This window comes from Sturnira hondurensis, unplaced genomic scaffold (assembly GCF_014824575.4).
Source record: "Sturnira hondurensis isolate 20B ecotype Veracruz unplaced genomic scaffold, ASM1482457v3 Scaffold0002840, whole genome shotgun sequence".
In the NCBI taxonomy this organism is placed as follows: domain Eukaryota; kingdom Metazoa; phylum Chordata; class Mammalia; order Chiroptera; family Phyllostomidae; genus Sturnira; species Sturnira hondurensis.
This window is the reverse complement of record NW_028075471.1, coordinates 4,790,027-4,911,038: the sequence shown is the minus strand read 5'-3', so window position 1 is coordinate 4,911,038 and position 121,012 is coordinate 4,790,027. Positions and strand designations below refer to the sequence as shown.

Genomic DNA, 121,012 nt, shown 5'->3' with positions numbered 1-121,012 from the left:
TGGTTCTATTCCCAGTCAGGGCACATACCTGGGTTGCAGGCCAGGTCTCCAGTGAGGGGCACTCAAGAGGCAACCACACATTGATGTTTCGCTTCCTCTCTTTCTCCATCCCTCCGCCTCTCTAAAAATAAATAAATAAAATCTTAAAAAAAAGAAAGAATAAACTCTGGCCCTGACCAGCATGGCTCAGTTGATTGGCTTATGGTCCAGTAAACTGAAAGGTCACAGATTCCATTCTTCATCAGGGCACATGCCTCAGTTGCGAGTTTGGTCCCCAGTTGGGGTGCATGCAAGAGACAACCGATGGATGTTTCTCTCTCACATTGATGCTTCTTTCCCTCTTTCCCTTACCCTCTCTCTAAAATCAATGGTCATGTACTTGAGTGAGGATTAAAAAACAAGAATAAACTCTGTTTCATGTACTCACAAATGTAAACCTACTCCTACCCCATCCTGTATATTACTCAACTTGAAGAAAACAAACAACCCCCCCTGAAATGGGCAAAAGATTTAAACAGACATTTCACCAGAAATAACATGTGAATGGCCAAGTAGCACATGAAGAGATGCTCAACATCATTGGCCATTAAGGAAATGCAAATCAAAACCATGATGAGATATAACTATACACCCATTAGAAAGGCAAACAAACAAACAAAGCAACAAATGATAGCACCAAGTGTTGGTGAGAATGTGGAGTCATCGGAACTCTCAAACATTGTTGGTGAGAACACAAAATGGTATAGCCTTTCCAGAAAACACTCTGGCAGTTTTCTAAAAGTTAAATATACACCTGCCTTATGACAGAGCAAGCCCAAGCCCACACCACAGAGAAATGAAAACTTGTGTTTATAGAGTACTCTCTCCAAATTTTTATACTAGCTCAATTCATCACCACCAAAAACTAGAATCAACTCAGATGTCTTTCAACAGGTAAGTGGATAAACTATTTTACATGCATACAACAGAATACCACTCAGCAATAAAAAAGAATAAACTATTGAAACATTGATAACTTGGATGACTCTCAAAGGCAAGACAATGAGTGAAATAATGTAGCCTCAAAAAGTTACATACTGTATGATTTTACTTATTTAACATTCTGGAAAAGGCAATCACATGGCAACAGAGACACAAATTAGTGGTTGTCAGGGAGCAGGCGTGGAGGGACAGCAGGAGGGAGTACTGGCGGTCGTCACAGGACCGTGGTGTATCCTGATTATGGTTATCATTACCCAGATGGATACCAGCTTCAAAACTCAAAGAGCTCACAATTTTTCTCTATGCTCATTTTATTTTTTATTATTTCTTAACATTTTTACCCTTACCTGATGACACTTTTTTCATTGCTTTTAGAGAAAGAGGAAGGGAGAGGGAGAAAGAGAGAAACATTGATGTGAGAGAGAAACATCAATTTGTTGCCTCCATATGCACCCAACTGGGGATTGAACCCCCAACTTAGGTATGTGCCCTGAGTGGGAATTGAACCTGTGACCTTTTGGTTCACAGGAGATGCTCCAGCCAATTGAGCCACACCAGCCAGGGCCTGTATACGCATTAAAAAAAATCTTAAAAGGCTAATATTTGTGTAAAGAATGGAAAATACAGACATATATGCTTGTGTACAGATGCCCCTTCTCTGTGAATATACAGAAGTGAGTCACAGTGGCTGCCACGGCGGGGGGCGGAGGGGGGGAGGAGGGCAACTGAGATTCAGGGACCAGAAGGGCAATTTTCCTACAATAAGATAAATTTACTATTCAAAAACATTTTTAATTAAAAATAAAATAAAAACATAGGTGCATATAAATATATTGGAAATAATATGCAAAAATTATAAGAGATCTTTTGCTTATAAGTGGGATATACTTTGGGGAAGTTTTGAAGATGGATGGTGGTGGTGGTGGAACACCACTGTGAATGTGTTTAATAATACTGAACCGTATACGTAAAAGTGGCTAAAATGGTAAATTTTACATTATGTGTGTTTACCACAATAAAAAACAACCTAATCAGAATGTTAGCAAAAGATTTAAACAGACACTTCACCAAAGATGGATGGCAAGTAAGCACACAAAAAAATGTTCAATATCATTAATCATTATAGAAATGCAAGTTAAAGCCATGAGGAGTACCACTATACACCTATTAGAATGGCCAACATTTAAAAGTTAGTATCAGGTGCTGGCAAGCATCCAGAGCAAGTGGATGTTTTATACACTGCTGGAGGTAGTGTAAAAATACAGGATCTGGCAGAAGGAACACCTACATGACTGTGGTTGGTAGGGTAATAACATGGGTGTAATAATTTATAGTTTTAAATTGAACATTTCACCTAAAATGTCATATGGTGTGCTTGAGTGTGACATTGTTATGTTACAGGATTACATGCTTATGATTTTATAATAAAAAGGGGACATTACTTGTGCTGGACCCTATCATATGGCCACTCTGGAAAAACAGTCTAGCAATTTCTTAAAAGTTAGACATACACTTAACATATGGCTGTAGCTCTGGGTACTTACATGAAGAAATGAAAACTTTCATGCATAAACCTGTAAACTTTCTAGCACAAACCTGTAAACCAATGTTCACAGCAGCTTTTTTGGTAATAGCTAAAACTGGATACAACTCAAATATCCTCAGTGGATGACTAGATAAACTGATTGTAACTATCATATAAAAATTCATCAATAAAAACAAATGAAATGTTGATACACACAACTTGAACGGATCTCAAAGGCATTAGGCTGACTGACATTAGCCAATGTCAAAGTTACATATTATATGAACCCATGTATAAAACATTCTTGAAATAACAAATTATACTGCTTGAGAATAGACCAGTGGTTGCCAGGAGTTGGGGGAAGGGGTGGGGTGTGACTATGAGGTAACACGACAGAGCTTCTTTGTGGTGATGGAACACTTCTGTATTCCGGCTGTGGTGGTGGTTATGTGAATCTGTACATGTGACAAAATTCTATGGTACTATACACCCACATAAGAATGCGTATAAAATTGGTGAAAGCTGAATAAAGTCTATCTCTACTTGTTAATAATATTGTACAAAATTTGGGAGTTTTGATAATGTGCTATGACTGCATACCATCACTGGGCAAAGCTGGGTGAACTCTGTACTATTTTTGCAACTTTCTGTGAGTCGTAAATTCTTTCAAAAGAATTGTAAGACAAAAAAAGAGTAAACTACTATACACTTAAAAATATGATGAATCTCAAAAACATTTCCTGAGCTAAAGAAGACAGAAACAAAAGAAACATCTCATAGTTCCCTTTAAGTTCTAAAAACACGCAAACTAAAATATAAGGGAAATCAGATCTGTGGTTGCACGTGTGAGGAATGACTGGGAGGAAACATGAGGGAACTTTCTGGGGTGGGAGAAATGTGCATTTTACTGAGGTTAAGTTTCATGTAAAAAGTTGGGGTCAGGGGACAAAAGCCCTCATTGACAAACCTTGCTTGCATATACACACAAAGTTGGTCGAGCCCATAGAGACTGAAAACTTCAGGTAAAGGACTTTGACCATCTAAAGTGACTTGAGGACAAATGTTCCTATGACTTTGAAAAGATTTAGTTCCAAGAGAGAAGTGGCCTGGTTGGCCAATTAACACTTTTCAATCCCTTTTTGTAAAATCTACAGCATATGAACATAGACTGGCTTGGTAAAGATTATGGATTTAAAATTCAGCACTTCTTATCTTTTGTACCTTTTAAGCAGAAAATTGTGCCTATCATTTCCAAACTGGCCATTTATAGAGTTTGAAAGGAAAGCACATGTACTGACAAATATACCTAGTGTCTAAAATGTCCACAGTCATTATCTCAAAAGGAAATCCTCAGCTGAGGTCAACTGAGTCCTAAGGAGTTACACCACCTTGACTCAGCTGGACAGACGAGCTGGAGACTCAGTGTTCCTGGCTTTTTGGATCTCTACGTAAATATGGTCCAAGATTACAATCATTTGTCTAGACCAGAGTCCAGATTCTGGCTTCTCTGTGTGTCATTGTTCCTTCATCTGAGATCTCCCTTTGCTTTGTAATTCTAGTCCTGAAATCTTTCAGTGCTGGTGGTGTGAGAGCTGACACATTTTCATTTAAAGCAGAACCCAGGAATCCCCAAGGGCTAACATCTCAAATTCAGGGGTTTCTCAGGGATGCTGTGGTTGTCTGTGAAGTGCTGAGGCTTCCTGCCAACAACTGGAAGAGTCTTGTAAGGTCTTGACTCCATACCACAGACAACATATCTCCATTTCACAGATGATGATGAAGCAGAGAAGCCGAGAGATTAATGTCCATCTCTGCCGTCCCCAAATTTGTATCTCTAGCCGGGCCTAGCCTATAGTTCTAGGCTCCTATATCCAACCAGGGTATGACCCAGTCATCTAAATGTAGTTGGTCCAAAATGTACTCTTCCTACCTACTCCCAGGATCCCCAACACAACATCTATCCAAATCCACACACCCAAAATCTTCAGCTCTTCCCCTTCCCTCACAGCAATCCTATTTCCTCCTGTGGCAAATAGATCTCAGATCTGTCCCCTTGTACTTATCCTGAAACTGCCCCTAGTCCAGCTCTCTTTCTGCTGCTTCTGCCCTCTCACACCCCATTCTTACTCAGCAACCAGACACTCCTGTGATCCAGTCACTCCCTGCTGCACGGGTTTCCCACAGCCCTAGATTAAACCCAGACTCCGAGGCTGCACCGGCAGACTGCAGCCCCCAGAAGAGTTTTGTTTGGAACATCTCAGGGAGGACTGGGGACTAATGGTGTCCCCTATGGTCTTCCCTGCCACGTGACTCCCAAGCGTCAAAGTGAGACAAATGAGAGGAAGCTTCCAGAGGCTGTCCTAGTCAGGTGTTTGGCCCTATAAGGAAGGCCCTTTCTAAAGGCAGGTTGTTGTAAACCTCCTTATGGCAGGACCCAGACTTCTGCTTCAGAAAGCAGTGGAAAAAGCCAGTCCTGGCTCATTTAAACCATCTCTGATTCAGTTTATCTATCTGTGAAAAGGAGGTGATAACCCTAATTACCTGAGATGGTTCCTGGGAGAATGAAATCAGCTCTAAAGGATTTACCACATCACACAGTAGGCGCTTAATGTGTCCGTGAAAGCTCTTGCATTCTAAGGAACCGACAGACAGTGCTGACCAACACTGGAGTCGCTCGTAAGACGCTGAATTCTCTGTCACTAGTGTGTGTACACATTTCCTGAGCTAAAGTGCTACTTGGTGCCCAGAGGATTTTTGTGACCGCAGAAATCTGGCCTAGGTCTTAAAGCCTCTCCAGCTTCGAGTTTTGCCCTTGGGCAAAAGGGCTTCTGGCCCCCGCGCTTCAAGCAACAACACCAAAGAATGTGTCCTCGGCCAACACCCCGGGGACCAGAAACCACCGACCATCAGAAATTAAGTTCATTGGAGTCCAACCAGGCAAAGTGGCAAGCCATCCCAGCGAGAGGGAAGGGACGCGGCACGCAGGCGCTGCGCTCTGCCATTGGTCAGCGCCAGCAGGGAGGCGGGACCCTTGACGTCGCAGCTCGGCTGTGCTGTCATTCGGCGGCGGCTAGAGGACACGGTTAAGATGGCGGGGGTGTCTGGGCTGGTACGCAGACCCCTTCCGCAGGTAGGCAGCGGCGCGTGGACCCTATGACCCTGCGCGATCCCTGCCCACCCCGCATGCCCTCTAAACGTCTTTTTCTTTTTCCGCCAGGTTTCCGGGCTGCTGAGGAGGCGCTTTCACCAGACGGCGCCGGCTGCGCTGCAGGTAATTGGCCGGGACGCAGGCCGTGGCAGGGAGGGGGGGTCTCTCTCCTCTGGGGGTGGAGGCTGGGGTCGCGCCTGCGCAGCGGCGGGTGGGCGCTGTGCGGAGAGGCTGCATTGGTCTCGTAGTACCCGGACCCCAGCATCCTCCCTGGGACTCCTGGTGACTTTGCTGCGGCCCGGCAGCAAACACCAGCGTATTATACCCTGGATCCTCATTAAAATCCGTTGTATGACATGGGGAAACTAGACTTGACGCTTTTCCCCAGACCACCACCCTTTTCATTTTTATTGTGATAGGATATACGTAACAAAATTAACCGTTTTCAAGTGAGAATTAAGTCCATTCACCATGTTGTGTAACCATCACCACCAGCCATCGCCAGAACTTCATCTCTAACAGAAACTGTGTAGTACCCACTAAACACAAACTCAGCGTTTCCCCTTAGCCCCGGTAACTACTCTATTGCAGTTTCTGTACCGGTTCTAGGTACACCCTGTGAGTGGAATCATGCAATATTTGGCTTTTTATATCTGGCTTATTTTTCATTTAGCATAACGTTTTCAGGGTTCATTTGTGTTGTAGCATGTGTCAGAATTCCATTGTTTTTAATAGCTGAATAATATTCCATTGCATGTATGTGTCACATTTTGTTTATATATTCATCGGTTGATAGACATTTGGATAGTTTCCACCTTTTAGATTTGTAAGTGATGCTGCAGTGAACATTGGTGTGCAAGAATCTGAGTCTCTGCTTTCACTTCTTTGGGGCATATATTAAGGGGAATAGTTGGATTGTATGGTAATTCTATGTTGAACTTTTTGAGGACCCTCCCCCTTTTTTTACTAGAACATTCTCCCAATCTATATGGTAAAATAACTCCTAGATCCTGAAGGCAAAGTATTTGGTAGTGCCTGGCACCTAGTGAGTGCTCAATATGTAAAATTATTTAGGCTTCCTTAACAGTTCTTTAAGTATGGAAGTAAAACAACCCAGTATACTTTCTGCATATGAAGTTTCACCTATGAACTGGTCTGACCAACAAGCAGATCTTTTAAGCCTAGGTATGCATCAAGCAAAGTGTTAAGTAAGCTGCTTAGTAACATGTCCAATAAAGACTAGCTATGTGTGATAGAAGTGTTACTTTTAGAATTCTTTGACCTTTTAAAGAGAAACCTGTTCTACAGATAGTTTTTATATTATATGCTGTGGGCATCCTAGGTAATTATAGGAGAATCTCAGTCATGTCCTAAATAATCCTGTAGCTTACTGAATGTTTCCCTATACCTGTGACAGGTGACAGTTCGTGAGGCTATAAATCAAGGCATGGATGAGGAGCTGGAAAGAGATGAGAAGGTATTTCTGCTTGGGGAAGAAGTTGCCCAGTATGATGGGGCATACAAGGTAACCAAGATACGTGAAAATTATACAAAATTGAGGTGACTGTCTGCCCCCATACATACTTAAAAGTAAGGAGTCAATGCTTAATTTTAGGTGAGTCGAGGCCTATGGAAGAAATATGGAGATAAGAGGATCATAGACACACCCATATCTGAGGTAAGCTTTCTACCAGAAAGCAGACCTTTGGGGGGCACGTCTGTTAAATGGGCACAGTTCTAATTTTTATGGGTTTTCATGTTTGTATTTTATTTTATAGATGGGCTTTGCTGGAATTGCAGTAGGTGCAGCTATGGTATGAATCTTTATGAATCTCTTCCAAAGAGGTTTTTAACATGACCTTTGAAAACATTATTTGAATGTCGTAAGTGGGTGCCCCTCTTCATTGCCGTTTTAAGTCTTTTTAACATCTGTGTTTTTGATTTGACAGGCTGGGTTGCGGCCCATTTGTGAATTTATGACCTTCAATTTCTCTATGCAAGCTATTGACCAGGTTATAAACTCAGCTGCCAAGACCTACTACATGTCTGGAGGCCTTCAGCCTGTGCCCATAGTCTTCAGGGGGCCTAATGGTGCCTCAGCAGGTGTAGCAGCCCAGCACTCACAGTGCTTTGCTGCCTGGTATGGTCACTGCCCAGGCTTAAAGGTAGTCAGCCCCTGGAATTCAGAGGATGCAAAAGGACTTATTAAATCAGCCATTCGGGATAACAATCCAGGTCAGCAGGTTAATACTTGGTTCTCCTGTGAACATTGAAAAACTATAGTGAAACCTTTGAATGGAAGGCACCAATAAAGGCTTTCAGTTAGGCTTAGATGTATCATATAAAAATGCCAATAATTTACAAATACTGTAAAGGTAGTAAAAGATGTTGTTTTTCTTATTTCTGACTATGGGGGCCAGTTAGGTAAAGGAGACTTTACTGCGTATCTACAACACCGATTTAACCTCCATAGATAAAATTAGGATTTGACCAGACTACAGATAGTACTAAACCATCCTCAAGGGTACTAGACACAATAGACAGAGGGCTTCCTAATCAGCACAGTGAAACTTTTCACAAAATGAATGATAGTGACACCTCCCTCCTGGGAGCATGCTCACACCTTTTTTTTCCAAGGCGTGCATCTTCTAAACTCTAAGGGTCCGCCCTCACAAGACTTGCAATGGCAGGGGAGCAATGGGCAGCTGCAGCCCAGTCAGGGCTAACCCCCTGACTCTGTCTCCAAGCCCCCTTTTCTCTGACTTACCAAGGAGCCAGAATAGCCTCGCCTAAGTTCATTTCTTTCCTAGAACATTTCTAGAGAGCCAGAGCAGCCCAGCCTAGGCTCTCCTGTTGCTTCTTCTATTCTAAACCCTTCCTTGTTTCACTGTCCCCAGCTGAAAAAAAAAGAGAAGGAATGATAGTGTTCTGTTTACATTTTTGGTCATGTGTGACTTTCATTTAAATGTTTGTATTTCACAGTGGTGATGCTAGAAAATGAATTGATGTATGGAGTTCCTTTTGAATTTCCTTCAGAAGCTCAGTCAAAAGACTTTCTGATTCCTATTGGAAAAGCCAAAATAGAAAGGCCAGGTAAGAGAATTTAGTATACATTTAAACATTATTTGTAATCCAGCCTGTCTGTGTTATTCAAATTCATCCTAGGCTGTATTGCCTTTTACTTTGACAAGGGAATTATAGGATGAGTTCAGATTAAGAATGTGTCATGCCTTAATGGCTCATACAGGGCTCATACAATTGTACTTTTCTAAATCCTAATCCAGTAGATTTGTATTTCTTTTTTTTAATTGTATATTTATTTTTACTGTTTACATTTCAGTCATCTTCAAAGTACTCTCCATTTGATGCAATACAACTATTGAGATGTTTTTCCACTCTCAGAATAGTTTTTTGAACTTCTCAATTTTGATGCCTTTTAGGGCTTCTGCCATTTTTTCTCTTAATTTTCATAAGAGAAAATTTACTAAAGAATTGCCTTTTATTCTGTGACTTATTTGCCCCTTTTCTGGGTTAAAAATTCTAGGTTTTTTAAAATATATTTTATTGATTATGCTATTACAGTTGTCCCATTCTTTTCTCCCCTTTATTCCCCCCACCCTGTACCCTTCCTCCCACCAGCATTCCCCACCTTAGTTCATGTCCATCGGTTGTACATACAAGTTCTTTGGCTTCTCTATTTCTCATACTATTCTTAACCTCCTGCTCTCTATTTTGTACCTACTGTTTACACTTCTTATTCCCTGTACCTTTCCCCCATCCTCCTCCCACCTGCTTCCCACTGATAACCCTCCATGTGATCTCCAGTGCTGTGATTCTGTTGCTGTTTAGGTTGTTTGCTTAATTCATTTTTGTTGTGTGTGTTTTTCTTTTTTCAGGTTCGGTTGTTGATAGCTAGGAGTTTGTTGTTATTTTACTGTTCATAGTTTTGATCTTCTTTCTCTTAGATAAGTCCTTTTAACATTTCATATAATAAGGGCTTGGTGATGATAAACTCCTTTAACTTGACCATATCTGAGAAGAACTTTATTTGCCTTTCCATTCTAAATGATAACTTTGGTGGATAGAGTCATCATGGATGTAGGTCCTTGTTTTTCATGAATTCAAATATTTCTTTCCAGCCCTTTCTTAATTGCAAGGTTTCTTTTGAGAAAGCAGCTGATAGCCTTATGGGAACTTCTTTGTAGATAACTGTCTCCTTTTCTTTTGCTGATTTTAAGATTCTCTCCTCTTTAATCTTAGATAATGTAAATGTAAATTTACATTACATTATCATTACAATGTATTTACATTACATTACAATGTAAATGTAAATCTTGGTGTGTACTTCCTTCAGTCCAACTTCTTTAGGACTCTCAAGGCTTCCTGGACTTCCTTCCTAGAAGTCCATTTTCTTTGCCAAGTTAGGGAAGTTCTCCTTATTTTTTCAAGTAAGTTTTCCGTTTCCTTCTCTTCCTCTTCTCCTTGGCACCCCTATGATTAGGATGTTGGAATGTTTAAAGTTGTCCTGGAGGTTCCTAAGCCTCTCATTTTTTTTGAATTCTTGTTTCTTTATTCTGTTCTAGTTGAGTGTTTACTTCTTCCTTCTGGTCCAAATTGCTGATTTGAATCCCAGTTTCCTTCCTTTCACTGTTAGTTCCCTGTACATTTGTCTTTATTTCACTTTCATAACCTTCACTTTTTCCTCTATTTTGCAACCATATACAACCATTTCTGTGAGCATCCTGATTACCAGTGTTTTGAACTCTGCATCTGATAGGTTGGCTATCTCAATTTTTTTGTTTGGCACCCCTGTTAAATAGTAAGGGGCAGAGCCTTAGGTGTTCACCAGAGTGGGGCGACTCACATCCCTGTGTTGTGACACTATATGTGGGGCAGGAGTCAGAGAGGGAACAGTGCCACTTGCCCAGCTCTCTATTGGCTTCCAGCCACTTCCTCCACTAGCCACAAGCAAATCAGGCCCTTCTGGTGCTGATTCTTAGGTAGGTGGTTTTTTATGCCTTCTAGGACCCTTGTGGGTCTCTCCAGCAAACTCTCCTGTGAGGCTGGGAGTTTCTCCCACTGCCACAACCCCCACTGGTTTTTTCAGTCAGAGGTTTTGAGGCTTTATTTCCCCGCACTGGAACCCTGAGTTGCATGGTCTGTCTTGCTCCCGGGTTCTTCCTCCTGGTTTATCCAAACGCAAATGTGGGACCACCCATCCACCAGCCACAGCCTCGATACAAATCCACTCTTCCCTGGCTGCCTGTCCCCACCCTGGTAGTGGTCTGTTTGAATGTTCTTCAATTCCTTGGTTGTTGGACTTCCGTACAGTTTGATTTTCTGGCAGTTCTGGTTATTTTTTAATTTGTTGTTGTCTTTTGCTTGTTTGAGGAGGAAAAGTGAATTTACCTATGCCTCCATCTTAGCTGGAAGTCTGTATTTCATTTCTAAGAAGGTTGCCACATTGTTCACATCGCTGCAATGAAGCTGAGTTGAAGATTGTACAAATCCACTTAGTTTCAATCTGACCTCTGATCTGTGATTACTTTGTTTCAGGGACACATGTAACTGTAGTTGCCCATTCGAGACCTGTGGGCCACTGCTTAGAAGCTGCAACAGTGCTGTCTAAAGAGGGAATTGAATGTGAGGTGAGTGGACATTCAGTTCTAAAAAAAATCAGAAAGTTTTTTTTTTTTAATTTAAGACCCAGACATAGTTTGAGTTCTATTAACAAGATGTACAATCTTGCTTTGTCACTCAGTTCTACCCCTGCTTAAAGCTGGGAATCTGCTTGCTTTCTCAGTACATAGTTTTTTACCACCTACGCTCTAGATCTTTTAGGATAGTACCACTTTCTCAAGTTAAAAATCCAGCCTCGGAGCTGGAGATTGGGGAAGGGGAGACTTAGAAGTCAGTGCGTCTAACCCTCTCATATCTGGGACCTGCCACTTGTTAGTCACACTTGGGCAAGTTCTGTACAGTAAATCTCAAAAGACATGGAGTGACAGAGGAGCTTTGACAGAACAGCAGAGGGACAGCTGGCCACAGAGAGCAGAGAGGGAGGGACAGTATGTTTTCTGTCTCATCAGGGTGGTTGTGAGAAATTACACTTAATGTACTGCCTGGTACACCGTAAACAGCCTGATGTGAGTTATTTTTCTGATGAGAAGGAAGTTAAAGCCAAGGGAGTAACTGAATTCCGTAATTTAACAAGAGCTACTTATAATAGAGATGTTGGTTTTAATTAAATTTCCCTCAACATCTTGTGTATGAATTGGCATATTAGATTTTCCTAGACACAAAGAGTTATAGGAAACCAAAAAAAAAGTGGTGTTATGGGAATAATACTATATTTATGATTCAGTGGCTGTCTAAAGCTCGTCTACTAAATTATCTGTTCAGGTGATAAATATGCGGACCATCAGACCAATGGATATTGATACAATAGAAGCCAGTGTCATGAAGACCAATCATCTCATAACTGTGGAAGGGGGCTGGCCACAGTTTGGAGTAGGAGCTGAAATTTGTGCCAGGATCATGGAAGGTATTTCTGAGAAACTGGTTTTGGAACAGTTACGCTGTATTAAACACTGTGTACCTGGAGACCAGATAAAGAGATTAAACGTCGGGAGAGGCCGCCAAACGGCTTGGACTTTAAATTTGTCAGCTTGGCATTTGGGGGCGGGGCCGGGGAGAGGAGTAAATTTTTAAAAAGCAAAACCAGGAACAATCCCCAGTAGTTAGTATTCCTTTAGATTTTTGTATTGGGACAGCTACACCGTTTGTGTCAAGGTGTTGGTGTACAGCTGGCTTTTCTTGCCTCTCTCTCAGCTAAGCTTCCTTCCCTCCTAGGCCCTGCATTCAACTTCCTGGACGCTCCTGCAGTTCGAGTCACCGGTGCTGACGTCCCTATGCCTTATGCCAAAATTCTAGAAGACAACTCTGTACCTCAGGTTAAAGACATCATATTCGCAATAAAGAAAACACTGAATGTCTAATTTGGACTTTAATGTCAAGTCATTGGGATTTATGTAAAGTACTTGCTGACACTACCTGGATTGACCTTAGGATTCATAAATGTTTTTGTACAGGGAAGAAGTTTAAATGTGCTTATATGTGGAAAAACTCCATTCTTACTGCCTGAGACTACATGCCTGGTTTTTTGTCTTTACAATTGCCGTTTATTGGAATAAGACCAATGTAAAATTGTACCCTCTCACTGGAAGGACAAGGTGTGAAAGTGGCAGAGTCCTGATGAAAGATTTATCCAAAAAAAGGCAACTATATGTAAAAATAAAAGCATATGATCTACATTTCCTGTTAGATTGTTTTGATAGGGAATAAAGGAATTCCTAACTATGAGTAATGGTATTTTTATGTTCTTGAAAATAACTGTGGGGTGGAAGTCTTAAAATTGTATTAAGAAATCAGTGTCATCAGGAACTGACTGTTAATGATCCTAGACCACATCACACTGACAACAGGAACTTGTCCACAGACTCTTCAAATACCTAATTCTAATAGGGTTCCCTTCAAAGTTAAAGCAGAATTCATGTCAGGTGTTTTCCTTTCCCATTGCCAAAACCAGACCTCCTGGCATACATCACCCTCTTCAGAAGCTGAGGTGGAAAAGACAGGTTTAAAATCGGTCATGGAAGCATACAAGTGGTGCAAGGCAGGAGTGTCGGCTCTTATTAAGAGGGAAAATATAACACGTAAGAAAGATCAGATAGATGGGAAGAAAACGGTAGAAATTCTGTGTGGGTCTGGCCTTTGTTTACAAGTGTTACTATAAAAATACAGACAACCCATTTTCTTGACATGGTTTATTTTAATAAAAAATACAGGTGAACATATTTATCACAGATTACATGAAACTAGAGACAATGACATTTTCTCTGCATAGTAACCAACACTGATGTATTTGAACTTTTAAATGGACTACTTGTAATCCTTTAAAGTGCAATTTATTTGATTTAAGCAAATCATAGGATAAAGGGTCTTTCTAATGAATGAGTAACATTTAAAGATGATGTATTTGAATAAATCTTTCAAAAATCATAATTCTATAAATGCTAAACTCTTGTGTTGTAACAATAATTCCCCACAAACCACAAACTTAATTGCTGAGGAGTAATAAGATCTTGTAATTGGCAAGAGCATTTTCTGATGGTAACATTTTTTGTTCGATATATTCTAACTATAAGGAGCTCTATGAGTCCACTGTAGTTGCTTCAGCAGCCCTGAGTTCTATAACCACAACAGTATTCTGTTTGAGAGGAAAATGAAGAACTCAGTTGCTTCTCTGACTCAGCCATACAACTATGCTTTAGGCTACAGTGTTAATGTCTAAGATGAAATTAAGGTAGCAAAAATGGAAGTCAGAATCTAAGAGACAACCAGAAAATGCTGTAGAGAAATAAACTATGAGAGGAATGTTTCTAGGAGCTTGTCTGATGGGATAGGAAGGATTGCAACACGGGCCATCCACTGCTGTGACTGTATATTGTCAGTCTTTGCCCATTTCTTTCAATTGGTAGAAATACTGATTCTGATATGCTGCTTCCCCCAAAAGATGCCCATTAGAGGATGAACAACTTTAAAATAGTAATACAGGAGCAAACTATTCCTTTGCTCCTGATTTTAATCTACTCAAAGAATATTTCCCTCTTCAAAAGCCCCGTACATGAGCATCTGCAAAATAGTATGTATCTCTACTGGCTCAGCAGTCAACTCATCCAGGAAAGTCCTTCAGTGGCTGGAGATGGGCAGGGAGAAAACAAAAACCAAAAAACTTCCCTCCAAGTGTAAACATGAAGCTTTAGCCAATCTTAGGAGCACTGTGATCACAGGTTTCAGCTTTCCTCAAAGTTCCTTTTTGGAAATTCTGGATGGAGCTGAGTAAGGCCCCTCGGCTCACGCCATTCACAGCCTGGGGCTGGAGTTGTGTGGGCACCTCTGTGCTCGAAGGTGGCAAGGGAGCTGCTGGTGGTGGAGGCGGAGGTGGAGGAGGTGGAGGTAATGTGGAAATCCCTGTAGAGGAGAAAGGCGACAGACAGCATCACCTCCCAACATCCAGTATGCACACTACTGCTCAGTCCTGAGCAGGACAGACTGGGGAGACGGCAAGTGGTTTCCCTCGGAACAACCAAGATGTTCAGTGCTGTATGCTTTTTAAAATACTGAACAAGAAAGCTAGAAGCATCAAAGGGGAATTTCAAGTTTGCCATTTCCCCCAATTAAGTCATGTGAAGAAAGACTTATTTGTCTGTGAACAAATATCACAGATTACATGAAACTATACATAGTGACATTCTTTCAACATAGATGGATGAGGCTTTAAGACCATTTCCAAATTTTAGTAATGGTCCCTAAAGGAAAGTCCCATCAGCTACTTCAGCCAGGTTCCAGACAGCTCCACCTACTCCTGAGCTAGCAATTAAAGATAGAAATCTGGATGCAGAGTTGGGCTACCTGAATATCAGTTAATAACAAAGGATGAACAGTTCTTAGCTGCTGGAACACACACACATATATTTGGAGGATGTGATTTAATATAAAATGAAAAATTAGTATTCTTGGCAAGGACCCAGTGCCTGCCAGGTTATGAGTTGCCCAGGGGCATATGTCTCAAAAAAGCATCTTCTATTAGGTTTCATTAAAGAAATATAAAAAGCTAGTAATTTTTCCATTGCAAAATAGCCGGTAAAGGGCTTTCTTCCTCCAGCAATAGTATGCTCATGGAGTTTTCCTCAAGCACCCTTCTTTCCACCGTGGCCCAATCCAGGAACAGAATGTAACTGCACTAACTCCACATCTTGGCTGAAGCATCAGGTGAGACTGCAATTCTGAGCTCTACCTTAGTGGGCAAGGAGAAGGGAATTGGACAGGTGCCTACAACTTCCCTTAGCTTCCAGGCACACAAACATTTGGCACTTGAACTTTATAGTTCTGAATGAATGAATGAAAATAAACAGTACAGAAAAAGCCCTACCTTAAGGAACCTGACTGTGCCAGAGTTAGTTGCCCCATTTCTCATGAACCTTGCAGCTCTGGGTGACTCCCCCACCTGCATCTAGCCTCAGCCTCTACCTCTTCCTAAGGCTACACAAAGGAGATCCTCTGCTAGACAAACTGCTACTGAGCTGTGGTGTTAACAAGTGAACATCCCAATCACCCTTGTGTTTATTTGGATGAGCAGATCAGGATCTTCAATAAAACAGTTAAGTGCATGACAGGCAATTGTCAAAATCACGTGTTTCACAGAAAACCACTTACCTTTCTTTATATCTTTACCCAAACCTAAGGCAGCTGAAATTAAAGAATGACAGATACACACACTCATGCTCTGCAATCTTGGAATTCTCAAATGATGATATGTCAATACAAATAAACATGAAAGAGACAAATGCACAAAATGTAATTTCTACTGGTTCTATACAACAACTAATGAATGAAGTTCGATTATGCTCCATGCTGAGGAGGAGTGTGGAAAAATGCTCCTGGCTTTATGGCACAGGGTTACAAAGATGAAGGGACTTTAAACCCGAATGAGTGTAGAAGTGAGAAGGGCAGGGTGCGTGGTACAGCATCCCTCTGAAGGGGGTTTTCAGACAGTGACCAGTGAAACACCAGGGGAGGGGCGCTGCCTCGGAAGGCTCTTGAAGATCAACTGCAGTGTAGAGAGCCCGAAGGAGTGAGCAGGCCCAATGTCCCCCAGCCCCATCTGATGACCGAAAAAGGGCAGCAGAATCTGGACTTGACATTCAGGGCACATGTACAGATGAGCATCAGCGTTTCTGCCGCCCATCTCCGTGCTTTGAGCCAGGCAGAGTCCCTGTGAGTTACAGATGAGAAGACAGGCTCTGGGCTGCAACAGCACTGGTGTCCTCAAGACAAGGAGCTGGCCATCCAGAGACAGGCAGCCCTCCGGCCCAGGTTCTGGGTGGCTAGAAATGAGCCGGGGTGGGGTAGGGGCCTGGATTTGAGTACAGGCTGCCATCTGGAACAAAACTGCTTGGCCTTCACAAGGAACCAGCCCTTGACTTTGGCCTCATTACCAGGAGCTCAGAATTAGAATTGCAAATTTACTATCATAGCATTTGGGAATTGGGAGTTGTGTTCAGTAAATGGATCTTCATTTTTCAAGTAAAGGCTGGATTGTTACCACTTTCAATGAAACTCTTTGAATACACAGGAAGTATAAATAAATGGACCGTCCCAAGTGCCACAGGGTAACCTGTGTCTGTAAAGCGCATAGGATGCTGAGGGCTGTGCCAAAGGAGAGGCTGTCATCCAGAGGTATAAAGCAAGGTCACAAGGTCACCCTGATGTTCATTCACAGAGGGCCAGACCAATCCCAAAGGGCCTGATGTCCCATGATGTCCACTTTTCCTCACTGGGCCTGCGATAACAAGGACAGATCTTGATGTGTATGCTCAGGACACAGGAACCCAGCTCTCGGGCTCAGAGCACTAGGTGGGGAGCGGGGGAGGACCAGGAGCCAGGATGCCAGCAGTGGAGGAGGCAAGAGCACAGACCCTAGGACTCACAGTCTCTGACGACAGGTCCATCCGATTTTGTTTAGCCTATTTTTTTTTGTCTTTTCTGTGGTCTACAAGCTTCCTTTAAAGGTTCACTGGGGCTTCAGCTACAACAGACTGGTAACAATGTGGGGAGGGGAAGGATGGTAACAAGGGCCAAACTCAGAGTTGGCTCGTTGGCCCGTGACAAACCTGAGAACAGTGGATGCTCAAGTTCCCCCGTTCCTCGCATGTGAATCTGTTCCTCCCCAACAAGAGGCTTCTGCTTGCCACTATCCCTAAGGCCGCAGACAAAACCGGACACCTTCCGTGTCAGAGTGATCACTAACCAGATTCACACAGCTTTGAAAAATACTGTTCTGCAACAACTCAGGATGGGGGATGCTCCAAAACAGCTTGTCTACAGTTATAACCTGGTCAGCCCTAATGTCTCTAATCTCACTTTTTCTTAGACAAAAACCCCAAGAGCTGACTATTGTACCCTTCCCCAAATCCTGTTCACCAGACCAAACAGAAACCTGGCAATCCGGTCGAGGCCCCGGAACAGGCCACCAGCTGCTGCAGCAAGGACACAGGTTAGACCCAGGCAGGGACGCCCCACCAGGAACAATCTCACCAGCCTTGTGGAGAGGACGTCTCAGGGTCCTCTCTCCTGGGCCAACTTAGCAAGCTACGGGAGTGTGCAGGTCTGAGTTCCCCTGTGGTCCACACAGAGTGGTGGGGAGGCCACAGGGCCACCAGACCAACAGCAGACATCGCCTTCATCTTTTGCCTCAGACAGATGAGGAGGCTGCACTCATGTCCCAATTTGGGAATCACTAAGGATGCTTTAAAAAGGACTGTTTTTCTGTCATCAGTAATAAAAGCCAGTGAGCTGAAGAACCAACATTTCTGCAGCAACAGGACTCTGAAAGCTTAGTTTCCAAATTTAAAATGTACCAAAATTCCATACAGATGATTCTTAGGTTTTAGTTGTATTTCAAAACTAAAATCAGAGTGAAATGAAGATTTGAAGATCATGATGAAAATGAAATGAACGTAAATGAAGTCACTTGGGTGCTTTTTAAAGATGCTGTATTTCATTTAAAAGTTCAGAGAAGGAAATCGTGTCCAATCTGCTTTCCTATTTGTTGTTCAATTCAGTGACTAGATGTGCTAAGTCCCATTTCACATTCAGAAACAAAGCATCTTTAAAGTGAGAAAAATCAGAATAGCTTACTTTACCGAAAATTCATGTTCAAAATGGTGCATGCTCTACTGAAAACAGCAGAGAGAGAGAGAGAGAGAGAAAGAGGGGAAACAAGTCATTATTTGAATTTTAGTGTCATTTAGTCAAATAGTAAGAGACAGTCAAATATTAGTCTGAATCACATGCTGATTATTCTCACAGCCAAACTGGGAGATACTTAAGCATGAAATGCACTGGTTTGTAAACACAACTGTGACACTTTTAGAACATGGTACACACACTTAACACTAATGTGGCACCAAGTCACCTTCTTCCTCAAGTTATTTGTTTTTCTTTTCCTGAGCCAGTTAGGTGTCATTTTTACTTATTCACAAGCACAATATCCACTTTGAAGACCCATGAAGCTTTTACCTCCCCTGAAAAGTAGAATGGGTAAAGGAATATTCTTAGTTCTACTACTAAATTGGACAGTTTCTCAAGAGAGGAGAAAAATTAGAACTCATCACTTTTTTTCCCAGCAAGTCTTCTACAGTCTAAAACAGCGGCATGCCTTTCCAAAGTTAGGAGGAGCAAGAGCACAGGGCAGGTCTAAGGCTCCTGGGCAGGAGCCTGTGTGGGCCCCTCCCCTGGAGCGGCCAGGGCTGGCACTGACCTGGGCAGTGAATGGCATCACCTTACTTAAGGCTATAAAACCACAACCCCCCCCCCAAAAAAAACCAAAGGCAAACATTTTTCCTGTCTAGATATTCCAGGTGCAATGTGAAGTGTAACACTTTCCCTGACAGGGAATCCAAGTCCCTACTGAACCAGTCTGCCCACCGCCCAGAGGAAGTGAGGCCCACGTGGGGCAGGTCGCACAGTGCAGCTGGGAGGACACTGCCCAGCCCCACCCCCCACCCACGCCCGCTGACAGCTCAGGGAAGTAGCCCACATATTCGGGCTTGGAAGGGGGAGGGGAAGGCCATGCAAGGGCAGGAGGCCAGAAAGAGCGCACTGGTCAGAGAGGCAGCACGGGGCACACTACCCATTCATCCCAAACACGGTGACTGCTTTGTGTCTGTGTAGGTTTTGATAAAAATTCTTGTATGTAGAGACATAGGTTTTGAGCCTGAAGTGGGTTTCAGACTTTGATTTGGCACACAAATTCTGGAAACTCCAATATTCTAAACAATGTCATCTATTATTTTGTTTATTCTTAAACCTCCACCCTGTTACATTTTTGGTCACTCTGTGCCCATAAGGCTCTGTTCTCCCTCCTCCAGTTCCTGTCCAGCTATGAAACTTCCCTCTCCAGTCATTCTTACAGACTGGGTTGTCTACAAAATGTCAGCTCTCTCTGTTCATATTTATTGCTTAAAATTATAAACTGCAAGCGAGAAGGCTAGAATTCTCTTGCAGGGTATTATTAGCTTATACTTGACAGTACTTTAATGCTTATAAAGCCTTGTCATGCGCATTACCTACCCAGTGAAGACCAGGATCTGTTATAAGACAGTTTTAAAGCAATTACTTGTCCAAGGTCACAGCTGGAAAGTGGTGGAGCTACAAACCAGGCCTGAGGTTTGTAGCTCTGAGAGCAGAGTCAGAAACTCACTATGGGTGCCCCATATAGGGCCTCAAACGGTAAGCTGACAGGCAAGTGCTACTTATCATTTTTATGACACGCATTACAATAAATGCCCAGCAGAGGTCAGAGTAGATTCTTTGGGGGCTGAGTTGATACTTCGTCAAGAAAACATTCAAGGAGATAAAGGAAAGAAGGAGCTAATATTTGCTGGGAACATCTCATCTCTGCCAGGTTTTGTGCTTGAGGCCTCACATATGCTTTCCCTCTGAATTCTCATGACTCTCCTTTAAGAGAGACAGTATCACGTTCACAGTCACGCCTCCCACTCCAGACGGTCTTTCCAACATGACTCCAATTACAAGATTCCTCTTTTCCTTCTCCTCTCATTCTAAAAGTCACCTCATCTAACGCAAACCTGCTATTTATGAGATAGCTCCCATTCAAGTCACAGGTCATTAGAAGATTAACAACAACAACAACAACAAAAATCCAAGTAGATGTGAATTCCTCAAGGCATTTAAAAATAAGAACTGACATTAACTTCCCAGGACCACATATAATACATGCGATGAGTGCTCTATACCACTCGGCAGACACCTCACTTGTTAAAGGGGGTTATGAAGTATCACTATTAATTCTCTCTAGTTTCCTTAACATGTCTAAGTGGTGAGAAATTAATAACCTGTTTACTAGAAAATTGGTCAACATGACCTGAGCAGTAGATCTCCAGAAATTTCTGATCAGCCCATACAGGTGACCTCTACAAAAGACAAAGAAGTCTATTTCCTGTCTTGAATTTGGGGGCTTTCTTGTAAAAATCTGCTGACAAAGTCAGACAGGGGAAAGAGCATCACTGACACGAGCCGGGTACTCTGCTACTCAAAACAGGCGCTGACTCTGCAGTAAGCCACCAGGAGCCACCCTCCGCTGGCAAGGAGATGCCCACCAGCCAGAAATCAGTTGTTCAAACCAGTCTCCTTTACATTTGCTTGTCCGTTTTTGTGTGTCTTTTTCTTTTTTTTAGGAAGGTCAGTTAGAAGCATTTGGGAGATGTTGGGCAATGATGTACTTGATGGCTCCCGGGCACCATCTTAAACCTTAATGCTTGTGATACTGTCAACCCATACACCAGCCCCAGCCAGTGACTCGCCTTCAGACAGCTGCAACAGCTTCCAAGCACAGCGACTAGCTCTGAGTGGCAGAACATTTGGTTCATGTAAAAGCACAGGAGACACTGGTACTCCAGTGTTTTTATGGTACTTACAAAATGGTAGGAGATATTAGTTCAAAATGAAAGGAGGAAAGATAGAATTATGAGGTCACACCACAGACTCAGAGACTATTTTATAAGTATTCCCTGAGACATTCTACATTTTCCAAATAGAACTCGTAGTATCTGATCTAATTCACAAAGGTGAAACAAAGGCCAGTCACAGAAGAATATTCAGATGATTAAATGCATTGCAGAGCAGAACAGAGCACAAAGAGCTATCGGAAATCAGAAACTTGGGAGTTAGTTCCCTCCCACATGTAGGCATTTCACCAGTTGTGCTTTGTGAGAAAACTGACATGACAACTGGGTTCCCTGAGGACAGAGCTCAGCAGGACAGGCCCGGGCAGCAGTGCGACAGTTGTGTTCACTGGAGCACGTACCCAGACACGCTGTGACCTGAGGAGCCCCGAATGAGGCTCTCTGGCACAGAGAACGAGCCAGGGGTAGAGGGTAGTTAGTGACCCTGAAACCAACAATTCCATTCCAGTGAAACCCGAGTTTGTAAATCTTGAGCCAGGTTGAGAAGAGAAAGCCCTGCTCCTCCTCCTGTTGGTGGAGAGCGAGAGGAGGCAGGCTACTTGCCTCCATCACTCACCTGCTGTAGAGGGTGGGGTCGGCGATGACGGGGATGTGAGAGGCGAGCTGGCCCCAGATCCTGCTAAGAGAAAACACAGAAATGCTTGTGGGGACCAAGGGAAGACATCTGAAATTTGTCCCAAGTTGGGCCCCACCATTGGCTTGGTATGTTCCTCCTGAGGAGGAACAAAGAATTTAGGGACTGGACCAATGACCACATGTTTCCACTCCAGGACAGGATATGGGAATAGGGTTTGGCTGCTCCCTACAGTTTATTTGATACCAGCTTTGCAATTGGCTACAGTATCTCTTCCTGACACAACCACTGTCCCTGGGTGATGAATGACAAATGACAGTATCACAGCTGTACAGGGGACAGAGAGGAGCAGAGAAGTCCAAAGGAAGTGAGAGTTCCCCACACCATCCACCTAGTGATGCTCTATATAGAAGTTCCATTTTACCAGCAGGTACATTCAATAAGATAGGGCCAGTCTATTCAGTTTGTGGATTTCCTAGACCTTTCCTTACTTAAAATTCAGTACATACCATTATTTACATTAAAAGAATGTACATATTCCCATATGTTGTCATGTATTTTCAGGACCTCGTCACCTTGTTATATTTCAAATATTTTCAAGTTCTCAGCATCTCCCCAGTACTCAGAAATCCCCGGAATATATCCTGCTGGTCTAACATGGAAGTAGCCCGATGGGGAGGCAGAAGTTCCTACATGAGCCCCCGGCCCCAAACAGAGGTCCTATTGAGGGGTCGACCCCAACCCCGGGGACAGGTGTGATCCTGCCCCTGAGGAACCACTGTCCCTTCTGGGGAAGCCTCCAACCACCTTCTCCCCCATGGCCCACAGGACACGTGGACATGGACACGGCACGAGGAGAAATGCCTAATTCAATCGCCCACCCTCCAGTTGAATGAATACCTTTCCACTGTTTGCAATATCCTCTCACCTCCCTATATGAAGCATTTTACTGATAATGGAGGTAAAACTCAACCCCACCCCGTTTTTATATCGCTTGGCAGTGCTAACATAGATTTTAATAGGGAGAAGACTAGTGACTCCAGTGAAATCTGGAGATGATCAACTGCTACTTTGTTTTCCTAAACTCCACGAGGGCACCCCTCATGGGTGCCATCTGGCTGCACCTGGCACAGAGCCTTGCAGGCAGGCAGTTGCCTCAGGAAGGTGGAAAACACAGAGGCAGGCTTCCTCTGCTTTGTAAAGAATTAGCTGCTGGACAGAATGACTGCTACTCAGACATGCTGGCTGGAGACCTGAGTCTCAGCCTAAGGACAACAATGATTGGCCCTTGTCTATCCCATCAACCACAGAGAAAAGAGGCCTGCAGCATCCTCCAGCTCTCCTCTCTCAGCCTCCACATCCGTGGAGCCTGCCTGGATCCTCACTGGGATCTCCAGGGCCTGGCCTCCCCTCCTTCTCTTCCCTCTAGCTCCGCCCTGACCCCTTCTCTGACCTAGACTCTGCAGACAGCGGTGTCAGCATGACTCTCAAAGGCTTTGTGGAGCCTACAATCTTCCCCAACCCTTCCAGCTCCCAGCTCCGCCCACACCATCTGCATTCTTTGGCTAGTCCACCTTGTGCACCACTCTGTTTCTCCTCGTATCCCCAGCAGAGGTCCTCCTCCCTGACTTCACCAAGAAGACCCTGAGAAGGTAGGAACTGTGAAGGCCCTCAATATCTTCCCTTCCTTCTGCTTTTAAACACCTCTAACTCTTCATCAGCTCTCTAGACTTCTGCCTCCGGGAAAGATAGACGGGCTTCCTCCAAGGCTGAGACTGACAGTTGGGCTCCTGATGCTGAGCCCTTGGCCTTCTCTCTAGGCCCCTCACCCCATCACTTTCTCTTTTGCATCTTCAGCTTCTTCCTCTCTGCAAGATCCTTTCCCTGCCTAAAAGCATATAGCTATTCCTGAACCTTAAAAAACCTCCCATCCCTTACTTTCCAGGCCTAAGCCAAAGCTGCCTGGGTTAGAATGAACCCTCCCCTCCTCCACGTAGAACTCTCCTTCACAGACTCATACAGAATAAAAACTAGAAGGTCTCACGAGGTCATTCAATCTGGCCCTAATTTCCAAAGATGTGAACATTTAGGCCCAAAGCCAGCTGGGTGAGAGACAGCCAGGAATGGCAGTGATGACTGCCAGCTCAGGACAGTGCTCTCTGTGCCATCTCGGCCCTTCTGAAATAACGCTTTTTGCCATCCCGCACACTATTGAGTCCTTTCCTTTACACGGACGGCACATTCTCCCACCACGTGGTGACTGGAGCAGAGAACAGGATTTAGGGGCACTACTGTTCACGCAGGCTCCACTGAAAAGCAGGATCCCTTGAATTTTAAGTTTGGGTTGGTTTTTGTTCTGTAGATAATGCTCATCTTGGGTTGATCGAGTCCTGCCATTAGTGAAGAGGCTGGCTCACCCAATAACCTCTAAGGTCCCTTCCAGCTCCTGCGTCCTGTGAGCCATGAATGCTGTTGTAATCCTTCATTAGGGACAGAATTCTTTTGTTTTCCACATTGGTTACCACACTCTACACTCTGGCTACCAGAATCCAAGACCTCTTGACCAACTAAAGCCTCCTGGTCCTAGTCTTTGGATGCTGGGACCAGTTACTCCATCACAGTCTATAACCAGTTACCTGAATTATTGGAGTTGCTATATTTTGCTGGATGTTCTTCATTATTTTCAATAGCAGATCGTTTTGACTTCTTTAAAAATAAAAAGAGAGAGGGGGAAAGGGAATAAATACACTGACACTGAGAGTTAGAATAAAAATATTTTCTAGGCATGTGCTTAGTTTATCCACACACAAGGTCATATCTGGCCTCATAACTTAATACAGTGAAAAAGGCACAAGCCAAAACCAAAGGGGAAAATAAAATGAACCATGTCGACTATTATCCCAGGCCAATCACTTCCCCAGTCACATCAGGCCATGATCAGCCCAACAAGCCAGGAAACTACATGGTCCATTTGTTTCCTGGTATTATGTAGCTCCCTTTTATAAGCGGGAAACCAGTCATCTGCAAATAGTTTTGGCTTTCAAGGAGACATAGCACAAAATCTGTCATCAATGAAATTGCACCACTAACTGAGAACTCTCTACGTGGAATCCAGAACTTTTTTACACACACAGAGAATTCAGACAGACAGCAGTCTTACCTTTCGAGCTAAAATCTTTCTCTTTTTTCTTTCTTCTTCAGATCCATGGTGAGACTGAGCTCTTGTCAGTCTTCGATGCTGGTGAATCTGTAAGAGAACACAATTCATCACAAATGTGAGCATATCCTACGCTAATGAAAATCTAACATGTTTTGCCAAATCAAATTGTTTGGATGTAAAATATTTCCCTGCTCAGCCTGTGTGTCTTCAAGGTCAAGGTCTGGATGTCTGGGAGAAGAGTATGCCCAAGGGTAAAGACCTTTCTTGCCTCCCCCAGTTCCTTCCTGCCTCTTTCTCTTGCCGAAGATGAGTGTGGTCGCCAGCACCTTTGGAGCACGAACCACATGTGCCCACCATGACCCAGCCTCCCCTGATCATAAGGAATCACCACCCCTTATAGACCTGTTTTTTTCCCCAACAGGCTGAGCTCCTTAAGGGAAGGACAGGGAGGATTCAGCAGCCTCACAGCATTGAGCCTGAAGCCTCGTTCAGAATAGGTATGCAAAAAATGTTTGTGGAATGAACAATCAGTTAAAAGTAAACCACCATGAATTCCAGGCAGAGAACAGAAACACTAAAAGATCAAAGGGCAGTGAGGAGCTACAGGCAATTTACCTGTTTCTGTTCTTCAATTAGTCTCTTTTCTATACATTCTTTGGCAATTCTCAATGCTTCTTTTAACTTTGTGGGGATCTGAAAGAAGAGAAAGTACATAATCTATTGAGGAAAATAGTTGAAGCTTCTCCCAAATCCCAAACCTGGTTTTAATGAAGGAGCAATTGGTTATCAAGAAGGACGGCACCTGGAATGAAATCGGTTACAAACTGTCCACTTGAATCCTGTGCCGGCCACTTTTGGTATCCCCACTACATGCAGCTCATTAGCATTTCTTATCAATAAATATGTAAAATAAACACAAAAATAGATATGATGTATGCTTCAAGTATTTCAACTAATTCTCAAGGGACTATGAATTACCAAAACAATCTAAAAAAAAAGATAAAAATTTAAGGCCTCATACTTCCTGATTTTACAACATATTACAAAACTACAGTAATCAAAACAGTGTGATACTAGCATAAAGAAAGACAGATAGGGCCCTGACTGGTGTGGATCAGTCGGTTGGACATCATCCCGCACAGCAAAATGTCACTGGTTTGATTCTCAGTCAGGGCACACCCCTGGGTTACAGGTTTGGTTCCTGGACTGGGGACATATGAGAGCCAACCAATGGATGTTTCTCTCACATCGGTGTTTCTCTCCCTCATTTTCTCCCTCCCTTCCCCTCTCTCTAAAAATAAAAAAATAAAAAATAAGAAAGACTTATAAACCTGTGGAACAGAATAGAGAGCCTAGAAACAAATCCACATGTGTATGTCCAAATGATCTTTGACAAGGTGCCAAAAGCATACAACAGGGGAAGGGGAGCTTCTTCAATACATGATGCTGGGAAAATGGTATATTTACACAGGAAAGAATGAACCTTTCACAAAATAAGCACAAAGCTGGATTGAAGACCTAAACCTAAGACCCAAAACTATAAAATCAGAAGAAAGCATAAGAGAAAAGCTTTATGATATTGGATTTGGCAGTGATCTCTTAGCTTGGACACCGAAAGCACAGCAACAAAAGCTACTCTGGACCCCTCAGAGTAGACAAAAGGGACCATATCACACACTTAAAACTTCTGCACATCAAAGGAAGCAATGAACAGAGTGAAAAGGCAACCTACGGAATGGGAGAAAATGACTGGAAATCATATATCTGATAAGAGATTAATATCCAGAATATATAAAGAACTCCTACAACTCAACAACAAAAACATAAGTAACCAAATTTTTTAAATGGACTTGTCACAAAAAAATGGATTACACCACAATAAAGCTGGAAAAAGAAACCCCCCCAGAAAATCGAAGAAAAAATATGGGCAAAGGACCTGAACAGATATATCTCCAAAGAAGACATACATATGGTCAACAGGCACATGAAAAGATGGTCAACATCTCTAATCGTTACAGAAATGCAAGTCGAAGCCACAATGAAATATCATCTCATCCTCATTAAAGTGGTCACTATTAAAAAAACAGAAAATAACAATTGTTGATGAGAATGTAGAAAAACTGGAACATTGGTACACTAATGGTTGAAATATAAAATGGTACAGCTACTACAGAGAATAGTATGCAAGTTCCTCTTAAAATTGGATCGGCATACGATCCAGCAACTTCTAGGTCTATGTCCAAAAGGCCTGAAAGCAGGGTCGAGACACACCCTGCATTCACTGCAGCGTTATTCACAACAGACAAGAGGTGAGACCTCCATCAACAGATAGATGGATTAACGAAACGTGGCAGATACTCACAGGGGAGCATCACTTAGCCTTGAGAAAGGAAATCCTGTCACATGCCACGTAACACAGATAAAACTTAGGGACATTTATGCTGAGTGGAATAGGCCAGTTACAAAAGGGCAAATACTGTGTGATTCAACCTTATAAGATATCTAGAGTTGTCCGAATCACGGAAGCAGACAGTAGAACTGTGTTTGTCAAGGCTGGGGGTTGGGAAATGGGCGGTGGCGGGCCAGCTGTTCTAGAGGTTGAGTTTGCAAGATGAAAAAGCTCTAACGATCTTGTTCAACACAACAATGTGAATATACTCAACACTACTAAACTGTATACTTAAAAACAGTTAAGAGAAAAAATGGTTAAGGGAATAAATTTTACATTGTTTTTTATCAAGATTAAAAATTTAAAAATATACCCCACCACCACCAAAAAGAAGAAAAAAATTAAAAATATATAAAATTTACTGGAACACACACAAATTCAATTAATTATAATACTTTGTAACTCCGGAGGGATTTTTCTCTGTCAAAGACTTACTTTCTGAATTTCACAAGATTAAGATTTTTCTGAGCTTTGATTTATTAGTTTTTTAAATGATGATGAAAGCTCAGGCCTTGAAAAAAGATACTCAGATCATGTGGAACTTTTGATCTCCAGTATTCTTTTTAAAATATAAACTTACGTTTTGAGTATGTAATACAGTCAAAGTCAAAAGGTGTAAAAGTATAGAAACACACTGAAAAGTCGCCCACACAGGTCCCCTTTGTGGACGCAACCAGTGTCACCAGTTTCTTGTGCATCTTTCCAGAAAGACGATGTATATACAAAAAATTAACACTGGCTTCTAAAATCGCCTTGTCTTGGCTGCACAGACTCTCTTGACTTAGGGCAAGAGTAAGGTCTGGTAATAATCCTTGGGCTGAACGATCAGGGTTTGAGGAGAGCATAGTTATTTACAAGGCTGAATATATTTTCTGAGGAGATTCCGTAAAGAGATGAATTTAAATGTTTTTATTTCCTATTTCAGATCCAAACAAGCCATTATTGTCAGAACTCCGCCAACTGGTAACGAGGACAGAGGAAAGCATCTGTCACCTATATAATCTTCTGACCCCAAGTTGTTCTGTTTTTTCCCTTTTTTTCTCTAAATTTAATATTATCATAAGAGCATTACATGTTCTTTGGGAATATAAAGAGGAGAAAGAGAATTGCCCTTCATTCTACCACCCAAAACAACACCAACAGTGAGCACCGAGGAGAGCCAGGCCCCAGACGAGGTGTTCACGTGGATTATCTCCGTTGTCCAATGACGGTGACAGTAGATGGGTGTTGCTCATCAGCTCCACACACGGAGTACACAGACCCAAAGAGTGGGTACTTGCCCACAGATTGGTAGCGCTGAAATGGGGGTGATTTTGTCTCCTGCCCTTTCTAGGGGACGTCTGGCAGTGCTGGAGGCATTTTTGATAGCCACAATGTGTGGGGAGTAGGGGGAGTACTATTCACACCCAGTGGGTACAAACCAAGGACACTGCCTAACATCCTACAGTACACAGGACAGTCCGACAAAACAAAGGCCTATCTGGTCGAAATGTTAAATGCGTGGCTGAGAAACCAAAGTAAACTTAAGTAAACAGCTGGTATTAAAAAAGCAAAGTAAGGCATCAGCCCAGTGTTGGGGGGGTTTCAAAGCCCCTGCTCCTTCCGTACCACACAACGCTGCTACTTCTCAGGGCACTTTCTCCCAGGCTTTCTGCTAGATGCAGGTATTTTTTCACACATTGTATTTATATCTTGCTTTTTCTATCCATTAGTGCAAATGATGATCATTTTCCACATGACTGCGATGTCTTAACAAATTTTACTTGTATTAGATAAAAACATTTTATCAACCAGAGGTACTATGAATTATTAAATTATTCCCTAATTATAGGACATTTAGATTGTTTTTAAAATTTTCTTATTATAAGTAATGGACCTCCTCTTTTTTAATTAAAAAAAGCATTAACTTTCACAGTCAACTTATTTATGTCACAAACCAAAAAAGATATGGTTAACTTTACCTTAAACTGTGGCTTTTCAGAAGTGGTTAGTGAAACATCACTGAATAATCTGTAAAGAGAAAGAAAAGGACAAAAAAAAAGTCTTTCTTAAAGCAGGTGCACTCTCAGAGGACGATCAAAACAGAACGAGACATCTTGAGCCCAGGGAGCTCCCACAGCCCCCAGGACTGACCCAACCCACCATTTCTTGTCTACTGACATACTGAAGAACGTTTCCAGGCCACCCAGTGTGACCTTGGGAAGACCCCCACTCCAGCTACCAGGAGCACTGGGTCAGCTGTGGACTGGGGGTTATTCCCCCACTGAAGGGCAAAACTCCTTTCATGCTATGTAGTAAATTAATTTACACTTAAAAATTAGTTTTGCAAATAGTTATTTATTATATTATTATTTCCATTTGTTTCAGATTATATATACCGCAGATATTTCTGAACAGAGCAACTAGTTTTCCTTTTTTGTTTTTTTTCTTTTTTGGTCCCAGAGGAGGATAAAATTTATTCTGGAGCTCAATAAAATAAAACCATGTGGTGGAAAGAAATTGTTTTGATTAGACTCTAATGAGAAAGTGATTTTCTCCTAAGAAAAGTAGTGTTTCTCATGCTCTCTTAAAAAGAAATAGCAGCTTTTAGAGTATATCTACTCTCTCTTCAAAACTATGTTATTGAAAATAGCATAAGGAATTCTGAATTGTTTTGGCTAAAACAGGTTGGAAAGTTTATTTATTTATAATATTCTATTTTTGATTTTAGAGAGAGGAGAAGGAAGGGAGAAAGAGGGTAAGAAACATTAATGGGAGAGAGCAACAATGGTTGCATTCCAAACATACCCCAGGGAACAGAACCTGCAACCCAGGCATGTGCCCTGACCAGGATTCAAACTGGTGGTGAAATTGAACCAGTGAACTTCTGGTTCACAGAACAATGCCCAACCAACTGATTCACACCGGCCAGGGCTAGACAGAGTGTTTAAATGGCCATTTGGATGGTGACTAAATGCCTGTGAGTCTTTCCTTGAAGAGTCCCCCTTTTTAAAAATCAGGAACTATGTGACAAGGAGGAATGACAGGGTTAACCTTTTCCCACTGAGCTCCCCAGGCAGTTCTGGAGATGGAGACCAAATTCTGCCCTCCAAGGCCACAGGTGTGTTTATTTCCAGGCAACCTGAACTGGACAAGGTTTACACCTCTCCCAGTGCTCTTCTCAAGGCTGAAGCCCACGGGGTAGAAAGACTTAAGTAAGGAAATAATATTCGGATTCACTTTAGAACTGGAAGTGGGAGAAAATGTGAGGGCTTGGGGCAGAAATATAAACCCAAGTAAATCAGTGTGGGTACAGGCTGTTCCCTAACTACAAATGCATTCTGTTCTAGAAGCCTGTGAAAACTGTTGTTTCCCTAACTGGACCTGTCTTCCCATGTTCACACTGTTATTAACAGTGGCTGGTTGGACGAGGGGCTCGCCTGTGTCAGTCACACAGGAGAATGTCACATCCACGGGCAGAGGCTTGGGCTGCTCAGCTCCTCACGGCAGTAGCAGACCCTCTGCAACAAAGCTGCACTTCCCGCTGCCCGCTCTGCACTCAGCCGCATGCACTTCAAGCTGCCCCCTCCCGCTTCCCCCGTTACTGTTCCCTCAGTACCCCCGATCTGTTTACAATAAGCCAGTACAGACACAGCACTGGGAGTGTCACATGGAATGGAATGTTCACAAAATAAAAGCTGAATCATATTAATCATAACTAATATTTAATAAGCACTTAAGTGCTAGGCACTGTACTAGGAATCGTCTCTTTAAACCCTCCCAAGAACCCTCTGAAACGAGGCCTATTACTATCCCCATTTTACAAATGAGAAAATTCAGCTCCCAGAGGTTAGGAAACTTGCCCGAGGTCGCCCAAGTAGAAGTGGTGAAGCTGGGAAGTGGGAGCTGGGAGAGGGGCAAAGGGGAAGAAAATGGGGACATCTGCAACAGTGTCGTCAATAAAAATAAAAAAAAGAAGTGGTGAAGCTGGATCCACCCCCAGGTCCATCCAACCTCAGACACACCCTGCTTAACCACCCTGCTGCCTCTCCATGAACAGGCAGAAAATGTGTCTGAAGGAAAGGCCCCAAAGCACTAGTCCAACCACCTTAATTACCTACTCATAATCCTGTTTACAAGGGAATGTCTCCTGAGCTGTAAGCCTCCACCCCAGAGCCAGTACCTGTCAGACATTTGATAAACATTACCCAGTGAGTAAACGAACAAACAAGCGCAGGGGAGGCTGGAAACGTACTGCCCGCCTCACAGAGGGCAGACCCTCCAAGGCAGACCCTGCGGCTTGTGAACTAGCCACAGCTGTGACCCAGTGGTGCCCAAAACAGCGTCATGAAGGACAGCTGCTTGAGAGGGCCTTCCTTCGGTACTTCCCAAATGGGGGGCCGCCACATGGACACATACACAATGCTCATGTCAACAGGAAGGCACACATGAAAACGAGGCTGAGGTCAGAGAAGAGCAATCAGACTAAGGTAGCAGAGAGGTCACAAGGAAAGGCCGTGATATCATGCTGCAAGTGACTGTCAGCAAGGTGGTCTCTCGGACTCTGCAAGGTACGAAGATAACAACCAAGGTGTATGATTGACTTACGGCATCTGTAAGAGCCGGGAGACGGTAGGCATGCCATTTTTACAGGCTTCACAAGACAGCGTAGACTCCAACACGGCCACTTGAAATGAACAGATACACATTTTAGTTCCACAGAACATGTTGGCAAATCCACTCGGTGATAAAGGGTTTGACAGCGCTTTGCAACAACTGTCTGTAGGCTGATCGGGGACAGTGTCAAAACTTCACGCGCAGACAGATGGTGAACGTGGGAAGGGGGAATGCTGGCAACACCGATGTACTGAGGACTCAAACTAAGCAGGTTAGAAACCACAGGCTGACAGACAGCTAAGTATACTTCAAAGATAAATGGAGGGAGGATTCGAGATACCATTCATAAAAGTGTTTGCTCTCGAAAAGAGAAGTAAACACTAAACAGAAGTAAAAATTTTTAACTCAAAAGACATTTTGCTGTTTGCCTGCTTTTAATCAAAACCAGTACGCAAAATGCCAGTTGTTGATACCTCAGCATCCAACACCTTGGCTGATAATAGCACAAGCAGCCAGACTTTCCTACCCACCACTGTTCAGTTTCAGCTGTTTGAACTCAACACAAAGCAGTCTCAGTGCCCGTTCCCTTGAACTGACTCACTTAACACAAAATTAGTGCTTGGTGGAGGGCCGCATACCTTCATGGCGCAGTGGTCCGAGAGCCACCCTGCCCTCCCCTCCCCTCCCCTCTGTGCTCTAGCCGTGAGTTCTGAGCTGGCTGTGAGGGGATGAGTCTGTATGAGTTCCTCCATCTCTCCTTCCTCACGATGCCTCCCACCAGTCCCCCAGCTCTCCTCGGCCCCTCAGGTACTGCTGGGAGAGCTCCTGGATCTGATTTGCCAGTGTCTGCTTTCCTGCCTGCCTCCCGTGGCTCTAGGCCTGCTAGGCTCCTATCTCCCAGGTATCTGCCCATGGCTCCCTTGTTCCTTGCCTTGGTCTGACTCCTGACACCTGACAGAGCCCTCAAGATTGGCTTCAAATTGTCTGATCCTGGCTTCTGTTTCTAGATCTGATTCAGTCTGGCCATACTGCTCTTTACATGCTCCTGCTTTCAAAATTCTAATCTCTCTTACAAAAATTCCTCTGTTTCAGACGGCCTGACAGGTGAACACACCATCTGAATTTCAATGAAGTGCATTTAAGTAAATTACTCAGATCTGCTTAGCTTTTAAATTGGATAAGACTTTCTGGCTGTAGAGCATGACAACGTCCTCTGGGTCCTTCCTGGATCCTAGAAGTGGGTGAGTAGGGACCAGAAGACCCCTCCAAACCTCATACTGACCCACAGCCATAGATGGGGCAGGAGGGAAAGAGTCTACAGGCACCGAGTCTGGAGGTCGTCCGTAGGTCATTTCATACAATAAGTGGCCAAAGCAGTGGACGTCCACACTTTCCAACGTCTGTAGAAGAAGAGAGAGCAGTGGCACGTTGCTCTTTCAGTTTGGCTTTATGAATTGCAGTGTCCCCGTCCTCAGCTTCCACTGAGAAACAAGGCCTGGGGTGACCCCACTCATCGGTAGTGAAAATGCAACTCCAAAGCCTTTTGTAAAAATTCACAAGGCATTGCTCTGACCAAAGGTCTTGGTCTCGCCCTCCACAGTCTTCCAATAAGTGACTCTATGCCCTTCCTTCTCCCATCTACCATTTCAGCTTAGCCTCTGGAGATTCAGCAATGCTCCACAGGAGAAACCAGCCAACAGGTATGGCCCACCCCAACCATACCTTTTCACTGCTTTGTGCATATTTCTTACAGGGGTCTGGCCATAGGGATAATTTATACCTCAAGATGAACCTGCTGTTTCATTACTGTCAGCAACTTACATTGATTTTCCTGAATTGTGAGAAATAAGATCGGTAGAAGGAAGGAAGGCCCAATAAGGAATTCTCAAGGTCTAGCAGCCGGCAAGTGTCCCCATCCAGCATGACGTTGGAGGCGTGGAGATGCCCATAAGGGAATCCCTTGTCATGCAGAAACTTCAGTACCTATTTAAAAATATGTACAGGTTACATTTCCCCTAACTCATTCCGATATAAGACCGCTTAAGCTTTGTTTTTTTGAGTCAGTGTATTTTCAAACAAAATCAAACAGTTCACTGGGGAGATTCCTAAAGAAAATTGCCACCTCCATCCATCTTTCTGGAAAAAGATGTGATGCTGAATGCTTCCCAGCTGTGAGATGCAATGCAATGCCAGATCCCTCGTTTCCACAGAATAGAGAAGCAGCCTGTGTCTGCGTGGGGTTAATAGCTTTACACCAAAAGCCTCTACTTAAATCACTTCCTCACCCCAACAGGCCAAGCCCTCTTCATGGCAAAGTCCAATCCCCCAGTATAGAGCAGTAAAGCTATCATATCAGTGCTTGATAGGGGCTGAGTTAAAAACATCACCTTACAATATATTAGCCTATTTATTGATAGAAACATATGACAGGCTCCCACAAAGAGAAGCAAACATTTAATAAAAGCGGCTCACCCAGTAATAGGGGTGGCCAGGACATTCCATTGAAGACTGGAAAAAAATGTTTCAACTTCTCTTTTTATTTTTGTTTTATTTTTTATGATTTTATTTATTTTTAGAGAGAGGGTAAGGGAGGGAGAAGGAGAGGGAGAGAAACATTGACATGTGAGAGAAACACAGATCAGATGCCTCTTGCACACCCCCAACTGAGGACCTGGCCCACCACCCAGGCATGTGCCCTGACAGGGAATTACACTGGTGACCTTTCCAGTTTACAGGGCAGTGCCCAACCCACTAAGCCACACCAGTCAGGGCTCTATTTGTTTTGTTTTTAATCTCATTCTGAACTTATAATGTACAAAACATGTTAGTAGTAGTACATGTATGTAATAGTTAAATACACACATCATCGGGGGAGGGTCCTCCTGAGATTGTTTTCACTGATAGGGTTGCACACTCCAAGAGGACTGGAGAACACTGCGTTAGAGAGTGACGTGGTAAAAGCTTTTCATGCTAATTACACTCCAGTAAGGGAACACTCTGGTTACATATATAATAAAACCAAGAATTTTGTCACAAAGATAAAGATTGACCAAAAATAACACAGAAATCAGTACCCACATAGTTAAGTTTTTAACAATCAGACACTAAAATCCAGTAGCTAAGCTTTTTGGAATTTTGTATTTCTAAATTAGTCTTCGTCTCAAACATTTACTTTTTGCAGTCAAATATGACAATGCCATCAGTTTATAAACAATCAAATAACTTAAATTATTGGGGATATTGCTTAATAACTTTCCCAAAAGAATATTGGAATGCTGAGTGAAATTCCAATGCAACTTGAAAATTAAATACCTCTTACCTCTAATATTTGCCGCCCATATGTTTTTATTTGCTGAAGTTCAAGGCCCTGGATCTTCTTAGGATTGCAGTACTTCTTTAAGAATGGGTCTTTTGGTTTTGACTTTGGAAAAGAACACAGAGCACGTAAGAGAGAGGCAGAAGGGTCAGCATCCGCACACAGGTTTCCTGACAGGCAGGACTCTGCAGAGACTAGGACGCCATACTGTGGGGGGTGGGTGTTTGAAGTGCAAGACTGTGCAGCTGACAGAAAGAGGCTAACCTGGGTTTTGCCCCATGTCTAGTCCAGTGAAAATGTGCCTGGTCTTGACCTTAGCCAACCCCAAAGTCTTATATACTATTAGAATTTTTCACTATTTAAAAAAATTTTCCCCAACTTTGAGATAGTGTAGCTTTGTTAAACTGACCACAAACCACAATGCAACGGACATAATCATTAAATGTTCAACCTTCCATCATGTGGGGAAAGCAATGCTTTTTTAACTATACTCTGTAGTTTTTATCACTCAAATCAAAATAAATTCCAAATAAAATTAAAATAACATCCTCAGGGCCTAGTTTCTGGAACCTCAGGGATCAAGTGTCCATATAAGTTTTAAAGGGACTTGTGAATTTCTTTATGACCACTAACTTGTACCAAAAGTACCTTGTAGATCAGGTCCTTCAAAGTTCCTTTTTCATTAAACATCCTAATAAGCAATGCTGAGGATTCATTAGCTGTGGCAAAGGTAACTCGATAGATGTAAGGGTGCTGGCAAAACAAAAAAGAAATTCAGGTTTATTTGCATCCAACTTGACTCTGGATATGCAGAGTCAAGTACCATCTCAGCAGTTTAGCTGCATACAAATGTGAGCATATTCTCTGAACACATAGCCTTTTCAAGTTATTAGACAAGCAACTCCTACATTGTTCTTTAGATCAGAGAAGGAACATAAACAATACTGACAAAAGGAAGTACGTAACTGATGTGGTCAGCTTTACATGGAAGGCATCTATTTTGGTATGCATGTTTCTCATAGTTCAGGCAAAACTGCGGTGGAAGAAAGGGAAAGTCTGAATTTCTAGAATAGTGATTTTAATATTCTGCCTATGTAAATCAGTAAAGAATAATCTGAATCCTAGAACAGCTAAGTAGGGACCAAGAAAAATGTATCTTCATCCACAGCTTTGCCTAACATTCCACTCTGCTACACTGTGCCAAGCCAAGGAGCATGACAGCCAGAAAACAAGCAAAAGTAGCATTCTGGGGGATGGTGGCCTTTTTCCAAAGCACCTAGCATGACTCTTCCTGCCCTTCTCCTGGAGTATGCAAGGTGAAGATTCACAGCATCCTCCTGAGATGCGGGCTGACGTCAACCAAGTGGTTTGGAGAGCAAGACAAATTACTAAGGACTGAAAGGAAAGTATTCATATGACCTGAAATTTTGATTACATGAACCGTCTAGCTCTGGACAGGTATTACAATGTCCATTAGCACAAAGAAGTACCATGAAAATTTAAACACAAGGGTGCTGAGCTATGCAAAGATTCAGGGGGCAGGGGCTGAGTGGGTTGAGGGGTGAAAGGGTATGCCTAGGGAAATGCAGTCATTGATCATGAAATTTCTCTTGACCATCATATGAAAATGATTACTGGTGACAATGTAATAACTTTACTGAAATATAACTCACATAGCATATGATTCGCCTATTTACACTGTACAATTCCATGGTTTTCAGTATATTCAGAGCTGTGCAACTATCACACAATCTAATTTTCCAACATTTCATCTCCCCCAAATAACTCAAGGGATAAAATAAAAGTCCTTGAGTTCTACAGATACAAATAAAGAAGGAAGGACAGAAGGCTATTCCTTACCGTAGAATGCCAACTAATAAATGTAAGAGAAATGATGGGGTTAGAAAAGCTCAACGAATGCTAAAGCCAGTGGGTTTGATAAAGAAAGGGAGGTTTATACAGTCTCAAGATATCTCCCTATAATTACTTACTGATTAATTCTAGTTCTTTACTAGAAAATAGTTAAGGATGAATATAAACATTTAGCTAAAATTGTTCACTATGGCTTTCTTTTAATCCTTACCTGAAGACATGCCCATTGATTTTAGAGAGAGGGGAAGGGAGAGGAAAGAGAGAGGAAGAGAAAAATCCATGTGAGAAACATTGATTGGTCACCTCCTACACATGCCTTGATCAGGGACTGAACCCACAACCCAGGCATGTGCCCTGACTGGGAATCGAACCGGTGACCCTTTGGCTCACAGGATAATACTCCAACTGAGCCACATCAGCCAGGGCTATAGCTTTTTTTTTTTAAGAGACAAAAACTGGAGGTAATCCAAATATCCAGATTAGTTAACTAAGGTATAGCCAACAATAATTCTATGCAGCCAGTAATAATGATGTCGTTGACAATAAAAGAGGCTCATGGTAAGCCTTCTGGACCAGCTGGATAAGGACATCAACACCTTCTCCATGTGTGTCAGGTGAAATGCAGGAGTAACCCTGGAGAATGGGGTCCATGGCCTGTGGTTTAGCTAATTCTGAAACCTGGGATGAGGACTGGCTCCTGTTGGGAGAACGGTGTGGGGTGGGGCTGGGTCATCCTCGCTGACCACTGGCTGTGCTCTTACGCTGACTGTCCAGAGAGAAGAGGCAGGGTAAACCCACCCTACACACACCTCACCCCAGGCTCTTTGCCTGCTCTGTATTGTAAATGAAGGAAGGTGGGGGAGGGGGGAAAGATGTTCACAGTATACTACTAACAAAAAAATCAAGTTTTAAAATAATATATATATTTTCAAATCATATACAATCCTAGAACAGTAACAAGTGAACATTGTTATTTCTAATTAGTTGAATCTACAGGTGAGTTTTCTTTTCCTTTTTTTCTTTTGCTTATCTTTGTTTTCTGACTCTTCTGCAATTAATATGTTTCACTTGTCCACACCACCTTCTTTTTAAAACGCCTGCCCATTAAAAGAAATTCAGAGTTGAGTGCTGACAGCCTGTGTCACACAATTAATCAAACTCAAAGACCACAGCATTTTTCTTGGCTACACACCACCCCTCATTAAAAGCCTGGTTTAACTAGTTTGACAAGGCACACTTTCTTCACAAACAAACTTGCCAGCCACCTGGGCAGGTCAGTGTGACTGCTGAGTCCACGAGTGACTCACTCCAGGGTCCTACATCCTCACACAGACCACAGGTAAAGAACACCAACACTAACTCACTTTTCTGGACAGATCAGTCTTTTCCTGAAGACATTCTGCGTCTATTTTGAAATATATTGATGTTGCTCTTTCCACCAAAGGCCTCAGGTTAGAATTGCATTTTAGCATAATTAATGCCAGGTTTTCCTAAAGACCACTTGGTTGGCCCCTGGGAACAGTAACTCAGACAGGAAAAGGGTTATTTTGGCTTTCCCTCATCCAGCTTACTTAAACCCTTATTTATTCTGTTTTCTCAGGCTAGAACAGATCTTTTAACTCCATCGATAAACATCTTCACCAACAACGAAGTGGCTAGTTCCTATTCTGATATTTGCTTAAAATATGAAGTCTATGTTTAAAGTACCACATTTCATGGGTTAGGCATTATAAATACCATTTAAATAGCCTCCAATCTATGGGACTAGTTATCATAGCTGTTCTACGGAACAACTTCAATCGGAACTGAAATCCAGTATACCTCTCCACGCTTTTGAGTGTATCCAGCTCTCTCTGTCCACAGAAAACACTGTGAATCTGTCATCAACACCAACCATAGCAGGAACCGTACTCACCAAACAGGAAGGCAGAAGTTTGATCAGACACTGAAAATCTTTATCTGACAGATACTTGTCAGGGCCAAGGTCAGCCTAAAAACAAAAACATGGATGGAAATACCAAGGTGCTACCTTTAGTCATTAAAAAAAAAAAAGACATAGAACTGTACGCCTGAAACCTATATCATTTCATTAACCAATATCACCTCAATAAATTTAATTTAAAATATTCCTATGTCTTTCTTTTTTTATTTGTCCAAATATATGAATCTAAACCGAAGATGAAAATCACCTATGTCTTGCTGCCTCAAGGTCTTTCTGAAGAGAGAGAATATAAACATAAAAAGCAGGACTTAACTGTAATCTTACCAAATTCCATTAACCACCGTGTAGCACTAGAACTCCCAAAGTGAGAGATAACAAAGTAACACCCAAGCACTTTCTTTAAAACAAATGGCAATACTGCCAACCCTAAAGAGGTTCCAGAGAACTATTTTAAGCTGTTCCTGTTTCTTTCCAAATGTTTATTAGTTGATCAAATGTAATCATGTTGAAATGACTAAATGCACAAGCAAAATGACTTAAAATGACTGTCTTTTGATGTGGGACCGAGAAGAACTCTGTAACACCACTCAGGAGCACAATATAATTTCTTAATTCTCTTGTCAATTTCTGCTCTCATAAACCCATCTAAAGTCCCTGAAATGAGACTGAAACAAAACCCCAGCTTACCCAGCTTAACACGAGCCGCTCCTTTGGCTGATTTTTAATCTTCATCAAGAAATATTTCTTCCTTACCCTCCAACCTGCCATAAGAGCAGAAATATGTTTATAGCTACATAATTTTTATGGCACTTGATGTTTCATTGACTGAGTGATAAAAATTAACTTATTTCCATAGCTATATAGGTGCAAGTAAAACAAGCATTTGGTAATGTTGACATGGTAAAGATTGAACTTAAAAATAAAAAAGGCAAAAAAATCGCTCCAGACACAGGGATAATAGGAAAACAGCACTTCAGTTTAGATTTGGTGAATAGAAAGGTGAAGAATGAATGATGAAACCAGGTTGAAAGTGTGTTACTACCACTGAAATCCTCAGATGGGACTTCAACCAAGTGTCAAAAGTCACTAAGTATCAAAAGTTAAGAACTGCATCCTCAAGCAGTAAGAAGGCAAAAAGGAAAAGACACCACCTGCATTTAAGAGCTTTCTTGGGATACATAAAGGGAAGCATGACAAAGAATCCAGTTCTGGGATCTGTCTTTTTTAACAGAATGGGCTCGCCAGTTTCTCACCTATGTCTTTCAATGGTTCTACCACCTCCCACTTTGGTTCTGATCGGAAGAACATGGAGACCTGCTGTAAGGCGATCTCTGCAAAGACATTTCAGAAACGCATTAGTCAAGCATATCAGGAAAGTACCATACGCTTAAGATGTTTTCTTACAAATGACATTCTTACAGTCTACAACCTTAAAAAACTTCATTACAAAAACAAACACACAGACTAAATGCAATGTGGGATTCTAGACTGGATCTTGGAAGAGAAAAAGGACGTTAGTGAAAAATTAGTGAAATCTAAATAAAATCTGCAGTCAAGAGTAATGTACCAACATTAGCCCTGGCTAGTGTAGCTCAGTGGATTGAGTGCGGGCCTGTGAACCAGAGGATCACGGTTCAATTCCCAGTCAGGGCACATGCCTGGGTTGCAGGCTGGTTCCCTGCAGGCCAACTCCCAGCAGGGGACGCACAAAAGGCAACCATACATTGATGTTTCTCTCCCTCTCCTTCCCCTCTAAAGATAAATAAATAAATAAAATCTTGGAAAAAAAAAGAAATAAAAAAAAGAGTAATGTACCAACATTAATTTCTTAGTTTTGGTAAATGTACCATGGTTATATAAGATGTTAACATTAGGGAAACTGGGTGAGGGGGGTACGGACACCCTCTGTGCTATAACTGTCATTTTTCTGTAAATCTATAGTTATTTCAAAGTAAAAAGTTTATTAAAGAAAAAAGTAATCAATTACTACTAATATTGTGGGTATACATGTTCATGTACTAGAAGATGTAAAATATTCAGCCAAGAATTCAATATATGCACTAGGCCATAATCCAACCACAAAACTCAAAATGTTTTCTAAGGTCAGCTTGGAACAGCATTTGATGTTTCTCCAAGTGATATTTATCCCATCTTCATTCCTTGAGGAATTATAGCTTTCACCAACAAAGAAGCGATTAGCCTTAAATATATACTGAAAATAAAAGCCAGTGTTTTAGAAAAACATCTATGTCCAGCAACAACACAGTTCTACTGTGGGAAGTGACGGTGCGCCTGTTTACTGGAAAAAGTCCATGCTTCCTTTTGTGTTCGTTTATCATGACAATGTTTTCTCCTTTTAAGAAGACAATGAGAAGAGGAAGTTCTTTAAAGTTCAATATTATAAAATTGTATTATAAAATTATCAAAATAACCGTGCTTTTGCATTTCCTACAGAAAGCAACACCTGTAACTTGCTATTTCTCAATGCGGTGAGTAAATGAAGCCACCCGACTCCTGAAAGCAAACAGAAATCCTGCAGATTCGCTGTGGCATTTCACGGCTGCACAGCACTGATTACACTTTAGGCAGGGTGGAGAGACATAAGGGACGGACATCTCCGCATGTCAAAAGTACCTAGTCTGGAATTACCCTGCAGAGAGCTGGGCACACAGTATCATTTTGATGCACTTCACAGTACATTATGAGTTAAGAGATTCGGGGAAGAGAACCCACTAGCTGTTTGTTTATTGATTCAATATGTAAAGTGTCAGTCCATCCACAAAGAAGAAAAGATGTGAGAACCAAATACAAAACTGACTCCACTTACATTTGTTCTAACTACTCCAATGTGAATAACCACTTGGAGGGACTGGGTGGGACAGAAGCATATAAACGTTAATTATCAACACTGGGAACTCTGTTCCTCCCCCATAAATAATGTGGATATGAAATGTCTTCAGTATTTACAAAATAACTTGAATGTAAACAAATTTAAAGGAAATTCTTTTTTGTTGTTTTGATTTGAGAGAGAGAGAGATCAATTTGTTGTTCCACTTATTCATGCATTCAGTGGTTGCTTCTTGGAGGAGCCCTGACGGGGAGCGAACCTGCAGCCCTGGTGGGGTGGCCCTCTAACCAGCTGACCTGACCCATCCAGCCAGGGCAAAAGGAAATTCTTTTAAGTGAAAGTCATTCATATCAACGTTGAGAAGGATCACGAAGAGTAACTTTGTAAATGTAGTACGGTATCATTATAGGAGACTGAAGGACAGTTTGTTCAAAACTAACAATGACTCATAATTTCCCACAAAATCATTACTCAACAATATTGACCATATGCTACTATGTGCTGTACGTTGTTTCAGAAACAGGGAAATAGCTGTGAACACATGGAACAAATGGAACGTGAACAAAACGAAAGGTAAATTGAGGACTGGGAAAGAGCTTTTTATACCTTAGGGGGCAGGGAATTATGGAAAGGACATTTTCTTTCCACTAAACTATGATTTATTGTCAAGTAAATCACAGGACTACTACAGTCCCAATATTAATCCCCCTTCCCCAGGCAAAACACTTAAATGCTAAGCATCTATTTCTCTGCTTAGAAGCTTTTATTGGTGTCCCATTTCTTTACCAAGTCAAAACCAAGCTCCTAAACCTAATGTTCAACCTAGTTCTGGCTCTGTCTCCTACAACAGTCGTGCCTCACTCTCCCTTCACGCTCAGATTTGCCCCCTCAGTCCCTGAAGACTGGCCTGTCCCCACACCTCAGCATTTTCCATTCTCGCCCATCTATCCTTTGAGGCTTAGCCCAAATTTACTGCTCCCCTAGCCAGGACCCCTCCCTCCCTTCCCCCTGGTGCCCTCTCAGGGCTGTATCTGCCCCTCCTTTGGGATTCACTCACAGACTGTCCTGTATCAGGGCTATTCTCCTCCCCCAGACCAGACACTCTGGCTGGAAATACCTCCCTCCCCTGGAGCACTGCCCCTGCCTCTCAGCCTCTCCAACTTCTCCTCACCTCTCAGATCTCCATGTCTGTAGCACCTCTTCTGGGAAGCCTTCCATCTTCAGATCTAAATCATCTACAACCCTATAAACTGCACCCCCCCAACCCAAGGTGCTGCGCCACGTTTACCCTGCCACAGTCTTCTCCCCGCAGAAGTGCCCTGGGTAGGGGTGAGGGAGACTATTCCTTCTGTGTTGCTGTATTCATAGCATCTGGCACATGGTAGGTGTTCAATAAATATTTCATGCAGTGAGAACTAGGTTCAATAGACATTCAATGGGTATGGATACTCACTCCCGTTAGAACATGAAAACCATAAAAAGGAAGGCATCTGCCCTCATTTTCTTTAGCAATGACAGGAAGGGAAATGCAGGCTCATAAATGCAGATAAACAAGCCCTAGACTGGCAATGCAGAGCGAAGCCTTCACGTCCATTCTGCTCTTACCACACACAGCACTCAGACTTCTGAGCTCGGAAGACACCAGCTGCCCCCATCACGTGCAGTCTTTGAGCTCCTAGATCCCAGCCCCCTGGGACGGCTGCAGGGGACAAACACTGAGCCTTTCAGCCCCGCAGCTGAGCTCCAGGTCCCTACTCTACTACAGGAAACAGCGCAGCAGAGGCCAGCACAGAAAACAGCTGGAGAGGGGCCTCCACCTTCTCCAAAGCATCCCACTCTAGCTCTGAACACCAGCCCCCACCCCCAATCTCTCCTTGGATACTTTTCCTCTGGAGCTCACTATTATCAGCCTATTCACGGGATTCATGGGGCTTTAGACCAAAGAGAACTTCAACACTCCCCAGTCCATGGCCCCCTCCCCCAACTCCTGTTTTATAGCCCTGGACCCTGAAGCCCATGGAGGGCAAATGCTGCTGATGACAAAGCTGGGACTAGGATTCAGGCCTACTGATTTCTGGGCCAACTGACTTCTGTGTAGACATTAAAATCCCCCTTACTCTGAGGGGGTGTGAGGTTTGGGCTGGGCAGATGGCTACAGAGCAGTGAGGCTTTTATACAATAGAAGTACCTTGCTAACAAAGTGAATAAGGTGGTGGTGGTGGTGTGTGTGTGTGTGCACGCGTGTGTGTGTCCCAACACCAACCCCTCATGACTGGGAGACATCTGTTTTCCCTGTACAACAGCTGGTTCTCAATTAAACTTTCTAATTCAAGCGAACACCTCACAATTCCTACACAGAAGGTGATGAGCCACACTGAGTTTTGCAAAGTCTGGGCGAGTCTGCCTGGCTTTCTGGGGAACGGCTCCATCAAGCTGACGCAAAGGAGGGGGCCCAGGCTTCCGTTTCCTGACACAGCTGGTGAGTCAGCCTAGGGCCAAGACAAGTCCCGACATCTCATTCAAAGGGGGAAATAAGTCAGCATCTCTCTGAAAACAGCAACCATTCACTACTGTTCTGCTATAGGACTATAAGTCAATCCAGACAGTCTACCTTCTGACAATTTTGGGAACAACTGAGGCGCAGCACGGAGAAATGAAATGAGCGATGCTGCTGAGAAGGAAAGCGAGTTGCTGGGGGCCTCAGCCCTGTGATGCTTTCCCTCCCAGGTGAACCAAAACCAAGTAGGGGATGAATGCAAGCCTGGTTAACAACGCAGTGTTCAACGTGTAACCCGCAGTTAATGTGAATTTGAAATAAACTTTCCTTCATCCCACTGCATTCTGGAAAGGCATTTTTTTTACTCCTGCTTCTATTAGAAGACAGCAGGTCCCTGCAGGGTATCCAACCTTTTGGCATCTTGGGGCCACACTGGAAGAAGAGTTGTCTTGGCCATACATTAAATACATTGTGAAATGTAATCACAAAAAAATCTTATGATGTTTTAACTAAATTTATGATTTTGTGTTGGGTCACATTCATAGCCACCTTGAGTCACATTCGGCGTGCGGGCTGCAGGTTGGACACCCCCTGTAAGAGTGAGGCTTCTTAAGCTTTAATGAGCATGCAAATCACCTAGGGACCTTGCTAAAATCAGATCCTGATTAGTAGGTCTGAGATGGAGCCTGAATTCTGCATTTTTGATAAGCTCCCCAAAATACAGTGCTGCTGGTCAGCAGGCCATACTATGAATAGTGAGGTCCAAGGACTGTGGTTTTCAAACTCAGCTGCATATTGGAATCTCTTGGGGAGCTTTAGAAACCACCAGCCTGCCCAAGGCCCAGTATTTCAGTTGGTCAGAGCCTACGCCTGATACCCTAAGGTTGTGGGTTCTATCCTAGGTTAGGACACATACAAGAAGCAACCAGTGAATGCATAAATTCATTGCAACAAACCATTGCCTCTCCCTTGCCCCCCTCCCTCCCATCCCTTCTCTCTCTAAAATCAATTAAAAACAAACAAATAAAAAAAGGAAGGAAGGAAGGGAGTGAGGGGGGGCAGGGAGGGAAGGAGGGAGGGAGGAAACCATGAGCCATACCTGCAGAGATTCTGATTTAACTGACATGAGTGCAGCCTGGGCATCAGGATTTTATAAAGCTCCCCAGGGGATTCGATTATGCAGAAAAGTTTGGTGCCTGACAAGCAAGCCTCTACTCCCCTCTCTCTGAAAGAGGAATAAAATTTCTTCCAATTGCTTTAAAAGCAGTTTTTCTTTAAACCCTCACCTGAGAACATGCTTATTGATTTTACAGAGAGGGGAAGGGAAGGAGAGAGAGACTGAGAAAAACATCGATCAATTGCCCTTCGTATGCACCCTGACCTGGAACTGAACCCACAACCTTTTGGTTTGCAGGATGACACTCAACCACCTGGGCCACACTGACCTGGACTCAAAGCAATGTTTTTGAGGACCCAAAAAGTAGAGTGTAAACAATCTATTCTTTTAGTGAGGATATCGGCTTATTAATAATACCCCGAATTCCATTTAGAAAGAATCTAAGCACAGTTTAGCTTTAACAAACCATTTGAATTTTAGTCGTTAGTTCAGTCCTACAATGGTTTCCACTGGTGTCTTCAAGGTCACACCAGAATGTATTCAATATTTAATCACCCATTCTGCTGAGACTAGGTTCAGGTACTCAATGCCAGCTTTGTGTGAAACCGGTATCCTTTTCACTTCAGTCCCTTGGCTGCCTCCCTGTCCCATGGAACAAAGACAGCTACCTCCTCCCTCGGTTTTGCACTCAGTGGGTCTCAGTGAACCACTGGGAGCACAGAGAGAACCCTTCTGAGTGATATCACTGCTGTGAGAAAGTAATTCTGAGAAAAGCCAGACACACTGTGTAACTGTAAATACAAAAAGGAGCCAAATACAAATCACTTGCAATTACTGTATAGGTTATCATGGATTATTTACCATCGATTCTGTCAGGGAAGTTACTAAAGACTAGAATGTAAGTACACAGACACAATAACTTCTCTTTCAGATTTTTCTGGGAAGGCATTACAAACATGTTAGAACTAATTATTTTCTTTTATACATCTAAATAAATTACAATCAGGTAAGAATTAGTGAATGAATAATACCCTATAACAAATATACACGTCTTCCCAGTGGAACAGTTTCTCCCACATATTTCATCTCCCTCAAAGCACAGAGCCTCGTTAGCCCTGTGACCACTGCTCACAGACCCCTCTGCTTACCAGTGTAGTTTGCAGAATAGTTGTTTGGATCTAAAAACTTCTTAACCAGCTCACAATTAGACAAGATATGATTTGTAGTGATAACGTTGAGATAGTTCTGAAGACCTTTCTGTCTCTCAGCTATGAATTCACGATCCATGTTACCAATCAATTTTTTGGGAGGAAGAGGTAGACATAGGCCTGCAATCTTTAAGAAAAAAAGCATTATATTATACTCACGTCATTCCTAAATAAGATACAATATCAGACTCCTGAGCCATCATATTTCATTAAGTCTGAGACATGAAAAATTTTAATGTTCATCCTAATTTCAGTGATGTGAAAACGTGAAAAAACTGTGCATCTTAGAATTCATAAAACACTGTATTAAGCATAACAACTATAAAACTTAATTTTCTTTTTTTAATTTCTTTTTAAAATTGATTTATTTTAATTGTTGTTCAAGTACAGTTTTCTGTCTTTTACTCCCATCCCAGCTCACTCCCCCAGTGCTCCCCACCTCCCTCCCATTTGCCCCCACCCCTTAGTTGTTGTCCATGTGTCCTTTATACTAGTTCCTGTAAATCCTTCCTTTTTTCCCCCTGAAATTCCCTCCCCTCTCCCTTCTGATCATTGTCATTTCACTCAGCATAATGCTTTCCAGTTCCATCCATGCTATTGCAAAGGGTAGGAGCTCCTTCTTTCTTTCTGCTGCATAGAATTCCATTGTGTATATGTACCATAGATTTTGGATCCATTCATTTACTGTCGGGCACCTAGGTTGCTCCCAGCAGTTGGCTATTGTAAATTGTGCTGCTATGAACATTGGGGTGCATAGGTTCTTTTGGATTGGTGTTTCAAGGTTCTTGGGATATAATCCTAGCAGTGGAATTGCTGGGTCAAAAGGCAGGTCCATTTTTAGTTTTCTTAGAAAATTCCAGCCCAGAAATAAACCCAAGTCTCTATAGTCAATTAATATTTGACAAAGGAGGCGGCAACATAAAATGGACTAAAAATAGACTCTTCAACAAATGGTGTTGGGAGAACTGGACAGCTACGTGCAAAAAAATGAAACTGAAGCACCAACTTATACCATAAACCAAAATAAATTCAAGGTGGATAAAAGACTTAAATATAAGCCATGACACCATTAAAGTCCTAGAGAAGAACACTGGCAAGAAAATCTCAGATATTTCACACAGCAACATTTTTACTAATATGTCCCCTAGAGCAAGGGACATAAAGGAAAGAATAAACAAATGGGATCTCATCAAAATTAAAAGCTTTTGCAAGGCTAAAGAAAACAGTATTAAAATAAAAAGAGAACCAACTATATGATAAAGCATATTTGCCAATGATACCTCAGACAAGGGTTCAATCTCCAAATATACAAAGAACTTACACGACTCCACTCTAAGACAAGCAACCCAATTCAAAAGTGGGCAAAAAACTTGGACACTTCTCCAAGGAGGACATACAGAAGATCCAGCAACACATGAGAAGATGCTCAGTATCGCTATCAGAGAGATGCAAATTAAAACCACAATGAGATACCACTTTACACCGGTCAGAATGGCAATCATAAACAAAGCAACAAACAAGTGTTGGAGAGGCTGTGGAGAAAAGGGGACCCTACTTCACAGTTGGTGAGATTGCAGTCTGGTACAACCACTATGGAAAACAGTATAGAATTTTCTCAGAAAACTAAAAATGGACCTGCCTTTTGACCCAGCAATTCCACTGCTAGGATTATATCCCAAGAACCTTGAAACACCAATCCAAAAGAACCTATGCACCCCAATGTTCATAGCAGCACAATTTACAATAGCCAACTGCTGGGAGCAACCTAGGTGCCCGACAGTAAATGAATGGATCCAAAATCTATGGTACATATACGCAATGGAATTCTATGCAGCAGAAAGAAAGAAGGAACTCCTACCCTTTGCAACAGCATGGATGGAACTGGAAAGCATTATGCTGAGTGAAATAAGCTAGTCATTGAAAGACAAATACCATATGATCTCACCTTTAACAGGAACCTAAACAACAAAACAAACAAGCAAGCAAAATAAAAACAAAGACACTGAAATAGAGAACAGGGGGACAGAGACCAGAAGGGAGAGGGGAGGGAATTTCAGGGGGGAAAAGGAAGCATTTACAGGAACTAGTGTAAAGGACACATGGACAACAACTAAGGCGGGTAGAAATGGGAGGGAGGTGGGGAGCACTGGGGGAGTGAGCTGGGATGGTAGTAAAAGACAGAAAACTGTACTTGAACAACAATTAAATTTAAAAAAAAGAAAATTCCATACTGTTTTCCATAGTGGTTGTACCAGTATGCAATCCCACCAACAGTGAACTAGGGTCCCCTTTTCTCTACAACCTCTCCAACACTTATTGTTTGTTGCTTTTTAAAAGTGTTTTTAGTTTTATAGAACTTATACATGAATATTATTTCAAGAGTCGGTTTTTTATTATTATTCACAGTTCCATGACATCCCTCCCCCTGGCCACCAGATGCCACATCCATTCTGGACATACCCATGTCCCCCCACTCCTCAGAGACAGCTACATTCAATTCTTTCAGCCAATCTTATGGCACCGAGGGATGTTTATGTTGTTCTATCTTGATTTTTCATTTTTAGGCGTTATCTATAAATCTTCTATCATGGAAGATGAAGATTAAGTTCTCTTTCACTATCTTGACCTCACCCCATACACACCCTGTTCCTAATCCTTCCAATATAGTTATGCTACCATTTCTAAAAAACTTATTAACTTTTAGAGAGAGGGGAAGAGAGGGAGAAAGAGAGAAACATCAATGAGCAAGAGATACAACGATTGCCTCTGGCATGTCCTCAGTTGGGGACTTGGCCCACAACCCAGGCATATGCCCTGACCAGGAATTGAACTGGAAACATGCCAGTTCGCAGGCCATGCTCAATCCACTGAGCCACACCAATCAGGGTGCTATAATTTTATTTAGTGTAGTACTCATGTTTACTTTAGGCAAACAATATTTACAGCCCAAAAGCCATGCTTACTATGCTTAGCATGGCTACTTTCTATCAACTGGGGGTTTACTTTTTTCAGTTTTCTATTCAACTCCAAACTCTCTGGCTAAGCCTTTTCTCAACACATTCACCTACAGAGATACATTAATCTCACCTTGTTGCTGAGGATCTTCCAGAACCCAGCACCCTGCTTTAAGCAGGACTGATGGTCCCTACACCTGCTGCAAAGCTGGCATCCTGGGACCTCCCTTTACCATCTCGATGGAGATGCTTTTGTCTTTCTCCTGCTGATGCTCATTTCTATGTCGATCCTTTTTCTTAGATATCCCCCCTATTTTTAGTGGAGATATCCTGTCAACTTCCTAAAAGAGGGGCAAGTTCTGGAAAGCTTGCATGTGTAAATCTGTCTTTATTCTACCCTCACACTTGATTGACAGCAAGTCTTGATGTGGAATTTGAAGTTGAAAATATTTTTTTTTCTTCAGAATTTTTAAAAACTACTTTATTGTCTTCTAGTTTCCAGTGATGTGGTTAAAGGTTCAAGCTTCTTGATTCTTCCCCCACTGCCCCCCCCCACACACACAAGCTTTTAGGATTGCCTTTTTGACCCCAGTTTGTGAATCCCATGTGCCTTTATGTGGGTCTACCTTCTTCCTCTGTGCTGAGTACTGGGCCCTTTCAACCTAGAAACGAGTAATATCCTTACATTCTTTGATGTTTTCTTGTATTAGGTCATTACTTCTTCCTTGCCATGTCTTTTCTTTCTTTTTTTGGAACTCCTATTATCCAATATGAGACCTTCTAGACTAATCCTCTATTCTTATCTTTTCTCTCCTATTTTCCACCTTTGTTAAACTTTTTTTTCTACTGAAAAAGTTTTCTGGGATATTTCCTTTATATTTCATCCCTTTTAAAGTTTTCATTTCTACTATTATCTTTTTATTTATTTTATTTTATTTTATTTTTTTAAAGATTTTATTTATTTATCTTTAGAGGGGAAGGGAAGGAGAGAGGGAGAGAAACATCAATGTATGGTTGCCTTTCGAGGGTTCCCTGCTGGGAGTTGGCCTGCAGGGAAACTGGCCTGCAACCTAGGCATGTGCCCTGACTGAGAATCGAACCGCGATCGTCTGAGTCGCAGGCCCGCGCTCAATCCACTGAGCTACACCAGCCAGGGCTACTATTATCTTTTTAAATTATATTTTATTGATTATGCTATTAAAGCTGTCCTAATTTTTCCCCCTTTGCCTCTCTCCACCCAACACCTCTCCAACACACACCTTCAAGCAATCCCCCCACCACTGTTCATGTCCATGGGTCATGCGTCTAAGTTCTTTGGCTGCTCCTTTTCCTATACTGTACTGTGCATCCCCATGGCTATTCTGTAACTACCTGTTTGTACTTCTTAATCCTCTCACCTGTTCACCCATTCCCCTACACCCCCTCCCATCTGGCAACAATCAAAACACTCTCCATACCCATGATTCTGTTTCTGTTCTTGTTTGCTTAGTTTGTTTTTTGGCTCAATTGTTGATAGATATGTATTTATTGCCATTTTATTGTTCATAGTTTTGATCTTCTTTTTCTTAAATAAGTCCCTTTAACATTTCATACAATAATAGTTCGGTGATGATGAACTCCTTTAGTTTTCTATTATTATCTTTTTATTTCTCAGTACTCTTTTCTTTTCTCCCCCCTTAGAGCCACCTAAATGTAACACAATTTCTTATCTCTCTGAGAATATAAAAGAATTTTTCTGAAGTACCTGAAATGTTCTTCTTACTGTACATATTACTCTTCTTGAAGGGTTTTTCCCGTTTGTTTTAGTTGTTATCATTCATATTAAAACGTTCTTAAAAATCTGGTGAACCTGGGTTGTCTGTTCATATTTAAGAGCAGAGCACCAAAAGCTGACAAGAAGCTCTAGGTGAGTGCCTGTGGCTTGTCTGTTGTGGGCTTTATTGTACCACATGACCTCCCTCAGGGCTTGTGACCTTATCTTCAGTCTGAGAGTCTTCAACTCTTTCATCTTAGTCTGGGCAGACACCCTCCCTAAATCTTCTGGTCTCCTGCCTGGAAGGTCTAGGCCTAACTGCCAGTGTTCCAGGAGCTGAGAGGAAGAGGGCAGAGGAGAGGCTGGTGGCTGAGGGCCATGCTCCTATTTATTATGTAAATATTTTCTACTGTGCCTACATTCTCCAGCCCACAGACTATTACCTCTCCAGGGAATAAAAGTCTAGTTTTCTGCTGGAGGGAGAAAGGCAGGCCGAACTTGCTTGGATTGGTAAGATTTGGGGACCTCCTGCTTTTTAAACATACTTTCAACTCCTGATTTTATTTTATTTTTACAGATTTAATTACTTAATTTATAGAGAGAGGCGAAGGGAGGGAGAAAGAGAGAGAGAGAAACACTGGTGTGAGAGAGAAATATTGATTGGTTGCCTCTCATACATGCCCTGACCAGGAACCAAACCCACAACTCGGACATGTGCCCTGACCAGGAAAGGAACCCATGACCTTTTACTTCGCAGGACGACACGCAATCAACTGAGCCACACCATTCAGGGCTCAATTCCTGATTTTAGCTTGACCTGGCCCCTCTCTGGAGGCAGCACCTGTGATGTCAATTGCTAAAACCTCCGGAATTTCTGTGGTGTAAACTGGACCTGGTGGGGTTATCCATCCCCCGTGCCAGAATTCTGCCTTCCCATATCTGTTTAATTAGTATGGAGTTTCAGCTTCAAATGCTGTGCTATGGTTTCCTCCTGTCCTATTTGTCCTTGAGTGTGTGTGCGTGTACACTCACGTGTAAGATCGATTCACTGTTTAGGAGTGGCTTCCAGAGGGAGGAAAGATAAATGCAGATGCTCAAGGTACTACCGTTTTCCAGGTCATGTAAAATTTTAAAGTCTATTTTCAAAACTTAAAAAACAAGGCATCAGAGTAGTATCATAGTTTAATGAGTAAAGTCACTTTCACAGAGCAGCGCTATTCTTCATGCCTGCTTGGACTAGGGCAGTCCGAGTGGCGTGTATACTGACTGGGAGCAGCGTCAAAAGAGAAGGCCATCTTGAGTTCAGACAAGGCTGTAATCAAAACCACCCTTGTGGGCAAGCCTAAGTTAACCTGCTCCACTCCGTATTTTTCAAAAAACAGTGAAGACCTTGAACTTGACATTACATAAGATGAAGAGTTTGGCTGACAATTCTAAATTCCCTATTCTCCAACTACAAAAGAATGTCAGACAGGATTATACCCTAAGAACCCTGAAACACCAATCCAAAAGAACCTATGCACCCCAATGTTCATAGCAGCACAATTTACAATAGCCAACTGCTGGAAGCAACCTAGGTGCCCATCAGTAAATGAATGGATTCAAAAGCTATAGTACATTTACACAATGGAATTCTATGCAGCAGAAAGAAAGAAGGAGCTCCTACCCTTTGCAACAGCATAGATGGAACTGGAAAGCATTATGCTAAGTGAAATAAGCCAGGTAGGGAAAGACAAATACCACATGATCTCCCCTTTAACAGGAACCTAAAGAACAAAATAATCAAACGAGCAAAATATAACCAAAGACACTGAAATAGAGAATAGGCTGACAGTGTCCAGAGGGGAAAGGGAAGGGAATTTCAGGGGAAAAGGAGAAAGGTTTACAGGAACAAGTATAAAAGACACATAGACAAAAACTGGGGGCAGGGGGTGGAAATAGAAGGGCTGGGTGGGTGGGCTGGGAGTAACAGATAGAAAACTGTACTTAAACAATTAAATAAACAAACAAACAAACAAACAAATAAAAGAATGTCAGAGCACCTTTAGAGTGAATTTTGTACCATGGTACTGACAGATAAGACACAAATTTCAGGTTGTTTTCTTCATGTGCATGCACGTGCGTGTGTGTACACACCCCAGGTTATGGCTATATACACAAATAAATGTCTAAAAGGACTCATACCATCTGCTTGAGAATGGCTACCTCTGGGAATGAGTTGATCAATTAATTTTTTCCATACTATAAAATGTTCTCATTACTCAATTACTACTTTTTTCAATTAAAAAAGGAAAAGGGAAAAAAACCTTTTTGCTTATCACATTGATTGTCTACTCAGCAAAGATTTTCAAAATGCCATTGACTGACATCGGCACATCTGCCTACACCACCTGCCACCAGCTGACCCTACTACGTCACACAGAATGGACAGTCACATATGATATCACATCACATATGGATTCAGACCTCAGCAGGGATATTTTTCATTCACAGTGGGGATGTGAAAATGAATTTGATAAGGTATCTGTTTCAACCTTTGTGACCTCCAAACTTCAACCAATGTTTTCAAGCTTCATTTCACTTTAGAAAAATGTACTCCTCTGTCCAGACACACCATCAGCCTTTCCAATCATCAGTGAGAGAGAGTCCTTTGCCAACAGCTGCAGTCATCACCACGTCCCTGCTACATCAGTCTGCTGGACACAGTGGAGGTGTTTTCCTGCCCCAGGCCAGTATCTTAAATAAATATTCCCAAAAGTACTAAAACTAGGCAATGTGTGTGTTATTTCAAAATCTTGTCTTTTAAAAAAAGATTAGCATCCAAGATACACTCACTTTCTCTTTCAGTTTTCTCCTAGAATTTCTAAAATGCTTACCAATCTCAGAATATAAAATCGAGCAAGTCGGTGATTAGTTAGAAGGGAGGGAAAGAGAACACTAGCACACAAGTGACACACATGGAGTGACACAGTCACTAAGCCTCCATGTGTCACACGGAGTGACACAGTCACTAAGCCAGTGACTCTTTAGAAACTTCCACGTTGATGGCTTGGAGCCATGACACCTCATGGGCCCCTTTTCCACAGCTTTCTTCTTTAGCATGCCCTACGGACTCCCTTCTTGAGTTCCTTGTATAAAGGACACAGTCCCCCAAAGTTCCACTCATAACACCTGCAGAGTAACAATGCAAATGGGAGATGATCACCAAAATAGGGCCTAAAGCCCATAATCTGTCCCATGCGAGGCTACTGGAAGCCTCTAAATTATATGACAAACTACATCACAGTTTCAAGAAAACTAGCTTTTGTCTGGAGAAAAAAACCTACAGACTCTGAATCTGTTAATCTCTCCCTTTGGTATCAGATCTTAATAGTCTACACACTGCCTTCAACCATATTCCAGTGAATATTCTAGGGAATTCTACACTCTCAACAGAGCCTTAATTTGTCCCAGTCTCCCTTCAGTGTATAGTACAGTTTCTCCTATGCCAACAACGGGCAGTAAAATTCAAGTGACAAAACTTCTGTGCTACAACAAACCTGAGAAGTCATCTGGTTCAACCCTCTGGTTCAGATGGGGAAAGTGGGACCTGAGAGAGGAAATAACTAAAACAAGGTGGTCAGGGGCAGAGCCTGGGTTCCCTCCCACGTCTGCGGGCTCCCACCCAGTTCCTCTCATTTCACCTCCAACTTCCTTCTTGTTCCTTGTTATATGCTGTCTCCCTAGATCAGCAATTTCCAACCTTTTTCATCCCATGGCACACATAAACTAATCACTGATATTCTGTAGCACACCAAAAATATGTATTTTTTGCCAATCTGACAAAAAAGTAAGTATGATTTAGATTCAACCATACTGGTCAGCTATTATTGTGTTGGCTGCTGTCATTTTTTTTTTAAATCAGACAATCTAAGGGAAAAGAGGTCGGTGCCCACGACTAAACAGTCTGGTACTGCATGTTTAAAAAACCCGTGTGGCTCACCGTTTGAAGACCACTGCCCAAAACGATCACTACTTTGATGGTGCCTTTAAAATAAGGTGGGATTTTTCGTCACTACAAAATATGTTCACTATAAAGAGCAGAGAAAGTGCAGCTTTTTTCTATTTTTCTTCATATAGCTTACATGTGCTTATTTGCAGAGAACTTGGAAAGTACAGAACAGTATAAAGAATCAGAAAAATGCCCTGGCTGGTGTGGTTCAGTGGATTGAGCAGCTGGCCTGCAAACCAAAGGGTCACCAGTTGGATTCCCGGTCAGGGCACGTGCCTGGGTTGCAGGCCAGGGCCCCAGTGGTGGGTGCTTGAGAGGCAACCACACATTGATGTTTCTCTCCCTCTTTTTCTCTCTCCCTTCCCCTCTCTAAAAAATAAAGTAAATAAAATCTTTAAAAAAACGAATCAGAAAAACACATAACTCATAATCCCACTACCTGGGTTCACCACTATTAACATTTTGGGATATGTCTCCCAACCTTTTTTCTACATATTTCATGTAATTATATTATATTGTATGTATAATTTTATACCCTGCGTTTTTTTTCACTCAGGCATTTTTTTATTGAACTCAAGAAAACTCTGCACATGTGTTATATTTCTCTTTCTTCATCAGGAACTCATCAGTCAAGAAGGGTAATCAGACACTGAAAATCATTGTCACAGTTTTATTCTGTGGTTTTAGAATAGTTTTGGTCTGTTTTATAGAAGATATTTTGCAATATTCTGCTGCCAAAAAGCTGTATGTACTTTCTTCTGTTTGTTTACTTGGATCCAGAAAAACCTCCCACTTGAAATGCTGTCTGGCCATATCCTGCCCAACAGAAGCCAACATCAATACACATGAATATTTGCATTTGAAATAAGATGCACATTGAAAGTACCCATTTTAAAAGGGAAAATTACACTGAAGCAAAAAGAAAATTCTATTATATTAAAAAGGCCTTAATTAAATAGTCACAGAGATCCAACCTTATATCCCCAGAGCAAGAACAAACAGGAGATAAAACCCTCCTCCCCACAGCCATTCTTAGGGGCTGAGCATAGGCAATTTAATTTTGAGAAATATTTCTCCCACAATTCTTACCCATCCCTGGCTGAATAACACTGTACAAAGATGACTCCATCTTCTTTAAACTGGGCAAAGGTTCACTTATGCATAAAGGTGAAAACTCATAGTAAGTTCAATGTTAACTCTCAAATGCTCACTCCACTGTGGAAATGTCCTGTGGGATGTCTGGAGGGATTTGTGGGAATATCCACAGCTGGAATGAAGTGCACATTTGTGTCTTACCTACAAGATCATCACAGGCCCAGCTTTTATCTTAGAGTAAAGAACATGTTAAGAAAATCTATATATGAAACTAACTAAACCCATCTATAAGAATTCAGTCTCTAGAATTCAGTCTCAATATTCTATCTAGAGACTTAAACTGATCATATTAAAATTAAAAATTTAAAAGACATGTGTCAAATGCATGGTCCTATGATAATTACATAAAGGTTTGCAGATACTCAGGACAACTCCATTGTACACTCCAGTGCTGTAAATAATTTAAAGTGTACACTCTACAAATGTTCTTTTCCAAAGTCTGATCAATAAAATATGGCGTCTTGATGAAAAGGAATCCTTCCAGGCCAGCAGTCTTCCTGTCCTTTTTGGACAGGATCAGAGGTCACTCAGACTAAGTGACAATGGCTAGCTCACCAGTGAAGGGAGCCATCCTTCATCTCCTTGCTGAGCTGGTAAAAAGCCAAGTGCTCTGGCTCAGGTATTAAGGGTTTTGTGTAACCAGTCAAATCTGCGACACAGCCCAGGGGTGTTCAGTAATCCATGGCACTTGACCGATCTGCCAAGGGAAGACATGGGTGGCACTGCCAGTATTTCCTAGAGCACTAAAGCCACGAAGGACCCTTCAATCATTACCAGCACTGGCTGTTTCTACAAAGAGACTCTGCAGCTCAGCCTTCTTTCCATCCTGGCCACCAATTAGGATCTGACTTAAATCAAACAGATTTAGAAATATGTATTTAAAAGGAAAAGTTACACCCCAAAAAGTCTCTAGTTAGTGCTGAACACTGATCTGCAATGCTGACTATGCAGCCTAGTTCAGTGGAAAGAGTCTGAGACAGTTCCAGCTCCATCTCAGTGAATAAGCCCAGCATTCCCCTCCATCACCACTAATCTGAGAAAAGAGAACACACATCGCACAACTGCAGGGAAGACGCAGCATGGCACAAAGGCGCACACTTTCAGGGTCACGGTCACAAAACACATTTGTTCTCAAAGGTTTATTTTTAGATCCACACATCATCTCTTCCCCTTGCCAGGAAAATTTGTTAATTTCTTGTTCTCATTATTGCCATTTCCAACTGGTTTCTAAGACACCCCAAGCAAGCAGTGTGTCATTAGTGTTTTAAAATATTTACCTGCAAGCTGTTGTTTAGCAAATCAAAGTCGCTGTATCTCCTAATAACCTATAAGAGATAAGACAGTGGTATTTTAATTCAGCAAAGACCATCTCTTTTCATTTCCTTATTTTATATTTATTGGCATTCTAGAGCCGAGGCCCTTGCGCCAAGGACAGTAAGTCTTATATTTAGTCCTTAACTTGCTTAGCTTGACAGGCCCTGAGAACAGACCTAGCAGTGTGCCGGAGCTGGCCGGGCCATGGGAAACTGGGTAATGCCAGCCAAACTCGCAAGACAGCAACAGGTAAGAGAGAGTGATGCTGTATTTCTTTTTCGTGTAAATCATCATTTAAATATCTCTCTTATTAATAACCAGGCACCTGGAAAGATGACTTAATGATTTACCAAAAATGATTTACTGAACATGAAATCAAAGAAAAAGGAGGTGGACAGTTTTGAGGCCATGTCATCCTTGACTGGATAGAACTTTCCCCAGATGAGACCCCACCACTCCGGAGACCAATTCACCCCTGTAGGCAGAAAGCCGACCCTTCTCCCTGATTCCTGGTTGGTTCCCCTTTGGGTAGACAGCCCACCTCTCACTGTCTCTACATTCTACCTTAGTTATGTTGATGCCATTGACTAGGCCATTGCCAAATTCCACCATCTCTTCAGGGTCTGGGCAAGGAAATTATTTCACTTCTGAATAGTTTGACTTCAGCCTTTATTGATGATTCTCAAATGTTAACATGCAGAAGTATCACCTAGAGATCACCCAGGACCCCACCACAGAGACTCTAACTCAGTAGCTCTAGGGTGGGGTCCAAGAGTCTACATTTCTGTTGCTTCCTCTCCTGGGCTGCTAATGAATCTAGAAAACTGTATCGGGTTGATTTTTCTGGAAGGATACTACTGTTATCCCTGCTTGTCAAATATACCTCCAAAGTTAAATATAAGGCTAACCCTGGTAAGTGCAAGGGAGCAAAATGGCACAGTGGTTAATCACGGAGGATACGTGAATTCAAACCCTGTTCTGTTGCTGAGTTGAGTGTGAGCTTGGACCAGTGACTTACCTCTTGAATGTAAAATGGGGCTAATACTACCACATAGAAGTGTTTTTTAAAGGGTAAATAAACTAATGTGCTTGAACCAGTGCCCAGCAATAAATGCTCAACAGATGTTAAATATTACAATTATTCAAACAGAATTTAGGTTGAAATTTCAGGCAAAGGAAAAACCAAATATGGGCAACTGTGGTCAAAGACTACTAAAGAAAAGAAAAAGCCCTGGCTGGTGTGGCTCAGTGGATTGAGCACCAGCCTGAGAACCAAAAAGTCACCAGTTCTATGCCCAGTCAGGACACGTGCCTGGGATGCCAGGTCCCCAGCTGGGGGCACGCCAGAGGCAAATGATTAATGTTTATCTCCCTTTCTTTCTCCCTCCCTTCCCCTCTCTCTAAAAATAAACATATCAAAATCTTAAAAGAGAGAGAGAGAGAGAGAAATAGGCCAAAATGGAATCACTTTTGCTAAGACAGGTCACCAAACCAAAATCCTAATTGCGATTTTAGCCTCTCCCAGGAATGGAATTTTAAACCAATCAGTCTGCAACTGCCTGATCAACAACAGTGTGGTAATTTTCTAGATAAAACCCAGCCTTCTCCTAAGGAAAGCTGGCCGTACCAGAAGTAATCCATTCTTTTAACTTCTTAGTCCCACCCTCTTTCTGCCTATAAAAACCTTCCTTTTTGTACAACTCAATGGAGCACCTCTCTAGCTGGTAGATGGGATGATTCATGAACAGCTTCATAAAGCCAGTTAGGTCTTGGAATTTACTCAGTTGAATTGTGTTCTTTACCAAAAGTAAGGCTCAAGCTGGGCTGTGAAGGACAAGATAATACGAGAGAGGAGGAAGGTAATTACAATCACTAAAACAGGACAGAAGTGGCCCCTATACAGAACTCCTCTGCAAGTCCACTGAAAGGACCACTAGATCTATGCAGGAAGTTTTTTTCTCTCTGAGGCCACCACTGAGGAAAGCAGAGCCCCATCTAAGTATATGAGGAAACCAGCACTAGAAATTGCCCATGAATGAACTTGGAAGTTCTTAAATGCAGTGTCCAAGCTGTATAATGTCCAGGGCACTGTCTCACCTTCCTACCTCGTAGACTAAACTGTACCTTCCCCCACCCAAACCACAGTTGCAGGGGAGGAGGTTTGAATTACCAAGAACAAAATAAGTAGTTTGCCTACCTACTTACTCTGGGTGTAGCTAGAGAACAAAGTTCTAGATACTCTCCCTGGTAGCAAACTAGGAATAGAATACCTCTTATAACACACATGTTAAAGCTAAAAATTTATATCTAAAAGAAACACAATTTATACTCATGCATGTTCTCATTTTTCCAGATTTCCAGATGCCACAAGTCAGAATTTTGTTTAAAAATTTAAAACACTTTTCTAATGACAAAAAATGCTTACCTGCCAACTGTTTTCTACAGAAATTCCTCTTTGCACCCGAATGATATATTCCTAAAAAAGAAAAAAAGAGGGGTTAAAGAGCCTTAACTATAATACACCCAAATCAGGAGATCAAGAATAAATGAAAAAATCAGAGACTTCAGAACAAAAAAAATTTAACGAGAAGGACATTACATAAAGATAAAAGGATAATCTACCAGCAAAACACAGTAATCGTTAATGTGTACACACCAAACACCAGAGATGCACAGTATGTGAGCAAAAACTGATACAAAAGAAGAAATTGACTGAAATCCACGATTACAGTTAGAAACTTCAACACCCATCACTCAGCAATTAACAGAACAACTAAACAAAAAAAACTACAAAATATGGAGGAACTCAACAATACCATCAAGTGACGGATTTACAGAGCATTTTAGAACACTCCATCCAATAACAGAATACCCACTCTTTTCAACAGGATATACAGATGGCAAAGAAGCACATGAAAAGATGTTAAATATTACTAGCCATCCAACAGTGCAAATTAAGACCAAAGTAAGATATCACTATACACCTATCAGAATGTCTGAAACAAAAATAGTGCTAACACCAAATGCTGGCTAGCACACAGAGAAATCGGACCATTCCACACCATCTGTAGAAATGTAAAATAGTGCCACCATTCTGAAACACAGTCTGGCAGTCTCCTAAAAAAATTGAACATGCAACTCTCATACAGTTCAGCAACTGTACCCCCAGGCATTTACGACAGAGAAATGAAAACTTTGTGTTCACACAAAAACTTGTACACAAATGTTCATAGCAGCTTTATTGTAAGAGCCCCAAAGTAGAAACAAACTAGCAGGTATTCTTTAACAGCTAAACAGTTAAACTTTGCTACATCCACACATGGAATACTACTCAGCAACAAAAAGGGATAAATTATTAATACATGCAACATCTTGACAAATCTCCAGAGAATTATGCTGAGTGAAAAAGCCAATGCCAAAAGATTATAAACTACGCATGTCTCCAATTTATTATTTTTCTTTCAACTTTATAATGGTGTGAAAGTGATAAACATTCAGGAGAAACCCTACTTCAAACTTTAAATTCGCATCTTTCCCCAAGTTAACTATACGCGGTGTGATACTCTATCATGACGCTGGTCCGCGGCAGCGAGCCCCCAGTCAGCCCCAGGATCACCAGAGTAAGTAATGGATACTCCACAGTACACTGTGTTGCCAGTGGTTTTGGATATTGTGTTCAGAGCACCGTCAAGGAAGGCTAGGCTAAGCTGTGATGTTTGGTAGTTAGGTATATTAGATGCATTTTCAACTTAGGATATTTTCAACCTACGATGAGTTTATCAGGATGTAACCCCATCATAAGTTGAGAAGCTTCTGTGTATGATTCCATTTATATAACATTCATGAAATGACAAAATTATAGATAGGAGCAGATAGATAATTGGTGGTTGCCAAGAGTTAAGGCTGTGGGATACTAGAGTACATGTGCCTATAGAAGTATAACCACAAAGAAACTTTTCTTTAATAAGACATTCTCTCCTTGCTTTCCTCTTGATTTAGGCTGGCCTCATCCAGCACCCTGACTTACCTGCCTCCTTTTCCCAGGCATGTCCACTCCCTTAATCATTAAGCCCTTAGGACAAGGAGGTCCTGGTCAGCATCAAATAATCTTAGGAACAAAGTCATGTGTCTGTTGACCCCAGAGACAGAGTATCAGTCAAACTAGACATAACATCTAGGCCTCAACTGTGTTTCAGTTCCAGGCCCAGATGAAGGGCCAGATTCACTGATCAATGATGCCCTGACCCCTACCCTAGCACCCACCAATCAGTAGAGATCATGACCCTGACCATGACCATGGCCCTAACTCCCTTGGTCACCATGACTAATGATTTTCCCCCTATATAACCCATGCCCTGGAAGCCACTGGGGAGCCAGGTCTTTGAGCATTAGCTCACCTGTGACTCTGTGTGGGCCACTTCCTAAAAATAAACCCTTGCTCCTTTTGCTGCAAACTCCTGCTTGTATCTTATTGGGCTTTGATGTACACAGGCAAACTGAATGGCAAAAGTGATGTACATTCTGTTACTGAATGATGTACACAGTAACAGAATGGCAAAATGAGGTGCTATTGTTTGAATATTTATGTCCCCCAAAATTTATATGTTGAAATACCAATTGCCAAATATGATGGTATTAGGAGGTGGGGGCTTGGGGAGGTACTTAGGTCACAAGAGTGAATTCCTCATAATGGGATCAGTACCACATTAAAGGGGCTCCAAGGGATCCCCTGCCCCTTCCACCCTGTGAGGACACTCTGAGAAGGCGCCAGCTATGAACCAGAAAAAGGACCCTCACTAGAAGTTGATTTTGCAGGACCCTTGATCTTGGACTTCCAGCACCCAGACTATAAGAAATAAATTTCTGTTGTGTATAAGTCACCTAGTTTACAGTATTGTGATGGCAGACTGATGGGACTTAGCCATGAGGGATGCTTGGATTGATGGTGAAGGGGAGCAGAGTTTGCCACCCTAAAATATGCCTCTTTGGGGATACTGATTATTTTAGGCTGGTTTATTTTAAGAAACAGCAGACAAGGGAGAAACTCTGAGTAAGGAGAAGTTACCCTTTGTAAAGCATATTCACATTTGTAAGGGAAATCTTCAGCTGTAAGAGTGCTCCCTGCATACACAGCCTGCCTTCACTATCAACGCAGAAGGCAAAGGCTTCAGTCTGCGTAACAACCTTACCCCTGTTTGCTGAGCTTTCCCTGTGACCTCCCACAACTCACTCTCATCTTCAACATCTTCTGTCTTTATTTGAAGGTGACATTTAAGGTGATGATTTCTGCCATTTCGGTGAGTTGCTCAGCCTTCCTGGTATCCCAGGAGGTATACGTGCTAATAAACTTAAATTGCTTTTCTCCTGCTAATCTGTCTCATGTCAATTTGATTATTTGGCCAGCCAAAAGTACCTTAAAGGGTACAGAAAAATTTGTCTTCCCTGACAACAGAAATGTTCTGTATCTGAACTACCTGGTTGTGATACTGTACTATAGTTTTATAAGATACTGATTACCATGGAAAGAAATTGGGTAATGGATATATGTGGCAGCAGTCAGAAGACTAGATCTGTGATTGTTAGTGATCAAATTTTGCATTTTATATGCATAGTCATCTAGAAAAAGCCATGATAAAGAAAACAAGTAAAAAGGTGGAAAAGATATGCAGTGATGGCATTCTGCAAAAAAACTATACCCTGTGAGCCCCCAAATCTGCCTGATCATTAAAATCTCCCTGCTCCCTGCAGAGAGGTGTTAAAAATACACATTTCCAGGCCCTGCATCATCAGAATCTCTGGAATAAAAACCTAGGAGTTACAAGTTTTAATAGCCTCCCCAGCTAATTCTTCTTTTTTTTAATCCTCACCTAAGAATGTTTTTTATTGATTTTAGAGAGAAAGGAGAGAAGAGAGAGGCATCTATGTGAGAAAGATCGATCAGTTGCCTCCCATGCATGCCCCACCTGGGGACTGAACCAGCAACCCAGGTATGTGCCCTAACTGGGAATTGAACTGGAAACCTTCTGGTGCACGGGATGATGCTCCAACCAATTGAGCCACCTGGCCAGGACACCCTAGGCAATTCTTAATTAAGTAACCAGTTTATGATGAAGGCGTGGTAAGCAGTTAGACAGACATGAACAGAGCAATGATGATGGGCCAGGTACAGGTCACCAGGGCAAAAACCCCCAGGTGCCTAGCAATGGGCAAAACTGGGAAATAAGGACCTTGTCCCCAGAGTGACCTTTCCTTCCCTAGCACATCACTGGTTTAGACGCCCTGACCTTTCATATTGCTGGTCCCGTGGTCCCAACCTTCCTGTGACCTCTCCTCCCCTCCCCTGGCATGTTGCTAGTCGTGTGGGTTAGACCCTGTTAGAGCAGGATTGATCAAGGGGGCCGGAGAACGGCCCTTAAGCATTAAGCCCCTGGACAATGAGGTTCTGACCCACATCAAATACATCTGGGTCTCAGTTGTGTTTTAGCTCCAGGCCCAGAAAAGCAGCAAAACCAGACCAGCAATGCCATGGCCGATATCAGGGCCAGCTGCACTGACTAATGACCCCTGCCCTGGTGCTGACCAATCAGTTGAGACCACAACCCTGAAAGGACACACCTGGAAGGCTGATGAATATTCTGTTGGGATCCCCACCTGAGACCTCCAGATAAATATCCTGAAGACAAGGACTCTAAGCAACAAGGACCCTTCTTTTGCCTCTGTAACTTGTTTCCTGAGCCCACTTCTTCTACCTCTGACTCTCTAAGTAACTCTCATATAGTCTGAATCTTATCTCTGAATTCTTTCTACAACTCAAGTGTCGAGGCTGCTGAGCCAAGGTCCGGTCTGATGCCACTGGTCTAACCGCTGGTGACGTTTCACTGCCAACAGAGGCATGAATTAAATCGTATAAAGTACATTAACATTTTCCCCTCAAATGCTCCGAACTGTTTTAATATCATTCGATGGTATGATTTAGTCACTATTCATGGTCACTATTCAATAAATGCTTATCAACACAGTACTCGACAAACCCTTTCAACTGAATTAATTCTAATTTAAATAGATTATTTAGAAAATACAGCCAAGCAAGCACTGTTAACCTGGTAATTGGATTTAAAAATAGATTTTATTAAACAGTCATTTCATTCTGTTGATTTAGCAAAGGCTGATAAAGTCCATATAAGCAAGAATTTCTGCCTCCTCCAGAATATTCTACAATATCCACTCAATTATGAGTGAAGCGAATAAGCCTGGCACCATGCTCAGCTGGTTTCATGTGCGTTATAAAGTAAGTATTTCAAACCTGATTGGTGTAATGGGGCAAATCTCTTAAGCAATATGCTAATGTAATTATTTCTGAGTAGTAAAGCCAAATGCTAATAACATGTGATATTCTTATATTTTTGGATCAGTCCTTTAGCTTTGAAATTTTCTCAGAATTGTATTACCAGCAAATTTTCTGGGCTCTTATATTCTAATAGTAGAGCTGAAATTAGCACACATAATTGAGTAATTCCAAGCAACTGCACATAGACAAGTTTTTTGAAGTAAAGTTGGGGGGAAATGTTAATTCTCAAAAATCGCTTGGATTATCCATTTCTTCACTATAATAATATTACTGCTTAAAATCCCAGTTCAACGTTAGACACTCAGTAGATGCTAAGTAAACACCTGCTGACTTGCTTTACATACTTTTTAGAGTTGAAAGTTTGGACGTGTGTTTTACAAAGATGTTACTGCCAGTTGCAAACATCTACTAAGCACCTGGTACATTCCAATCCCTGTGATTTGTACATGCTGAGGATTAACTCCGAATAAGAAAGGTATAAACTGACTCCACTGCTTCCCTGGGGAGGCTCCTAGTTTAGATTTTTCTTTTTAACCTCGCTATAAACCGGCACACGATAATGTTTTGGACAAGCCTTTGGCAAAAGGAAGATGAAATACAAGATACTACAAGATAGGGCTGGGTGCAGATGTAAGACTGTAATATCCCAAAATGACACATTAACTAATGCCTCTGCCAAGACACTGTATGTTTAGGCCAGTGTCCACTAAAAAGGGTGATCCTTCCCCCCAGAGGACAACTGGCAGTGTCTGGAGACTTCTTTGATTGTCACAGCGAAGGGGTGGGGGTGGTGCTGGCATCTAAAAGACAGAAGCCAGATCTGCTTCTGATACCTACAAAGCACAGGAAGCCCCCACTTAGCAAAGAACCATCTGGCCACAAATGTCAATAGTGCAGAGGCTGAGGAAACCAGATTCAGGTACACTGAGTACACAGGTCATCCCAGTCCATGGAGGCTTAGGATGCGAAGTGCTGCTGGAGGTTCCTTCTGTGTCATAATCTACCCTTGGGCACAACCTGCTGGTACTCTACACACAAAAGCATTTGTAAAATATGCACATTCACTTAGAACAGGGGCGTCAAACTCCTTTTCACCAGGGGCCACATCAGCCTCAGGGTTGCCTTCACAGGGCCCAATGTAATTTCAACTCCTTAGCAGTTAAAGAGTAGTTACATTTATACAGTCCTAAAATTATTTCAGTCCTTCGAAGGCAACTATGAGGCTGATGTGGCCCCTGGTGAAAATGAGTTTGATGCCCCCAACTTAGAAGGCGCACTCAGTTACCAACAGCCTTGAAGCAGCACCCATTGTATTTCGCCCTCAAAGACACATTAAGAATGAGGCTCCTGTATAGCCCCGCAGCCCCAACTCTGTGCCATCCACCATGTGGTTACAAACAGAAAGACAATGGGAAGTAAGGTAAGATAATATTCAGAAATATTTTTATTCAAGTCCAATGGAGCAAGTTGTTCCCTAACTATAAAATATTTTAAGTATTATTATTTTAGTTTGCTTGACACCACCATCCAGCCTGACCAAAAAAAAAGTACTTCCACCTCAAATCTCCAATGCTACAAACTAAACAATACAGTATGGCTGTCCACTGCTGAAAACTGGGCTGTGGCTCTTGTTACCACACAGAAAAGAGTGCTCTGACGACCAGCAGAAACCCCACACTGGCAGTCAGCCCCACCTCCTGAGCTGGAGTCAGCAGCCTGGAATCCTCCAGCGGCTCATTCCCAACTCTGCCACCCTCTCTGATGTGGCACAGGACCTGCGTATGTATAAACCACAAGGCCCTGCGGGTTGAGAGCCCCAAAGGGCAACCCAAGTCACACAGGTCTATGCCTGCCCCCAAACTGTGCCATCTGTGGCCACTTCCCCGAAGGGCCTTCTTCCCGCTCCTCCTCAGGACACCACACCCCTTATCTCGGAGGGGCAGGGTGCTGCTTGTCAAGCCCTCGCATGTGGCCATTTGGGCAAGTCAGTGTGGTCTGGTGCTGAAGTTCTCCAAACTGGAAAGCTGCCAGCACCATGTGATTTCTTACATAAGTGAAAGAATTCATGGAAAATGAGCTCTGATTTTGTGCCAGGAATTTTGCAAAGCTATTTACTCAATACTTCTCATTCAATTCTCACAGCTGCCTAGAGGGTAGGCAAGCTCAGCTCAGGGAGATGAAGTGAGCTCTCCAAGGTCACACAGCTAGCAAGGACTGGAACCCAAGTCACTGACTCTTCCAGCCTGCCAGTCATGGCTGGCAACCCCCAGGGCCCTGAGGGAGCCCTTCTGCAGCCATGAGAAATGGGGGTTCTCACTGGTCTGTGGACCTTGGGTGGTTCACTGCTAACCTGCGGACTCTTAAGCTGCGTTGTGCAGCTAGGGCTGTGACTGCCACCCCACCGATGAATGCTTCCAACACAGGCCATTTTCCAGTATGCATCATCGATGGCATTTGCTGTCTCCTGAGTTTCCCAAAAGACACTTAAGATCCCACTGCACTGTAGGCTGGTATTCAAAGATGCCTCAGATTGGTGAGATTTTAAGAAAAATGAGAATTTATTTTGAATCTATCTGGCTCCAAATTACTTTCGTAAGACTACAAACACAGATGACTTTGAAAGGAATGTGTTAAAAGAACTAAAGCCAAAACTTAAGAAAACCTTTAAACCAGCCTAACTCATGTAATTCTCTCTGCCCTTTTGGCTCAGAGATCAGATTTACTCTGAGACTCAAAGTACAGACAGACAGGGTAGCTCTTCAGAGGTAGTTTATAGGTAACCTTCAGTGCTCCCACATCTCTACCTCTAAAGCAGTCAGGTCCCAACTCGGCTACATCCTAGAATCACCTAGAGAATTTTTTTGCAAAGATACCTACTTAGACCCTATTGTCCTGAGATTCTGATTTACTTGTCTGGGCTGAGGCACAGGCACTAGGAGGTCTTAGAACTTCCCAGGGGATTCTAACGGTGCTGCCAGCAGTAAGAACCACAATTCTAAAACCTCTTAAATAGGAAGCAGCTTCACACTACAAAAATAAAAACCTTCTCATGAGAGGAAGAAAACAAATTAGCCAAGCAGCCACCCAACCTTGGTCTCCTCTACCCCCACACCTCCCTGCCTCTTTATGAGGACTCCGCTGTCCTGCCTTCCTGGGCATACTAGGTGTTTATCCCACACCCTCAAGGGATCCCCTGCACTGGGCCTGTAGCCGTGGCTTCCACAGACATCGCTCACAGGATCTGCCAATGGCCCTTTGAGGTGAGCCCTGAAGAGCCATTACCCTCATTTGCAGCTGGGAAAATGAGTATGTGAGAGGAGAGATGCCTTGACTAGAGAGTGGTGGACCCGGGCGACAAGGGCAGGTCCTTCCACCCACTGACTGCACCACTCCTCTGAGTTCATTCCCAAACCCTCTTCCTCCTCCAAAAGAAGCCCCACAAAGAACACGGAGCGCATGTGACCTTGCTGGACAGCCAACATATGCTACTCGCCAGCTCAGGAACCCTCCAGAGAACCCACTGGCCAAAGATAAAACCCAAACTCCTCTGCCTAGCATCCATGTTCTTCCACCACCTGACCGAACTGTCCTAACCCTCTCTTTCTACTCAAACCCTCCCCTTACTTTTTGTATTTCACCACCTCTTACTCCCCTTGCTTTGCTGTTCTACCTATTAAAAACCCACGTCAGCCTTTCAATCCTGTTCCTGCTATTTCTGCCCCATGTCTGTCTCTGTTGGAGGATCTCTCCAACGGGATTAAGTTCTTCATGGGCTGGAATCACACATTTCTTTGTATTCCAAATAGCAACCAGCACAAGGCCAGGCCAAGTGCAGAAGCATGACAAACATTCACTGATGAGTATTTGTTAACTGATAGCTTGAACCTTTGGCAAAGAAGAAGCATACTGCTCTTTCCCACGTGCACCTCTATCCAGGTAAGTCAAACAGCACTCTCAAGAAAATCTCCATGTGACCTACCAAGGCCTCACACTGAAGTCAGTATCCATACCCACAGTATCACGCAGCACAAGAGCTGAGCTCACAGGCAGTGGGCAGCATCACCCTGAAGGACAGCAAGATTTGGAAGGAAATTTTCAGAGTCCCAGGATTTGTGCTCAGCTCACTGGCCACCTGCCTGGTGGCTTATGGTCCTTAATATCTCATGTAGAATTCACAATTACTCCTTGCTCTGCTAAATATTCATTATTTATCATAGTCTCCCCTACAGACTTTAAGTGCTGAAATGTACCTTTGTTTTATTTTAATTGCTGTGCAATCCAATAATGTGTAAAATCTCTCCCCAAACCAATGAAAGCATTAAGGGTTTTAAAAGCACCTAAAGAATCACTATTATCTTGACCTACATTGTGGCCAGTGAGGGAAGCCAAGTGTATCTCCTTTTCAACTGAAATAAATCTCATTTAAAGTCTAACTGATGGAGTCACAGAACCATGTACCTTAACTTTATGCAAAACAAATTCTTCAGATTCTACTGTGTTCACAGAAAGAACAAGGAACACAGCATGAGCAGGCTTTGATCTCTGCAGGGCCGATCAGGGCCCTATCCCCCATGGCTCAGGCTTCTGCCTTCTCGGGGCCTTTTGAAGTCAACTCTCTTCTCTGTGGGACAGGTTCCTGCCTTGCCAGGGGAGCCAGTCTCCACAGGGACTTCAGAAACAGCCAGTGTTCCAGTGAGGAGAAAGACTGCAAAGCAGCGCTCAGAACTGTTCTGACCTCAGACATGATTACAGAAGAGATACAGCATGTTTCTTTTTCTTTTCTTTCTTTCTCTCTCTCTTTCTTTCATTTATTTATTTATTATCCTCACCTGAGGACATGTTCTTTCTCATTGCCTTTAGAGAGAAAGGAAGGGAGAGAGAGGAGCATTAATGGGAGAGAGAAACATCAATGTGAGAGAGAAGCATCCATATGGGCCCCAACCAGGGACACTCACCAGCGTGGGGGCAGAGGATGAACCCACAACCCAGGCAAGTGTCCTGACAGGGATTTCAAACTGCAGCCCCTCAGTTTAAGGAGGATGCTCAACCAACTGAGCCACACCCACCAGGGCTGCTTACAGCATTTTAAAGCAGTGGTCCCCAACCTTTTTGGCACCAGGGACGGGTTTTGTGGAAGACAGTTTTTCCATGGACTCGGTGGGGAGGGGAGAGGGGGAGGAGACTGGAGGCGGAGCTCAAGCAGTAATGCGAAGCTTCACTCATCTCCTGCTGGGAGGCCTGGTTCCTAACAGGTCAGGGACCAAACCAGGCCACAGCCGGTTTGGGGACGGCTGTTTTAAAGAGCAGTTACTACAGTACAATGACCCTTAAGTAGTGCCAAAGCAAATTATATAATTTGTAAGATGGGAACCCAGTATTCTGTCTTACATGAAAGCAATAAAAAAATACCCTCGAAAATCTTGAGGCTCAATTAAACAGTAATTAAAAATGAAATATAATCTTCATTTATTAACCCTCACATCCCTTGGGTCAACACCCTAATAGTGTAGAAACAACAGACACAGTGAACACAATCTCAGAGACCCGCCCACCACATATTCAACCGGCTAAGACAGACAGTTAAACACACAAACAGCAATCTGGTTGGAAAGAATGATTTTTATGTGGGCTCTGGAAGCTAAGGTGGCCAACACACCATCCCGCATGCCCTCGGCTGGCACTAACCCCAGTACCCGCTAGAATAAAGTGCTTCTACTGGGGGGCCGTTTCTCTACCTACCCCCACTTGCCACTGCCCCAAAGACAACGGGCCACCAGGGGCAGGTGGTTATGTGAGGATCACTCACAACATGCACCCCTCTCCCATACCATCTGCACAAGTCCCCAAGAGGAAAGGGCACCAACTTTCTACTTAAAGAGACCTGATTTTTGGACTGAGTGCTGGCCTACCAACTAAAGGGTCACTAGTTGGATTCCTGGTCAGGGCACAGACCTGGGTTGCAGGCCAGGTCCCCAGTTGGGGGTGTGTGAGAGGCAACCACACACTGATGTTCCTCTCCCTCTCTCTCCCTCCCTCCCCTCTCTCTAAAATTAAATAAATAAATCTTTAAAAAATAAAGAGAACTGATTTTAAGCCCAACTGCCACTTACTAGTTTTTGTGACCAAACATCTCTGAGTCTCAGTTTATTCACCTGCAAAGTCATACCTTTCCAACAGGGTTGTGATGAATATTAGATTAAATCGTATATTTAGAACATCTGACAGAAAGTCCAGCTTTATAACTTTTCTGCTAAGAAACTAGCAAATACAAGGTGTCTGCTGGAGACTATATCGCGGCTTTAATCAGCAAGCACAGGAGACAGCAGCAGCGCTCTGAAGAACACCAAAGAAATAACAAAAAGCAGCCATTCTCTTTGAACATGGGAAACAATGTTATCAGTCTCTGCTTTCTAACAGGGAGCACCATTACTCCAGCGTCTACTGTCCCAGCTTCCACACCCACTTTCAAAGGGGGCTCATCAAAAAGCCTGTCCCTAAAATAACCCGGACATCAACAATAAGAGAAAGGATAAGTTATTTTTGGTTTATCTATTTAGTGGAAGAATATGCCAGACTTTAAAAGGATGGATTAGCCCTGACTGGTGTGGCTCAGTGGGTTGGATGTTGTACTGCAAACCAAAAAGTCACAGATTCAATTTCTGGTCAGGGCACATGCCTAGGTGGGCCTGGTCCCCAGTTAGGAGCGTGCAGGAGGCAACCAATCAATCTTTCTTTCCTTCTCTTTCTCCCTTCCCCTCTCTCTAAAAACAAATAAAGTCTTTAAAAAATAAATGAAAGAATATATTATTAAAGTAATTTTTATTACATGGGTAAGGGTGTATGCTATAATGTTAAATTTGGAAAAAAGGATTAAAAAATTCTCTGATAACTTTGACAGGAAGAAGGGACTATACCAAATGGTAATAGCAATTGTCTCTGGAGGTAAAATTATGTGTGGTTTAAATTCTCTTAGCTATTTGTTCTATATTTTTCAGGATATCCTCAATGGACATATATTACTTTTCTTTCCTTTTAAAGTAATAGGTTTTACTACTTCTGAAGTCATATATAGTCATTACAGAATGAGTAGAGGTTTTTCTTTATTTTTATTGTTAAGAGCACAGTTACTTTTCTAATCAGGAAAAACAATTTTTTAAAAGTTCCTTGGCTTGCTATACATGTAATTTAAAACATGCTTCTTTAACATAAGGAATCCTGAGTGATAAGATAAACACTGAGATTATCTGAGCTTGGATAAGAGCACAGTACTTTATCACTAATAAATGTAAACTACCATCTTTTTTCCTTTGACAAAGGACATTTTGGTCATTTTACGAACTCGTCAACACTTTTACTGTGCTGGGGAGCCTGGGAAACCAGAAAATGAAAGTCAAATAAATTAACCCTCCCAGTTGCTTCAGGGAGGGTGCAGCATTTGGTGTTGCAAGGGTTATCCCTGATGCAAGGGTGGTACGACCCCAAAGAAGTTTCCCTTGCTTGACTTCAACTCATAGTTTCAAGCTAGGAAATCCCTACTAGTTTCAAGTATTTACAGTAGAACCGATCACCATCACTAGGGATAATGAAGGGTTGACTACACACACACTTATTCTACGTAGTCTAGAAATGTTGCTTTGTTCTCCTGAGACACTAGTTCCAATTCATAACCAACCAGTCAGTGACTGTACATGCCACGCTGCTGTGTGTCTCCTCAGAGCTCGAGGCAGGAGCTGTTAGGGTTAACTCTACACCTTCTGTTCCTCAGCTTATTGCATCTCCCAGGGACGCTTGAAGGTGTCACTACCTCCTGGGTTATAAAGACCCGAGGCTCAGAGGGCATAAATGCCTTAGCCAAGTGCACCCCACTGCCATGGCCAGGTGGCTCAGCTGGTTGGAGCATCAGCCCTGTACACCAAAATGATTTTCCGTCAGGGCACATGCCTAGGTTTCAGGTCTGCTCCTCAGCTGAGGCGCGTTGTGGTGGCAACTGATCGATGTCTCTCTCTCACATCAGTATTTCTGTCTCTCCTGTTCCCTTTCTCTCTGTCTAAAATCAGAAAACATATCCTTGGGTGAGGATTAACCAAAAAAAACACACACAAGTGCTCTCAGCTAAGTGATAAGAATGAACTTCACTACAGGCCTGTGTGACCTAGGGCACAGCAGTTCCTATGTCCTACCGCATTGGGCAAAATGTCTTCACACCACAATACCCTCTCATTCTGACGAACTGAGGTCAGCTGAACCGGCAGAACCAGTCCATCTAGTCAGGAAGAAGCTGGAGACAGTGAGGGGAAGAGTGGAGACAAGAACCCAGGTGGGAGATAATGTGAGTTAATATACGGGGTCTAGCACAAATAACACCCCTTTTTGATTACAAAATCTTTTATTACAAAATCATAAGCATGTAATTCTGTAACTTAACATCATATTCAAGCACACCATATGACATCTTAGGTGAAATGTCCAAGTTACCATCCGTCTCGTACCAACCACACTCAAGCAGGCCTGACCTCTACCAGACCATGTATACAGCTGCGGAGTTCTCAGAACACCGCCCAGCCCACCGCCTCCTGACTTTAACATCCTGCACTTTGTAACCCACCTCCTACCACAGGCACACAAACTGCTGTCTACACATCTGGGTTGAAAGTAACCTGGGCACCGCGTAGAAGCTGTGTCCGGGTAAGAAAACATTTTCTCTTCACCATGTTAAATAAGCCCCACAATGAACATTAGGCAGGTTCTGAAGAAGCAGAAAGGAGCATTTTCACATGAGAATGCCTAAAGCAGACATCAGTTTTATGGAGTACTCGGCAATTTGAATGGTAGTTAATTTCAGTTGTACCAAAATGGAACAAGGTCTTTGAGTAGGTTGTTTTGTTTCCACACTACGCTCCTGTTAAAATCTAACAATAGCGGCACAATGAATGAACCTCTTTCCTGTGTCTTACTGTTGAAAACCATGGAGACCTTGGGTCTCAATGGGCCCCAAGCCCCACTGATTGCAGGGCTAGCAGGTCTTCACCCTAGGTCAGCCTTTCTCAATCAGCTCAGAAGGTTGAAGAAAGTAATGACCTAAGGCTGTATGCACACGGCAGCCAGTATGCACACGTGATTAATGCCACTAAGAGAGTGAATTTTAGATTTTACTAAGTTAAAGCAGTCTAGGCTACCGTACTATATAGTACATTTATAGACTTATTTAGAGATACAAACATAGATATTTATAAAAATTTAAACATATTAAACACAATGTTGTGATTTGCTTTGTTTCTACTTAATCCAACATGAATCTCTTTCCACATCAGTAACCACTATATCTGGGTGTTATTTCTAATGTCTACATCCATGCTGTCCAATACAGAGCCACAAGCTATTGAGCTCCAGTCCAAATTGAAATATGTTGGAATTGTAAAATATATATGATTTTCAAAATTTTGTATGACTAACATAAAATATCATTATTAATAATTTTAGGTTAACTACCTGTTGATAATATTTTGGGTATAGGTTAAGTAGATATTATTTAAATTAATTTCCCCTGTTTCTTTTTACTTTTTTAATGTGGCTACTAGAAAACTTAAAATTATATATGTGGTTTACATTATACGAGACATTTCCACTGGACAGCGCTGCCCTAAGCCCTCCACTGTATGTAACAAATTAACTCCACTCCTACGCGGCCAGGATGGGAGAACTGAGAAAACGGTCACCCAAATCAGTGTCTGATCAGTTAGTAACAGTTTAGAACAAGAAAAACAACAAGGGGCTCTGGAAGGTGTTTCAGGATTAATGTGTTAAAAGCTATAAAGCTTCTGTTTTGTTTCTACTTTTTAACAAAAATCTGTCAATAAAATAATTATTTAAATATTTTCGCCCTTTAACTTAGTACAAACCGAGGTGCCTCCAAGTGTGCACTCAGGAACTTGGGGTGGGGTGGGGGCGGATCACGGAGATCAGATGAGTCTATTCGTGATTTAGTTGGTTCATCAAGGTTTGACCATTACACAGTTCTTTAACTGATTTTTGCTCTTTGTCGTATATGATTTCATTTACACCCATAATGGACCATGACTAAAGGCAGGCTCAAGGAATGCCAACGGCAAAATATGAGTTAGCAAGAAGTTAGAAATACAAGTAGGGCCACCACAGAAATGGTAACTCTGGCCCTGGCCAGGGGGCTCAGCCAGCTGGAGCATTGTCCTGTGCAGGAAAAGGTTGCGTCTGACTCCCAGTCAGAGCACATACCTAGGTTGCAGGCTGAATCTCCAGCCGGGGTGCATACAGGAGGCAACCAGTGGATGTTTCTCTCTTCTTTCCTCTCTCTCTCTCTCTAAAATCAATAAATATATCCTCGAGCGAGGACTAAAAATGTAGTAATTCTACAAATTGTTTAAAGATGCTCTTTATCAGTGCCTTAAGTTGTAGTCATCTTATCACAATTCTTACCATCTCTAATATTGCAAAAAAAACAGTAAAATTCAGATCCCTCACATTAATGTAATTTTTAGTAATTCACTGATCGGAATAAAATTCACTGATGGGATTTTTAGGTTTAAAATCACTTCCAGAGGCGTTTTTTACAATTCAATATTACTGGGGAAGGAGTCTGTAAGTTAAAGAGAAACCTGGGAAAGGGGGTTAGAACGTGCTCCACGCCAGTCTCCGTTAAGCCTCTCCTGACAGAGCCACTTGCACAGCAACCTCACTGCTGCCCCGCACGGGCCAGCACTCCTTCATCTTTGGATTAGGTGTCTGCCACCTCTACAAGGATATAAGCTCCCTGTTTCATTTATCTTTCTATCTTGATACACAGCACAGTGCTGTGCACACAGGGGACTCTTCACAAGCGCTTGCTAATGTTCCCAGCACCTTAGCGGCTTTCTGGCATAGACACAGAGAACACTGTGTCCAACCCCAGGGTACACGTCCCCTTAGGAAAAAGGAAGTCAGCTGGGCTACAGAGAACACAGTTTCTTTCTCAGGAGGCAGCATTCTGAAGATGTCAGCCACTCCCCAGCCCTTTACAAGTGTCAGCATAGTCACTTGGCAGGGGAAGAGGCAGGGAAAGAACAAAGCAGCAGGCTTCCTATTTTATTTTTCACTCTGCAGCCAGAGGTCAAATGTGTATGCCCTGATGCTGGGGTTCCTCCTCAATGGCCAAAAGCTGGGAAGTGAAGAGCTGAAATGGACACTTGCCAGCGGCCTCCTCCCTTCAGGCCTTGCCTCCGGAAGCTCATCTGCCAGGTCAGTGGCAGAGCCTACAGGAGCCCACCTGCCTCTTCCGCTGCCTCTTGTCGCAGCCTCTTCTCGCAGCCTTTGACACCAACAGCCAGCTCTGAAGCCAGGCAGGCTGCAAAGGACGCCCTGTGCTGCCTCTCTCCAGCCTGACCGTCCAAAAGTGTCCTCAGGGTAAAAAAGAAAGAAGAGGGTAGGGGGTAGCTCTTTGATATGTCACTGATTTCTTTTTTCCGTTTATTAGCAAAAGTATTCATAGTTGGTGGTGAGGCAAACTTTTCAATAAATAATTCCCCTTTTTCCATTCAACATAACTTGAATGACTAAAAAGCTGCCAAAGCTCTGACAAATACAAAGGTAATCAAAACAAAACAGCTGATACTTATGTGCTGAGCTTTATTCAGAACACTCCATGTATGTAAGTTCAGTTAATCCTCATGGCAGCCCATACTATCCCCATTTTACAGATGAAGAAACTGAGGCTGGAGAGATTAACTTGTCCAAGGTCATTAAGGCATTGTCCCTCTCCTCAAGTTATTTACAGTTTCACCTGTGCTAGAGGGGAGGACATAAAATAGAAAACAGGGTAGTAAGAAAAAAACATGTGTGTAAAATGCTTTCAACTTTCAGCCAAAGCTGAATGGGGTCTTCACAGGAAGGAAAACCATATCCAGCTTATAGGTAAGACAGCAAGTAGCAGTCCATAGGAAGTGCCTCAAATAACTGCGTTTATCCAACAAATTCACTTCTTCAACAAATATTTACTGAATACTAAACTATGCGCCGAGGACTGTTCTAATTTGAAATTGAATCAAGAAAGCAATCAACACATAGACATGAAAAGCCGGATTTAGAGTAAAAGATATATATATCTATCTATATCTCAAAGACAAAGACATTGACAGGTGTGAGCAAGCTGCGCACATGGCCCTAACCACCTCAAACTGGGAAGGGGCCGAGGTGTGCTCCCCTTGCACAGACCCACCTCTCCACCTCCAGCAGCCCTGCTGCTCACCACTGTACCCTAGAGCTGACCACACTGCCCATCAGAGAGCCAGAGCTCAAGAAGTCCTCATGGAATAAATGAGCACAATGCTGTGAGTGAATGTGGAGATCTACATGGACAATGCGGAGATGCCTAGGGCACGGCAATGTGCCACACAGCCATTCCCTATGCTCTGGTGGGTCAGTGGGTGCTCCGAGCTGGCCAGCGCCCTGGCCTGAACAGGCCCAGTTCAGGCTTCATTTCCCTCTGCTTCTGCAACCAGGAAAATGTGTGTGCGTGTGCATGGGTGTGGGACTACAGTGCAATGAGTCCCTGCCCAGGAATCACTTGTTACCTGGAGAAAGGGCAGGCTCAAAGGAGGGCCCTAGATGAACACTGCTTTCTCTTTTCACCTCTGCAGGTAGTTCTTAGATATTTTTGCATTCAGGATTCTGCCATACCAACATTCCATTTATTCCCTCTCTCTACTACTATAAAAAAGCTTCAGCTGAATTAATGAGGACAGAAATGACCTGTTTTTGATGAGCCATGTCAAAGAAATGTGGGCAGCCTTGTTTAGATCTCATAAACAGAGACGCTGTGATAAGCAGGAGCTCAGTCGCCCTGCTTTCCGGCACTATCTAATAAGTCAGCTGAGCATGCACACTAAATGCAGTAGGCGAAATGTAACTTACAGCAATTTTTCCACACCAACAGAACATAATTCATCTGTTGTTCTAAATATAGGATTTTCGTAGTGTATCTTTGATTGTGTACTGCATTTTTTAGATACACATATCTCACCAACTAAAATGAGTAATTCTCCAAGTTTATAGTTCTTAGCAATTTTTCCAACAGTGATCCACAGCCTAAAAGCAGGTTTTAGGTCAGCGAGGTTCTGGGAGCTTATACAAACATGTGTATGAACGTTTATAGAAAATGTGTTCCTCTGATGAGATCCCTAAAGGCGTTGGATCTGAAGAGCTAAAGAACTTGTGCTTAGAATATACCCTGAGTTTAGCATCCTGCAGTGTTATAACGTTTTCCAGGGTAAAGGCTAAGAGGTTTCTTTTTAGGGTAATGAAAATTCTATAAAATTGATTGTGGTAACAGACAAACAACTCTGTAAATATACTAAAAGCCATGGGGTTGTATACCTTAAATGAATGATATGTATGTTTTATAAAGCTACTTAAAAAAAACTTTCCAGGAAGACTCCTGCTACTCTGCAATGAATTCTCCAAACTCATGTGTTAATAAATAGAAGAGTACTTACTCTCTTGGTCATCAAAAAATACCTACTTGATTATCTGAAGACAACAATGACAATGGAATTCCCTATCAACTCTACTCTTTCAGTAAGCAGGAAGCAACAAGATATTTTGATCTTCAGCCAGAAGCAGCCCGACTTAACAGAAATTTGCTAGTCAGCAAGATCAGCTGGAGAGTAAATGGTCAATCTGCACACACTCTTCCCTTCCTAAAGTCCAAGGATTTATGCAAGGTAAGTGTTTGTCCCTGTAGTCTTAGTAAAAAGTTTCAAAATGAAAACGATGGACCCCATCATCTCCTCTGAAAAGGAGTCACACCTTCATTTCCCCTTATCATGTGCATGTTAATCATGAAGAAGTCACTGACAAGCAGGGGTAAAAAAGAATGAAAAAGCCTATTACTCTCCCTGCCACAACACCCCCAAACATTTTAGCACTTCTGAGTTCCAAAACAATGTTCAGGTCAGGTCCCCATTTTCAGGATGTCCAAAGCTGGAACATGAAGGAACTCCATTTCACAGGCAGCCGCCAGAATCCTCCAGCAGCTTGAAAAGGAACCGCTACCTGCCTGCAATGGTTTGTCTTACTTGCCCCAAATGAATAGATTTAGGCCCTCAATCAAACTCTGTATTTTGAACACTCTCAACATCACAATTCAAACTGTGTACACGAGGTGATTGTTTCCATGATTCCCCTAGGGACTGAAGCACATAACTATCTTTTCGAAAAAAAAAATTTCAGCCCCAGATCCTACATTTCCTCCTAGTAACCAGAGACAGTTTCTTATTTGCATTTCTGTCACGAGAAACCTTTCTAGTGTGATAATCCCCTCAAAAGAGATGATATAGAAAGATCAAGAATCAGGTTGTCAAAAATTATCTTCTTCAATAGGAAAAGATTACTTACAATCTCTAAATTACCAGTCTCTAAGAGCTTCTAACTCAGTTTTCTGACTGCACCCATTACAGGTTTCAAGAACAAGTGAGGAAAAATACATAACCAAGTAGATGATTGATTAGATTGCCAGAAGATAACCATTAGTATTTTATAATAATATGTGGAAGTCTTTTGTCTATACAAACATCTTTTTAAAAACCCCATGAAACTTTACGTATTCAGTATACTTTGGAATTCTTAAAACTCCCAAATAGCATCCCACCAAAAAGATCAGATAGATTCTGGTATTGTGCACTGGGTTGCCTTAAAATGTCAGAATCTGAAGACAATGATGTCTTCTAATTTGTCAGCACATTTGAATAGGTACTCTGATAATATATGGATAAAGTTTTAGAGACTATTTTTAAAAGGACACAGATTAAGAAGCTGAAGCTCAACATACCAAGCCACAAGAGGAACTTCAAAACCAGCTGTGTTGTGATGACAAATATCCTGGTTGACTCAAACATACTCTGTCTATGGAAGACCTCAGAGTCTGACAGGACAAAAGCTCCCTGAAAACAGAAGCTGTCAAGTTCTCCACCATGGCTCGAGCACATGCCAGGCACCTAGTAGGTGACCACTCAATACCCTTTTGTAAAATGAATGAGTATTGTTGAATAAACAAACTATAGGAATGCAGTGTCTAAAAGTCAAAGGTTCAAGGGGAGATCCATTTTCAGTAAAGATCTTAATACGTAATATTACTTCTGTACAGATTTAAAGCTTTTCCGTTATTCTTTAAATATCACTAAAATTATCTTTTGTTTATCAAGAACAAAATGCACCAAATGCAGAGAAAACGGGCCTTGATTCAGCTGAACCTCAGAGAAGAATATTTTAAAAGGAGGAAACTGATATTAGAGCCATCACACCATAGCATACCAAGCAGCAAAACTTGGATGTGCATATTTGACAACAATGCTCTCCAAAACTGTCGGTGTCCTCTGGTTTCTATTTCAGCTAAGTAAGCATTTTTTCAGTCTACTGACTTTACAAGTTTTCCTTTTCATATAGCCAAGAACTTAGAGATTTCTCTTGTCTTCTCTCTTAGTCCTCCCAAACTTTCCCACAACCTACCTGTGTGGCTTTTTACCAGAATTCCTTTTATTTGGGAAATTCTTCCCTTTCCTCCCATCCCTAAATGCTAATTAGAAGTATTCTCTTCCTAAATACTATCCTCTCTGATTTTATAGAAGCTTCATTTCCTTGTAGCAGAGGCCTGGTCTAAATCCTGAAGCTAAATGCACTGTGCTTCGTAAAGGTGAAAATAAAATTATTCAAACTAGTCAGGCACAAAATCACCAACCAACTTGTACCCTTTCTGCCAGGTGTTCAACCCAACACAACTTTCTGGTGGTGACCTTGTTCCTTTCACCCTCTGGCATCTCTGTTTTCCAACTGAAAAAAAAAATTTCCTCTCCGTTCCGTAAATCCCAAATCACATGTAAAATTTTCTCTATAAATTCTGTTTCCCAAGGCTAAAAAACCTTGATAAATGAAAGAAAGTATGGACAGAAATTAGCTCACTTGCAATACTAATATTTTAAAGTGCTTAACTTTGGGGGTATATGTTGCCAGGAAGTGAACAGCCAGAAGAAGGAAGGAAGGCACTTTACAAATACTCCATAAAGATTATTCCATGCCCTGGCTGGTGTGGCTCAGTGGATTGAGCGTGCTGGCCTGCCAGCCTAAAGGTCTTGCTGGTTCGATTCCCAGTCAGGGCACATGCCCAGGTTGCAAGTCTGGTTCACATTTGGGAGTGTACAAGAGACAACCAATTGATGTTTCATTCCCTCTCTTTCTCCCTCCCTCCCTTCTCTCTAAAAATAAATAAATAAATAGTATTTTATTTGTGCATCACAACAACCTTGAGAGGCAGGCAAGGCAGGCATTTATTAATCCATTCACATATGACAAAACTAAACATCAAAAAGGTTAAGTGACTCCCACAACCAATGTCATATGACCAGCAAGTGTCAGTCAAAACCCTTACCTATTAAAGTCTTGCCTCTTCTGACCCAAATGCTGTCTACTATATATTCTCTGTATGTCTCTTTCACACAGCCAAGGAGAAACTTCCTACAGATTCGGCATTACAAAGGGAAGATGCCCCTCTGATTTCTGGGACACCATCGCCCTTTGGCTAACAAGCCAGAAAGCCATCTTCAACCTTCCAACAGCAAACAATGTCTTTTTCTTCTATATACCACCCCCAAAACTACCTCTTTCCAAAATAATTTCCAACAGTTCCTGTTTTAAAGGGACTTACTCAGAAGGCACTAATAGTCCAAAAACTTGGCATCAGCATATGATTCTCTCAATAAAGTTCAGGGCTGATGCAACATTTCTGTCTCAGATTTTACAGTTAAAATGACAAGAACATAGAAGAGTCAAAAATTATGCAAGACAAAGCTACCTTTTTTTTTTTACTCCAACACATCTGCCTCTGTGGGTCTCCTGTGAGTCATTGTCTTTTGTGTTCAGTCATCATTATGGGAACTGCCGTTCTCTCTACCCTCAAGTATTTTACTTTTTTCCTTAAAGAAAAGCTCTGCAATTGAAAAGGAATTCTATTATCTCTTTCTCCTCCTTGCCAAAGCACTGACCTCTTACTTTAGTGCCTCAGATACCATGTTGTCCCAATTTTCATCACTACCATTTTACACAGAGAAGCAAAGTAAGGTTGCAATTTATTTATTCATTCAACAAACACACATGAAATATTATCAGATGCCAGGGATGAGGATTTAAAAATGAGCAAGAAGTATCCCTCCTCTCACAGCCTGGTGGGGAGGAATATTAAAGAAGTAATTACAGAATACACAGTCAATGTTAAGGTGGAGGTGAGCACATGGCTTGGGGCAGTGGCCATTATGGAATGATTCCTGTAGGAAGTGATCTGTCAGAATTTATACCCATCTCTCTCTTTATTCTCATTACAAAAAACACCTAAAAGACCCAACCCCACTCGTTAAAAGGTTATCAGATGTACTTGCCAAGAGTCAAATAAAAAATCTAATTTAATAGCAAAATTTATTCTTGACTCCCTGCCCCAAATTTCAAGCCTTAACTCATAGTCCCTTAGCACAAATTATAGAGGGTTTAACATTCTGTCCTATACACTGCCTTCTCACAAATCCATAGAACAGGGTCAAAGATGTACACAATGAAATAAAATGTACTTTCAAAAAAATACAATCATTTTCCTAACTGGAAATGAACACTGAACAATCCAAGCCCTACAAAGCATAGCTGTCAGAAGAGGAAACTGAGGTTCAAAAAGTCCCACTTCAAGACAACAAAATAAAAGGTCTCTTTGAAGTCACCAGAACAGCTTGAACAAAAAGAGAAACAGAAGGCTATTGTGGGGACTTAGCCTCCAGATGATGAACCCTAAGCACACTGCAATGGTAAACAAACAAGCTTCTGAGTAGGAATCTATTTGGTGGCCTAACAAAACATTACAATTTAAGGAATTTCTCTCTTCCCATTCATTACTTCCCAGAGTCCCACTGCTGGCAGCTCCTGTTTTCTTTCCTGGTTCCTAGGTTTATAACTTGAAAATTGTAATGTATGGTGTGCTTTTCCAAAAAAGACACAGGCAAATGAAAACAACCATGGTTTTAAAGCCACACAAAAGACAGTGTATGTAACGTAAATGAACTCTGCCTGTGTTTACTATGAGGACCTATTACTCCTTTATATTACTCCAGTGGATTTTAAACTCAAATGAACGCTACCACTGCCCACTAAATAGCAGGTTAGAGTCAGGAAGGAGCACATTCATACACCTGCCTCAGCAGGACTCCAGACTGCCTTCCCCAAAGGCTTCCCAGTGCCTCGGCCAAGCTTTTGACCTGGAAATGGGGCTGCAGACCCAAGCCTCTTTCGTTCAGCTCACAAAACAAGTAGGCTCTGAAGTCCCATTTCAATTTGGCCCGGCACACCCTCATCCCCACCACTTAGATCCCCAGGGGAAAGGAGGCAAAACTCAGTGGCCCCAAAGAAAAGGCTGGCGGCGGGCATAAGGGTATGAGAGTGGTCAGTTTAATCGGCCGGCCCTAGGTGGCCCCAGGAGCCCAACACCACCGCCGACTCGCAGCGCCCTAAGGCGCACAGCCGAGCCCCTCTCGCTCTTTGGCCCCGGGGGCTGAGATCCCCACCGTCTTACCTTCCAGACGACGAGAGCTTGGGCCTCGGGGGCCCAGACGTAGAGCCACCGCCACCCCCAAACCCTCCTAGTCTGGGCCGTCGATCCCTGACCGGGTCCCCGCCCAGGCTTCCCATCCCTGGCGCCCGCAGCCTCTCGGGGCCCGGGGCCGCCCCGCGCCGTCCGCCCGACCGGCGGGCCGCGCACCGTGTGGGACTGCAGGCTCTGGCTCGCCTCGATTGCTGCTGTCAGCGGCACCGTGTCGTCCAGGAGCACCTTGCCGGCCGGCGGCTTCTCCATGAAGGCCATCCCGGGACGCCAGTCCACCACCGCCTCGGGACCAGGGGAAGGAACCACAGGCGCCGACTCCCGCCGCCCGCCCGGCACCGCCGCCGCCGCCGCTGTCAACACGCGCCGCCCCACGCGCCGCCGCCACCCGCCCGACCCGCTGGGTCCTAACGCCGACCGTCCCACCTTCAGCGCTGTCATCACTGGCCGCCCCTCACGCCGTTGCCTCCCGCGGGGTCCTAACGCCAACCCCCCTCAGTCGGCGCTGTCCTGGACTGCCACTCAGGAGTCCTGGAAGCCCCAACTCACACCGGATGCCCTTATCGGCCGTCTAACCAACCGGAGGACCCTTCACCCTAAGTCATCACGTCCAGAAACCCTCAGATCCAAAGACACAGTGTCCTCAGCCCTGTGACCCAGGTACCCTCAGGCCCAAAGATCCCCAGGGTTGGGCTTTTCACTTTAGGCCCTCAAAAGCTGTGACTGTCAGACTTGAAACCTTTACAATTGGACCTTTCCCATCCAATCCTTTCAGATCCAAGGACCCTAAGATCCGGGTTGGGGTCAGGGGAGTCCTTCAGGATGGGACCCTCTGCCTGCACCCTGAAAGATCCAGAAACTTTCTAAAACAAGTCCTTCAAATTCAGGTTTTACTTGAACTTTTGCACCTCACTCTTCAAACCCCAAGAACCTAAGAGCTGGGCCTTCAGAATTAGACTTCACAGTTGGAGCCCTTGGACTCCAGAACCCTCTTCCCCAAACTCTGACTTAACTGGGAACCCTAAAAAATAGGCACTGGTCCAAGGACTCCCAAACTCTACCTTTGACCCCATCTCTTAGATCAGTCCACAAGGCCTTCAACCCTGAGAACCCTCAAACAAGATCCCTTGGACTTAAGGTCCTCGGTCTCACTGTACCAGCTCCAAGAACCTTAAAACCAGAGTCAGAGAACTTTGCACCCAACTTCTTGGCTCCAAATTTGTCCCACAGTTAGCCTGAACCCAAGGTCACAATCCTGGCACTCCTTACAACCCCAACCCTACCCCCCCACACACACACACACACATAGAGATCCCACCCACACTGCTCTTTCCCAGGGCAGCATCCCAGGATGAGTTAGACTTGGAATTAGACAACCAGGACCTTCAGAGTCCCAGCATTTACCAGCTGAGAGACCTTGAATGAGTTACTCAACCTCTCTGAGCGTAGTTCCCCATCTGTAAAATAACATACTTGTATGTAAAGTTTGGCATGAAAGATGCAGTAGGATGGGAAGGGGCTTGGCACATAATAAAATTCAAATGATACTTTTTCTTCCCCTCAGTTCACATAATGGAGGAATTCTAACTCTTAAATTTGTATCCCCTAAATTTCTACATTACAGACAAGAGAACAGAGTTTCTTGGCAACACCACCCAAAAATCTGACATCGCAGCAAATGCCTAGACAGTATATAAAGGTCACCCTCTCCAGATCTCAAACTTAATGGAATTGTTGGACAACCCCCACGTGGCTACGGAGCCTTGACAGAGTGATGTAGGGGCTAAGACCCAGTGGATAAGGATGTGAAGAGGAAAACATGGAACTTCTTGATTCAGTCCTAAAATAATAAGAGCTCTTCCTGCATTCTGTTTTTGTCCCAGTGTGTTTAAAAGCATCAGTCTATTGAAACAAAATCATTTATCATTCAGAGAGGATTCACTTATAGAAATTTCATTTAAGGCAAATGGATTATTTCATTGCCAGAAATGAAATGATTTCTAACTTTCATGTGGACTGACCATGACAAGGCTCTTCTTGCATGCTGCTGGTGGGAGTATAAATTGTCCAACCTTTCTGAAAGGCATTTATTCATTCAACAATTATTTACTGAGTTCTTACATATAATAGGCCTGGTGCTGGGATTTGACAATATATATTAAGGGCTTTGAAAATGTTCTCACCCAGTGATTCTGCCTCTAGGAAAGTATCCTAAGGAAATAATCAGAGATTAGTGGAAATATAGAACATGGGAAAGTAAGTAACTAACACTAGGGAATTGGACAAATTATGGTCAATCATAATTAGAATATTTTGCAATGATTAACCAAAATAATTAGGTTATCAAAGAATATTTAGTGATGTTGAGAAATGGTCTTGATATAATAGTAAATAAGCAAAAGAAACACTTAACTTTTGAACAACACAGATTTGAACTGCCAAATTCCACTTATCCATGGAATTTTTTTTTCAGTAAATATACAGTCAGCCTTCAGTATCATACCCAGCTTTACCTTCACAGACTGAACCATGGACCAAAAGCAGTATTTTTTTTAACATTTTATTTTTAGACAGAGAGGGAGGGAGAAAAACATCAATGTGTGGTTGCCTCTCGAGTACCCCCTACTGGGTACCTGGCCTGCAACCCAGGCATGTGCCCTGACAGGGAATCAAACCAGCAACCCTTTGGTTCTCCGGCTGGCACTCAATCCACTGAACCACACCCGCTAGGGCCAAAACAATATTTTTAATCCATGGTTGGGAATCTGCAGATACAGGGGGCGGACTGTATGCACTGTTCCACACCATTTTATATAAGGCACTTGAACATCTGCAAATTTGGGTATCCATGGGGGGGTCCTGGAACCAATCCCCTTTGGATACCAAGGGTTGACTGCAATTAAGTTTTAGGGGAGTCAAAAGTTATATGTGGATTTTCAACTCCATGAGTCAGTGTCCCTAATCCATGTTGCTCAAGAGTCAACCGTACACACATTTGAATGATTCCCAAATTTTAAAAATATATTTATAGGAAAAACAACAAAAGAAAATACACCAAAATATTAACTTAGCGTGTCGAGGAAGTGGGATCATGATGCTTGCCATTTTTATGCTCTTGTGTTTTTCTAAAATATCTATAATGAAGATATTTTACTTGTATTATTAGGGGGGAAATATCATATGAATTGCAAAGGTCATAAAATAACATTTGTCTAATCTTCCTTACTGGGAAAAGGAAACTGAAAGTGAGAAACCAGATATTTGATGGAATGAAGCCAGAAACTAAAAACTCTCAATCTAGTTTCTCCCTTTCCCTGGAAATTCTTGCCTGAAGTATGCCCCTCAGAATAAATACAGAGGTGAACCTTATAATTTCATTTTCACTTCCCAAAGCAGTGCTTGTCATTAATCCTCTGAGGACACTGGACTTAACTGGATCCCTAGATTCACTGGAGACCACCAAACCCTGAGTGCCTTAACATCTGACTTTCAAATTTGCTCACACAGCATCTGCAGAAACCCCATGTAGAGCTGAGCTGAATCACATCAGCTTTGAGTCTCTTTGAGTCTCTTCCCAGTCTCTCAGCCTGGGCAAAACTAATGAGGCATGCAGTACCTTAGTTTTCGCCATGTATACTACCACTAAGGGATATCAGGGAAAAAAGATTTACACTCTTCTATGTTGCCAAAGATTAGAAGGCCCAAAGGTTATGCGACAACTTGACGTTTGGCCAGACTGGCTGAAAATGAGTTTTAGTGATAAAGCTGCTAGAACTGGCAACTGCTCCACAAATCAAATCATAGACACTTGCGGAAAACTCAGTGCTTCCTGACCAGCATTACCTCCCAACTCAAAATGACTTTCTTTCTTTAAATATTTATGATCTGGATAAAAAAATGAAAAAAATTCAACTCAAATTTGGTCGTTTTTATTTCCCTTATGTGTAGGTATTGTCCATCACATCACAGAGGAATGCTCCCAGGGTTTATAGTCATATGAACTGTTATTGCTAAGCGTAACCTAGAAAATGACTATGGGACTTCCTATTAATCCCATTCTATTTATGTAGTGTTAATATTAGTCTTGGGTTTTCTCGTGATTTTGAACTTAAAAGGTATTTTCTGGTTGATTTTGCTCCAACCTGAAATTTCACTGAAGATGGGAATTCTTATCTCTGTTGTTAATTCAAATGAAGACAAGCCAAGAACAAAGGAAGTAAGACATCTGGGACCCTGGAGATACTCATTTGCAGCCCTAAAGTAATGCCACAGTGCTCCCGTTCTGCTCAGATAGAGCCAGTTAACAAATTATGCCAACACATGAGGCAGGCTGAGCAGCACGGCTGCTCAGAGTGACAGTCAACCCTTGGTAGAGTATGCTTTAATATGAAAATTTAATAAATGTAATTTAATAGCAATTTTCTTTGGGAGTAAATTGGTCTCTGAATCATACTCTAAGAACATAAAAGAAAATGGCTAATAATTTAACGCAAAATGAAAACCTGTGGTTACCTAAGAGGTACTGGCATGCACTTAGCACTCTGTTTCCCTGGACGAATACGTAAGTCCACAAGACAAATGTGGGCTGTGGTGGGCTTTCTCCCTGTTGTTACTGAACATCTGCTGCTTGGAAAAACAGTGGTATTTTACCAATCTAAAATGTTTCTAGTAGAATATAAAAATCTGTTAAGCAATTTTCCAGTACATTAGACTGAAATTGCTTAAGATGAGTGTATCTTCCTGTGATAACGAAACATTGCATAAATTGCAGTCTCATAATGCCCCTGTGTGGAAATTGCAAGTACAGTTTGGCCTGCTATTTTAGTCAGTCATTTGTACTCCCTTCCACGTGAGTACCAATGTGACCTCATACAGTCAAGGCTACCTCTGTTACCTGGGAGAGGATTTCCTAATTTGAGGGTCACCCACGTCTTCATTAGAAGTCATTCTTTCTGGGAGCTCAAAGGCAGAGTTTAAAATAGAAAAGGCAACCCACCAGTTCTCCAGATAGCCACTTTTAACAGAGCTGGTTTGAGAATCTTGGCTCCAAGTAAAAATAAGTCATTTATAGGAAAGCATCCCTAACTTCTTGCCTACTTGTCTCTTCCAACTTTTTACTAATTTACAGAGATCAAAGACCATGACACCTAGGGAACATTTAAAAAAAAGGAAATGACCTTGATAAACTATGTGAATTTCACAGTATAAATCAGCTAAAAGCCAGTTCTGACATCCCATCCGACCCTACCATACTTGGCCTACACATTTTTCATCTTTAGAATAACCCATTCAGTAATTCTGCCCTGAAGACAAATAATCACTGAGTGTCAGCCTAAAGAAAGGGTAGGAATAGGTATAGTTGGAAGCCATAAAGTAATCATATATAGGAAAATGCTACTACTGTAGCAGGGAATAAGATCTAGAACATTCTGAGTACAAAAAAATCTAGAGTGATGCTTCCAAATACATAATGCCACATGAGATAGTATTATGGAAACTGATCGTGCCCTAGTAATAAGAACATTATGAGACACACAGAGCAATGGAAAAAAAGAAACACTTTGGAGCCGGGTAGGCCTGTGTGAATGTCAGCTCTACTGCATACTAACTGTATGACCTTGGGCCAGCCACATGGCATTAGTCTGTTCCCTTACCTATAAAATGGAACAACATAAGATTAACTTTACAAAGTTGTTCAAAGAATTAATGTAGAAAATCAGCTCATTAGGTATTGAAAAAATGGTAGCCATTACTATCACTTCACACCCTATTTATGAATCCATACTTCAAGACTGCTTCTAAATCACAAAGAATGAGTTCTGTAGAATTTGAACATGGCTTCAAGTCTCTATTTTGTGCAAGTTCCCAGTTTTTCAGCATTGTATCAATGTTCAACATGTGTAGTGTTATCTATTAGCAAACCTTCAGATGGATCTGAGCCTGTGAATGCTGACCATTCTGAAACTCATGAGAACGGCATCCTTGCTTCTCAAGTTGATTTTGGTTACTTTCATCTTGGTCACAGAGTATGGTACAATATTAAACAGGTTTAAAATACTCGCTTTATACACATCACTGCCCTCTAGTGACTAGAATCATTCTTTCAAGTAATCTATTTAATTGTTCCCTTAATGTGAACAAATATAATAAAAAAAGGAGTTGCTAACCTACCAGCAGGAGGAAAGACCTTTTTCCAGGAAATGTGGGTTGATCCAACTAATTACACTTGGTTGTACCTTCCTGATGAAAACATCTAGCTGTGGTCAGAGCCACCATCTAAAGCCGCAGAGCTCAGGTGGACCACATTTATGTTCCATTACAGATTTTTGTCTTAAAAAAAGGGTTAGCTATAGTGGGGATGACTTGAGTACTAATGTATTAGGCACATTTTCTCTGCAATGCCCTTCAGCTCTTAAAAACCGAACCTCACAGTATTCCTTATACTTTTTATTTATAATTTTATTTTTACAATAAGCATATATTATTTATGTAAAGGAATTTACATACCCACAATATTTTCAAGGAAGGGAGAAAATAATCTGGATTACTAAAATAGAAACTTTGTACTTAAGATTTATTCCAGGTTTAGAATGCCAAGAGACTGGCTGACGTCCTAAAAGACTGGGCTGTTTACCTGTGGGCCAGTTAGCTGCAAAGTCAGGAAAGTCTCTACCTCCTTCATAGGAGAGAATGAACAATAGTAGTAGCTACCGTCCACAGGCTAGCCTTGTGCTTTGCTATTTGTGACTATCATCTTCAACAATCCTGTGTGGCATCATACCCCCATTTTACAGATTAGACCAAGTGTTTACAAATCTGCACATAAACCTCTGAGAGCAGGAAAACCATCTGAAAGACAAGCACCACCTGAAGGTTAAGCAAGATGCCATCTCGGTGTAAACAGTAACAAATTACAAAAAACTCTGACCCAGAAACTGCTGAAGAACAGTATTCAAGAATATTTACTGGTAAAGAATAGGTGTTCAAAGATGACCCATCATCTATTGTTGCCTTCAGTAAAAATACTAGCTAACTATAAACTCAGTGAGAAATTTATTCTATAGAGGTAATATTAAGTTTGTCTTCCAAATGAAAATCTAAAAGTAGATTTGAAATCCTAAAAGTAGGACCTTTAGCTAAATGATAACATTCCCAATATTTTTTCAATTTCACAAACCTAGACATGATAAATATACTTAAGTTTGTGGGAATCACAAGGCCAAATTATAAAGCGGGCATGTGAACACCTTTCTGCCTGCTCTCCTCCCCATATATGAGATGCTGGATCTGCTGGCCATTCCTTGTTGAAGAACAGCAATCCATTTTCCTCAGAGGCTCTTCAGTAACAGTAACATTGATGCCTGAACTTGCATCTTTAAACATGAATTTCAGGATTTGGGAGCTTCCGGAACCATAACTTTAACCCAGCCTTCCATAACAGTCTTTTCACTTTCTCTTACAACACATGACACAGCAATAACAGCCATGAACTGTTTCAGCCTTTTCACTTCTGCTGAAGCTAAAACAACTTCTCCAACATATAAAGGGGCTGGAAAGTTAATTTCCTGGGAAAGAAATACACAGCCTGGTCCTGGCATTTTAGTACCCAGGAGAGCTGAGATAAGTCCATTGATCAAAACTCCATGTACAATTGTCTTTCCAAACTTGGTGCATTTTGCAAAATCTTCATTTAAATGCAAAGGATTGGCATCCCCCGTTAATTCTGAGAAGGCAACCACATCCCTCTGTGTGAAGGCCCTGCTGAGTTCAGCCCGGTCTCCAACTCTGATGTGCATATGCTGAGAGTGCTGCCTGCTTCCCACTGGCTGGCTCAGGCAGATTGTTCTCTGAAGCCTAACCCAACAAAGACGATGGCTGGAGATCACTGGCAACATCTTCAGCACCCTCAAATTCTATCAACAGGAGCTCTTGACCTGCTTCAGTCTTCAAACATTATGCTGGCACCAAAAAGTACTTTTGAGAAGTGTTTCTGAAATTGAGGACTATTCAATCCAATACTAGTTCCCTACTATTACCAGATAATGCAAGGAGAAAGGGAGAAACCTGTAAGACAAAGAAAAATGTTAACACAATTTTCAGGAGAAAATTGCACTGAAACACAGGGTAATGCAGAAACATGCCCAGTTTTATAGGATAAGCCAAGCTGCTGCAGTAGTATCTTAATGAACATCCTAAGAGGTAGCCTTAGATAAACAAGTGGTCATGATAAGCTCAGAAAGAGCATTCCAATACATAAGGCACTAGTCATTATGCAATAAAGGAAAAGCTAAGATTTTTCCACAAGCATTCCAAGTTTTAAGCCAAAACCCCTCCCACATAACCTAAAGTGCTTTGTCTAACGTTGCCAGAAGCAATGAAATTCTGGATTCCTCTCCCACCCCCCTCAGCTGGGTGATATTAACCAAATTAGATTTATACAAGCACAAAAATGGAACACATATTAAAAACCAGTTTGATCAACTACTCAGCCTTGTTTGGAATATGTGAAGGAATAGTCTTTACCTGAATTACTTTGAAAGCACATTTCTTGCCTTTATAGGATCCTAAAAGGGTCAAAGAACTCCACAATTTAACAAGACCACTGCGGAAAAACCAAGAAAGCATTAAGGAAGATTTGTCCCTTCAACATCTCCCTAGTACTTTTCTTTGTAATGGTCCAGAAAACCTAATTTAAATGAGAAAAATTTAAAGCACAGAGTATCACAGGCAGAGAATTGAATGAACCCCAATTAGGAATGTTTCTAATATTTCGGAGTTTACAACCATCATTTGGGAAACACTAAAGTTATAAGTAAGTCACAAGTTTTGCTCTCTAGGGTCTAATTTCCTGCTAAATCAATGTTCACATTCTCCCCAGTTTAAACTTCCAAAAGCTGCTCAGAGTTCACGACGACAAAGCTCTTCTCATTCACAGAAGAGAGCATTTTTGCTCTCTTCTGTCTCTCATCCGTGTTATACTAGAAATGCTTTAGTGTCTGTCCTACCTGCTACATATTCTCAAGATGGCTGACAAGGTCTTCTCTTTATAAGTTATGACATCCAAGGGTAAGGCAGCATCAACCTAAGTACAGAATAATGCTATCATCATCATCAATCTTGAACTCTAATAGCTATTCCTGTTCATTGCTTTTCTCCTCCAAAAAAGCAGTATTTTATTTAATAGGACTAGAGTACTGCGCATGCTTATTTATAACTCCCTCCTGCAGGAATGCTCTTCCTGTAACTCTTCACATTGTTAATGCTTCTTTAAAAAAAACTTTATTTATTTATTTAAAGAAAAACATCAAGTTGTTCCACTTATATGCATTCATTGGCTGATTCTTGCATGTATCCTGACCAGGGATTGAACCTGTAATTCTGGCACATCAGGATGATGATCTACCCGACTGAGCTATGTGGCCAGGTCTGCTAATGCCTCTTTACCCTATAAATCTTCATTTAAATTGTTTCTTCCCAGATCCTCAAGATTAAGCTCAGTCACTTGCTACTGTCTCTCATATATAGGACCCACATATTTCCTTTTCCATAATATTCATTATTCTTGCCATTAACTGTTCAACATGGTTTCTTACTAAATCTAACCAAGACCATAAACCCATGACAGAGGCCATGTCTGTTTGCTTAATGGAAGCAGGTTTTATACATGAAATAGAGAGGATGTACAGATTTTTTTCTTAAACTTATTTCTAATTATCTTATTTTATTGAATTTATTGGGGAGACACTATTAATAAAATTATATAGGTTTCAGGTGTACGACTCTATAATACATTCTCTGTATATTGTATTGTGTGTTAACTACCCAGGCTTTTTCTTAGACTTCTGATTTTTTTCTTTTTAAAGATGTATTTATTTATTTCTAGAGAGAAGATAAGTGAGGGAGAAAAAGAGGCAGAGAAACATCAATGTGTGGTTGCCTCTTGTGCACCTCCTACGGGGGACCTGTCGCACAACCCAGGCACGTGGCCTGACTGGGAATGAAAGCGGCGGCCCTGTGGTTCACCAACAGGCACTCAATCCACTGAGCCACACCAGCCAGGGCATGATTTTCAAACATTTGAGTCACAGGAGATTACAAAGAAATGTACAGGAAGGTCTCCCAAACCCTTTACCCAGCCTCCCTCAAAGTTAACATCATGTATGACATTAAAACCAGGAAACTGAAATTGATAAACCAGAGTTAATTCAGATTTTACCAGTCACACATGCACTCATATTTGTTTGCTTGTATGTGTATGTATAGTGCTACCCAGTTTTACCAACAGGTGGTTTCATGTAACCACCACAATCACGATAAAGAACTACACCACCACCAGCTCTCCTTCTACCCTTTTACAGCCATACCTACTCCCCCTGACATCCTAACCCCAGGCAACCACTAATGTTTCCCCAGATTATGTAATTATGTTATTTCAAGAAAATTACATAAATAAAATCACCCAGTATGTTACTGTTTGGGACTGGCTTCTTCACTTAATATAATTCTCTGGGAATTTAGTCAAGTTGTTACATTTATTGATAGTGTGCTCATTTTTATTATTGAGTATATTCCATGGTATGAATGTATTATAGTTTATTCATCCACTGAAGGACATCTCACTTATTTCTACTGTAGGGCTCTTGCTAATAAAGCTTCTATGAACATGCATATACATATTTTTGTGTGAACATTGAGTTTTAGTTTCTTAAAGATAAACACTCAGGTATGCAATTGCTGGGTTGTATGGTAGGTACATATTTCGTCTGTTTAAGAAACTGCCAAACTGTGTTCCAAAGAGGCTATACCATTTTACATTGCCAACACCAATGTATGAGTAATTCAGATTCTCCATATGCTCACCAGCATTTAGTATTATCACAATTTTTTATTTTAGTCATTCTGTTAGGTGTGTAGTGATATCTTACTGTTTTTAATGTGCATTTCCCTAATGGCTAATGATGTTGAACAGCTTTTCACTCATGCACGTCTTTGCCAACTGTACATCCTTTTGAGTAAAATGTCTTATTCATCTCTCTTAATTGTATTGTTTGGTCTTCTCTTAATTGTACTGTTTGAGTTTTGAGATTTCTTTATACATTCTAGATATTAGTCCTTTGTCAGATATGTGACTTGCAAATATTTTCCCTCAGTCTATAATTTGTCTTTTTGTCCTCTTGACTGAATCTTTTGTGGAATAAAAGTTTTAAATTTTGACTAAATGCTTAGCAGATTTTGATTTGATAGAATATATGAATCAAGAAATATCCCTGGCTGGTGTGGCTCAGTGGATTGAGTGCTGGCCTGTGACCCAAAAGGTCTCTGGTTCGATTCCTAGTCAGGGCACATGCCTGGGTTGCAGGCCAGGTCCCCGGTAGGAGACTCATTGATGTTTCTCTTGCCCTTCCCCTCTCTCTAAAAATAAGTAAAAAAATAAATCAACAAAAAGAAAAAAAAGAAATATTTCCAGAAAATCACCTTAGTTCTCTTTCAAAACTCCATTTTCAAGTGAATGCTAGAACAAGACTGCTGCTCAGAACGCTGGTGTGTGATAAGATAAAAAGCTGCATCAGAATGGAAATCAACAATATCAGTAAATGCACTGTTTGGTTCAGCTCAGTTTTGTTCATATGGAGACTTTCTCAGTAAAGGAGTGAGATGCTGATTTACATTCTGCTGTGAGCCACGGATCTTCAAAATGGGCAAAAGACAGTCTGCAGGCTGTCAGCCTGAACCCCACTTTGCATGGCACTGCACTAAAATAAATATTTGTCCAACAAATTCCTTGTTAAAAAGAAAGTATACTGAACACACCTACCAAAATTTTGCCATTTCTGGAAGTCGGCTGCTGAAATTTCAAATGTGGTTTTAAAGTTTTAAACTGTTTAGAAAAATGTTCTTTCAGTGTTTATTACAAAGATCTTCAGAGTGTTCAATCTACCAAGTGAGTCCATACCTCGCCAAACAGGTCCTTCAGGGCTGAAAGCAGCAGCTGCTTGAACTGAGCTGCATTCAGTCCAATTGTATGATCTTGAAATTCTCTGTAAAAAACATTAAAAAGAAAAATACACTGCATTAAATTTTATGCTATTTCAATTCATAAAAAAATATAATAAACAACAGAAACAAGGAGACTGAACTTACAGGCAGACCTTCATGTAGTGGTGTTCAGAGGGATTTTTGTAAACTACTCTTTCGTATGCGGCAGCTGGGGCTGGCATGTTTTCCGATGCTGATTACACCTACATTAAGAGTCAAGGGGGCTAGAAATTAATTAGCAAGGTACATGCTGTTTTTCACTTTTTAAATGAGAATTTTGCCTATGTGACTTTTTTAAAGAACTAAGCACACTAACATCCAATTTTTGGATATAAAAGCTATTGTTATTCCTGTTTTTAAGAAGAGGATAACAAGGCTTGGCAAAAACAGGTAACAACTGCCCAAGGCCATACAGAAATTCCAACCACTCTGAGTGCCCTCAAGACCACTCTGGTAGGCCTCTTAATTGAAAAAGGTCAAAGTAAAAAGAGTAAAATCTGGATCTGAAGGCCCTCTTCTTGTTTACTGTCAGTCAACACAGAACACGAACAGGAGAATGAGAGGTGGTAAGCAGTTCTGCTGTCCCCACCCATGCTGGATCTGCAAATTTTCTCAGTCTGGGGGCTGGGTCAGCACAGGTCTGGCAGCCCTAGGAAAGATGGAGCTTGAACGGCAAGGGGTTTGAGGAGGAATTCCTGGAATGGGCACTCAATGACATCTCTCACAGACCTGAAACTCTCAAGAACCCAGAACATGCTGACCTCCCTGTAGAGAATCCCTGTCCGTGGCTCCACTCCTTCCTCACTCTCCCTCTGGATAGATCCTATTCAGCCTTCACATTTTAGCTTAGAGTTCACCTGTGCCAGGAGGTTCACCTCTTCAGGGAGGCCTTCTCTGATACCCTATTTTAAGTTAGGTTTCCTTGTTATATAATCTCTTAACACTGTCCATTTGTTTAATATCTGGTTCCTCTACTAAAGCGACCAGGAAACTGAGGCCCAACCAAGGAAAGGGACTTATCAAAAGCCGCAAAGCTACAGACCAGCAATTGAAAAAACCTCTATGGATCAGGCCCAGTTCCAACCACTCCACGATGGCCACCAGAGAAAATCAGGCTCAAGAAGTTACATCCACCTATCCGGTGGACAGACATGAATATTTACCGTGTCTACAACAGAGCAGATATTCAACACTTCTGAACAGGACTGAATGAATGGCAGAAGTGTTAGGCCTATACGTTCAAGAGTATCTTTGGTTTTAGGACCACAGTAATAGTTACCTGGAGCTTCTTTCCCAGTCACTAGTCTCCCCTGACTAGAAGGGCAGGGAGAACAAAACCCTCAATTATTTAACTCACTGCCTGGAGCATGATGGGTATTTTTTAGGTGTTACTGACTGCCTCGATGGCATTAGCTGCTTGATGGAGAGGGAATGAGATTGGGCTTGCAGCTTAGGGTGCCAGTAACAGTGAAGACTAATGGAATATTCTAGAAATGGATAAGAGTGAGAGTTGCACAACAATTTGAGTGTACTTAATGCCAATGAACTGTACACTTAAAAATAAAAAGAGGACTTCCAGCCAAGATGGAGGCATAGGTAGATACACTCTGCCTCCTGACACAACCAAAAGGACAACAAATTTAAAAACAAAAAATTAGACTTCTGGCCAAGATGGAGGCATAGGTTGAAACACTGTGCCTCCTCGCACAACCAAGTTTAAAGACAACAAAGTTTTAGTAACAAAAACACAACCAAAATACAGAAAATTGAACTGTATGTAAGTCCGACAACAAGGAACCATTCAGCCAGACCAGTAAGAGGGGTGGAGTCAGCAGTGGAGTGGGGTTGGGCAGGAAAAAGCGGCCTGACCAACCCAGGCGCGCAGGCGGCCATTGGCAGATCCCAGGCATGGGGTGGCAACGGGCAGACCCAGTGAGGGCGCAAGGTGGCTGGCTGGCTAACTTTGGTCACACATTCACATGTAGATAACCTAGGCGAAGGAACAAGCAGTGGGAGACAACACAGGCTAGGGCCCCAGCGACAGGAATTAAAGCCTAAAAGCACCAATTGAAAAAACTTTCAGGCTCGAGGTGCCAGGAGAAGCTCCCAGGCTCACAGAGAGTTTAGAGACCCACAGGGTCCTGGAGGGTGCACAGGCTCACATACGCGGGAGCTGGCACCAGGGGAGCCTGGTTGGCTTTTGGGAAGCAGCAGAGAGGACCGAAATCCGAGAGAGAGTGGAACAAATGCCACTGCNGCTGGCTGACTTTGGTCACACATTCACATGTAGATAACCTAGGCGAAGGAACAAGCAGTGGGAGACAACACAGGCTAGGGCCCCAGCGACAGGAATTAAAGCCTAAAAGCACCAATTGAAAAAACTTTCAGGCTCGAGGTGCCAGGAGAAGCTCCCAGGCTCACAGAGAGTTTAGATACCCACAGGGTCCTGGAGGGTGCACAGGCTCACATACGCGGGAGCTGGCACCAGGGGAGCCTGGTTGGCTTTTGGGAAGCAGCAGAGAAGACCGAAATCCGAGAGAGAGTGGAACAAATGCCACTGCCCCTCTCTGACCCCACCCCCACATACAGCATCACAACCCAGCAACTGAGTTGCCCCACCCTGGTGAACACCTAAGGCCCCACCCCTCATACATAACAGGAGCAAACAGACCAAAATATTATGGCTCAAGATGAACAGCTCAAAACCTCAGAGCCAATACTTCTAAGTGACCAAGAGATAGCCAACCTATCAGATGAACAGATCAAAACACTGGTGATCAGGATGCTCACAGAACTGGTTGGTTTTAGTCACAAATCAGAAGAACAAATGAGGGCTAAAGTAACTGAAATGAAGGGAAATGCACAGGAAACCAACAGTGATGGAAAGGAAACGGGGACTCAAATCAAGGGAGTGGACCAGAAGGAAGAAAAAAATGACCAAACAGAAAAGAAGGAAGAAAAAAGAATTCAAAAAAGTGAGGAGAGGCTTAGGAACCTCCAGGACATCTTTAAATGTTCTAACATCTGAATTATAGGGGCACCAGACAGGGAAGAGGAACGGCAACAAGTGGAAAACTTATTTGAACAAATAATAAAGGAGAACTTCCCCAGTCTGGTAAAGGAAATAGACTTCTAGGAAATCCAGGAAGCTCAGAGAGTCCCAAAGAAGTTGGACCCAAGAAGGAACACACCAAGGCACATCATAATTACATTAGCCAAGATTCAAATGAAGGAGAGAATCCTAGAAGCAGCAAGAGATAAGGGGACAGTCACCTACAAAGGAGTTCCCATCAGACTGTCAGCAGATTTCTCAAAAGAGACCTTCCAGGCAAGAAGGGGCTGGAAAGAAGTATTCCAAGTCACGAAATCTAAAGACCTACATCCAAGATTGCTCTATCCAGCAAAGCTCTCATTTAGAATGGAAGGACAGATAAAGTACTTCTCAGATAAGGTCCAATTCAAAAAGTTCATCCTCACCAATCCCTTATATGAAATGTTAAAGGGACTTACCTACGAAAAAGATAAAAAATATGAACAGTGAAAGGACAGCAAACTCACAGTTATTAACAACCACATCTAAAACAAAAGCAAACTAAGAGGACAGCTAAATCAGGAGTGGAACCATAGAAATGGAGATCACATGGAGGGTTAGCAACAGGGGAGTGGCAGGAGGAGAAGGGGCAGAAGGTACAGAGAATAAGTAGCATAGACGGTGGGTAGAAAATAGACAGGGGGGAGGGCAAGATTAGTATGGGAAATATAGAATCTAAAGAACTCGAGACACATGGACATAAACTAAAGGGGAGAATGGTCGGGGAGGGGGTATGGAGGGGAATGAAGGGGGAGAAATGGGACAACTGTAATGGCATAAGCAATAAAATATATTGAAAAGAAAAAAAATTACTGGAACTGCCACAGAATTGAACTGCCTGGAAGTCCGACAACCAAGGAGTTGAAGAAACATTTAGACTGGTAGGAGGGGCAGAGACAGGCAGCCTGGGCAGAGAGGAGGTACAGCAAGGCAGCAGCTGGAGGACTGGGCAGGCGAGATGACGGCTGGCGGATGGGCAGTCCCACCATTTGCATGTGGATAAACCGGCAGGAACTGGGGAGTGAGACACACTGCACAACCCAGGGTTCCAGCATGGGGAAATAAAGCCTCAAAACCTCTGGCTGTAAAAACCTATGGGGGTTGTGGCTGTGGCAGAAACTCCCAGCCTCACACGAGAATTGGTTGGAGAGACCCATAGGGTCCTGGAATGTACCCAAAACCATCCACAAGGGAATCAACACCAGAAGGGCCCAATTTGCTTATGGGTAGCAGGGAAAGTGAACGAAAGCCCACCCAGAGCTCAGCAAATGGACTTGCTCCCTCTTTGACCACTTCCCCACATTCAGCACCGCAACGCAAGTATAGCATAGCCAAATGGGCTGCCCCGCCCTGGTGAATACCTAAGGCTCTGTCCCTTATTATGTAACAGGCGCACTGAGACAAAAAAAAATGTTGCCCAAGTGAAAGAACAGATCAAAGCTCCAAAAATAGAACTACATAAGGAAGAGGTAGTCACCCTATCAGATGCAGAGTTAAAAACACTGGGAATCAGGATGCTCACAGAAATGGTTGAGTATGGTCACAAACCACAGGAAGAAGTGAAGGCTATGCAAAGTGAAATACAGCAAAATATACAAGGAACCAACAGTGTAGGGAAGGAAACTGGTATTCAAACAATTTGGACCAGAAGGAAGAAACATTCAACCAGAACAGAATGAAGAAACAAGAATTCAAAAAAATGAGGGGAGACTTAGGAACTTCCGGGGCAATTTTAAACATTCCAGCGTCTGAATCATATGCCAGAAGAGGAGCAAGAAAATTGAACCGACTTGAAAAAATAATGAAGGAGAACTTCCCCAATCTGGCAAAGGAAATAGACTGCCAGGAAGCTCAGAGAGTCCCAAAGAAGTTGGACCCAAGGAAGCACACACCAAGGCACATCATAATTACATTACCCAAGGTTAAAGATAAGGAGAGAATCTTAAAAGCAGCAAGAGAAAAGGAGACAGTTACCTACAAAGGAGTTCCCACAAGACTATCAGCTGATTTCTCAAAAGAAATCTTTCACAAAAGAAAGGGCTGGAAAGAAGTATTCCAAGTCATGAAAGCCAAGGACCTACATCCAAGATTACTCTATCCAGCAAAGCTATCATTTAAAATGGAAGGAAAGATAAAGTGCTTCCCAGATAAGGTCAGGTTAAAGGAGGTCATCCTCACCGAGCCCTTAGTATAAGAAATGTTAAAGGAACTTATCTAAGAAAAAGAAGATCAAAACTATGAACAGTAAAATAACAACAAACTCACAACTATCAACAACTGCACAAACAAACAAAAAACCAAACTAAGCAAACAACTGGAACAGGAACAGAATCACAGAATAGAGATCACATGGAGGAAGTGGTAGGGGTGAGAATTGGGGAAAAGGTACAGGGACAAAGAAGCATAAACGTTAGACACAAAATAGACAGGGGGAGGTTACGAATAGTATAGGAAATGGGGAAGCCAAAGAACTTACATGCACAACCCATGGACATGAACTAGGGTGAGGGAATGCTGTTGGGAGGCTGTGGTGAAGGGCTGAGGAAAATAAAGAGGAGAAAAAAGTGGGACAACTGTAATAGCATAATCAATCAGATATATTTTTAAAAAAGACTTGAAGACCAAGTGCTAAACTGTCACCTCCGGCTACACAGGCCTGAGCTCAGGGTCAAGGACAACACTGCCCTCTACAGGCTGTCCTGACACTAAAAAGGTTGATGCGGGGGGGCAGCCCAAATTCACCAGGCTCACCACAAAAATGTATGCTCTTCTATAGTCATTGCCATAAACATCTTTGAAGTTAGCCTTTTTAATGGATATTTCTTTGCTCAAAATCTTGCAATTGTTCCTGATTCACTCAGAGTAAGCAAAAGTCCCTTATGTCCTGCCATTTTCTCCTACTCAATCCCTTCCACCACACAGGCCTCCTAGCTCTTCTTCGCATGCCAGTTTCCCTCCAGCCTCTGAGCCTTGCTCCTAGCGTTTCCACGTTCTGGGAATACTCTTCCTCCACATGGCTCACTCCCTAGCCCCCTTCATGGCTTTGCTCAAATCTCACCCTCGATTTGTCCCAGTGGCTATCGAATACGGCAACTGCCCCCACCCCGTGTACCTGCCCTACTCTTACAGCACCTCCTCCCCTCGCCGCCGCCCCCCCCCCCCGTCTCGCAAGCATATCTATGTAATTCTTATTATTTGTGTTCCCCTCTCCATCCCCACAGTGTGTACACTTCACAAGAAACGGGAATCAGTCTTACTGTATCTATCTCTATATATATCCATCTATATCTATCTATATATGTATGTATAATGTTTGAACTGAACTATTTTTTAAGGTCATGCACAACTTTGTTCCACAAACGCCAGCTACAAATTTAGCTCCCACCTGACGCCGGACGCATGCGCTCTGCACTCGTGGTTCCGCTCAGCCCTCCCAACCTCTACCCTCCGCCTCCGAGACCGCGATGTACGGAGGCCCCAGCAGCTTCGCGGCTGGGCCTAGCCGACCGCCCGCTGCGACCTCAGGCGGGGCGGTGAGGTACTTCGACACGTTCCGCGCCGCAAGCAGCACCGCCTAGGCACGCGGCCTGGGTGGCGGGTCCTGCGTCCCCGGCGCGGCCGACTGAGCCCGCCCAAGGAAAACTGTCGCTTGGTCGTGGTCTTCCGCCTACCAGCTCTCCGCCGGACTATGCGGACGCCTCCCTGACTCCCGTTCACCGCAAGAATCCGCCAAGGCCGGGAGCTTCCCCCAGAGGCCCGAGCCTGGGCCCAAGAAACTCTGGAGGTGTTTAGTTTTGGCTTCCGCCTGCCCCGCCTCCCGGATGCGCGACAGATAGTCGCGGATATGACGTCCACCGAGCGGCGTCCCAGGGCTTGCAGCGGGAATTCTGGTCTGGAGGGGGGACCCAATTCGGAGAAAGCCGTGTGTGGAAATACCTGCATGGGGTACCGGACTCAGGGCATGTTTATTTGGTCTTCACAGACATTCATTTATCCATGCATGCATTCAGTCAGGAAGTTTATGTCCAGCATCTTTTCTGCTAAGTGCATCTTATGTCACGCTCTCCTAAGGACAGGACTCGCTCCAGGTGCCTCTGTGGGTCTCCACGCAGTTCAATTTGGGTTGACATAAAAAGACCCAGATGGTTCTATTTCCAAATGTAAGCCAAGTTTTGTGTGTGCATGTATTAAGTACTGTTATGTGCTAGGTACTGGCGATTCATTGAAACCCAAGAAGATACAAATTCTGTTCTCATGAAACATAGTGCTTGTATTTAAAAGTAACAGCTTATAGGCCTTGGCTGGTGTGGCTCGGTGGATTGAGTGCTGACCTGCACACCAATAGGCTGCAGGTTTGATTCCTAGTCTGGTTACATGGGGGGCGGGGGCGGGGCGGGGTGGGGCGGGGGGCGGTTGGCGGGCAGGGTACAGTCTGCCTTGCGGGGCCAGGTTCCCAGTTGGGAGTATGTGAGAGGCAACTGATGTGTGGCACATGGATGTTTCTCTCCCTTTTTCTCCCTCTTTCCCTCTCTCTAAAATAAGCGAATAAAATCTTTAAAAAGTAAAATTAAATTAACAGCCAATATTTATCAAGTGTGGGTTGAGTCAAGGCACTATGCAAAAAAGCTTTACATGTGTTATCTCACGGAACTCGGACACAATCCTAAGGTAGTTATGATCATCCCCGTTTTACAGAGGTGGAAGCTGAGGCCCAGAAAGCTAAGTTACTTGCCCAGAAATTACTTATAGTGGTGGAGTGGGCCATCTGACTAAATGGCGCCCTCCACGCTGTACCTTATTACCACCAATTGTGTGGTATTGTCAGGCAGTATAGATAGCAAACCAAGGCAGAGAGGGGGAGAGCTCACTCATTAATTTAGCAGTTCTGACCCTGGTGAGCGAAGATTACCAAGGTGTTCAAAAATCACCAGGAAAAAACATGCTAGCATAGGAGGGAGTGGGGGTGGGGGCACAATGAAATTCTGTATGTATCATTTCCACTATCTGGGAAAGAAAGCCTTTGAAGCTGTATATTAATCCCAAAGTCAAAGTGGAGGGGGAACCTAGAAGCTGGCTACAGGCGTAAAACCCCTAAAAATCCCAGTAGTCAGAGCACTCAGATTAGCTGGGTGCCCACTTGCAGCTTTATCCTAAAGTGTATTTCATGCCCTGGCTGGCGTAGCTCAGTGGATTGAGCACCGGCCTGCGAACCAGACGATCGAGGTTCCATTCCCAGTCAGGGCACATACCTGGGTTGCAGGCCGGTTCCTTGCAGGCTAACTACCAGCAGGGGATGCACAAAAGGCAACCATACATTGATGTTTCTCTCCCTCTCTCCTTCCCCTCTAAAAATAAATAAATAAATAAATAAATAAATCGAAGAAAAAGAAAAAAAATAATAAAGTGTATTTCATAAATAAATTTACTATCTCATTTCCACTAGATGTGTTGTCTCTTGCCTGAATTCTCTTGCAAGCAACACAAGAGCCAAGGAGAGGGAGCCCCCTAACTTGAGTCTCCCTGGTAACAGTATGAGCGAGGGATGAGTGAGGGTGTACATAGGAAGAGGCTGGGGCTGCCAGATCTTGAGTGTAAGCCCCATGAGGATGGAGCCTTGTCTGTGTTGGCTTACCAAGGCATTCCAGTGCTTGGCACTCAACACGTATTTACTGAAAGCAGTAGCTCATAAATGATTGTACTAATTTTGCCTGGGTTGGGGGCAAAGGGTTGCCTTGCACAGCTGAACCTGAGCCCACTGTCACTTTCTGTCTATTTCTTTTCTCAAAATCCTGCTGTCTACTGTTTACCGAAGCTTCAATCCTTGGCTGTGGCCATGTTCTCTAGTCCTACAGCTTTGGCTTCACTTTCCTTCCCTCAGAGGAGACAGGACTTGTTACAGATCTAAGAAGAGGTAGAGGAAATCAACAAAGACCCAGAGACTGGCATTTTCTTTCTCAAAAGAAAGGCAGCTTCCTTTTGGCAGCTCCTTGGGTTTTAGAAGCTGCCAGAATTTGCTCCAGGCTATCCTTTGCCATTTACTCAGCTCCCTCATCTGCCGCACAGAGAAGAGTAGCATCTCCCTCAGAGTGAGGGAAAAATAGTAAAGTATCTGGCACCCAGGAAACACTCTGGAATGGGAGAGAGTTCCCTAAACCAGCTGCCTGGCAAACACAAATGGATTTTGCTAAAGTTGAGGAGCATTCACAACTTTGAGGGGGGGAAAGGCAAGACAGAGGCCCAAGGAGAATGGCAGCCCCTTACATCCACAGCCACAATTGTCCACGGAAATTGTATTCCCTTATGTCAGTGGATTCTGAAGACAGGACAAAGGAAATGAAAATGATAAGTTAAAACTTATGCAGCTGTCGTTTCCATTTAGGGAGACCCACCAAGTGCTAGATAGTTTACTCACGTTATTTTCCTATTGGGTTGTTTGTTTCTGTAACATGGCTCTAGTAGTGCATAGTTGTCTTTAACTTCATTCAAAACAATTTCGTGAGATTGTATTATGACAGCCATCATATTGGTGTGCATTAAAAAAAAACCTTATCAAAATTGGTGAATATTTATAGCCATTTTGGCTATAAAAATGGCTATTTCTTCACACTATGCTGTATTGGGACTGCAAAAATGAATGCTGAAATATCTTTTTTATTTAAAAATATATTTTATTGATTATGCTATTACAGTTGTCCCATTCCCCCTTTTACTCTCCTCTACCCTGCACACCCCCTCCCATCCACATTCCCCCCTTTAGTTCATGTCCATGTGTCATACATGTAAGTTCTTTAGCTATTACATTCTCCATACTATTCTTACCTTCCCCCTGTCTATTTCCTACCTACCATCTATGCTACTCATTCTCTGTGCCTTTTCCCCCTCTCTCCTCCTCCCACTCCCCTGTTGATAACCCTCCATGTGATCTCCATTTCTGTGGTTCTGTTCCTGTTCTGGTTGTTTGCCTAGTTTTTTTTTTTGTTTTTATTTTAGGTGTGGTTGTTAATCATTATGAGTTTGCTGTCATTTTACTGTATTCTTATCTTCTTTTTCTTAGATAAGTCCCTTTAACATTTCATATAGTAAGGGCTTGGTGATGATGAACTCCTTCAACTTGACCTTATCTGAGAAGCACTTTATCTGTCCTTCCATTCTAAATGAAAGCTTTGCTGGATAGAGCAATCTTGGATGTAGGTCCTTGCCTTTCATGACTTGGAATACTTCTTTCCAGCCCCTTCTTGCCTGTAAGGTCTCTTTTGAGAAATCAGCTGACAGTATGATGGGAAGTCCTTTGTAGATTACTGTCTCCTTATCTCTTGCTGATTCTAGGATTCTCTCCTTCATTTTAATCTTGGGTAATGTAATTATAATGTGCCTTGGTGTGTTCCTTCTTGGGTCCAACTTCTTTAGGACTCTCTGAGCTTCCTGGACTTCCTGGAAGTCTATTTCCTTTGCCAGATTGGGGAAGTTCTTCATTATTTGTTCTAATAACTTTTCCACTTGTTGCTCTTCCTCTTCCCCTTCTGGTACCCCAATATTTCAGATGTTGGAACGTTTAAAGATGTCCTGGAGGTTCCTAAGCCTCTCCTCATTTTTTTGAATTCTTGTTTCTTCATTCTTTTCTGGTTAGCTATTTCTTTCTTCCCTTTGGTCCACTCCATTGATTTGAGTCCCAGTTTCCTTCCATCACTATTGGTTCCCTGTGCATTTTCCTTCATTTCACTTAGTGTAGACTACATTTTTCCATCTAATTTGTAACCAAACTCAACAAATTCTGTAAGTATCCTGATCACCAATGCTTCGAACTGTGCATTTGATAGGTTGGCTATCTCTTCGTCATTTAGTTGTATTTGCTCTGGAGCTTTGATCTGTTCTTCAGTTTGGGCCTTTTTTTTTTTTGTCTTCTCACGCCTGTTACATATGAGGGGCAGAGCCTTAGGTGTTCACCAGGGCAGGGCGACCCACATTGCTGTGTTGTGACACTATATGTGGGCGAGGGGTCCAAGAGGAAACAATGGTACTTGCTCTACTTTCTGTTGGATTTCAATCCCTTCTGTAAATTCCCCCAAGCAAACTGGGCCTTTCTGGTGCTGATTCCCATGTAAGTGGGCTTGTGTATGTCCTAGGACCCTGTGGGTCTCTCAATGAACTCTCCTGTGAGGCTGGGAGTCTCTCACAGTACCTCGACCCCCACAGGTGTTTTCAATTGGTGTTTTGAGGCCTTATCTCCCCACACTGGGACCCTGGGTTAAGCAGTCTGTCTCATTACTCAGTTTTTCCTGGTTTTACCTGCACACAATTGTGGAACTGCCTGGTCAGCCAGCCGCCTTGCGCGCCTTTCCTGGCTTCACAATCGCCACCTCTCTGGGTCCGCCCATTGCCATCTTGCAAGCCGGGGATTTGTCAGCTACTGCCTTGTGCTCCCTGTGCCACTGCCTTTTTTTTGTCATGACCCCTCTCTGCCCCTCCTACAGGTCTGGTTGAATGTGTCTATTTTAACTCCTTGGTCATTGGACTTCCATACAGTTCAATTTTCTGTCAGTTCTGATTGTTATTTTGTTTCTACATTGTTGTTCTTATTTTGGTTGTCCTTATTTTGGTAAACAGTGTGTCTACCTATGCCTCCATCTTGGATGGAAGTCCAGAGCAAGCAAATATTAATGATTGTGTTGATATTGTCCTGTGTGCCTCACCTTGTGTTCAGTGCTTTACATGCATTATCTCATTGAGTCCTTCCAATGCCTCTGTGAGGTGGGTATTATTATTACCCCCATTTTATAGATGAGGAAATTGAAACCCAGAGAGGTTAAATAACTTACCCAAGGTCACACGGCTAGTATTTGATACTGTTAGAATCCAAACCAAGTTATATAGTCTGAACACAAATTTTATGTTCTAACCATTAAAATGCCTGCTGCTATAACCAGTAATGGAATTAAATATGAAAGACGTGGCAGAATATGACCTGAAAAGAGCCAGTATCTGGAAATCTATGAAATAGTAGCCTTTTTAGGCAGAAAAGCCTCTATTGATTGGTAAGTGTAAGGAGGGGGCAGCCCCAAGACCCTCATGAATATTGGGCCTGCCCTTTGTCCCAGGGACCACAATTAGGGATGCATTTGACTCCACAGCCATCTAGGATGAGCTGCTTTCCAGCCACCATGTCTTCAAACTTGTCCACATTGCATTCAGTAAAGCCTCACTTCTTGGACATGTGGAGTTTCTGGTGGCCAGGGAACTTGAACTTGGCTCTGCATAGGGCCTCAATCACATGCTGCTTGTTCTGCAGGTTGGTGCAGATGCACGTGATGCCTTGGCCAATATGGATTCTGGCCACTGTGTCCTAAAGCTTTCCAAAGGAATGCCAAATACTTGTCTGTAGCCTGTCATCCCCAGCACAGGACAACATCTTGTTGATGCGGATGACAAGGAAGGAGTAGAGTCACACTTGGATGAGAAAGCCATCTTTGCCACGGCTTTTCACCATGTACTTGTTGGCACAGATACGGGCAGCCTCCAGGGCTTCAGAGGGGAGCTGCTCATATTCATCTGACACCATGGGGCCACAGAGGGGGAACTTGCCCACTTTTGCCTTTTGCCCGAGGTCAAAGATGCAGATCTTAACATCATGGGCATCTTGGCAGAAGTGGGACTTTGGGTACAGCTTTTTCTTATAATACCTCTAACACTGGGTTGGGGTAGCATGCCCAAGGCAACACCAGGATCTTCAGTGTCACCCCAAAGAGAAAGAGAGTTATTTATTTCTGAACTAAGTGTTTAACAAGCATCCACTTATGCAGAGAACCCAAGCTATGGAAGATACATAAGATACATCCTTTCCTCAAGGAGTATAGTCTAAATTACAGGACGAGCTGTATACATCTTAAGAAAAATAACATCAGTGCAAGAGTTAAGTAATAAAAGTATATCATAAAACAAGTCAGCATGTGTCAAAATGCAGTATATGATCATGAAAGAAGGGTTCAATAATAAGGAAGCTCTAAAACCACAGTATTCACCGTAGTGATTAATTTATTTAAATTGCCCACTGAGCACAGCACTGGGCCAGAGAGGATGGAAAGGAAAAGGAAGACTTAGGGAGAAAAGTCTTACTGCATAAGTAGCACTGTGGGCCAGATTTTCCAAGGACCTGCATACACGTTGGAAAGAGATAAAAAATTCCCAAAATATTAACCTAGACCTTTAACAAGAAGCAAAAGGTAAACTAATACCATTCACTCAGAATGTTTGAGAGTGAAATGCTAAAAGCAAGAAAAGGTAATTTATTAAATTTATATTTGAATCAAGAAGATGAATTTTTAAAATATGCATATGTAATGGTAACAGATGGCAGAGAGAAATAAAAATGACTAGTTTCCTAATTTACTTCATCTTCATCATGAAGAAAAAACTTCCATTTGGTCAGGTTAGAATATCACAAAGAGAGAAACGAAGTCCAGCGTAGGAAGTAAAGGTAGGGAAAGAACACCCAACAGTTTGAATTAGTTCAGTTTATCAGATCAAGAGGGTACCAAAAGGGTATTTACAAATGATCTCAGAAACATACTCGGTAATCTTAAAGAAATCATTTCAGAAGTCTCTAATGAAAGTGAGGGTCCCATTTCAAAAAGGAAGAAAGATTGATATAGAAATCTAGAGACCAAGCTGTATGGTGTTGATTTCTAGTGAAGTTCTGCACATGCTTTTTAAGCCAGAACAAAAGATATTCCAACAGCTTGTATGGGTTCACTGTGCATAATGACACCAAAGGAACAACTTTTCAGTTACTAGCATAAGTAGATTTGGAGACTGTTGTCATAATTGCATACAGAATCTGGACTGCAGTAGGCTTTGGAAAAAACGTTTTATTATCTCTTTATGGGCAAGATGAAGCAATCTAGACTACATAACATGACAGCCCAGTGGATTCAGAGAAGGTTACACTTTCTTTAATCTGACAGTACTAGACAGGAAGCAATTTTCTTTTTTATTGAATTTATTGGGGGCAATATTGGTTAATAAAACCATACAGGTTTCAAGTGTACGACTCAATAAAACATCATCTGCTTGCTGCATAGTTCACGTCCCTTCCCATCTCTGTTTCTCCCCTCTTTGCCCACTCTGCCTCCTCCCTTTCTCTTTTCCTCTGGCTATCACCATACTATTGTCTGTATATGTTAGGGGTGTCAAACTCATTTTCCCCGAAGGCCACATCAGCCTCGTTGCCTTCACACTTGATCTTAGCCAAAAGGCCGAGAAGCAATTCGCAGTTGCCTTCAAAGGGCTAAATGTAATTTCACCTCCTTAACAGATAAGGAGTAGTCACATTTATACAGTCCTAAAATTATTTTAGCCCTTCGAAGGCAACTGGGAGGCTGATGTGGCCTCCGGTGAAAATGAGTTTGACACCCTTGGTATATGTATATGTATATGTATATAAACCCTTTTACCTTTTTCCACCCAGTCTGCTACCGTCTCCAACCCTCAACCCCTCTGATGATGTCAGTCTGTACTGTGTGTCAATATGGAAGTAGTTTTCTAATACTCTAATTCTCTGTCCACGATATTAAAAAAATAATGTAGATAAACAAAAATTCAGTCTTGCCCTCAAATTTTAAATCAAAGAAAGCTGGGAAGAAAATTAGGGGTCAAAATTATTTCAATAATTTGGAATATGCTGAAAACGTGGTAAAACTTAACAGTCCTACTTTTTGCCTTTTAAAATTCAAATTGCTTCTCAACATATGATACACCAGATATTCTAAAGCATCCTTCTTCTCAAAATGCCTTTATCCTGGATACAATAGACTTTGTCATGTGTTTCCGGACTGAATGTATGTCAAAATAAGAGTAGGGAACACTAAGAAGCAAATAAATGTGAAATGCAGGGTTGTCCCAAGACCAAATGTATATATTAAACCCATAAACAATGCTGGGAGAGCTTAGCTACCTCTAAGTTGAAGTAACTGAACTTAGAGTCCCATAATTATGAGGACCCTCTAATGAGCTAGAGTGGTCTCAGGTGGGTAGTGTTCTTTCCGGCTACTCCAGGCATAAACAAAACAAGGATGTTTTCTGTAGGAAAGCACCCAGGATTCTCACAGATATGATTAATCAAGCAGAGATTTAGAAAACATGCTGCAGAGATTACAAAGTGACATGACATGAAATATATTTTTAAAGGTTATGGAATATGTAGATAGACTAAAATTATAATCCATTTAATCATCATTTAAGAAAAGAGAGAGAGGCCATATTTGAGGTAGTAGTGGCTAAGAATTTCTAGGGCAGAAAAAAAGGACATGCATCCACAGATATAGGAGGCATAGCGTATCTAAAGCAGGATAAATAATACCAAGAAACCCTGCAGTGAGACTGCAGAACACTAAAGTCAAAGATCTTAAAGCAGCTAGAGATTTTTTAAAAAAGACATTACTCTCAAAAGAAGGAATTAGATTGGGAGCAGGTTACTCAATGGCAACACTGGAAGCTAAAGGTGGTAGAAAATATCTTCAAGGACTGAAAATTGAATAGGCAGCATTGCAATAAAATATTGATAAAAACAAAATGAATTTACAACTGGAATACTTGACTAAATGAACTTCTGAGATGCACTTCTGAAAGAAGAAAAATGATCCAATTTAGAATTGAAATGAAAGGAAAAATATTGAATGAAGAAATTGGTAAATATAGTGGATCTAAAAAAATTCTCAGTAGAAAACAGTAATAATGACAACAATAATAATATAAAATTATATATTTAAACAAGTCAGAACTAAAATACTGGACAGCAAAAATTAAGAAAGCAATAATTGGAGTTAAAGTGTTCTAATATCTCTGCATTTGTGTGGCAAGGGAATTAAGATATTAACTTTCACCTTTATTAAATATGTGTGGTAAAATGTCAGTGGTATTGACATTGATAATATAATACAAATAAGACATATACTGTAACTTTCAAACCAGTGGCAGGGGGAATTACATAAGCCAATAAAAAATTCTCAGTAGAAAACAATAATAATATAAAATTATAGATTTAAACAAGTCAGAACTAAAATATTGGACAATAATAAATTAACAAAAAGATAATTAGAGTTATCTCTTTCAAACAAACAAAACCAATAAACCCAAAAGAAGTATTTAAAAAGTGAGATCCCTCCCTTACAAGAAAGATAATAAAAACAAGTTCCGATATAACAATTCAGTAAATGTAAATTAACTAAACTCATCACTTAGAAGTCAGAAATTGTCAAATTGGATGTTTAAAAATACAAGAGGCAGTTTTTCAAAAAGCACTCCTAAAACATAGAAACTTGGGAAGGTTGAAAACAGAAGTGTGGAAAATGATACACCTGACAAACACTGGCCAAAAAGAAGCTAGTGTAGCTGTGCTGAATTAGATAACATAGGCTGACAAAAACATGTTTTAAGGATGGAAAGGATTACCACATGATGGTAAAACGTTTAATTCACAGGCAAAATGTCAGTTCTAAACTATAGAAAACATGAATCTTATTTTTTAAATTGATTTTGGAGAGAGAGAGGAAAGGGGAAAGAATGAAACATGAATCACTTGTTTCACTTACAGATGCATTCATTGGTTGGTTGATTCTTGAAGGTGCCCTGATCAGAGATAGAGCCCACAACCTTGGTGTATTGGGATGATGCTGTAACCAAATGAACTACCTGGCCAGGGCCAGAAACATGAATCTTATGATTGTTAAAGAAATTCATGAACTCTTTAGTTGAAGGAAAACATTAAGCCCAGATGGTCCTAGAAGCAACTCTAAACTTTCAAGGAACAGATCATTCTATTCTCTTACAAGCTCTTCTAGAAAATAGGAAGAGAGAACACATCCCAGCTCACTCTGAGATGCCAGTCTAAATTCCATGTCAAACAAGATCAGACTAACATTACTCATAAATCCCTCAAGAACACAGAAGTAAAAAATCCTAAATGAAACATTAGCACATGTAAGGCCGCAATATATAAAAAGATGATACATTACAATCAAGTTAGGTTTATGCCAGGAATGCCATAGTATTTTAATGCTAAGGAATACACAGTTTGGCACAAACAATGCCCTTTTATTACAAAATCATAAGTGTGCAATTCTGTAACATAACAATATCACACTCAAACACATCACATGACATTTTAGGTGAAATGTGAAAATTAAAACTCTAAGTTTTTATACCCATATTATTACACCAACCACACTCAAGCAGGCATTGCTTCTGCCGGACCCTGTGTATTCCCGTAGTTACCATATCCACATGTTAAAGAAGAACTATAAGATCATTCAATAGTTGCAGAATTTTAAGATAACATTTGACAGTCCCTCATAGTAATCTCATAGGAAATGAAGAAAAGAACTTCCTTAGTTAGTTACAAGGTATCTACTAAAAATCTACAGTAAATTTTATCATAAATAATGAAATTTAGAAATGCTTCCTTAAAAATCAGACACAGTTTTAATCAAAATCTCAACATAGTTTTTCTTTTTTAATTTATTTTTATTTTTTTTTAATTTTTATTTAACTCTTGTTCAACATAGTTTTTCATGAAGATGAGCTGATTCTAAGCTTCATACAGAAAAGCAAAGTTCCAAGAAAAACCAAATACTCCCAATGAAGAAGAAAAAGTAGAACTCAAGACTTATAAAAGTATAGTTATTCAGACAGAAGGTATTCATGTACAGATAGATAAAAACACTGATGAGCCCCTGGCTGGTGTGGCTCAGGGGATTGAGCACCAGACTGTGAACCAAAGGGTCGACAGTTCAATTCCCAGTCAGGGCACATGCCTGGGCTGTGGGCCAGGTCCCCAGTAGGGGGTGGGTGAGGTGCAACCACACATTAATATTTCTCTTGCTCTCTTTTTCCTTCCCTTCTCCTCTCTCTAAAAATAAATAAATAAAATCTGTAAGAAAAAACACTGATGATACAGAATAAAAACACAGAAACCAACCCATGCACACAGGAAAACTTGATCTGTTGTAAAATATGTAAAAGTGACATTTCAGATCAGTGGGGAGAGGAGAAACAATTCAGAAAAAAGTGCTGGGACAATTTGTTATTCATGCAGAAAAACAGGGAATTGAACAAGTTTCTCGCTGCTCCCTCCCTCAACCTCATTCATTCAAGATAAAGACTTTAACATAAAAGGCAAAACTGTAACCTCTTAGAAGACAATGTAGAAAAATATCTTCAGGATCTTGCCAATAGTTGGCCCGATCTGACTTTTTTCTAACCTTGTGGGTGGGAAATGGTATCTCTTTGTGATCTTAATCTTCATGTGGTTGACTAATGGGCTTGAGTAATTTTTTATCTATTTATTTGTCACTCATGCATCCACATCTGTGAAATACCTGTTCATGTCATTTCCCCATTTTTCTAATTGTTCGTGCCTTAATGGTTTATAGTTACATGTGTTGCAAATATCTTCTCCCAGTTTGTGGTTTTTCACTGTATTTAGTGTTTTGGGATAAACAAGCATTAACTTAAATTTAGTTAAATTATCCCTTATGTTTAGTGCTTTTTGTGTCATGTTTATGAGATCCTTTCCTACCTCACTTGAAGCACATGGACTGAGATTAGGGGAGATGCAGCACCCCAAGGAAACTGGGGGTGCAGGTAATGGCCTGGGACTAACGGTGCCTGGGCTGCAGAAACCCACAGCCCACGGCACAGATGAGGAAACACAAGCTTCAAGTGTGTGAGTAACTCGAACACGTCTCAGGTGAAGATGTTTTCATAACATCCAGCTCTACCACTGTCTATCTAAAACTGAGTTTCTTTATGTGTGGACGGGAGTTACAGACAAAGAACTGATGACGGTACCAACCTCAAAGAGCTGCAGAGAGTGAGCGTCCAACTGAAGAATGCGTTTCAAGGTTAGCACTGCCCCTGGCACAGAAGAAGTGTGCAGAACGTTAGCCACCAGCCTCACCGCTCTTCATCCACCAAGGATTTACTGGGCTCACACAGTCCCCAGGGGGGGCTGAAAACTCTGAATTGTCAAACATCAGGTGTGAAAAATAGATTAGGAAGATCCCAAATGTAGGCCAAGAACCAATGGGTGAAGGTTACCAGCAGGGTGTGCGTGTGTGTGTGTGTGTGGGTGGGTGTATGTGTGTGTGAGAGAGAGAGAGAGAGGGAGAGAGAGAATGTAAGACAGAATTCTTCTTACTGAGAAAACATGTTTCTCCAAGGCTTCTTGCTGGATGCCTCACAGGTTTCATATCAGCATCCACATCACCTATGTCACTGTACCAAGACCTCTCCCTCTTAGCCATCCCTAGTGTCTCTCCTGTGGCCTTTAAGCACCCCACCATGTATAGCCACTTAAATATGAACATTATAATGAATCTTTAAAAGATGTGCATCACATTATGCCATAATCCTGATGCTCTCTGATCTAATTTATCAGAAGGATAAAGCATCCTCATTGTTCCCACTCTGTCTCTTCTCTGACCTGCTTTGCTCCTTCAGAGAGGCCGGACACACATCTACATGAATGGGTCACAGGCTGGTCTCCCTTCAGGCAACGGTCCTGGTGCTCAGGATGGGGTTCTGGGAACTGGGAGTAGGGGTACCCAATGGGGCCAGGAGCAGGGGGAGCCAAAGTTTGGTCATGAACAGGCCAAAGGGTCAAAAGCAGGATGGACTTCGGGACAGAGCAGAGATAGAAGGGACAGGCAGATGGCAATTAGTAGCTAGGGTACATTTCTTCATTGCTTACTCTGTAGTGGGCGTTGTGCTTTCCATGCACTATCCCATTTGTTTTCATCTTCACAACAGCCGCAGTATGCGGGTGTTTATTACTTTCACAGTTTAACAGATGAGAAAGCTAGGCTTAGAGGCTAGGTCACTTGCCCCAGGTCAGTGAGCAACTAACTGGTGCAGTAAAAATTTGTCTCCTGGATTCATGTTCTTAACCTCTGTACCCCAAGGTGCTTTATGAGCACCTTAGGGCTGATGCAAGACTGACATTTTACAGACTGCTATGGAGACTCCACCAAAGTGTCACACAATAGAGTGGGCTTTGGGAGCTATTCAGGAAACTGCTACTGGTTTGTTTGTTTGTTTGTTTGTTTTTTCCTGGAGAAATGCACTTCTTTTTAGTGAAGGCAGCTCCTCTCCTTTGTGGCTGCGCATGAACACAGCCTGTTTGGCTATGATTGGTCTCCATGGAAACATGACGACCACTGACTTCTGCTTCCAGAGGAATCTGCTTCCAATCTCTGAGAATTAATCTCAAAGACAGTTTGGAGGCTTCACCTCACCACATGTACACATGTGATCTCTGAGGCAGCACGGTGTTGGGGCCTGGTTGGGAATGCAGGGTTTGCATTCTGGGAGGCGGGCTGCCATTTACCAAAGGTACAGTGTGACGAGTTGTTTACTCTCTCTGGGTCCCTTTTTACACCTTTATAAATCAGATACTATAGTGCTGATTGCATAGACTTGTTCTAAGTATTACCAAATTTATAAACAACAACCCAAAAAGTGCTGGCTGTTAGTCATCCTCTCCCACCTACCTAGTCTGCTGCTGCACCACTGTTCCCAGTGCTATGGAGACACTTGCATTCAGATTTGCTCAGGACTTTCTCTGTCTTTACACCGAAAGCACCCCCTCAGTCTTGGATGAATAAGACGGTCGGTCACCCTCCCTGACCCTGCAGACAGAGAAGTCCTAACAGTTCAGATAAAATGGCCACCTGTGGGGCTCCGGAAGTTTTGAGCCCGAGGCTTATTTATATTGGTAATTCCAAATCGTGACATTTCTGTCACCAGTGGATGTGGAGTGACAGCTCGGGAACGCAGAAACTCACAAACCCAAAGGTGAGTCCTGTTAACTACTTACTGTTGAGTCTCCAGGGCAGGAGCTATTGCTTGTCTTTGTACCCCTCTCCATACTTAGTAAGGTGAATTGTTAACAAATGAATATTATTAAAGTCTCCTAAAACAACCACGATGCCAAGTGTCCCCAGCCCCAGGCAGGGAGCTGTTTGTCAAGTCTCCAGTGCTGATTTCTTAAGGTCATGTGCTGTGGATGCCATGGGCCTGCATCTGAATCTGGTTTCGGGGTGAGTTTGGAGTGGAGTTCCTGCCTTGAGACTCGTTCGTGAGTCACTGTTTGGTTGCTCTTCTCACCCTGTCTTTGAGATTGACGTAAACAGTTTTAATGGATTTGTAAATAATTGCCCAGTGTGTGATGACTCAACAGTTTACTCCTAAAGAACATCACACAACCTGCTGAGATCTCCTACTCACTGCCTGGGGTGTCTCCCAGGCTCTCATGCCCCTGGACTGTTGGGTAAGCAGGGGGTTTCACAGAATATACAGAGAAAACATCCCCATTTCTGGGAGCCTGGCAGGGGGATAGGGACATGGATTACCTCAGTGTTCTGGGATGAAATACTGGGGAGTCCTTGTCATTATTAAGTGCCAGCAAAGTCATGGTGCAGGACACACTGGGTGCTTGCACTCCGGCGTCCTGGCTGTGCCGCTTCCTGGCTGTGCCGCTTCCTGGCTGTGCCGCTTCCTGGCTGTGCCGCTTCCTGGCTGTGAGACTTGGGGCCGGTGACCGGACTTTCCTGCGGCTGAATCTCCTTGTCTGTAAGATGCGGATAAGAGTCGTACTCAGGGGGCAGTAAGGTTTCAAGACCTCGCACAGGAGCCCTGGCTGGTGTGGCTCGGTGGATTAAGTGCCAGCTGGTGAACCAAAGGATCACTGGCGCAATTCCCAGTCAGGGCATGTGCCTGGGCGGTGGGCCAGGTCCCCAGTGGGGCGTGCGTGAGAGGCACCCCCACACTGATGTTTCTCTGTTTCTCCCTCCCTTCCCCCTTTGAAGAATAAATAACTAGAATCTTTTTTAAAAAGGCCTGGTACACAAAAGGAAAATGTTTGATATGGGGCCCAATGCAATTTAATACCTGACCTATTAAAGGTCACTATTATTGTTTTATTATTGTTTGATCCAACATTAACACCTCACACATGCTACAAGGGGAGAATACTCTCCAAATCAACAAATGCAGTCTCGGGCAGCAAGCACTTAATGAAATATTAGCTGCTGTGATGAAGAGCTTTTAAATCATGCTCTGCTTCCCGGGTCTGAGTCACCAGCTCAGAAAACACCAGGAGAACTTCATTTAAGAAATTCCATGAGACCTGGATGGTATGGCTCAGCGGGTAGGAGCATCCTTGCAGAACCGAAGGGTTGTGGGTATGATTTCTGGTCACGGCACACACCCAGGTTGCGGGTTCGATCCCCAGTCCGGGCATGCATGATCTCCAGTCTGGGCACCTACAGGAAGCACCTGATCGATGCTTCTCTCTCTCACCCTTTCCCTCTCTCTAAAAGCAGGTAAAGGATGTCCATGGGTGAGTGTAGAAACATAAATATATCATTTTTTAATCTGTGAATTCTGTGAGACAGATAAGTGGTATTCTTGCCCAAAATATATCACCCGAATCTAATCATGAGGAAAGCTCAGTCAAACCCAGGCCAAGGGAGAGACAACAAAGTAACTGGGCTGTACAGGTCAAAAACATCTAGAATATGGAAAACAAAGAAAAGCCAAGGAACCGCTCAGGTAGAGGACATAAGAAGACAGGATTGCTGAGTGCACTGCAGAGTCTTGGATTGGATCCTGGACCAGAAAGAAAAAACATTTCTGTAAAGGACATTGTTAGTGTAATTGGTAAGATTTATAAGCTCCGTGAATTAGATAATAATATGTTGTGAATGGGAGTCCAAGTGGAGCAAGCGAGCAGAGTGGCCGTGCAGTCAGGTCTTGGAGATGGGTAGCAATTGCAGTGTGGTTGACCAGCTGACTGAACAGCAGACTGCGGCATTCAAAGGAGCTTTTTCACTGTTTGATGAGGACAGGGGTGGGACTATTACAACAAAGGAATTGGGAGCTGTACTGAGGTCTCTTGGGCAGAATTCCACAGAAGCAGAGTAACAGGACACAATTAGTGAAGAAGATGCTGATGGTAATGGGACAGTTGACTTCCTGGAATTTCTGACAGTGATGGCAAGAACAGTGATGGCAAGAACTGATGCAGGCAGTGCAGAAGAAACTAGAGAAACATTCCACATGTTTGGTGAGGACGGCAATGGCTACATCAGGGCGGCAGAGCTTCGCCAGGTGATGACAGACCTCAGAGAGAAGTTAACAGATGAAGAGACTGATGAAACGATCAGGGAAGCAGATGTTGACGCTGGTGGTCAGGGAAACTACAAAGAGTTTGTGCAAATGATGACAACAAAGGGAAGACATTGTACAGAGTTTGCTACATTTCTTGTACAAAACTGTTTAGTTGCCTTTTCTTTGTAACTTATCTGTAAAATGTTTCCCCTACTGTCAAAAAATACGCATTTATATAGTAATTAGGACTTCATTCCCCCATACTTTCTTCCCTTATTGTCATTTTCCTGAAACCTTCTTTTAGAAAATCAAGTAACGTGTTGCATGTGGCTTATTCTGGATATAGCTAAGCCCTTCTGCACATGTGAACTTCGGTGAGCTTGGTCCGATGAGGGAATGTCTGGGTTGTGCCTTTTTAAAGTAGTCTTCTTTAGGAACTGTCAGCATGTTGTTGCTGAACTATGGGGCTGTAACTCTGTGTGTAAGACAGTCAACAACCTGTACTTAAAAGTTGCACTATTGCAAGACAGGTGTATTATCCAGGTACTCGTACATGCTATTTTTTTTGTACTGCCGGTCCTGTACCAGAAATATTTTCTTTTATTGTTACTTGCTTTTTAAACTTTGTCTAGCCACTTAAAGAAAATCTGCTTATGGCACAATTTGCCTCAAACCCATTCCAAGTTGTATATTTGTTTTGCAATTAAAAAAATTGTACCTCCTCCAAAAAAATCTTATGATTCACATAAACCTTTTGCTTTTGATATCGTCCTGTTGTTATGTAAGAAAATGTACTTGTCCTTGAGAAATCACCCTTAAGTGTTTAGGGACAAAGGGTCAGAATGTCTCCAACTAACTCTTTAACATTTCAGAAAATTAATCCTTATGTAGAGAAAACTAATGATAAAGCAAATGTGGCTAAATATTCTTTGATGAATCTGGGTAAAGAGTATACAAGAGTTTGGGGCTATATTAGCAACTTTTATGCACATTTGAAATTATTGCAAAACAGAAAATAAAGCATAAATAAAACGAAGCTGAGAAACTACTGAAGCTTTAAAAGGAGAATAAGACACTGTGCAGTGAGGCGCCAGCCAGCTCCCTGCTCAAGGCCCTCTTGGTCAGCAGCTGTGAGAAGCCCTCCCCGTCTTGGTCCTGTTTCCTCACTGCCCCCTCTCATGGCCAGCCTGGAAAGGCCTACTTAATAGTAATGGGAAGCTTTAGAATCTGCCAAAAAGGCAAGGACTAGTCATTGGGCATGTTTTCATAGATGGAAACGACAGAAAGGCAATGGTCCAAGTGCAATGCTGGGCCAGAGAGGAAAGGTGAACCTGTACCTTCAATAGTATCATTTGATGGGCCTGCAACCTCTTAACTTAGATGTCTCATGAAGAGGTCAGGGTGAAAAACATTGTGGTGTCCAAGGAGTCTGTTCTAGCCCTGAGATACTGCCTTAGGGGACAAAGAACTTGGCTCCCTAGGAGAGGAACAGTGCTCAGTACCAGCCAGAAGAGGGCACTGTTTTCTCCGGAGTCATCCTTTGACCAACAGGCGGTCCACTCCAAGAGTGCCCAGAATGGTGTCACAGATCTGCAGATCCCAGGGGCAGGATTGAGGTGAGGTGAATGAGACAGGGTCATGAAAGTTCAGGGTAGGGTCCTGACTTTATTTAGGATTTTTATACTTTGTTCATAATGAATATTTCTGCATTAAAAGATTATTTATCTGATTA

At 42.4% G+C, this 121,012-nt stretch overlaps 4 protein-coding genes, 1 non-coding gene and 2 pseudogenes across 14 annotated transcripts; 3 read left to right on the top strand and 4 right to left on the bottom strand.

Annotated features, from left to right (window-relative positions):
- The first annotated feature begins 5,534 nt into the window (after window positions 1-5,534).
- Window positions 5,535-13,016, top strand: PDHB (pyruvate dehydrogenase E1 subunit beta). Its single transcript, XM_037040788.1, has 10 exons — window positions 5,535-5,636; window positions 5,724-5,777; window positions 7,072-7,179; window positions 7,270-7,332; window positions 7,433-7,468; window positions 7,604-7,889; window positions 8,637-8,747; window positions 11,211-11,302; window positions 12,057-12,198; window positions 12,507-13,016. Exons 1-10 carry the CDS (start codon window positions 5,595-5,597, stop codon window positions 12,650-12,652), a joined length of 1,080 nt encoding a protein of 359 aa, XP_036896683.1. The 5' UTR covers window positions 5,535-5,594; the 3' UTR covers window positions 12,653-13,016.
- A 449-nt stretch (window positions 13,017-13,465) lies between these two features.
- On the bottom strand, window positions 13,466-84,361 carry PXK (PX domain containing serine/threonine kinase like). 6 transcript variants are annotated; one of them, XM_037040782.1, is made up of 18 exons: window positions 84,153-84,360; window positions 60,437-60,487; window positions 57,975-58,022; window positions 46,785-46,971; window positions 40,428-40,505; window positions 39,862-39,935; window positions 39,148-39,222; window positions 36,009-36,113; window positions 35,364-35,465; window positions 33,866-34,027; window positions 33,327-33,444; window positions 32,036-32,114; window positions 29,410-29,458; window positions 25,615-25,692; window positions 25,000-25,086; window positions 24,476-24,545; window positions 21,822-21,884; window positions 13,466-14,687 (listed from the first exon to the last, which is right to left on the bottom strand). In XM_037040782.1, the coding sequence occupies exons 1-18, from the start codon at window positions 84,252-84,254 to the stop codon at window positions 14,476-14,478; spliced, it is 1,740 nt and encodes a 579-aa protein (XP_036896677.1). In that variant the 5' UTR covers window positions 84,255-84,360; the 3' UTR covers window positions 13,466-14,475. The 6 variants fall into 6 exon arrangements, with proteins under 6 accessions (XP_036896677.1, XP_036896678.1, XP_036896682.1 ...); XM_037040783.1 differs by having other exon boundaries at window positions 21,822-21,881; XM_037040784.1 differs by lacking the exon at window positions 13,466-14,687 and adding an exon at window positions 14,694-18,454 and having other exon boundaries at window positions 84,153-84,361.
- Window positions 37,961-38,090, top strand: LOC118983701 (small nucleolar RNA SNORA51). The gene has a single exon (XR_005065769.1). It is a non-coding gene; the product is annotated as a small nucleolar RNA SNORA51 (small nucleolar RNA).
- A 3,307-nt stretch (window positions 84,362-87,668) lies between the features above and the next one.
- On the bottom strand, window positions 87,669-91,953 carry HTD2 (hydroxyacyl-thioester dehydratase type 2). The gene has a single exon (XM_037040776.1). The coding sequence runs from the start codon at window positions 91,886-91,888 to the stop codon at window positions 91,382-91,384; it is 507 nt and encodes a 168-aa protein (XP_036896671.1). The 5' UTR covers window positions 91,889-91,953; the 3' UTR covers window positions 87,669-91,381.
- A 27-nt stretch (window positions 91,954-91,980) lies between these two features.
- Window positions 91,981-103,119, bottom strand: RPP14 (ribonuclease P/MRP subunit p14). 5 transcript variants are annotated; one of them, XM_037040779.1, is made up of 7 exons: window positions 102,506-103,119; window positions 101,597-101,658; window positions 96,135-96,232; window positions 95,947-96,031; window positions 92,999-93,075; window positions 92,517-92,595; window positions 91,981-92,057 (listed from the first exon to the last, which is right to left on the bottom strand). In XM_037040779.1, the coding sequence occupies exons 3-7, from the start codon at window positions 96,209-96,211 to the stop codon at window positions 92,001-92,003; spliced, it is 375 nt and encodes a 124-aa protein (XP_036896674.1). In that variant the 5' UTR covers window positions 96,212-96,232; window positions 101,597-101,658; window positions 102,506-103,119; the 3' UTR covers window positions 91,981-92,000. The 5 variants fall into 5 exon arrangements, with proteins under 5 accessions (XP_036896674.1, XP_036896675.1, XP_036896676.1 ...); XM_037040780.1 differs by lacking the exon at window positions 101,597-101,658 and having other exon boundaries at window positions 102,792-103,116; XM_037040781.1 differs by lacking the exon at window positions 101,597-101,658 and having other exon boundaries at window positions 96,135-96,253; window positions 102,792-103,115.
- A 5,204-nt stretch (window positions 103,120-108,323) lies between these two features.
- Window positions 108,324-115,415, bottom strand: LOC118983627 (60S ribosomal protein L10-like; annotated as a pseudogene).
- Window positions 115,416-118,858: 3,443 nt separating this feature from the next.
- Window positions 118,859-119,481, top strand: LOC118983659 (calmodulin-1-like; annotated as a pseudogene).
- Window positions 119,482-121,012: the final 1,531 nt, after the last annotated feature.

Bases quoted from the DNA above. Each gene is read 5' to 3' on its own strand.
- PDHB (XM_037040788.1), top strand. From the start codon at position 5,595: ATGGCGGGGGTGTCTGGGCTGGTACGCAGACCCCTTCCGCAG. The intron at 8,748-11,210 runs GTAAGAGAATTT...ACTTTGTTTCAG, and splicing joins AGCCAAAATAGAAAGGCCAG to GGACACATGTAACTGTAGTT. The intron at 11,303-12,056 runs GTGAGTGGACAT...TTATCTGTTCAG, and splicing joins AAGAGGGAATTGAATGTGAG to GTGATAAATATGCGGACCAT.
- PXK (XM_037040782.1), bottom strand. From the start codon at position 84,254: ATGGCCTTCATGGAGAAGCCGCCGGCCGGCAAGGTGCTCCTGGACGAC. The intron at 46,972-57,974 runs GTAAATATTTTA...TTTTTCTTAAAG, and splicing joins TGCTAAACAACAGCTTGCAG to ATTGCAGGCCTATGTCTACC. The intron at 39,223-39,861 runs GTAAGCTGGGGT...TTTTGTTTTTAG, and splicing joins AGCGGCTCGTGTTAAGCTGG to GCTGACCTTGGCCCTGACAA.
- HTD2 (XM_037040776.1), bottom strand. From the start codon at position 91,888: ATGTTGCCAGTGATCTCCAGCCATCGTCTTTGTTGGGTTAGGCTTCAG.
- RPP14 (XM_037040779.1), bottom strand. From the start codon at position 96,211: ATGCCAGCCCCAGCTGCCGCATACGAAAGAGTAGTTTACAAAAATCCC. The intron at 92,596-92,998 runs GTAGGACAGACA...GTTTTTCCGCAG, and splicing joins ATCTTGAGAATATGTAGCAG to TGGTCTTGTTAAATTGTGGA. The intron at 92,058-92,516 runs GTAAAGACTATT...TTTGTCTTACAG, and splicing joins GTGCTTTCAAAGTAATTCAG to GTTTCTCCCTTTCTCCTTGC.